General features: G+C 45.6%; 2 protein-coding genes and 1 pseudogene across 3 annotated transcripts; 1 reads left to right on the top strand and 2 right to left on the bottom strand.

Moving 5' to 3' along the window:
- Window positions 1-4531: 4531 nt before the first annotated feature.
- CD247 (CD247 molecule) lies at window positions 4532-74863 on the bottom strand (the record flags this gene model as incomplete). Its single annotated transcript, XM_080908848.1, has 8 exons — window positions 4532-4597; window positions 5606-5641; window positions 6431-6487; window positions 7144-7179; window positions 8214-8294; window positions 9299-9355; window positions 10102-10205; window positions 74806-74863. The coding sequence occupies 8 exons, from the start codon at window positions 74861-74863 to the stop codon at window positions 4532-4534; spliced, it is 495 nt and encodes a 164-aa protein (XP_080764974.1).
- Window positions 27893-28378, top strand: LOC308436414 (M-phase phosphoprotein 6-like; annotated as a pseudogene). The gene has a single exon. The product of its transcript is annotated as an M-phase phosphoprotein 6-like (transcript).
- Window positions 74864-86288: 11425 nt separating the features above from the next.
- CREG1 (cellular repressor of E1A stimulated genes 1) lies at window positions 86289-98137 on the bottom strand. Its single transcript, XM_080921139.1, has 4 exons — window positions 97766-98137; window positions 93178-93297; window positions 91638-91822; window positions 86289-88104 (listed from the first exon to the last, which is right to left on the bottom strand). The coding sequence occupies exons 1-4, from the start codon at window positions 98117-98119 to the stop codon at window positions 88101-88103; spliced, it is 663 nt and encodes a 220-aa protein (XP_080777265.1). The 5' UTR covers window positions 98120-98137; the 3' UTR covers window positions 86289-88100.
- Window positions 98138-133088: the final 34951 nt, after the last annotated feature.

Consider the following 133088-nt stretch of genomic DNA (forward strand, 5'->3'; position numbering starts at 1 on the left):
AGGGCCCTTCTGAGCCTTCTTTCTCTTTTCTGTTACTGGAACTGCTTGGAAGTAGCTGTCCTGTTTGTGAGGAAACATGGAGAACAATTATCAAACTTTTCTTTATCTTGTTTCTAGTTTTGTTTCCTTTTGCAGCACCACTGTGCAACTATGCATTGTATTTCATAACTTTGTGCTAGGTAAGATGCCTGTGACTTTTTAACTTGTGGGGGGTGGGTTGGGGGTTGCAAATGAAGGAAATTTTTACATGGATCTTTTTAATCTCAGTTGACTGGGGGAGGGGGGTTGGTTCTAGGGTCCTACAAGCTCTATCCCAAAGCAAAATCCAAATGTTACTAATACTAGCCTGATGCAGATACCAAAGACAATTCTTTCCTGCAGAACCTTAGACTTGTGTGTTAAGTACGATTACCCGGCACTTGCATTAGTCTAACCTCAGTAATTCCAAAGCTTAGATGTATATTTTGGTATATTTCCAGGATATTAAAAAAATGTTGTTTAACTTCTTGTTTGTTTCAGTGTAATGCTCTTAAAGTCATAGCATGAAATAATTGCGCTGTCCTATTCTTGGTAGTTTGAAATAATAGTATTTTTGTATGTTTTGGGTGTGTCTATGTATTAACATAACAGTTTTCACTGCCTAGGTGTTCATAATAAAAACGAGAGGTTCTGAGTGTACGTACTGTTCAGTAACAATCTCCACAGTGTCCACCTGAGTGTGGGTCATTGTCCACTGTCCAGCTGGGGTCTGGCTTAAAGAGACGGTGATTGTGGTTTTTTAAGATGTTTGTTTCTGTCTTTAAATATCTTAACTTCCCCACTTGTTTGTTTTTTTCCTTTTTTTTTTTTTTTTTCTTTAATTAATATTGATTCAGGGGTGTTTTTCCACTGTTGTCAAGGGAGGAACACAAGGGAACTGGCACCTTGGCCTCCCAAAATATGTTATTTTATGTATTTTAAAATGTGAGTTTTTGAGTTCTTCTTTGTGGAAACTTACAATATGATGTACATGATTCTTTCCAGAATTGCCCTGCAGCTTTAATGAGGTAGTGGCGATTCCTGAGTAGTCTGTCGGGTGTCCTCGTACATTTCTCCTTCGTATGACATTGCAGTCTGGGTGGCCATTGTGTGGCCTCACTGCCCCAGAGTGTCTGTAGCCATTTCCCCTTCAGTGGGGTATTTTATACGATTCAGCTGATAACTCGGAGCACTGGCCCTCGTTATCTGTCTTTCTTGGTTTGGAAAACATGAAACCCAAACAGTTCTACTTACTGGGATTAGCTGATAGCTCCAGAGGCCTGGGAAGTGGTGACTGAGCAGTGCTGTCTCTTTTAAAGTGCCCTTTTGTGATTTCCCCTCCGGGAGCTGCCAGAGGGGCTAGGGCTTGGGAGAGATTGTGTGGGTGCCAGTGAATCAGAATGAAATGGTGGGTTTTATGTAGATGCATTTGTCTGCTGTAATTTTTTATATATATTAAACTTACTGTAACTGTACAGTTTCAATTTCTGTTGTAAAACATTAAACCATTTTCCAAGTGTTTTCACATTGTCTGTGTCTCTGTGAGGTTGCTGCCTTGGTGTTCTGGTGCTTTACCCAAGCATTTGCACAGATCTTTACACAGGCCCTCGAAAGCATTTCTCTCCACAGGTCTTCCTATGAGTCTCCAAGTCTAAGCACCTTAGTGTTACACCTCTTCTGGCTCCCTCAGCGAGCTGTGGCCACTGTTTCTCCCTTCTCCAGACTGTCAGTTGGGTTTAGTGGAACCCTGAGTTGACTACTGTCTCCTTCAGAGCTGACTGCTTTGTATGATCAAACACAAAGGCCCTTGATGATCCTGCAGGGAACTCCACAGAGCTCCCAGCTCACTGTGTGTGTGGCTGCTGACTGGGGTTGAACAACTCTCTGGGCTCAGTTGTTTGTCTGACAGGCTCAGGAACCTCCAGCGTTTCTTACCAGGCCCTGAACCAGGAATGGTGGGAGAGTATCCTTTGAAGGTGGCACATTCCAGATGGGCCCTGGGTCCTGCCTTCTGGACAGTTTTCATCTGGTGATTTCTGTAGCTCTCTGATGTCATAAGAAAAGTACAATCCTAGAATTCCCCAGAGAGAAGTCTTGATCTTTTGGAGAACTTTGGGAAGTGCCTATGACAGGCATGTACTAACAAAAACACATCTCAAAGTGACAAAGTGTCAAAGCCAAAAGACATGCGGACTCTCTCTTCGCTCACAAGTCAAATTAAATTCTTCCTTTTCCCTTCTAAATACTTATGTCTTACATGTAAATCTATGGAGTTATTTTGTAAGTAATGTCAAAAGTTTAACATCCTCTTCCATAAAGATACCCCACCTTCTTGCATAATTAGGACTAAGAGGTGAGGCTGACCCTCCCAACCTCCTTTAGAAAGTAGCTGCATTCTAGCTGCTTCTGGGACCCCATGGGAAGCAGAGCTCCCCCCACGGGATTGGTGATCAGCCTTTGCCCTGGCTCTCTGTAAAAAGCTTTCTCTCATTCCAAAGACCAGAGCAACGTGTGATCAACCACTAAGCCTCTCCCTAGCCCTTTTCTTTTTCTTTCACAAATGTCTTTACATTTATAACCATGAAATAGGACTGTTTATGTTTAACATGCTTGAAACCCTCTAAAACAATTGATAGGACTGCAGATCTTACAGCTAGTCGTATCTAGAATGAGACTAGCCATGCTATGGACAGTTCACTGCCAGGCCTCAGGCTGTCCAGCAACTCCCCAGGAACTCTGGTTCCCCAAATGTGATTCTGTGAGCACATCTGTTCAGTTCTTGCCAAGTTTGCTTTCTCCATAGTTACTATGGCTCACTGCTAGCTCTCCCCTTTGCCTAAGAGACATGTTCATAGCAGAACTGGGTCAGATTTCTATTTTCTAGCCATGTCTACTTAGCCGATATTAAAATGAGGCCTAGAACAGGCCTCGATATTAGGTGCACTCTGTGTAAAGTTCCCAGCCTCAGGCTTTAAAGTGAATGAACAGCCCCTGTAAGATGGTTACACATAGAAGGCCTTTCTAGATGTGCTGGTAGTATTGTTGGAATCGCTAATTTTCATGGCCTTTTAATAAATAGCCTTTGGTTTCTGTTTTTAAAAAGCCAGTGTACAAATGTTAGCCTTTTGTCCATTATTTGTTGGGCCTGATGAACTGGGAACTCTGAAGTAGAGATGTTCTACTTAGAGAAGGTACTACTAAGGGAAAGGTCATTTTTGGTGAGGGAAGCTGACCTAAAAATACTGCCATCCACTCCCCATCCCTACATGAGTGCTGTGGCAAATACTGGGCACTCCTGGATGCTCTGCTCGGTATTACTGCCACATTTTACTGCAGTCACAGTGAGGTTCTACCATACCCTTCTGGTTCATTCATCAGGCCAGGTCGGTATTTCATCAGACATCTCCCTGTCTGGTGGCATGACCACCAGCCACATGCCGAATCCTACACAGGCACTACCTCATGCTTTAAAGGGAGCTTTCAGGATGGCTTCATGTACTGGTACCCACCTGCCCATTCCTAACTGAATCTAATTTATCACTTCCTACTGAGGCAGCCTTCTGCTTTCCTGTCTGCATTATTACCCCAGGCTTCACCACTGAAATAAGGCTTCAAATGTCATTTTTAGCAAAGCATTTATTATGCAAAATAGCAAACCAGTATAAATTAAAACACAGGAAATCAGAGGGTTCCCCATCCACAGTCATAGGTGATTTAATTACACATTGACGGTGCTGTCCACTGACTGTCATTGCGCCATTACTGTGGGAGCACTGCAGACCTGGGAGGTCTGGGTCTTCCTGCCACTTGACAGAATGAACCGAGTTCCTGGAAGAAGGCAGGACTTGCTCCCTTTTCTCTCATCCCCTTGTCATCATTGGTAATGACATTCTGTTTTCTGTGCCAGTTTGTACAGAAATTATTTGTACTCTAAAAGCATGGTCTCCATGAAGGTAAGACATCCTAGCATTCCTGGGGTGCCTGGCACAATGGTTGGGAGATGTGGAAGGTACCTTTGATGGAAAGAGACCCCTTGTTACAGTATCTGCCTCTTTGCCTTTCGTGGTGTTACCTTGATGCTGGGAAGGATGACAGCAGAAGCCAAATTTACAGCAAGAGTGAAGCAAGTCAATACCAATGGAACAATACACACAGTACCCAGGACTTCTCTGGGGACTTTACAAAGCCAACTGAGCTCAGCTAGCTACAAGAGGGAGAGTGCTAATGCCCCACCCCCAACTCCTGGCTAGGGCTGGGCTCTGCAGAGAGGGACCTGCCAGAAGACCCAAAAATAGGCCTGGGGTGTGAGCAAGGGGAGCTCCCCCTTTAGAGAGTCCAGGGGTGACATTCCATGTACAGTGCTTTGGAACTGGATAAGACAAATGTGATAAGTGGGAGGCACATCCTCTTCATGAAACGGTGGCTGTGAAATTAAACTGAGTTGTAAATGCTTTGTCCTCTGTCCTTCACAAGTGACATCAGCAGGTGAAGCCTGTGAGAAATCCCCTGGCTGTTAGCGAGGGGGCAGGGTCTGCATATGCAGGGCATCATAGGTGTCCTTGGTGGCAGTGCTGAGACCCTGGTGAAGGCAAATCACAGAAGAGTGAGCAAGAGCCCACAGGCACAAATTTACACTTGTAGCTCATCCATGGTCCCTTCAGGAGCCCACGAAGATCCCTTCATTCAGATCCCTTCATTCGTGTCACAGGTGAGAATGCCTTGTCCCCTAGCCAGGTTCTCCCTGCTTTATCTCAGATACTAACGCCCTGCAGCACAGAGCGCCTCAGATTCCCATCTAACCAAAGAGGAAAGTGGCGTCCTCGTGTCACACACTGAGCTGGGGTCTGGGAGGTGCCAGACAGTCTGCTACCTGGACCACAGAAAATCTGGACTAGTCGCAGGGAATGTGGTCCCTCTTTGACCTCACTCTATCTGGCTGTGGCCGCTATGATATGTTCAGGCAAAGCAGGCACTAGTCTGGCTGGAAAGCCTCTCCCTCCCTATTCCAGGGACTAGAAAGGCAGCCTCCTGCAGCTGCCAGTAAGCAGCTTTGAATATTACTAAACTCAGGCAAACACAGCAGCAAGAAAGATGAAGCCACTGGGGATCCCTTTTTAGAAAAGTAGGTTCTCTGCACACAGTTTGCATAATTGCTTGCACTAATTTCCATAAACCAGGCACCTGATTACAATGACATTTTCCTTTTGAAGCGGCCTTTTTTTTTCCTTCGATCTTTCTGCCCACTTATTATTAAGACTTAGGTCTTGAGATTGGGGGGCAGAGCTAAGCTAACCCAGTAGACAATCACCTGTGGAGGGCCCTTTACCCATTTCTGCCTACACCTCTTGGGGCTCCCTTCACACTCCCTAGATAGCTACCATTGTCTACTATACCCAAATGGCATGTAGCCTTCCTAACCAAGCTATAGAGCCATAATGGCAAGGAAGTGACCTTCGGTCTGCTTAGGTGCCTTCGGTTTGCTCTCCCTGGCTGTTGACAAAGGCTGATGCCACCAGCAAGCAAACTACGGTAGCTTCAGCTTTACCCCGGGTTAGCACTGCCCAGGAAGGGCACCAGCAGCTCTCACCTGGTAGAGACCATCATGCCCTTTGCCTCTCCGCCTCTGAAAGATTAGAGAGGGAGATAGTAAGTAGTCGCACTCTTGCTCAATTGCCCCTATTCAAGCGATTGTTTCCTAAGCAGCATCTCTCTCCCTGGTGGAGGAGGGTCCTGAGACCACTAGCCGGACCTTTGCCTCTGCAGAAAAAGATGACACGGGCTCAGATAGGGGCCGAGTTCACTCTGCCCAACTCAGATCTTTGGGATCTGGACCATTTTTCTGGAAGCTTGAAATAAATGGACCATCCCACTGCTCCAAATTCTTGTGTCCTCAGAAAGGATGGCTGAGAATGGCAGCAAGATAATGATGGTCTGACGTAGAGCCAGTTCAATCCTGTTCCTCCCGAGGGAAATTTGAATCTTCCCCCATGGAAGGCGCTGAGCACACGTGCTGGCTGGCCAGTTGGTTGTGCAGGGGCCCCCTATTCAGAACACAATGCTCTGCAGAGCCTTGATATTTTTTAATTCTTATGAAATCATTAACGAACGAGGGGCCATACACTTTCACTCCTCCCGGGGCCCCCATGTCAGCACGCAGTAAGCACACAACGGCACTCTGAACAGTGATGCTACTTGAAAAGGTTTGGCCCACTTAGCTCAGGCTCCAGGTTTGCCTTTGAGACCTGACACCTCAGTCCCATGCACTGTCCAGTGGCACCTTTGTGCATCACAGATGTCACATGGGCTTTTCTTAGTTGGAGGAGGAACAGATGGGAAAGGAAGACCTGCTGGCATATCCGAAAGGCCAGGAGGAACCTGCCCACCTGGGGCATCAAGGAGGAGCGGTGCTCACCTCGCCTTTTGTGCTGATCTCACTGTAGGCCTCTGCCATCTTGTCTTTCTGCAGCGCCTACAGGAAGGGAAGGGTGACACATTCGTCTTCTTAGCCAACACAGAGAGGGCCTTCCCTCAGAAGCCTCTGGATGCCCGAGATGCCAGGCTCCAGTTACCAGTGCTCCAAGACATACAAGCATTGCTGCCCACACCCAACTCTATATCATGCTCCTCGGCCCAACTCTGGAGTCTTCCCTGTTCTATGCATTGAACAATTCACATTAGATGCAGAAGAAAAATAAAGGAATTTAGAACTGTAAATCAAGACAGGGAGATTGAAGAATATAAGGGCATGGGGGAGCAAAGAGTCGCTTGTTTGAACAAGCCATCTCTTTATAGCTGATACCACAGATTGTGGATCAACCAATTGCAATGGTATACCACCAGCGGCAAGGGGCAGCACCCTGGTGATCACACGAGACAAGCCAGCTCCACACTCCTGCCCAGTGTAGCCTGAGGCTTCCCCACCCCTAGGCTCAGGGCCCACACAACAGCAAGAAAAAAGCAGAGGAAAAGAAATGTGACCCTGCCCAGCTTGAGGGGATGCGCTAAAGCTACCAGCAGGTGCCACATGACCACCAAGGGAAGGCATGGCCTGGCCTAGAGAGAGTGGCACCTCTGCCAACCCTCTTCCATCTCTCCAGGGTGAGTGGGGAACTCTCCCATACTTACATTGTACACGCCTTCCTGGGGGTTCCTTCTCCTCTGCTGGGGAACAGAATGGGGCAGAGATGAGATGGAGAGAATCCAGGCTTGAAAGTGTAATGACCTCATGCTGCCTGGCCCACTGCCTCTTCCTATGGGTCAGCTATCGATCTCCATATTCCCCAAGCCTTGCTCAGGCCGCACTTAGGCCCCGGCAGCAACTCTGCAGCTCATACTTGATAATGCATACCTACACACACGCTTCCCATGCCTTGGTCTGCTGGTGGTCTCTCCGCCCCCTTGCTCTCTCACGCCCTCACAGGCACTATAAACTAAGACACTGACAGGCCGGGCTACCTCATTCAGGGCAGTGCCAGCCGGTCACTGCTCCTCAGCACATCTCAGTGGCCACTGAACACAGTGGCATTCTCCCTCTTCACCCTTCCCCATACCCTCCCCGGTCCTGTGGAGGAGAGCTGAGGCTGAAGGATGGAATAGGGATGGGGATTTGTATAACTTGTGATGCCCTCTAGCAATGCACACCCAGCACAGGTCTCAGAGGTCAGGGCCAAGTGGACATGTCTGACCAGAGACTTTGAGGACACTGGGTAGTTTTGAATAGCACTCAACTTTCCACCGGGGATTTTGTCCTGAGACCTGCTATTAAGAGGTCTCTTGTACATCAGAGGAGTCTCCCGGCCCTTCCCTCCCTATGAGGCACAGGCACCTGGAGCCTGATGTGGCCATGTTCTAAAAGGGTGTTCAGAATCCAGAGTTCCTTCTCCACAGGCTCGGCCCTGTCTGTGTGTATCTTGATATCGGGACTGCACTATGGAGCGGTTGGTGCCAACACGTGTTAGTGTAGGAGCAGCAGAGGGAAGGTGGACAGAGCCTAGGTGAAGGCTGGGGTCTAAGCACTGAGGCTCCTTAGGATGCAGAATGGAACCAAGAAGAAAGGGAGGGGTGAGAGCAAATGGGTCTTTGTCATCCTCTTGTCCCAGGCCCGATCTGTGTTACTGTGAGTCTAGTGCCCACCACGCTGCTCTGAGCAGCCCTCCCTTGAAGCCCACGCACTCAGAAGCAGAGGCTCTCCCTACCTGTTTGCCTCCCATCTCGGGATCCCGAGCCCGCTTCTTGTCCAAAACGTCATATTCCTCTCTTCGCCCTAGATTGAGCTCCTAGAACAGGAAACAGGACCTTGAGGAGAATGGGGACTAGATAAACTGATACTGGAGTTGGTTTCCTACCTGGTGGCTCAAAATAAAGGCAGCACAGGAGAAAAGGTGAGGAATCCAGGTGGGAAAGGTACCAGCCTCTCAGCCTAAAGATCTGAGTTCAGTCTCTAGGACCCACACAGCAAAAGGAGAGAAATCCTCTGACCTTTATGTGTGCACCCCAGTACATACACACACAGAGAGCACAATAAAAAGTAAATGTCGTTTTTACATCTTATTTGTGTTATATGTATACACACACGTGTGCCCGACGTATGCCTGTGCACTACACGCCAAAGAGGCATCAGATCCCCTAGAGCTTGAGTTACAGATGTTTGTGAGCCACCATGTGGGGGCGGGGCGGGGCGGGAGGGGGGGGAGAAGTCTGGGTCCTCTGCAAGAGCACCAAACACCCTTAACTGTTTCTCCAGTTCCAGTAAACGTAGTTTCTGGAAAAAAAGCATGGACCAAGGAGAGGCAAAAAAAGGTGCTGTGAACTGCTTCAACTTCAAGCTTGTGCCTCAGGAAACACCTGCTACATTGCTGGTGCATGATGGGAATCCTCAAGTCACCAAGTGCTGATCTGTCTAACGAGGCTAATGAGACATTTTTATCAGCATGTGAAACGGAGGCACCTAGAGGGGAATCTCACAGACTGAAGCCCCACTGCATTTCTGTGGGACCCTTTCCTCTGTGCTGTGGCCTTTGCAAATCTCTAATGACTGGAAGTTCTCCAGAGGCAGGGCCACGCCATGCATCTCATCCTTAAAGCTCCTCATCCTTGCAGCAGCACTGAGGGGCAGGCCTGAGTCCGCCCCAGTCAGGATTAGAAACCTGACGCTCAACAGGCTTGTCACCCAGACGCCAGGCCATAGCTGCGGATCAGACCTTCAGCTGAGCCTGCCCTCGGAGTCTCCCTAGGTCTGCAGACAGGCTTTCCAGGCAGGTCTGCAGAAGCGGGGACTTACATTGTAGAGCTGGCTGGGGTCCTGCAGGTAGGCAGCAGCATCCGCACTCCTGCTGAACTGTAATAGAGCAGAGAGAATGGGCTCAGCATCACCTCCGAAGGGGCCATCGGGCTGGCCATAGGGCACAGCTGGGCTACAAACAGCAAACCACACGTGTTACCTAAGCTGAGGGGAACTGCGAGGTTTTATGGGAAAATCTTACAGGTCTCGGTATAGCTTCCAAATTAAAAAATCATGAAGTAAGTAAGACTTTCTCAAATAAAATCTTATGGCAGAAAGGAAATGGGTTCTACTGCCCTGGAGGGATGAGACTTCTATTTCCCCAGACATGTGATGTGTCCTTTCCACAAAACCCATGGTTTCGGGCACCAGGTGACATCCAATGCTGTCTGTCATTCTCATTTACAGATGGGGAAACTGAGGCTCGGAGAGAAGAGCTGATATGGCCTCAGTTAGCAGCTCAACAACAGACCCTAAGAAGAGGCTGTCTGTCTTCCACCTTCTTGTCCTTAACTGCCCAGCATAAACCGTCTGTTTGCCAGCAGAAGCCCTGGGAGTCTCACATACAGGCATCGGTACTGATCTTCCTAATGCACCTAGCGCTTGGCTCATTGACCTGCCGTGTCTGCCACAGACAGATACCCACCTTCTCTGCCCACCTCGGTGCATGCATGCTTGTCTCCTGCCTTGCCCGTGGACCCTAAGTATAGCCCAGGCCTGAGACTCTCCAATGCCAAAGCCCCACCACACATCCTCCTGGTGGAGGAACCCACATCCTCCCTCCAGAGTCCAGGGGAACCCACTTTTGCTCTCAGGTACAGGGCCGTGACGATGACTCCGTAGATGAAGAGGATTCCATCTAGCAGGTAGCAGAGTTTGGGGTCCAGCAGACCAAAGCTCTGTGCCTCTGTGCCAAGAGAGAAAACTGGTCAGCCATGATCAAGTTTCCAAGAGCACATTCCTCCCTCCTTAGGACAACTCTATGACAGATTGTAGCCAAAGCAATCGTGACAGGGGCCCTGGGTCCAACCCCCATACTTCACACAGACCACAACCTACAACCTCTCTCACATACTCAACCTGAAGAAGCCCAGCCTGCAATGGCCAAAGTAACCACATGTGCCAGATGTAGTGTGCACTAATGTATACCATGTAACCAGTGTAACAGATGTAACCAAGGAGGCTGGGAAGAATGGGGGAGGGAGACTAAGAGAAAAATGAAACTGCCAGCTGAGCACAGAAAGTCGGCTTTGGTGACTTGGAAGCCGAGCTGTAAGTCAGCCCTTGCACAAACTATGAGCTCTAAACTTCAGAAAGGTACCTAGGTCTTGCTAACTAAGGTTTTTTTATACAGAAAGAGACCCTGGAGGTTTAAATGTGGGGCTCAGAAATTCGATGATTGGGTAAAATCGTCTCAATATCTATTCGCTCTCAGCGTGGTCTAGGTGTGGTAGCACACATTGACGAGGCAAGAGGATTGTGAGTTCAAGGCCAGCCTGAGCTATGTGCGTTCCAGACAGACAGCCTGCATGCTTCAGCTATTCTGCTTCATTTCCTCCCTCCAGATTCACCCCTCCTGCCTTTCTGATGTTCATCACACCACACTCAAAGCACGTGTGGTCGGTACTCTCTGGATAAGAAGGGTAGGGTGATGAAGGAAAGAAAATGCGTTAGTCACATAGAAGGAAGCCTTCCTATTTGAAAGATCACACAAAGCAAGCAAACAGAGTGCGTTACTGACCCTGACCTCACTCCACTGGGTAAGTGTGCAGCAGCTGGACCCGAGAACTGACCCAATGTCACAAAACCCTCCTTCTGGCCCTGCCCGAGATCTTTATGGCTTTCCAGCCTATCTCCAGTGGCAGTAGCGCCCTCTGGCGGATGCTGGCCAATTCGGATTGGGGCAGAGACTGTAAATTCGGGCAAGGTATCCTTTCTGCTGTCTCTTCTGCAAAACAGGTCGAAAGTGTTCAGTGTTTGTTCTGTGCTGTTTATGGCTTTGAGAGCAATCATGAAGGCCCCGCTAGGAGCAGGCAGGTGGTGACTATGCAGTCTGCCCCTACACACCATGGAAGCGGTGACTTAACTCTCACTGTCCCCATCATCACATCCCTGAAGCCCTCTGTCCTCAGCTTTTAACTCTAGCTCTCATCCAGGATCCCTCCTGGCCCCAGGTCCCTGCTCAGAAACCAACTCAATCCTGCTCAAAAACACTTCAAAGTTGGGGACCCAGTGCAACCCCACAAACACCCTGCCTTTCCAGGCCAGGTTGGAAAGGGCTCACTACCACTCTGTTCCTTCTACAACTGCCTCATGTATTCCAGGCTGGCCTCGAACTTATATAGCCAAGGACAACCTTGACTTTGCAATGCTCCTGCATCCTCATCTGGAGTCCTGGGAATTTACAGACGTACACCACCGTGCTTGGTGGTTCCAGGGATTGAACCCAGGGCTTCATGAGACATCCCAGCCCTTCTTCCTTTATCCCTGCTGCTCCCTTAACCTTAGGATGCTCTCAAATTCCCTTCACACCCACTTCACTTCACCTGGCTCTTCCTCTGGACTACCTCAGCTAGCTCTTCCCAGCACCTGCAGAAATCAGAAACCAGAATCCCCTAGTGACAGTCGATGACAGGTGATGGTTGCAGAGCCTAGATCCCTACAGAGTTCTCTGGATTCAGACTTCCCTTTGCAGGTTGTAAGCACGGGGAGCCAATGGCTGCATCTTTTTCATTTTCCTCCTGCCCCGCCCCCAACACCATGCCCAGGATAGGCATTCCTCAAATTTCTTATGGTTGAGAGGAGGGATAGGAGGACACTAGGCTGCAGCCCTAGGCTACTCTTTGCTCTAATAATGATCTAAGAAGCAAACCAGCCCTCAGTAAAGGCCACCGAAGCTGAGGCATTTGTTGTCTTTTAGGGCTGGAGAGATGTCGGTGACGATTTACAGGGTGGTTGAGATTCATAGAGAAAGCCAGGAGAAAATCACTCAGCTGCCTGTCGTGTGAGATGAGAACAGAAAAAATACTGGACAGTAAATTTAGAACAAATAAGAAGAAATATTTCTTTGTGTTTGCAGAGTCAGCACGGTAGGTGGCAGGCGGGGAGCTGGGCACACCCCGTCCCCCAGAGATGAATAATAGGACAAGTTTTCTCACTTTCTTTGTAAAGAGCAGCACAAGTTTTATGGCCAGCAACAAAAGTGCTACGCGTGGGGTTGGCAAGGAAAGAGCATTAATCCAGCCCCTTGTGGAGATGGCTCCTTTCCTCAGCCCTGTAGTCTGTATGCCTGGGCCCACGGAATGTAGTGATAGCCCAGGAAATACCAGGACTCAAGTGAGTCACGTAATTGATTGGCTATTTGTTGGGCATTGGCTCCATGCCCAAGGGCTGCAGAGCTGAAAAGAGGCTGGGTTGGGGGCAGGTGGCTTCCACTATGTCCCATTCCCTTTTACTAGCTGTGTGGTCCTAAAGGGTAACCTCACTTCAAGGCCCTCTGTCCCTAAAACAGGGTGAGAGTGCTTATATTTGCCTTAAGGGCTCTCAGGGACACTTTGCCAGGTGGTTTGTAAATGTCCGGTTTTCCATCCCCCACAAAGGCAATCCTGTCTGACGGTTAGGCATTCACCCCAGCAGCAGGTTTCACAATGCCACTTGTGGTGACTGTGATCTCACCACCCCTGATCCCAGCAGCTTCCCTGTCCCCACCTACTCTCAGGCAGAGACTTGACCCATTACTAATATCTCTTCCACAGCCCATCCCAGGAGGTATTTAGGAACCTGCCATGGTGACAGCTTTCTTGTCCGGTGGAAAAGCCACTTTATCTTATGCTTCCACCCATAGATCCCCTGCCCCCAGGAAAACTCCAGCATAGGAGAGAAAACCCAGTAGCCAATGAACAGTTTACAGGGCCCCAGGCCTGTAAACCTGACTGTTAGAGTGGGCTCCCTGGGCTAGAGATTAACTTACCCACTCTGGGCTGGGGCCTGGGCCTGGATTGGGGAGTTGCGGGGGGAGGGGACTTCACTACTAGCCGAGGAAACCCAGACTCCCACAGAGATGATGCAGGAGAGAGACATTTGGCCTTCTATGGCTATGTAGCCAGACCATCTACACGGAGAAAATTTCCCAGTTGGGTAGAGAACCACATTCATGCTCTGTGTCTCTGCTCCAAGGCAGTGGCTGTATGCTCCTGGCTCTGACAGTCTGAAGCCTGACTCCTCTCCTTATGGAGGGAGTGAGTGATGTTACTTATCCCTTGGTGATGGAGGATTACGGTTAGTTAGATTTACCAGGTGAGAGGGACCCGATCTGTTCTCATGATGCCCATGGATAAGAAGCTGTTGTCTTTGCCTTGTGGCAGGACATCTGCAATAGACACTTGGTGGAGACTCTCAGGACAGCTAGAGACAGCTCAAGGAGTGTCTGTCCATCCATCAGTTCAAAGACTAATGTCCTTAGTAAGAGGGAACCTAGCCATCCCTGAACACCCCATTGTCATCCTCACAGAGCCTTGGTTCAGGTGTCATGGCCCATGAGCATCAAAGGGTAGCCTGAGGAGACAGGAATACTAGCAGAGACCCATTCCTCCAGTGACAGTGTCTCCCAGCTGGGCTCACGCTTCCCACAACAGGGATTAGGTCTTAATAAGTCAGATCCTCTCAAAGCTGCTGACACACCCTGGTATGTCTTCACACCGAACTCCTCCAGCAGATCCAGTTGAGGATCAGGGCATCTGCTCCACTCCCTCAAACCATCTGACCACAGCTTCTGCAGTTAAAACAACTTCCCATATCTGGTAAAGTTTGACTCTGAGGAGAGTCCAGAGGCAGGTAGAAAGCTTTTATCGGGCCCAGTTTACAGCTTGATAAACTGAGGCAGCAAGGTTGAAGTAACCTCATCAGGAACACTTGCCAACAAATGGCCAAGCTATCTGCCTGATTCTGGACACTTCCTTGGCCCTCAGTCTGGGGGAACCTCATCTTTAGTGCAGGCTCCAGAAACCCCACCTACCTGTGAACACACAGCCCTTACTTTGAACACTTGGTCACAGTAGTGTGTGACCACATATGTCACTTAGTTTATTCCCTTTCAGTGAGTCCTGGAAAATGGCTGGTTCATTCTGGTTTTCCTCACCTGGTATGCCACTAGCCAAAGAGACATAAGGAAAAAGCATAGGCCTCTGAGGCAGACTCTCATTAGTCAAGGGCAGAGTCTATTTCTCATTGGCCTGCTGCTTGAGAACTGTCTGAACTCTGGGCTTCAGGCCCCCGCCTCTAAAACTGACCTAATGAGGACTGACCACAGGGCGGGCAGAACAAATGGGGCCAAATGCATGGAGACTGCCCCTGCACAGTGACATGTGGCAACCTTGCAGGACTCCAGCAGTGTCCTTGTCACACAGGCTCTGAAGGTTCAAGCAGCAGAAAGTAGAAGACAGGCTCTCTCCTCCCTCTCCCACACAGTGGTGCGAGCTGGCTTTCAAGAGCATGTGAGGATAAAGTCAGATCACCAAGAGGTGTAGAGGACTAGACCATAGACATCGCTCAGCGTGGAGGGGGAGGGGGCGGAGGACTAGACCATAGCGTGGAGGAGGAGGGGGCATTCTGAAGGCTCCTGGCTTCACAATCCAAGATGAGATCACGGCTGTGCGTACAGTTTAGGAAAACACAGTTCTCCTTTCGTGGACTGGTTTAACGTTCAGAACAACTGTTTACAATTCCCACAGGTTAACGTTGATAATAATCCTGTTTTTGCAGATAAGAACCCGACTCCCAAAGGTCACGGAGCTGGAAAGTCCCTGAGTGCCCCAGGAGCAAAGTTCCTTCTACTCCACTTTGTCCCAGGGCCTTGGAGATTCTTTTCATCTGAATAGCTCCAGGTCTTCACAAAGACTTCTCTGACCAGCCCTCCAGCCTTTGCTTGCTTATGTGTTAGGGTAAGGCGTACTCCACCCACCAATCTCTGGTGCAGAGCTCTCTTTCTCAGCCTTTGAATGTCTAATTTATATGACTTAAGAGCAAATCCTTGAAGGAGAGCCAGCTTGAGACCAAAGCCTGATTCTGTTACCATGTGACCATGAAACCATCCTAGCCATCCCCACCCCCTTGCCCCATTCTATAATCCTTCAGACCCCATGAGCACTCAGTACAAAGGACTCGATGCGATTCACAGTGACCATATAGCTCACCTAGGTAGGAGCAACCATCTTTGTAGCCCCTGAACTTCCCCTGTTTGGAGCCCTAGATTGGGACCCCGGGTCTTGCTGACATCCATCCCCACCCCCACCTCAGACTCAACTGACAAATGACATTGGAGGTTAAGAATTTAGAAAACAGGAAATCACGTGTTCTCAGGAAGGCGGTGGCAGCAGCAGCAGTGAGCATGACTATATAGGGCAGAGCTGGACCTGGAGCCAACCCACTGACCACAGCATGGGGCACACAGGCTTTCCCATCAGGGGCTGCCTTTAATTTTCATTGCACCAAGAAGGATGCCAGGTAGACATAAAGCCTATCTGTGACACCCCACTGGCTGATGATTCCTTCTGCGCCTAGAACCGGGGTGAGTTTTATGCAGGCTTCATCATAACTCTGACCTTAAAACTAGGGAAACTGAGTCTCTGAGGAGTTCTTAAACACCACTTAGTCTGCTCTTGGGGTTCTTGCTGGTCTTCAGAGGACTGGAGAGAAGAGCCCTTTCTTTAAGGTCAAGTGTATGCAGGTATAAAGTTTGCTTTAGTTGTTTGAGGCTGAGAGGCTTGTGGAGTTGACACCAAAAGGTCAAGACACACACTGGCCAGCGTCCTTAGTGCCTGGCTTCACCTCAAATTGTCTGCTTACCCTGACTGTCAAAGCAACTCCCACAATTTACAAGTGCCACGTAGTACGCACGTCCTTCCCCGAGGTGAGTTGTCCCAGCCCCCTCCCCCTCCAACGTACGGCCGCATCTCTGTTCTGGTATGGAGCTTGGAGCCTCGTCATCACTATCTACAAACCACACATTCCCTCAGACATTTTATTTCTTAGGTTTGGAGTGATTGTGGGCTGCGATTTTTCCCTTTCTGTTTATTTCCATTAAAGTTGTGATCTGCGCAATATCTTTTACATTTTTCTGTGATTGTTTTTTTCCTATTTTCAAGTAAAATCAACTCATTATAAAAGTGCAGAAAGGTAAGAAAAACTATCAGAATCTCTCATAGCGTCATGTTCAAACACAGTTTCTTGTAACTACAATAACTTGCCTTCCAACACGTCTGCTGTTTACCTCTTGCAATCACCCTGAACCAAAACACTTTTTCTGGAAAAACAAACAAACAAAACAAAACACAACCTTGCTTTTCTTCAGTTTGTACTATAACTTCGCATATGTTATGGTAGTTCGTGTTGTTTGATGCAACCATAAACATGCCTCATATTTCAGGCTATTTCACAGTTTTAGTGCTTATCTCAAATCATCTTTCATCTGCTCATGTGTGTTTGAGTGTGTGCACATGTGCATGAGTGTGCACATGTAGGTCAGACAGTGACCTGCCTGAGTTGGTTTTCTTTCCACACATGGGTTGGAGGGATAGAAATGAGACCATCAGGCTGGACAGCGGGTGCTTTTCTCTGCTGAGCCAACAGTCCCCAAACACTGTTTCAATGGCCTCCTGTCACCCCCTCACCATACTGCAGGTGGAAAGTATAAAGATCTTGTAAAACCCTGCATCATAGGGTTGGGTGGAGCGTTCCTCACAAGAGAAGCAGAGGCAGGAAGAGTTCTGTGAGTTTGAGGTCAGCCTGGTCTACATATAGAGCTTTGGGCTACTCAGGGCTACATAGAAAAACCCAATCTCTACAAACATACAAAAAAAAAAAAAAAAAAAAAAAAAAAAAGGCCAACAATGCATATACAAAGAACACACTATGCCTGGGTGTTGTGTATGTTTACATATCTGCATATGTCAACAGAGAGAGAGAAGATCCCTTCCTTCCTCTGATGCCAGCTTGGGCATGTGGCAGACGACTGTCACAGCCATGGTCATGCTAAACACTGGTTCCCTCTAAACTTTCAGTCTAGAAACGCTTTTAGAGTTGTATTTCATTTGATGGTAACAATTGACTGAGGTAAACTGGGAAGCCCTGATTTGTTCCACTTTTGCAAATAAGGAGTCGCAAGGTTGTGGTGTGTGTGTGTGTGTGTGTGTGTGTGTGTGAAGTGACATGTGTCCCACAGCACACATGTGGCAAAGCCTGTGCTCTGTTTCTCATACCTCTCTCATTATACTCAGCACAACTTAAAAGACACCCACTCAAATCATGGCCCTTGAGTCAAAATGCTAAATAGGATTTTGCCATTGCTCTGAGCCCCTAACTTGTTTCATAGAAAAACTTGGTATACAGAGATGTATGTATACAAAGGTGATCATTGTATCATCCACAGAAGACTAAGAAGAGGAGGAGGAGGAGGAGGAGAAGGAAGAAGAAAACATAAAGATAACAGAAATGCCCACTGACTAGGAATAAAAAATATGACATATTTATATAGCAGTTTTAAATGCCTAAAACAGGACTGAGAGTGTAGCTCAGTGTGCAGACTGCTTGCCAAGCATGCACAAAACCCTAAATTCAATCTACAGCCCATGTAAGCCCAGCAAAGAGAAGCTGGGGCCCAAAGAACGAGAAATGAAAGGCCAGCCTAGGATACAAGAGACCCCGTCTGAGGAGGGGAAACAAAACAAACCACCTCGCACTAACAGAAGAAAAGTCCCTCTGACTGCTGTCATGGAAAGAGCTCCAAAATAATTAGGTTAAAAAGAGCAGACAGTAACTTATGTGAAAAGAACATATAGGCTACATAAGTATGTGTACATAAAAGTGTATCTAGATGCACTTTTGCTCAGGATAACAAAAACGGTGGGAATAAACAGTAGCGATGGTTGTGTGGCATTGTGGGTATTTGTACCACTTGGACACACTTACAAATGGTAAAGATGGGGCTGGGACATAATAGTAGAGTGCCCTACTGTGGGTAAGGTTTAGTCACCAGCACTTCCTCTACCCCCCAAATACCTAAGATTTATCATAATAATGGAGTTAAAATACATATATACTGAGAAGGACTATACATATGCTCAAAAAAAAAAAAAAAAAAAATCACCCGGGGTCGCTGGGGAGATGGCTCAGTAGGTAAAGGGTTTGTTTTTCATTCATGAGGACTTGAGTTCAGATCCCCAGCATTGACATAAAAGCCCTGTCGATGACCATTATCGTAATCCTGGTAGTGGGGTGGAGAAGCAGGAAGCAGGTGGATCCCAGGAGCTCCTGGAGCCACATCTAGACTAGGTGAAGATGAGTGCTTTTAATGTGAAGAGTTGTACACACAAGACCAGATACTACATTTTTTTTACTATGTATGTTTCTAGTGCACATAGAGACGGTGAGTGTGGGCCATTGTTGCTGTGGTCCAATGCTGTAAAAATGAGACAAGCCCCCAACACACACTTAAGCACCAGCGGGGCCCGCCAGGTGAGGTCTGAAGCAGTCCTTCAAATCCAAGAGTCCCCTCAGCAGATCCCACCCTTAGCCGGAATGGGGGCATTTCCTGGACTCTCCCCGGGTTTCTGGGCCTCAGGTTGCTTAGGTTGCCCAAAGAAATCCAGTGGAGCCAAGGGAACCAGGAAGGCGACAGCTGGTCAACCTCTTCCTGGAGCTGATCTTGTGGGCCCGGTTGTTCAGGGTAGTGGGGTGGGGAGAGGTTTTACAGCGCGGGAGCAGAGCTGAAACCCAGGTTTCTGTGGTCTAGCTTGCCTTCCTGCCTCTGGCAGCTCCCAGGGGCGGGGCTTCGGTGGGGGACAGCGGCTGTCCTGCGGGGACCCCCTCACTGCAGGCTCTCTCGTTGGCAGCGCAGAGTACTGATGAATCACGCTGTGGTTGCCCGAATTGAAGGCTGGCAGATAGCTTGCCATTCTGATTTTAGAGCGATTTTGGACTGCCAAGAGGGGTCCATTCATCGACGAACTGTCCCCGGACCTCCTGCGGTGAAACCTGGGTGCGCCCAGCCGACGCATTTGAAACCAGTTGCTGTTGGACTTTTCTATCCAACGCCGCTTAGAGCCCTGGCGTGCGGGAATGCATCCTGAAAAGTGAAGGGCAGTGAGCAAGCAGGGAGGGGACACCGGGGATGGGGGTCGCTGCCCTGTTGCTCCTTGGCTGTTCTGCCGGCTGCTGTGCGGCTACCGTGAGGCACCCCTCCTCTTGGCCCGCAGCTGGCTTCCCGCTCGAGGTTTCCTGTCGAGCGACACCATTCCGGGCCGGGTTATCGCCGGTGATCTCCCATTTGAACCGCTCACACTCCGCCGCGGCCGCCCCCACTTGCGGTCCCTTTCCCCGGAACCGCACCGCCCCCGGACCTTTCGCAGAGCCTCCAGCCGGGGAGCGCTGGGGGCTGCTTCCTGACATCAGGGAGCTGCTGTCCGGGTGTCCCACCCACCCTTCTCTGAAAGTCAGGGAAAGGCCTAGTCTTCTGTCTGGGTTAGGGACAGTGACCACGCGCACGCCTGTCCACGGTGGCACGTGTGAGGATCAGGGGCCGGATTTCAGCTCGAGGCTGTGTGGACCGAAACTGGCAGGCGGGGGTTGGTCCCTGCCCCAAAGCACCCTCCACTTCTCTCCCTGAGAGAGCGGGGGAGGGCGGGGGTGATCAGGGGAGAGCAGAAGGGCTCTCTGCTCTTGCACAGGGGGACTCCAAATGTCGTCAAAACTAACACTCTCAGAATGCAGAGCTTTCGTTTTGAAGCCCCGTCAGCTGCGAGCTCTGGGGCTTTCCTGGCTCACATATCCAGCAGGTGGAGAGTCACCGATTTTATCACCCCCATCTTTCATGGGACATTCCGGCGAGGCTTTATTGGGAGTATAAACTAGGATGCGATATGCCCAGGGTTGTGTGACCTCCCATTCGTAGCAGGAGTGAGGAGATGAGCCGCTGCTGAAGAGACAGTGCTTATCCAATTATTGGCCTAGGCTGGCATTCAGTGAGCTGAGCTCATCAGTTCTCATGAGAACGCACTCAAGAAAAACTACAAATATACATAATTTATAATAATAATAATAATAATAATAGGAAGAGCTAGTTCCAGGGGTTTGGAGGCATGTGGAAGGGGTTCTTTGTTTGCTTTTGAGCAGAGCCCACCAAGTCAGCAGAAACCTCCTGCAGACACCAGAATGGCAGCAAAGACGAAAAGAATGAAAAACAAACAAAACCCACTGCAGCCAGAATGAAGCTGGGGTCCTTCCCCTGCCTAGACCCAGCCGATTTAGGGACTGAGAGTAAACTCCAAGGCAAGCCTGGGAAAACCCTGCTGGGAAGTGAAGGCAGGAGAGCTCTGGTGGTGTTGCTCTTAAGTGCTGGTTTCCCACCCAGATCCTGCGGAGCCCACCCACCCTCAAGCATTTTAAATCCTTTCTCAGCTTCCCAGATCCACCGAGGCTTCCTCCCACCAGGAACTCCAGACCACACCAGCCTCAGAAATATTCCTGTTTTGTTTTTCAGTGCAAAGAGCACTTTATTCTACACTGCTCTTTACTATTCAGCAAACTACATGTTGCCCAGGACAAACACGTTTGTTAGTTCTTTCCTCTCTACCTGGTGGGAAACCCTGTCTGAGGCAGCCCCCATCCCCCACCTCATTAATAACATAATTGCCTGGATAATTAGGAGACTGATTGATTGTTTAAAGGTCATTAGTGCCACAAAATAAAGGAATCTGGTGGCTTACATTTCAAAGAGCCATTGTGTGAGAAGAGCCTTGAGAGAACCTGTCCCTTCCACCCCCACCTCCACCCCACCCACCCCACCTCTATACACACACTCCCACCAAGTAGGAGCTTTGGCTAAAGCGAACGAACGCTCAACATGTATGACCTTTGTAAAGTTATTTCCCCTGAGTTTTTTTTTTTTTTTTTTGGTTTGTTTGTTTGTTTGTTTTCTCTTAAATAAGTTGTGCATCTAATAACTTCTTCACTTCCCTGCTGTCCTGCTCTGGGATCCCAGGTTCAAAGCTAGGTATCAAGATCAAAACTGCATGATTGCTTCATGAAGTGGTTACAGAGCGTCAGATTCCCAAACTGCCCTTTGCTTCTCTTTGATCCAGGAGCTGTGTGTGAGCCTCGGCAGGGGCTTGACAGCCTGAGCTTGTACCTTGTAGTCCTGAGAAGGTTGACCACTCCTGCTTTTCCAGGACAGGTCCAGGCTGCGACCATGCCTCAGCCCTGCTTCTGACACGGGCCCAGGTCCTGTTGGGGCAGGAGTGTCCTGGCTCAGCACCCTTCTGACGGTTGATCAGAAAACAAACCCAGAGTTCTTCTGGAAGCCTTTGGGGAAGACCAGCCAATGGTTTCACGTGCCAAACCTCTCTCATCTTACAATATCCAGCACAAACGTTTCCCCCTCTGGGCACAATTCTGTGCTTTGCTCAAGCAGAATGGGTTTTAGTAGGGGAGCCTGTTCCTGTTCTACAGGATAACCTAAAAGTCAGGGGTGAATTTACAGTTAAACAGGATATCGGTTTATCTGGCTGGCCACTGGGCCCCTGTGGGTCCAGCAATTCAGGTACAGGGCAGAAAGATCACTGGTACCCTGCAGTGAAACCAGTCTAACTCAAAACAAAATATACAATATTATTTTCAAATAATACATTCACTTTTAAATTGTAGAAATGGATATAATTGGTAATCTTTTCAAAACATGTAAAAAATATATACTACCTCCACTGTATGTCCAGTTCTTTTGGACAGCCTGTATTTGGGGGGGGGGGGTGGTTGTTTGTTTGGTTGGTTTAGTTTGGGTTTTCCATAGTAACAATTGTTTCCATAGTTTTAAATTTAGAGGGTCTGAGAAGGTGTCTGGAGGTTTGAAGAAAACATATGGAGTCTGTTATTCCAAACTGTAACTAATGTTCTGTTTGTCCCGTGCTAAAAGCTCCATTTTAGTAGTAAGGTTGGTCACGTTTTAAATTTTTCTGACACTCTGCTGTTCGGGACCCATTTTTCACTAATGATTTGATGAGAATTCTCCTCCCTTTTAAAAAAAAAAAAAAAAAAAAAAAAAAACCCTGACAACTCTGCAAGATCGAAGATATTTTATTTACTTTCTATCTCTACTTGCCAGTGTGCTGTGGGAGGCCACAATAGTGTAAGCATTCCTGTGTTTCACACCTGTGTCCTTCCCTTCAGGGCTGAGCCCAGGGTGACACCTCTCCTCCTTCCTATCAACTGTGTCTGGACTTCCCAAAAAACGTTTGACGAAATGCAGCTTCAGAAAAGTCTGCCCTGTGCAACAGTAGAAAAGAGACCCAGTTTTTTTCCCTTAGTCCTGCCGCCTGTGGTGACTTTTTTCTGACTTCTGAAGGCCTGGCTGCTTTGCTGGGGGCACAAAGCGTTCGCATCTCCCAGCCTGGGGACCCTAGAGTGAGTGAGTCCGAGCCGCGCGACTTCACAGTCCTTTCCTGGAGGGTGTGTTTGTCAGTTTGGCAACCCTCGGATGCCCAGCCCACGCCCGGCTAGCACCCGCCTGTGACGTACTTCGCGTGGATCAAAGGCCCGCAAAGCCTGGCGGGCCTGCAGCTGCCACACAGGGAGCAGAGGGTAGGAGCGGTGGTGGGCGGAGAGCCCGCCTTTGTGGCTGCTCTGTCCCTGAGAAGGAGAGCACCCTGCAGGCCGCCACACCCAAAGTGGCTCAGAGTCAGGTGGCCAGCCTAGGGCAAGCGACACTGCTCAACCTGTGGCGCTCATGGGGAGTCCAGGGCGTCTCACCAGGATGGCCAGGACCCCATGAGAGCCATGGGCTGCACCCTAGAGCTATTTCTGTTGACTCTAAACCTATGTTTATACATCGTCTACCAAGAAACACCTCAAACACTTAACAGCGCTTTCAGCTCCGGCTTGTGAGCATGTGGGTTATCTGGTTGCGCCTCTTACTTACCCAGCTTCTACAGTGCACACAAATTTTGAAATGAGAGGGGAAAAGTCCAGGTACCTTTACAGCTCTATTCAATCAGACCTTCCTCCACTCGTCTCCAGCCCTAACAATTCTCAGCTTCACTTTAGGTCTGTGACTACCTAAATTACACTACATTCACACACACACACACACACACACACACACACACACGCGCACGCACGCACGCACGCACGCACGCATGCACGCACGCACCAGGCACACACGCTCGTGCTCGAGTTCACACTCATGGCCGGCTGCAGCAAGAAGGGCCACTGACGGGATACTGAAGTTAAAGGTTGGTTCTGACCCACTCACCCATGAATGCAGGAAGCTGGAAAATTAATTGGGTAAAGTTAAAAGAGTCTTGGAGGTCCAGACAAGCTGGTCAAATACCTTACCTACACAGACCTCAATCCTCTGGTCACAGAGTGTACCTCATGCCCAGGAGGGTGACAGGGCTGCAGAGGCTGATGGTAGAAGTGTGTCTTACTCCCCCAGAGCCTGCCATTCTCTCTTTACTCCCCAGGACAAGGTCTAAGTCCGACTTCTACTATTCTGAAATCCCAGATCAGCATTGTGAGCTTCTCCCCAAACACAGCCTGGGCACAGACAGGCAGCCCCGGCTTGGGGATCCAGCCTCTGCTCTAGGGTGCTGCTTCCCCAGCCTAGCTTCTACCTATGACATCAGAAGAACGGACCAGCAAAGAAGAGGCCAGACTGATTCCCCATCTCCTGTAATGGTCTGCCTTCCCCTCCTTCAGGGCTGGTATGTTCCCATTGTCCACCTCCCTTCTTCTCCTGGGCCATCATGGTTCAGGCCTACCTGACTTTTCTCTGTTGTCTCCTCTTTGCATTCTCCCTCCATCTTTATTCCTCTGTCATCTTCTCTGGCTCTTTTAATGCCATTTTAGGAAATGGCCACTGGTGGTGTGATACGGCTAGTCCCCTCAGATAGCCTTGAACATCTTGCTGCCTGGCAGCCCTGACCATAAGGATTTGGAGACCATTCCTTTGAGTGATTCGACTCCCTGGAGGTCCAGTGGCCATGGACCATCTTGACAAACCTGACATGAGGTCCATCTGGCCGTTTGACACAGGAGGTCATACTACTTGATCTGCTGCAGGACTTGCCCAGAGAATTGTCATCGAGTCTGCAGTGGCTTAGGGTCAACAAAGCTTTCTGATTCCCCAAGTCAGGTGGAGGCAACAAATGCAGAAGCTCACAGTCACATCCACTGCCCTTTAAACTGAACACACTAGGCAGGGAATGGTGATGAATGAGTTCCAGGCCAGCCTGGGCTGCATAGAGAAACCCTGTTGTGAAAAACCAACCAACCAACCAATCAACCAACCAACCAAACAAACAAAAACCCTCACAGTTCCCAAGTAGCCTCCCTCATTTCTGCCTCCAATCTGACTTCATATGGAATAACAGGGACCTTGAAAAGTTGTCTTAAAAAAGAAAAGAAAAGAAGAACACTCCTCCACTGTTGGTGGGGTTATAAGCTGGTACAACCACTCTGGAAATCAGTCTGGTGGTTCCTCAGAAAATTAGACATAGTACTACCTGAAGACCAGCTATACCACTCCTGGGCATATACCCCAAAGATGCTCCAACATCTAACAAGGATACATGCTCCACCATGTTTATAGCAGCCTTATTTATAATAGCCAGAAGCTAGAAAAAAATCCAGATGTCTTTTGACAGAGGAATGGATACAGAAAGTGTGGTACATTTACACAATGGAGTACTACTCAGCTATTAAAAACAATGACTTCATGAAATTCCTAGGCAAATGGACAGAACTAGAGACTATCATCCTGAGTGAGGTAACCCAGTCACAAAAGAACACTCATGGTATGTACTTACTGATAAGTGCATACTAGCCCCAGAAAGCTCTGAATACCCAAGAAAAAATTCACAGACCTTATGAAGCTCAAAAAGAAGAAAGGCCAAAATGGGGATGCCTCCGTCCTTCCTAAAAGGGAGAGCAAAAAACTCATGGGAGAAAATACAAGGTCAAATAGAGGAACAGGTATTGAAGAAAAGGTCATTCAGAGGCTGCCTTACCCGGAGATCCACCCCATATGCAGCCACCAAACCCAAGCACTATTACTAATGCCAAGAAGTGCTTACTGGAAAGGAACCAGATAGAGATGCCTCCTCAGGGGGTCCTGCCAGAGTCATATAGATACAGTTGAGGATGCTTGCAGCTGACCATCAGACTGAACATTGGGACCCCAAAGAAGGTGCCAAAGAAAGAACTGAAGGAGCTAAAAGGGATTGCAACCTTATGGGAAGAACAACATTATCAACCAAACAAACCCTCCACAACTCCCATGAACTGAAACACCAACCATTGAGCAGTCATTGAGAGACCTATGGCATCAGTTGCATATGTAGCTGAAGATAGCAGTGTCTGGCATCAATGTGAGAAGAGGCCTTTGGTCCAGCGAGGGCATGTTTTCCCAGTGTAGGGGAATGCCAAGGCAGTGGGGTGGAGAAGGGGATTAGGAGAAGGTGCACCTTTGTGAAGTCAAGTGGAGGGGGGGAGTGATGGGAGTGGGGTGGGGGAAGGGGATACCATTTCAAATGTAAATACAGAGAGTATCTAATAAAAAATGGAAAAAAATAAAAGAAAAAAAGGAAATGGGGAGATGGAAGATAATTCATTTACACACATTTGTAAAAACTAAAGGAACGTTGGGATGAGTTAGCCCACTGTATCTGAGTTTATGACATGCTTCTCCTTTCTCTTGGTCCCTAGTCACTTGGAACCTGAACTCATTTGTGCTTTTTTATTAGTTGGATGTGAAATTCAAAGAGTCGTTATTTTAGGGATCAAAATGGAACTTTTAGCAATTTTAAAAGAACAGACCTCCTCAAACTGACGGTACAGGGAGGAAGAGAGATGGCTCAGCAGTTAAGAGAACTGACTGTTATTGTATAGGACCCAGGTTCAGTTCCCATCCTTTATCTTGTTACTCCAGTTCCCAGGGGCTCCAACACCCTCTTCTGGCCTCCTTGGGCACCTTATATATGTGGTGCACAGACATGCATATGGGCAAAATACTCATATAATACACATGTAATAAATAAATTTTAAACAAAAGATGGTTTAGAATCAGATCCAAATCTACGTAAGATTATTCCCTGACTCTATTAAATTAATAGAAATAATCACTTACTGCCTAATTAAAACCCGTGCTTCATTAGCTAACAAATTTGCCCTTTTCTGTGAGCACTGCGCCTCTATACATTTATAGGAGGAGGGTCACAAATACTGAAAAAAAAGGAGTTTTTATTTGATTGATTTGGGTATTTTGAAATAGGACTTCACTCAGTAGCTCAGACTAACTTTGAACAACTGTATCCTCCGACCTGGGGTCACAGGTGGGGTGGCCACCACAGCCAATTTATAATGTTTTGTTTGCTAACTTGAGAAGCAACCACACAGGCCTGGAGATGGCTTTCTCATTCTTTGAGAAAACAAAAACACTTCCAGAAATCCCGGCACTGGCTAATAAGACACATGCCTTCAATAATAAGTGCTTCAGACATTGTGTTTCTGCAGATGTGCCCACTGTGGCCAGTAGCAATTGTCTTTTCAGTGGGCGATAATAAAAACTGTTTTCAAGGTCCTTTCCCGGGAGGAGCCTGATTTATAAATGGAAATAACAAGTTTATAATTTCCCCCAAGCAGATGTCACTCCCCTTGAACTACAGCTGCCCTGGGGATTGCCATGGAGCTGGCTGAATGCTAGGCTGTGGTCGGGTTGTCTTTGAGGTAGCTTGTTTATCTCCCCAGCCCGTGTTTCTGGCAGGTTTTTTACAAACACTTAGCTCCAGATGCGCAGGCTGCCTCCCGGCTGCACATGAGCTCTGTAAAGCCCTGCTCCTCTCCCGGGGAGTACAAATGAAGCCGCACTCTTGTCTCGCCTAAGGGCGGTCTTCCCCAGAGAGGGGCAGACAACCCAGGAGGACCCTTCTGCAGAAGGAGCAGCTCTTTGGCCACTGGGCTGCCCCATGCCTAGGGCAAGGGTGCAGATTCTTAAATCCCCAGAAATCTCCAAAGCCATTTTTCTTTTCTTTCTCCACATTTCTGAGAGCAAGAAGCCGAGTGAGCAGATTGACTAAAAGGAAGGAAGAAGAGATTCGCCTGAGGTCATTCTCGCTATGGGACACCGAGGACCAGAGGGTGATGGCAGGGACGCAAAACCACGGGGTGGGAGCGGGACAGGACATTTACTGGAAAGATCCCAATGTTTATGCACAATGTGTTCTGTGACACAGACCCTGCCCATCCCTCTTCACCTGATATCTTTTTAATTTCACTCTCTCTTCTCTCTCTCTCAAGCTCTTCATCCCCACATTTCCTTCCTCCCCACCGTCTTCCTTCCGAAGACCTGTCTGTCTGAGCATAGAATGGTGTTATACAAGACCCACATATACTGCTCACTGTACCAGCCGGCCTGGGGTGGCTGCCCCTCAGAAACCGCAGATGAAGTGGCTAGTGATGGTTCAGAGGTGTCCCCACCTCCCTTCCTGTTCACCCCTAGTATTCCTTAAGCTCGGTGAGCAACAAGAAAAAGAACTGGAAAGTGTATTCAACATGGCGTCGGAGCACAAGACTAAATTATCCAAGAACCTGCCGCGCATGAAGTTCATGCAAAGGTGCCTGGACCCGGAAACCAAGAGAGAGCTTGGAAGAGGAGGAACGGAAGATACTCAGAGGCGAGCACTGGTACCTGGATTCGCCGGAGTTAAAGGAGAAAGAGCTTCATCATAGAAGAGCAGAGCTTCTCCCTGTGTGAAGACCTTCTCTACGGAATGATGTCATTCAGAGGATTTAATCCTGAACTTGAGAAGCGGATGCTTCAGATGAAGTCTAAGAACAGAGCAACGGCAGAAGAAGAAGATGAGGCAGTAGAGGTCCGTATGTCGGATGAAGAAATGGTAAGAAGATAAGAGACTTTGGTGGGAACAATCGGAAAAAAAGATTGCCAAGACAAGGGACCGAGGCAATTACGAAGAAGATGAAAATGGAAATATCAAAGCCATTAAAACTAAGAAGATGTTCTTAAAGTCCCACGACTAAAATGGATGCCTTCGATGCAGCGGATGCCTGTGAGCACAGCGTGGTCTGAACTCCTCCTGACGTCTGTACTGGTTAAAGCACTGTTCCTTCTAAGGAGATACATGATTTTGGAAATGTGCTGTTCTTGAGACACACATATGTATAATGGATGGCATACATCCTTTTTTAGGGCATTCTTCAGATATGTGGGCATGGGTGGCTCAGACAGGGCACAAACACACCGCTCTCCAGTGACTGTTGGGGAGTGGCTATTGTAAACTAATCATTGCCTTGTTTCCTGCCCTCACATTTATATCTGACTTTATGAATCAAATGCCAGTTCACTCATTCACTCTGGATTTAAATAGCTGAGAACCTTTCAGAAGTGATTCGCCAGACACGGCTCAGTGTTTGCAAGCTCTCGGGCCTTTGTGTGTATTAGTGTGGGGTCTGTGCATCTTAAACAGTCATCCGGGTCGTTTTTCTAACATAAACGTGTTTTCATATAAAAAGGAGAGAGAGAGAACTGGGCTTCTCTGAAACATTCGGGGGAACCCATATATTGCAGGCACTGGAGTTATTTATCTAGCCCAGGCTGCCAGGAAATTCTGAGCATCTAGTCATTTGGAGGTCATTGATGACCGTCTGTGCCCTCTCAGAATTTCTCTGGCTATGGTTACAGCAGTTCTCTGAGCAGCCAGCTGGACGATATTAACTCGATATCTCTCTCCTCTGCTAATTCAAGTGCTGAGATGATACATGGCCAGATACACACGCTCTCCTGCCAGCAGTTGCCGGGGAATATTGCTTTTTTGGACTTTGACACCAGCTCCAACTTTGAGAGGAATTTAAGTGATATTTATTGCCTAGAAATTCCTTTCTGGAGCTCTGTGCTCCCCGTTCAGTCTGCTGACGACACACTGGATTTATTCTGCCACCAAGACTCAGACTTAATTAACTTCATTGGGGGTTGGGGTTGCAGCTTTGGAGTTTGTGGCCCAGTATAGATCTCATTATGGTTACCCATCGGGCAGGCACTTAGGAGACCAGAAACCAAGCAGAACCTCCCTCAAGCGCACTTTTCTATCAGCCAGAGTTAACTGTGGCCCACCTTAGGGAAGAATCGATTTTCTTTAAATTAACCAGAGGTACTGGATACGCTTGTGTTTTAATTCCATTTCTATATTATACTGCGTTCTGTTTTGTTTTAAACTGTGTGTGATGTGTTGGGGCATGATTACTATGCATACCCGTGCTGCAAAAGTGTGGAACACAGAGGACAACTTTGTGGAGTGTGTTCTCTGCCCCCAGTGTTTTGTGTGTCTGGGGATTGAAGTCTTTGGCAAGCGTGCACAGTGAGTGCTTATCCTGATGGACTTTCTCTATCTAGTCCTTGAGGTCCTGAACTCATTCTGTAGCCTAGGCTGTCCTTGAACTCAGAGATCTGCCTGCCTCTGCCTCTGGGAGAGCTGGGAGTCAAGGTGTGCACCACCATAACCAGAGGATTATTTGCTGGTTTGTTTTTGTTTTATCTACAAATTTGTTTTGTTTTTCTACAACATTAAAATTTGGAACCAATCTAGTTAGAGAAATTACCATTTTGAGATATGGTTTTTTTTTTCTCTAGCCCATTTTTTAAATTTTAGGAGTCTTCCAAATATTGAATATAAGGCTTAATCTAGTTTCATTATTGTCCTTTAGCAATAACAGGATTGACACACAGATGAACCCACAGAGACTGTGGAGGTACACCCAAGACCTGCACAGGTTCAAGCCAGAGGGGGTCCCAACACTGAGAGAGAAGTAGACAAGGGGTCCCACACTTCACCAAGAAGGTATTTGCAACTGATACCTGCTGGCCACAGTGGCAGTGGTTCCTGAGCAGACCTTGTGCCAGTTGGCCAACATGAAACTAAAGCCATGTTTTGTTTTAGCTGTAAGCCTTTTGTTTCATCTTTGTATTTTTTAAAAAAAGATTTATTTATTTTATATATGTGAGTACACTGTCACTCTTTTTTGATATACCAGAAGAGGACATCAAATTCCATTACAGATGGTTGTGAGCCACCATGTGGTCGCTCGGAATTGAGCTCAGGACCTCTAGAAAAGCAGTCGCTGCTCTTAACCACTGAGACATTTCTCTAGCCCGGGTATTTTATTTCATTTGTCTTATTGGGTTGACTTGTATTTTTGTGGGCTTGCTTTTGTTTTGTATTGTTTTGTTTCTTAAAGAGAGAGAAAAAGGAAGATAAAGTTGGGTAGGTTGGAAGGTGGGGGCATCCAGGAGGAGTTAGGGGAGGAGGAAGGACATGAGTAAAACATTTTGAGAAAAACAAATTAGACCCAGTTTCATCTACAAGGGAAAGCACATGTGGATGTGTGTATGCAAGTGTTTGGGGTTATGTACTCAGATCCACATACACAGACTCAAATACATATGTAAATGTGCACACATGTGTGCATATGTATATGAGATATGCCTTATAGCCACTTCAGTTTTCATAGTGTTCAATCGGTAATAACTGCCTCACAAGCCTTTTGATTAGTTGGTAAATGTGCGGAGACATCTGAGAACCCGGCTCTTGTTCCAGGCGTACTTTTCAGCTCCAGAACCCACAGGCGACTGAGGATTTATTATCAACGCTCACTGTGCACTCTCACTTTAAAAAATTTATTGAGGGCTCTGAGCTTGTTAACAAAGATTTACCATTCGCTCCTGGCTAATTCCAAGGTTAACATCAACTCCCCCTTTTTTGCAGCCCTTCGTACAAACACAAAGCCTAAAATCCCTAGTGCTCCAGGTGGAGGACTTGGCTGAGAAATCATGTCTTGCCCCTCTGCCCTGTTCCTTTGCCACTTGAAATCCTCCCAGCGGATTCGGGTGTTCGGAGGACGTGAATTCTGCAGAGGCGATCTCCGTCCAGATAATTCTGTTGTGATGGTTATTGCCACCTTCCAGCCTGCACGGCTCAGATAAATAGAAAATGCATTCAGTGCTTACACGTCCTCCCAGGGGACTGTGAAGCAGGCGGATGCGGACTCTGTTATCAGAGAGTTGCAAAGCTCAGACCTGGGTGTCCTGGCTGGTTCCTCCCACACCTCTTCCTTGGGCTAGCCTGCTTTTGAGTGGTTGTTTTAGGTTGTCCTGGAGTCGTGCTTTGGGGTCAAATTTTGTTTGTCTGAGTGTGTAGCCCCCACCCATCATCTCCCCAGCCCCCTAACTCACCCAAATGAAACCCGGCTCATATTCCAGTGACCTGGGGCCACTGTCTGACCAGTTTAATATCAGTGTGGCTCACTGTTAGACTCTTTCCCATCGTGAACACTTCCTCACTCTAGACATTTGGTGACAAATCGAAGTACAGGAGCCATAGTGCACGCTTCGGCTCTCCAGTTCCCTTAGCCAATCCATAATTGACTTTTAAATCATTTAGGTGCAAAAGCAAATAATAATAGCTCCTTGGTTCAGTAGCTAATAAATTCTAGCTCATGAAAACTGAGAGAGAAGGCTGAGCCCATAAAGATTAAATATTTATGCAGATACTACACGCACGGTGACATATAAATGCACACACACATACATTTTTGGTACTGCTGTTCATTTTTAATTCCTTATGTGATATCCAATAAGAAAGAAAAATTCCAGCAGAGAAAAAAAAATGAAAGGAAGATTTATGACCTCCAAATTAATACAAGAAAACATTGCTGTAATAGCCCCTCTTACTGGAGGAACAGGGAGAGAGGAGGTTCAAAAGATGTTGAATTGATAAAACTATCTTCTCTCTATTGCGGGAAGGGTGGGTTAATATCCATAAAGAACTTGGAACTCCCTCAGTCATGAGGATGCCCTATAAATACAAACCATCATTATAATTTATTATTGAACAGAGTCCATTTTTTTCATCTAAGCCATTTTTCAAACCCCGTGGAGCTCCGGCTTCTCTGATGGGAGCCTTGACATTGAGCCAAAACACCTCTTGCAGGCACTGAGCAGCCATGTATCAATTTAATGTGTAGACACCTCAAAGCCAGCCTCCTCGAAAGCCCAGAGCCCTAGGCAGGCAAGCTCAAGTTCGGCCTCCGTCAGCGTACTCAGATGCTTCCGGGTGAGCCCACTACCCCGGTCCAGCCCCATAGAGAAGCGGTCTCTCTACCTCCATGTCTTCCTCCAATAATGGAAGCTTAGGCCCAGGGACCCTCACTTTTCCACCCTTTACTAAGCTGTGCCTTCTCTGAAATTACAGTTAAAATCTCTAGCTGTGAGAGTCAGTCAAGTAGCCCCCTCCCCAAAGGATGGAGGACGCGGTCTCTTTCTTCACAGCAGGGAAGGAGGGCCTCATTTCTAAACCTAGCACACGGGAGTATAGTGGAGAAGCTAGGGTGTGATCTTGAAATAAATCTTTACAAATATGCTCAGTAGTGCGGTGCTTGCCTGGCATGTAGAAGGTTCTGGGTTCAATCCCCGGCACCATCAAATGACATCAACTCCAAGACAAAAAGGAAACGGCGAGTTAGCTTTTGTGGGTCTGAGTCCATTTAGGCAAACATGGCCTAGCTGAACTGAGCACCCGTAAAGTTCACGACCACAGCCAGAAGATGGAAACTCATCTGATTCTTCGGATACAAGATCCAGTTAGGTGTTTCGTCAAAGAGAATGTCGGGGGATGGGAAGAGAATCAGACCCCTGCCCGTTGCCTCCTAGTACATTGTGGATGTTTGCGACTTAACACTTTCAAAGCTCTTCTCAAACATCAAATCTGCATTTCCTAATCGTTTATGTTACCTTGGCATGGCTCTCTCCACCCCCCGCAAAACAATGCGGACCCTCGCCCACATGCACACGCACACACATAAAATAAGTCATCCTCAGAGTTCATTTGTTTGATCCGATGAACACTCCAGGATGTTTGCCCAGTGCCTGTGTCTGAGCAATGCAGCACACTGGGCCCCGGTTGCCCGGCTGCAGGCTCTGCCTCTGCCAAATACCTTGGAGAGATACTTGAGAATTCATTTCTCGTCCACTAAAACTCCTTTTGTGATCACAGTCACTCATCCAGAGGGCTTTAAAATACCCACTGTGTGCTGTTTGACCTCAGTCTTCACATCTGCAGCAGTGGCTCGCCCCTGAAATCCAGGCTGGGTCGTAGAGTGTTTACACACAAAGACATCTCTAACACTATCAAATGTCTTTACCTTCCCCTTAGCATTTTCCACCCACCAAACTTGTTGGAATACACTAGGAAGAATTGATTTTCTTAATTCAAAATTGGGGGAAATTCAATGTTTGGGGTTTTGTTTGTTTGTTTGTTTGTTTGTTTCTATGTGACATTTCTGATGATAGAGGACCCAACACTTAAGAGAACTTGTTTCTCAGAAGGTCCAAGCTCAAGTCCCAGCACCCACACATATACTCACAACCATTCCTAATTCTGCTAACAAGTAATCCAGTGCCCTGTTCTCACCCCTAACCCCCTGCCTCTGTTGTGGGCACCAGGAATGCATGTGTTACACAGATGAATGCAGGCAAAACATTCACACACACCTAAAAAATTAAAAACAACTAGAAAAACAAAACAAAACAAAACCAAATTAAGAGTCATAAAGCCGTGTAGCTACATCGGGGAAATGCTTTTCCGAACCATTAAACTTAGGGGTAAATTTCTGTCCAATAAATGTAGCCAATTTACATATAGCCACTTTTGAAAGAATCTAATTTATTATATTTTTACTAAGCCTGAATACTATTGTTAAGCAAACAGCAAAAAAATACAATCTATCTATAGTAAGGAACACAGCATCTACCTTTAAATGTGCAATTGCTTACCAATAGTGCTAGACAACTTTTCACATGTTTTCTCCACTGTACCTGTCTTACTTTATGAATCAGACGGACATGAGCTTTGCTCATTTTTCTTAGATGGGCTTTTGTACACAACTGGCATTAAGCATTATTATATGCATTGTTAAAATGTTCTTTTTTTGCCTCTATTTTTGATTCATGCAAATTGTTATTTAGGAGATTCTTTTATTTTTTTCTCTACCTCTACCTGTAGGCTTAGAAAATCTTTCCTCATTTTGAGATCAAAGATATGTTCACTTACATTTTCTTGGAAACACTATTTTCAAAGATACACTGTCCCAAAATGAAACTTAGAAAGCTGTCTTGGTTGGAGCCCAGGTTATCTCTTGTTAAATGAATCTGTGCATGCACATGCATGCTCACACACATACACAGAGTGTAGGACATGAGAAAAGCAAGCCTAGACAGATGGACCTTTCTTATCTATTTAAATACAGTAAAATTAAAAAGACAAGAACGTCAGGAGCAACACCTGCTGTTCTGTTCCACACCCGACTCAGGAAGGATGCCAGTGAGCTTCTAACAGAATTTGTTTCCTATAACTTGTGTACTTCTCACTCTCTTTAAAGAAATAAAATCACAGGGAGCAGAGGCATCTGATTTAAACGTGTAAACAGTCATGTGACACCACAGGGCTAATTCTGAAAAAATGTCTGGTTTGTTGATTTCAACCTTATGGGAACTCATAGATAAGATAGCTACAGCATCTCTAGGTAGTGTAATGTTATGATACCATTGGCATCCATGTGGTCTGGCATCGTCGAAGATGCCATTAAGGCACTGGTAAGTTAGCTCAATGGGTAAGAATGCTGGCCACCAAGCCAGAAGACCTGAGTTTGAGACCCAGAACCCACATGGTAGGACAGAAACCAGTTTCTGCAAGTTGTCCTCTGACTTCCACGTCCATGCCGATGTGTGTGAGCATTCATGTGTCTGAGCATGCACGTGTAAATGTAAATTTCATAAATAGTATCAGATTATATGTGTGTGATATAATATAGATCACATATAGTATTTATAATATATGTGTAATTTGTATAAATGGTTTGAGAGGACAGTTTGCTTACTAGTGCTGGGGACTAAACCCAAAATGAGGTACACACTCTCCCACTGAAGTACTCTAATTCCTATATACTCTTGAGAAAGACAATTGTTGCATGTCTGTATGACCCCTTACCCACCATAAGTACCTAACTCAACAGCCTCATGGCCCAGATACTTCTATGTCTTTAAGAAGATTCACTGTGTTTGACCCGTGTTGGGTCCATACCCGAGCCACCTGCCCGCACAGAGTCTTGGTTCCCCACAGCCCATGCTGTTTTGCTGGCCGAGTCACCTTTCCCCTTTTGGACCACAAAAGTACTATACAGGCAGGCATATACATTCATACATGTATATATACAGAGGGGTGACAGATATTTACTCCTTAAGCATCTGACGCCACTGGCTTTTCTAACCCTTACACACAGGCATCTCCTCTGCAGTAAAACAGATCAGTTATAAAGCCATTTCCTGAAAACACCATTCACACTTTCTCCTCCTGCGTCCGTGTGGTGACTAGATGCTCCAGCACCTCCATCACCTACCTCCCTTTGCCTTCTGCCCCCTCCTTTCTAGGCCTGTCTGTCCCCTTCTTCCAATGAGAAGCTACAGCCTGGATTTGGACAATGTTCTGAGAACAAACATGGCTTTTCCTACTCATCCACATGATGACAAGTAAAGCCACCCAGTGACAGAGTGTGGGGCTGTTTCCCTTCCTGGGGGGATGCTCTGCAAAGTCTAGAATGTTCGAGAAGTTCCTCATACGCTGACTACACACACACAGTCTTCTTGCAGAGTAGGCGACTCCAGACTTGTAGGGATGTGGATGTACGTAATGTGGTAGAGGGGGGCCCAGGACTCCTGATTCCGTGTGGCCTCAGCAGCTGTACACATTTGATCTGGGCAGTTTCTTTCTATTTCTCTTTCAGGCTGTGCTTATCTCTAAAGATCTCTGCCCGCACTGTGCAGCCCACCCTACCCCTGGCTGATCAGAGCTGTGTGAACCAGAGATAGCCTATTGCTTCCTCCCTAAAAGTTTCTTTCTGATTTACTTTGTGAGATAAACCTGCCTAATTCTAGAGAGATGGAGATATAAAGGCTCTCGCTGCCCTCTCTGTACTGGCCCAGTGGCTAGGGGCAGGGCTTGGGCTGGGGAAGGAGAGCTACTCTCAAACTAGTCACGACCGGAGCCTTTAAAGTCAGATTCTAATCTCCCTCCCCCCCACCCGCCCACCAGCACAGCCAACGCATCCTGACACACCTGCTTGGTTGGGGTGGGGTGCAGTAGTAGTCGGGTAGAGGGTGGCAGAGGAATGCTTGCTTGCTATGTGGAGAGAAAAAGTCTGTTCCTGGCTGCCACGGAGCCTAACTGGAGTCTCAAGTGTATTTCCAGGTAGCAATGGCCAAGAAGGAATAATGAGAGTCTACACAGAGACCCTTGGTGAAGACAACAGCCCAGCCTTGGTCTAGCCCACACTTGAATAGGAAATGCCCATCACACGTGAGATGACCACAGCACGATAGAGCACAATGCTCCTAACACTTCTAGAATTGTGCTAGAATGGAGAGAGGGCCATGGGGAGAAGAGGAAAGGAAGACAGTTCAGTCAGCAAAGGGCTTGCCCTGCAACCATGAGGGACTCAGTCCAATCTCAAGGGCCCACACATAAAAACCGGGCCTGGTGGCACATACTCGTAAATAATCCTATCTCCGGGGTCATGGGGTCAGGTGGATCTCTGGGGCTTGCTGGTAAGTCAGCCAATGAATTTCATTAGTTCCAGGTCAGTAAGAGACTCGAAAAGGACGAGTGGACACTTCTGGAGCAGGACACCCAAGGTTTTTATTTGACCTTCACACATACAATGTGGGGGCTAAGCTGAGGAGTTTTCCAGTAGCCAATGATGGAACAACTCACATGTCAATAAGATCAACAAGGGACTGTAGTATATTAAATGGTGTAGGTATATTTAAGTCTACACATTCATCCTGACCCTAAAACTTCACCTCTGAGGATGATTCGGAACATTTTTGTTTGCTTGCTTAAGATCTTCCTGTCAAAATCACTTGAATTATAAAACCGTTAAACAAATGTACAAGTAAAACAATATATTATAGCCACCACTCAATATCAATCATGAGTGGTTTGTGGCTACTCTTGTTCCACACTCACACAACAGCCCCCTCTCTACTGCATTACTTTTGAATCAAGTTGCTGGTGCCATATTTTATATAAGCAAGTCATTGTAGATAAAGGAAAGGAATCTAGCATTTATCCCGAGCATGCATCAGGGAAGCCAAATAGGCAACAAGGGAACATTTCTACCCCTAAATGATAAAAAGAGATCACTCCTAATGAGATAGCCCCTCTGGATAATGGTTGACATTGGTTTTTATCGTCACCAAAAATACATGTGGGAGATGTCATGAGCCTCAGGAGAAGTGTGCTGCTTTTCAGAGTTCTTGCTCTAGCAGCAAACCTGAGTTACTTCAAGTCTCCGTGTGTGTGTGTGTGTGTGTGTGTGTGCGCGCGCGCGCGCGCGCGCAAGGGGAAAGAAGGAATTTGTTCAGTAACAGCTCAGGTGTGCAACCAGTGAAATCCAGACTGTAAGAAACTCTGTGAGATTAACAACCTGGCTTCCTCAATGAATACAGCTCAACAAAGGGGACCTAAGTGGGTGAGGGGTGCAGGAAGGAGCCTAGACATTCCAGAGTCAAAGAGATATGTCAGCTGGGCCAAACAAACCGTAAGAAAAAGGTGGTTGGAAAAAGCATTTGACCATCAAATAGATGTTTGATGATCTTAAGAAACTATTGTGAGTTCTGTGTGTGGGACAATGGTGTTATGGCATGCATTTTAGAAAGAAACTTTGCTAGGTGTGGCACGTGGCTGTAATCCCAGCACTCAGGAGTCTGAGGCAGGAGGCTAGCCTGGGGTACCTAGCAAGATCCTCTCTCAAAAAGCAAAAACAAAACTTAATGTAACGGGTGCTTTGAATCTTCTTGCTAAAAGCAGCAACTTCTCCCCCCAGGCCCACAAAGTGGCAAAGGGCAGGAGAACGAACTGTGAAATCTCCACCTTCGTTATGAAATCTGTCCTCCTTCATGTGGGAACAGATTCTTGATTAACTCTGCACACAGGCAGGCTAATCATTTAAGGAATGTCTGCCAAAGACAGGTGATACCTGTCTAGCTATCCCTCCTTGGGGCTGAAGACACAAAAGTAACTGAGGTATTCACCCATCAGCTTTTATAACTCGTTCCAGACCCCTACAAGCACCTGAGAGTCTCCTGCCAGTGTCCTAAGACTTCACTTGCCTTGGATTTGAGGAACAGAGAAGCCCCACAGACAGAATGAGGTCAGTGCCAAGCAGGAGTAGTAGCACTCGTCTTGCTCCCTTCTCCAAGGCCACCTTGCAAAAGCAGAGCTGTGACAGCAATCTTCTCCAAGACTGCTTAGTTATGTATGTAATTTGCCCTCAGTTCAAACACGAAGCTCATGTTGGACCCCCTAAAGACAGGCTGAGATGCTTGATTTCTGTCTTGCCTCAAAGGACCACTTTAAGCTCCTTCCTGCCTACAGTGCTTTCATTTGCTCTCTCTGGGGTGAGTGGCCAGACTTGACATGTAGGAAACCCTGGAACCTGCACTCTAGTTCGGAATTCTATTTACAACACATTACATTAGTGTGTATTTTTTAGCAACACACACTATAGTGGGGTTTTTGTTTGTTTAAAAATAAAGAAGCAAAGAAGCTACTAAAGAGTTATTTATTTTATACATACACCAGTACACTGTAGCTGTCTTCAGACACATCAGAAGAGGGCATCGGATCCATTAGGGATGGCTGTGAGCCACTATGTAGTTGCTGGGAATTGAACTCAGGACCTCTGGAAGAGCAGTCAGTGCTTTTAACTGCTGAGCCATCTCTCCAGCCCCACTTTCATACTTTAAACAAAAGAAGTTACCCTAGAAAGTTGTCCTGGGTTCCTTCCTTTTCGGCACTAAGTTTAGAAGCTAAAGCTGGTCGCCAAACCATCTAGACTGAACTTTTTCATGTCCCTGTCACTCCCCCTGAGATATGAGTGAGCATTCTGATGGTGGGCTCTTATGCTCTGGCTTCTGTTGTCCCTCTGAAGCACCCGGAAAAGATCTTGGTCCCCTGTGTGCCCCTCAACCCTTCCTGAGCTCCCAGTCCTGCGTCGGCAGTGTTTAGCCCCAACTCTCAACTGGAAGCACTAACATCCGATTCACAGAGATGTCGTCAGGATAAAATGACATATACTGTCTGTGAACCCATCTGTCTTAGTTACTTTTCTAATGCTGTGAAGAAGCACCATGACCAAGGCAACTTACGAAAAAAGGCTGTTACTTGGGAGCTTACATTTCTAGAGGGCTGGAGTCCATGACCGTAATAGAAGAGAGGGTGGCCTCAGGCAGGCAGAACACTGCCCTGGCTGAAAATACCTTTTATGGAGGGAGTTTGGTCTTCCAGTGTCTCTTTAAAAATGGAAATTATCTTGAGGGAGTAAGACAATAGCTTCTGCCCTCTGCTAATGACTTCATATAAAATCGTGTATGTGATTGCTCCCCCTTCAACTGTCAGGACCTTGAGAAGAACACAGGGGGAAAGCCTGGGACAGCTGAAGAGAAGAAGGTACAGGCAAGGTTTCATCCAAAACCTACCCTGACCTCAACCTCAAGGGGACAGAGCCAGACGAGAGAGACTATCAAAGCTGTCTTCCTTCTCAAACATTCCTGCCTCTGCGCTGCCTTCTGGGAAGCTTCATCCGAGCCAGTCCTCTTCCTCAGTGACCCTTCTTATCCACTCACACTGTTCCAGACTAGCCCTGTGACTCTGACATCTTGGGACAGCTTGGTGCAAAACCTAGAAGCCATCTGGAAAGCCATTAGCACTGCTGGGACAGCTGCTAGACCTGCTAGTGTGGAGCCTCCCTTCCTGCTCCAGTGAGCAGGCGGGGATACGTTATCACAGTGGCACCATGTTATAACCTCTGGACACTCTTAAGTTCTCCTCTCATAGGCTGTGCCTTGCAGGACCAGACATAGGGTCCAATGGCTGGTGGAGCTTAGCCATGGAGTTTTAGGAACAAGAGGATGTAGTAAAAGCATTCTAACTCAGCTCACGGAAACACTGCATGGAAGAGCCAGTGCTGACAGGCACCTAGGGTCTGATACTCACCATACAGGGCCATGCTTTTATATCTGGCTACCCACATGAAAGACAATCATACCTGCCCAAGAGGCCAGTGTGGGGAGGGTTTGTACCATAAAGACTGGATGTAAAGCCTAAGGACTTGAAGATTTCGAAAATGTTTACATATTTGAAAGGCTTCTCATGAAAGAGGATGTTGGTTGGGCTTATGTGTTGGGTGTGTTATGCACATGAGCATGTATGTATATGTGTGATGATGGGGGGGCTCCATGGGGTATGTGAGGACCCCTGGAATGGAAAGAAGTGCCACAGAGAGCAGGTGGGGATGTGAATAGGAAGGCAGACCTCGAGTCAGAAGACCTGGTTCTAAGACCCACCTCTGCACTTCTCCGACTGTCTGGGAAAAGAAGATAAAATGTGGCACTTTTGTGGAAAGCTTGTTGTGGGGAATCAAGTGAATTAATATAATACCAAATGTTTTGAATGGCCTGGCTGGGGCTACCTAATTAATAAATGTCAGATTAATATCAGACACACTGTAGTGAGAAAATGAAAACTTGTACAGCTTAGTACTCAAAAATAGCAAGACCCAAACTGCATATGCTGTGATTCTGATTTTGTTTTTATTTTTTAAAGGCTTTAAAAAAAACTATGTGTATGTGGGGACTGGGGATGGGGCATATTATGTGTATGTGGGGACTGGGGATGGGGCATATGCCCACAGAAGCCCGAGGAAATGAGACCCCCTGGAGCTGGAGTTACAGGAGGTGGTCAGCCACCTTCTCTCAGGCCCTCTGGAAGGACAGGAACAGTGAGCCACCGAGCCATCCCTCCAGCCCCTGGTTTCTACTTTCATTTGCTTATTTTTGAGATGAGTTCTCACTGAATTGCCCTGGCAGACCCCAAACCCATGAGACTCAAAGAGATTCTCCTAGCTCAGTCTACTTGAGTGGCTGCTACTGTTCAGACGTGCCACTGTGCCCAGAGTTTCTATTCTTTTCTCATAATAACATTATTGTGAAAGATGATATCCAAAATATCAGGACTAGTCACTCCCAGACAATGGGATTAAAAAGACGCTCTTTTTTTTTTTTTTTTTTTTAGTTTTTAATATTGAATGTTTTTTAAATTATTTCTTCATAAATGGGAAAGTTGTTGCCGTTGTTTTTGAAAAGGTCTTTAATGTGGTGTCTATTTCACACAGGCAAAGTTTAAATTAAAACGTCCTCAGTACTAACTACTAAAAAAGTTTAAGCCATCCTGGCCCTAAAAATGTTCATCCCATATGGTTAATAGTTGGTTAGACTGCTAGTCCCAACCATGTCTGGTTTGTTTTTAGGCAGTAGATGAAAATAAATTCTGAGATGAACTAGGTGACTTTGGCAGCAGTAGTTACCCTGGAGATTGATGGTTGGTTTCTGTACTCTTTTTGGCATTTTAGAATGTTTCTTGAACTCTGTTTATTGTTTTGAGAATGGGGACGTGGGGTGGGGTGGGACTAAATGGAAATAAAAAAAAGCTAAAAAGCAAAGGTGGTCGATTTAGACTAGCAGAGGAGTCCAGATACCTGCCAACCCTCTTTCCACACTCACGATATTATGACCACACAACCATGCTCGTTGTCTGATGGGACACTTCTACCTGCACTCACTGCACAGCTTGGTCTGGTGGTGGCTGTGTCTCTCCCTGGGCTCAAACCACCTAGGCACACAGGTTTGGTTTTGCATACATTCAATACCTACCCCCAACCCACTGTGTGGCTTCAGGGCCTCTCAATATGGTTAGACTATTTTCCACTAATGTCAGCTGTTAATGTCCCTTCCAGCCAGCCATGTCTACTTCTCTGGAGACTCAGTGATACCTGCCTTCTCCAGTCTTACACCTCTTTGGTCCATGACTGGAACATCACGTCTCCTTCAGCCCGTGTCTCTCAGAGAGTCAAAGCAATCTCTTCTACCTCCTTAGCTGACTTTCCTGCAAATGTCCACTCTCCACCTGTACCAGAGAACTCAGCATGGCTGTCGTTCATTTGTGCTGCCCTGCCTCTTCCATCTGGGGCTGATGTTCTTGACTGTATTTTCAACTTCTGTCTTGTAACTTTCGTCTCAAACCAAAACATCTAGCTTGGTGCTGAAGCCATGTTCAGAGTCCATAAGCAGCTCCATCTAGACAGTTGGCACCCCACGCCCATTCACAAGGTCTGACGTCTTAGCCCCAAGGTTAGCAGAAGCCAAGAACAGAAGAGGAACATTGGGGGATTCCCAAAGGACAGCAGAACCACCAGTGAAGACAGCGTTGTCAGCGCCCCATTGTTAAGACACCACGTGCTCAGAAGCAAAGGAAATGCAGCAACCTCACACTATGCTGAGAATCCAGTTGTAGAGCTATGACCCAGTTAATATAGGCCCACGCTAGGATCCATACAAAGGAAAATTGTCAGAAATGTGAACACCTGAAGCTACTGTAGGGACTATTTCCTCTGCTAGTCCTGTTCCCTGATAGCTAGGAGCTCCCTTCATGCTCAACCAACTACACAGCCAACATGGGATTATATCAAGCTACACACGGTCAACCTGGGAGTCCTTACACCAGCTAGAGCAGGTGAACAGCGGCCACCACGGGCTATCGTCCTCAGTCAGTTTAAAGACAACGAGGATATTTCAAGAGGCAGTTTTAGCAAGACCTTTTAACCTTCCCAGTCTCCAGTCCATTCTGCATTAAATAACTATGAAGATACATGTTGCAACCACATAAGACAGAGTTGTTTAGCCATAAAAATGAGGAGAGTATTTTTATAATCTTATTACTGAAATTATCTGGCTATGAGACATTTATCTCATCTATGGTTGTCTATTGTTTCTTTGCTTTGGTGTGTGAGTGTGTGTGTGTGTGTGTGTGTGTGTGTGTGCCATGTTTGTGCATGAAAGTCAGATGCCGACCTTGGGTATCAGTCCCCAGTTACCACTTTGTTTGAGACAGGATCTCTACTTCATACACCACGCTAGCTGGTTGGCCCATGAGCTTCTTTCTTTATTAGCATGCTGGGATGTCAGATGCTTATGCTACTGGGATCCAAACTCAGGTTGAGTGACAAGTGCTTTATGCACTGAGCCATCTCCCCAGTTTGGTTTCTTGTACATTCTTGGGATGTGGAAAAAATCATGTACAATGTGCAAGATTTACACAAAACTTGAAGTCAACTGTGACATTAATAGAGACATAACTGTAAGACTGTCTTAGGCCTGGTTCCTAGTCTGTTGGTGGCAACCACTGTCTGCTAGGAGACACGCAAAGGTGACTGATATTTGTAGTTAGCACATACAACTTAGGAAATGGGCACGTGAAGCTTTCGAAAGCCTCTGTTGGAACCATTTCCACTCATTTGCTTTCAGAACTTTTGTTTTTGTGTTTTCTGGGTTTTTTTTTTTTTTTTTTTTTTTTTTTTTTTTTGGTTTGTTTGTTTTTAATCTGTTTGTCAGGTAAGAGCAAGACTTCAGTAAGCAGACATCACTCACATTGGGTGAGGTTAAGGTTGAGAGAAAAACTCAAGAATGATTGCTCTGACTAGTGTGTGTGAAGGTTCTTATTTCTTGTTTAGAACTGGAAGCTTCTTGACACGTAAGAAGTTCACAAGACAAATGGCCGTGAGCACAGGAGCTTAAGAAATCGATCGATGTTTGATATTCCAGGTGGGTCAGATGGCACCGTGATCCCAGCTTCCCCAGGGAAGAGCCATGGAGGTCACGTTACAGTCATCAGTCTGTTTGCTCTTATGGAGACTAACAATGCGTTCCCATTAGTTTTCTTTACAGGAGACACTGAGGCACGGGGCGGCACACACAGGGTCTCCAAGCACCCACAGACAACCAGAGAAAGACTTTAGCTATCTTCTGGGCTCAGGTCCCAAGGCTCTGCGCCTCTTCTAGAGGACCTATACTTCACAACCCTGGGAAGGGAGAAGAATGAGGGGTGATATCTTTTACTAAAGGAACCCACTCCCCTAGGTCAGTGTCTAAGTTAGCCTCAAGGGTAGATGCTAAGCTGCATGGTGGGTCTGATTCCCACCATTTCTGAGACGTCCAATCCAATCGGAGCTCCTGTAGGCTGTGTACAAGACGACCATCCTGAGCCTTTAGGTCATGCACTCTAGGGGCAGTGAGGTGAGACAATTAGGGAACCCGAAAAGTAGCTCCCCTTCCCTTTTCTCACCAATCTTAAACATCCTCACACCCTTTAGAAAGCTCAATTCGAGTTTTTTCTACGAGGAAGCTGGCATTCATCCCTGTCTTCTGTCCCCAGCTCTGACCATAAACATCTCATGCCCAGAGCTTGCTTAGGGATATCTTATCTTCCCAACCTTCTGCCGAGAAACTGAGGTTTAGAGCAACTAAGTCCCTTGCTCAAGATCACAGAGCTAGTAGGCAGAGACTCAGCCAGTGTGCGGTGAGGTCCCTGTTCCCTGCAACATGGCAAAAGGCACGACAGGTCTGTCCCTTGATGACACAATATCTTGTGCAATGCTCTCTTAAAATTTTTATTTAAAAATATACTTATGTGTGGAGACAGGAGCACCCACAGCACACCCATGGCAGTCAGAAAACAACTTGTAAGATCTGAACCTTTCCTTCCCCTCTGTGGGTCCTGGGGATTGAACTTGGGCTGTCAGGCTGCCCCACTGAGCCATCTCACCAGCCCTGCAGCAATGGCCTCAGGATCTGAATTCAAGGCCATGCACTGAGACCCAGAGAGGGGCAGTCTTCTCTCTCTTTCCTCCCCGTACAGACTCCCTTCAGTTGCTGTCTGAGAAACACACTGGGCTGGCCACAGTGATAGTGGGTCACATTCTGATAGGAAATACTCAAAAGGCCCACAGCCACTGTTCTGCTTCTGCTGCCTGGGTGAGAAGCCGGAGAGGAGGGCTAGGCTGCCGCAGTGTAGCCCCCAGACACCCTTTTTGGCATGAGCACAGGCAGGGACCACCTACCCCTTCCACCTATTCCTTCTCTCTTTGGAAGCAGTTTAGCCTTTTAGAGATGATTTCATCTCATCGCTGAAGAGCAGACACCTGCTCAGCTCCTGCCTCTGCTCCTGGGGATTGCTTGCAACTGTGCTGGCTGCTCTGAGCTCAGTCTTGAGACAGAGAGGTTTCTCCCGACTCTCTGCGGCTTCCTTCTGTATTCCTTGGCCCTTGAGAAGATCGGAGCCTAGGATCAAGGTTCTGGGGGATATGGACTTGGGAGCCTCTAGCTCAAACATTCCAAAAGCCACATCTCATAGGCAGCAGCCCTCTTTACCGTATGGAAACACAAGTGGTAAATCTTTGGGGGTCAAAGCGGCAATGTCCCTGCCTGTGTTCCCAGACCACATGCAGATGGCCTGCAGTAGTGATCAAGGGTCAAAGGTCCTAGAGAGGCTGTCACCTTCCACCTGCCCCACCCCCACAGAACAAGTGGGAGCTGGCACCTGTTAGAAGGATTTGGAGTTTTAAAATGATTCAAGAAAAAAATTTTTTTAAGGGTTTAGACAGACACAGACTGTCTTTATAGGCAAGGTTAAAAGGAACAGCAGTTTTCTTTCAGCCAGAGGCTAAGGGACTAAGGTGCACCCCAGAGGCCATCTTTCTTCTAGGCTCCCTTGAGTTGGTGGAACCTGGGTGTCGGGTGTTTAGGAACACAGGAAATAATAAACTATGTAACCTAAGCTTACCCTGTAATGACGAGCAGGGAAATCACAGTCCTGATGGAAGAGGAAGCTGCTGAGCTCCTCATACTCCATTGTGCTCAATCTTGCCTTGGGTTTTCCTGCTGTGTGAAGACCCTTCTAAAGGCTCCGGGGGAACTTTGTGGTTATAAAGAGGAAGCTTTGGGGAAGAGCAGCAGCTTAGCCCATCACGGGATAGACACGGCCTGTCTCCACTCTGCCTGGTGCTGCAAGGGATGTGTGCTCAGTAACTATGTGGTGAGCCATGGATGCTTAGGACAAAGCGTACAGGCAGCAGTTGCTTCTGGATGGAGATCCGGGGAAATGACTTCTCCCTGTCTGTGCCTCTCCTGACCTCCTGTGAGCTCGATATTGGCAGCAATACCCTAGGGACAGTCTCTGCCATGGCTTCCAAGGCGGTTAGTGCAATGAGTTGGGACAGAGGATGGCACTTTAGGAGCGTTCTTACCAGTCCTGCTACCCAGTTCCCACTAGGCCATTCTGAAGAGGCATGGCTATTATCTTAAATTCTTCCCACAAGATCAACATGGATGAAACCACACTTACTTCTGATTGAACTCCAGAGGAGGGCAGAGGGGTGAAGAGAGGGCTGGCGATGAGCTTAGCATGGGTCCCACATGCTATAGTCGGGTTATAACCACATGGAAGACTGGAGAGGGCTAGTAGTCACACGAGGCACCTTCTAGAAGCACCCTTCCATGTCACACTGCAGTCTACGCTGTCCCTCTGACCCAGACATGCTCTGAGGGACTAATGGCCTCAGCTCTGCTCCCAAGACACTGTAAGAGCAGAAGCATGGTCAGGGTCCAGTGAGCAGGGAAGGGAGACATGTTCCTATCACAGACCAAGAAATTCTTTGGGTTCTTATGCCCAGTTCCCTCAGTTTTCAAATAAGAAATCAAATTCAAATACAGGATCTTCCCGAATCACTGCAGCTAGTGAGAAGTTACTGAGGACGCACAAAATATCCTGCTAACAGATGCAGAAAAGGGGCCAGGGGACACAGGCAAGTCACTTTAACACCATGACACACCTGGGATAGGGTAGCTAGAAGGGTTGCTCTGGGGTGTCAGCACAGGCTGCTTATAGGAAAATACAGTAAAGTGAAAATTAAAAATTAAATGTAGACCGGAGTCGAGGTATCCTCGGGCCCCGCCCCCTTGACCAGCATCCCAACAAGCCCTGGCCCCTGACCAGCTTCACCACTGAGCACAGGTGTCCTCCGGCCCCGCCCCCTGGTCAGCACCTGACCGAGCACAGCAGCCACCCTGTGATGTGGCGGGCATGCCACCAATGGCACACAGATCACTTTCTCACGCTAGAAGGTTTCTCTGTGCCACCACATCCTTTCTTGTCTTGCAGAGACCCTGTCTATCTCGACACAATGGTGATACTGAGACATTTTGGAAGGAAGACTCCCAAAGACCTGCACTAGGAGAAACCAAACATCTCTGCCTGTGCATGCCTGCTTTTCAGGTCTGTAGTAGCAGCTCAGGGAAGCCAGGGGCTACTGAGCACAGGGTAGGTTTCCGGGGCAGGGGAGGCTGATTGCTGTGTTGAGGATCAGCTTCTGCCACGGTGAGGGTAACTCTTCCCAGCCAATTCATTACCCACATCTCATGGAGGGCAGGCCGTTTGCAAGGCAGGGCTGAGGCGTAGACTGGATTTGTGAGGCTTTAACTGGAGACAAAAGACTAATAAAATCTGGGCCAGGACTTTCCCAAGAGGGAAAAAACATGTCACCACGGACTAAAAATGAAGCAGAAAGAAGAGCCTTTGGAAGAACCTATCCCACATCCTCCGTGCTTCTGTGTGACGGCTGGAAATACACGCGCTGCTAAATTAGTGCTCCAAGACCAGGAAGAAAAGTGCTTTGGCGCCCGTCTCTTTAAAATTATTTATTCGGGTAGGATGAAATATCATGGGGGCTTTGTGATAATTAAGGATTTCCTGCCGGCTTTATGAGGTGAAGGTACGCCATTGAGATGCCCTGTCTGCTTAGTCCGCTCTCTTCCCTTTTTCTATTCATCCCGCTCGTGGTGAGATTCCATGGAAGTCGGACTCTGTGCAGGGATGTAAGAGGAAATGCTGTTGCTCCCCCCATACCATGCTTACCAGGAAAAAGAGGGCATCGGAGACCTGAGGCGCACAAACCCGAGTACTACAGAACCGGGTCTGGGGCCCCCTTCCTTGAGGTCTGTAAAATGTAATTCGGCTGGTGCGCCCGAAAAGACGCTCATGAGCTCCTGGCTGGGGATTTTCAAAGGAAAAGTCTGCTGCCTTGTGCAGCCTCCTGAAACAAAGGCCCGGGGCGGGCAGCCCCTTGGAGCTCAGCATCCCCCACCTCCTTCCTCCTCACAGGCGGTTTCCCTGACATGAAAAGGCTGTGTGATGTAGTTGCTCCTTCAAACGCAGGTTTAAAAATGCATGAAACCCAAAAGTGAATGGCACCCAGTTTGGCCTCTACCCTAGCTCTGCAGAGGTACAGGGGCATCCAGGCCAACCAAGAAACCAAGGAAACCTGCTCTCTGCCCTCTGAGGCATTCCTGGTTTAGGGGCCAGTCATCCCTTGTCCCATTTTGACCTTCTGACCCCAAATAGAATCTGTGGCTTGTCCCTCTTGCAGACACCTCCTGCCCTGGAAGCAGTCAGTGTCCCCAAGCAAATGCAGGCAAGCAGGACCTCCTGCTGAGAGTTGAGCTGCACCCAATCACAGTGGCAAAGCTGTCCCCAGAGCCTGTCATCATTCTCTGCTGGGCCCACTTTAACTTTTCTTATCCAGTTCTCTACACGTCTTCTCCCTTCCCTCCTTTGAGCATTGTTTTTGTATGTGTTAAAATTATTAGTTCTTTAAAATACTGTGTCACATTTAGGTCTTTTGTCCCTTCGGTTTGTCTGTTTGTTTGTTTGTTTTTGACTGACTCTCACTGTGTAGTCCTGGCTGGTTTACGATTCACTGTATAGACCAGATGACCTAGAACTCGGAGACCTCCACCCAAGACTGCCTCCCGAGTGCTGGCACTAACGGTGAAGTCTTCGTTCTTCAGTGTTGCTTTCTGTTCAAAAGTTCAGATCCCTTCACCCCAGTGAGAGTGGCTAGGATGGGAAATTGGAAACAAGTGTTGGCAAGGCTGTGGAGAGACTGCCATGCCAGATGGTACAGGCAGGGATAGAAACGGGTATAGTTGCTGTGGAAGACAGCTTGGTGGTTCTTTCACAAAGCACACATTCAACTACTACACGACCTAACAACCTGCTTCTAAGTACACAGCCGAAGAGATGGGAAAGCAGACCTCTGTCTACCCACGTGCAGAACACGTCACACAACACTTTACTCAGTGCCAAGTAGAAGCAACCTGGGTGTCTATCCCTTGGTGTGTGACCAAGGAAGATAGGACCTGTACATTCAACTAGAATTTAGTCTTTAAAAGAGGATTCTGGCACATACTAAAGCAAGGCTGAGCCCTGAGGATAACATGCTAAAATTAGAAGAGTTGCAAACATTCAATATGGTGTGGTTCTGCTTATACAAGTACATACGGAAGTAAAAAATCATACAGATCATAGAATGGGAGTTGGGGGAGGGGCAGTTGGAGGGCACTGGGGAGCTAAAGGTTGGTGGATATATGGTTTCAGTTTTATAAAATGAAAGAAGCTTAGGGACAGTGGCTCTACAGAAAGACTGTACTTAAGACCACTGAACTGTACACCCAAAATGTGGGGTAGATTTTATGTTGTGTGTATTTTACCACAAACTTTTAAATCTGAGGGGGAAATATTAGAAGTCTATGTCATTGTCTTAGTCACCAAGTAGCCTTCTATGTCAGTATTCTAAGCCACTCAAGGTTCATTTGTGGAGGGGCCAAAAGAAGCAGATGAGGAGGGTAAGGAGTCAGGTGTAGGGCCTAATTCTTGCAGTCCCAAGGAGCCCTCAAATCTCTGTCATTCTCCGACTGACTGTTAACAACTACTGCAGGTCCAACATTTCCCACTGCTTTTGAAGATAAAGGTCAGCAGCAGCTAGTACATTTCAGAAGCTCGTGTGTTCATGAGGGGTGGGAAAGGAGGAAAACAACAGCTGAACTTGCAACTTCTCCTCAGCCAGAGCCAACCCAGCTGAGGGACACCTTCCAGCAACCTTCTTCCTGAACTGGCAGTTGGCCCCTGACAGGAGATGGGAAGCCACTGAGATCCAGCTCACAGGGATCCATTGCTGGGTATTGGGGAGGAGGCAGAATCCGTGTGTGTTTTGTTCAAGAACACCAGGGTGGAGGTGAACCTGGGGAACTGGGTCCCAGAGTGGACAAGGCTTCTCCAGAGCCCACTGGGGAGAGAAAAACAGGCAGGGTGAGAGGGGAACAGAGTGCTTTGTGGAGAGACTACCATTGTTCTTCTTAGATCTCCTTGTGTTGCCCATCCCCCACAGGGCCCCATTTCCTTTGTTCTCCTTTCTCTCCACACCTCCCTGCTTTCCCTGTCTGTTTCTTAAGAAGGTTCCCTCAGCCTAGGAACTTTCCTGCTCCTAGCAGGAGGCCAGAGCTCTTGTTTAGCCTGAGGGACTATGGGATTGTGCCTGTTTTGTAGATGGGTGTGGAGGCTCAGCATTGGGCAGCTTGTTTAGGCTTACACATTTGCAAACCCCAGACCTGGGATGTGAACCTTGGAGTCTAGCTTAGAATCCAGGTTCATTACTAAGTTACTTAGTTGGTTTGGTTGGTTTTGGTTTTGTAAAAATTCCTTCTTCCTCCGCTCATTCCTGTCCCATGACTTCCTCCATTTACCCTTATCCTCTGAAGGCAGAACGGATGCTCCACCATGTTGTCAGGTTTCCCAGCATGGCTGAGAGGTGGGCAAGTGGTGACTGATTTGGTTCTGACATCATTAATGTAGAGCTCCATATTTAGCTCTTGTCTGTTTTTTCCAGAAGGTTCTTACTGATTGTTAGGATTCTTCCAAACTCCACCCCACAGCTACCTGGTAACAGCCAGGTATGCTCCACCCCAGTTACCTGGTGCTATAAAAGGGGCCGCTTGCCCCCTCCTCACTCTCTTGCCCTCTCACCCCTCTTGCTCTTGCCCCTTTCCCCTCCTCTCCCCATTCCCTTCCCCCATCTCTCTCCATGTGCTCATGGCCGACCTCCTCTACTCTACTCCTCTCTTCTCTCTCTGCCCCTACTACCCTAACTCCCCTCCCCATGCCCTGAATAAACTCTATACTGTACCATCATGTGGCTGGTCCCTCAGGGGGAAGGGATGCCCAATATGTGTCTGCCAGAGCCATCTGCCTTGTCCCCACACCTCACCACAACTCCACAGAACAGATCCATCCATTCTCTTTACCATTTTCATCACATTGGTCATATCTTTTCTTTATCTTTTTATAAACACATCACTGACCGTCTGTACCCAAAGCTCCCGAGACACCGAGACTTTAGCATCATCAGGTACATCAAATGATGCACCCAAAGCCCCCAAACAGAAATCATAAGAGAACATAAGATTCTTCCTGTTCTTTAGTCCTCTCCATAGATATGGTTCTGGTAGGCTTCCTTATGGAGAATGGGTGGCCCTGGAGGGCATTTACTGTTCACCCACCCCCATCAGATGCAGCCAACCCCCTCAAGAGTGCATGTAGCTATACATATGCTCACTGCATCTGCAGGAACAACGTGCAACTCGATCCCTCTTCCTGACCTTGGAAATAGGGGTCAGGATTGCAATAGGCCATTAGGCAGCAGCAGTAGCAGGGGTCCCAACTAGGCAGGGGTGACTTAGAAAAGATGGGTATGTGGGGGGGGCATGCATAGATGCAGCTACTGAACAAAACCTGATTTCTAACCCCCTCTGTGATAGCCACAACCAAGTGGAATTCTCAGGTCCAGTTCAGAAAGATGCTGGCAACAGATTTAATGATGTTTTGTATTTTCTGACTGGGCTAAAATGGCTGGGAAGTTAGAATGTTCTAGAGAGCTGTGCTGTGTTGGAAGTGAATTTTGAATCAATAAATGAGCTGAATTTTTTTTTTTTACCTTTGCTAGGGAGGTGGGAGATTCTGTACCCCAGAAACTGCCTGAGGCTGTCGTAAGGGTAAGGTGATAAACTGGGTTGGGGCACTAGCTACCGAATAGTATCATTCAACTGTCCTGTGGTCATGTACGTGTCTAACTTTATTCTGCATTTCGGCCTAACCATACTCACACCTCTGAACTGTTATATGGACCACAAGTAATCACAGATGAGTGTTTCCAGGAGGCCAGAGGCTTATTCTTAAATCTCTCCTGTAAGTCTCAGATTCAGAGGAACATTATTGAAACAACAGATATTCCAACAAAAAATAAGCCCCGAAGATGGCGCAGCAGAAAACTGCAAGGCAGGCATGTACAAGCAGCTGAATTTGTAGCATGTAAAAGGCCATGTGCACTGGCACTGGGGAGGCGGAGGCAGGAGGATCCCTGGGACTGCCATCCAGCTAGTCTAGCATGCTCAGAGAACAGCGTGTCAAGTGAGAAACTGAGTCTTAAAAAGTAATATGGAGAGAAATTGAGGATGGCTCCCAGCACTGACCTTTGACCTGTACGTGCCCCAAAGGGCTCTCAGACACACAGACCCAAACAGTGCTGTCAAGCAGTGATCACATCAGATCACGACTCACTATATCTTAGAGCCAGGAGGTAAATTTAGAGACCACCTCCAGAACCTAATTATAGTAGAGAAACCTGGGCCCAGTGTGACCCATTGTCCTGTTACAGTTTTGGGGTCCTGGGAACAGTGACAGGCCCTCCATTCAGACAATGCAGAAGATAGACCAGTGGGAAGATTTCAGTGGACTTTTTATCCAGTCAGAGAGGAACTTTCCAGTTCAAATGTAGGAGAAAGCTTCCAGATGCTTTGGAGGTCTTTTCAGTAACACGGTTCTGGACTTACATCCTGACTGAACACTTACTAGGTGTGGCTATGTGCCCCGTCTATGAGCCTCAGTTTCTTCCTCTGTACAGTGGGAATATGAGATTTACATGAAGGCTTTTTGAGGAATAAAGGCAGTGACAGATGGTACTGATAGCTGCCCTTCACATGGTGTGGAACAGCCTCCTGCTGTTGTGATGGTGTACAATGTTTGCTTTGTCTCGTCCTCACGGCCACACAATGTTGGCAGACAGGAGTATGTGCCAAGCAAACACCACTAAGTATATGTCCAGTTCTTCATGGGATGTCACTTCAGAAACCCCAGAGGAGACAAGATCTAAGGATATTCAGGTACCTCTCAGAATGGCAAGGTATAGGGAACGGGAGAGACAGCTCAGAGCTCAAGCTACTCTTCCAGAGGTCCTGAGTTCAATTCCCAAATAGAGTACTCATAAATAAACAAATCTTTTTTTTAAACTGCAAAGTATTTGCATATAACTGCTAAACATCATCCCACTCCCTTGGCCATCTCTAGATTACTGGTTGCATCTAATGAGTCTGTGTTATCTAACGTTCTTTAGGAAACAGTGGCATTTCCCTCCAAACAACAAGACACACTTTTAAGACAGACACAACCACAACAGCACTGTCTTAAGCAAAAAGTTTATGGCACCGTGGAAGGGAAGCTGTGGAAAGATGGCCAACACATCACTCCATAGCCATTCCAATGTTATCCATTGTTCCAGGTACAGCAGCTCAGGTTGGCATTCTTGGAACTTTCTATAATTAAAAAGAAAAAGGTAGAACTTGGCTGGCACTGGGGCCGGAAAACTGGCTTACTTTGCTTGTTTGTTTATTACTAGAGCTTTATTTTATTTTCGGCAGTGCTGGGATCAAACCCAGAGCCTCATACATGGCCAACCACTGAGCCACAAGCTCAGCCCACAGCCAAGTCCTTCTGTCTTTTCCTCTCTGTGTACAGTGCTAGAGTGAGCCTGCCTGCTAGGACATTGTGGTTCTTGGCTCCAGCATCCACCTCACCCAGAGTCATGTGTTTTCAAGGCTATGGGCAGTTGTCACTCTCCTGCCTCCACTGCTGAGCTCACCTCTGAGGGCACCTTCTCTAGGCCTCTCCCACTTTCTCCCCATCTCTTGGCAGTTCCCGGAGCATGAAGCACAGGCCCCCTTTGCACTGCTGCCCACTGCTTTCTCCCATGTCTGAACTGGCTTACCCATGTACTTCCAGCCTTTCTTCTGATGCCATCTCACCAACAAAAGAATCCCCGAACACCTCTTGCTGACACTCGACACTTTCCTTGACCCCTCCACGCTGTCTTCTTCTTTTTCTTAGCTTTTATTCCAACATTTACTTACCCTGCTTTATTGCCTGACTCTGTCTTTAAAAACTTTGCTTTGTAGGGTCTTGGATCTGCTGTTTTATTTTATTCTGTTCATGATTGTTTATAAAGCACATAGAGCCCCTCTGGCATGATACATACTCGATAAATACTTGTTGAATAAGTAAATGCATGGATAATATCATCGGTTGTCCTTGTCTGTGAGCATGTCTCCAGTGGCATGCATTGTGAGATAAAGCAGACTACCTGTGTCCTGGCTTACAGTGTTCTCACAAGCCTGGATCTGCACGCTTGGGAGATGCTGCTGAGTGACAGCACAGTTGGAAGGGAGGCGGGACTAGCCATTGTGGAGGTAACTTCAACCTTCTGATTCCTGGAGGCCACACCTGAATCATCAGAGCCCTGTAAACCCTCAGATCCCAGAGTCCTATGTATTAATACGCATGCATGCCTTAGTACAGGGCTGCTCAAAGCTAAGGCTTGCCCCAGTCCAGAATCCAGGAGGGTTTGCCTCTCACTCTGACCATGGAGGTTGCTCCATCCTGTGGAGGGTCTGGCTTTGCCGCAGGGACTAAGAAGAAGGAACCTGGTGGGAACAACTGAGTCTCCAGTGGGTTGAGCTAAGAAAGATATTAGCAGAGCCAACCGACAGGTAGGGTCTTCTAGGGGAGGGCAGGAAAAGGGCGGGGACTGGAAGAAGAAGGCACGAGGAAGCAGGCTCACATGCAGGATGAGAAGTCTAAACGGTGTGTGAGTTTAGATGCAGTTCCTAAGGAGACATCTGCTCAGTCAGGGGATGACAGCAGGCCAGGTATGCTATGTACCAATGTCACATGTTCAATCTCTATCTTACAGAGACAGGCCTGAAGTTTAGAAAATGTCACAAAGAAAGTGCAAGACAAAGTGGGTCCAGAGAGCTGCCAGGGGACGGACAGCCAGCATTTCTACAGCCAGGAGCTCATTCCAGGGATAATCCCACATGTGTATCAGATGCATTCACAGGAATGTGGAGCAAGCCCACAGTGACATTATTCACAACGTAAAATTCGAAGCCATCTAAATGCCCAGTAGGCAGAAGTAAACTAAGTTACAGCCTCCACAGGGAATAAAACGGGTGTCTAGAAATACTTAACAATGAGACGGGATGTCTGTGATTTACTGTTTGGTCAAAAGAACAGTTACACAATGAAGTGGTGCCTGTATCTCCAGCCCAGGGAAACAGAGGCCAGCATACCCATGAGCTGTGGTGTGCATTTTTTTAAAGAATGTTTTTTGCTCTTTCTCTTTTAAACCTTCTTCCTATATTTCCCAAGCTTTCTATACTATGCTTTGACCTCATAAATATGATCAGTAGCATCTCTTAAAGTGTGTGTGCCTGGGTTCTAAATGCAGAAAATGAAGCCTGTTTGATTTTGAGCAGGATGCCTCGGAATTGCTGACGTCCAGATCCTGTGTGCTTTGGTCTTTTCTTTATTGTTTCAAGGCTAGGGCGACTTTCTTCATGGTAAACGACTACTTTTAGAGGCAACAGTAAATAAACAAGCACATAAAGACTGTAAACGTAGCTGGCATGTGCTGTGAAAACAGCAGTTAAGACATAAAGTGGGGAGGCAGCCTGACCCAGCAGAGCGCTGGCTCAGAGCAGACTTAGAGTCACAAAGTCACCCACCCCAGCTGTGACCTCAATCCCACCTCAGCTTTCCTGGCTCAGCCACCAGCCTTGCCCCTCTGACACCTTCTTCCCCAGGATCTCTGAAATGGAGTTAAGGCTCAAAGGTCTTCAAGGTTTCTGACTGAACCCAGATTCCACGATGTACAAATGGGAGACAAGACAGATTACCATGAAAGTCCCCTTCACGCCTTTGCTTCTGGCCATGCTGACCAGACAGCTTACTGAAGTTTGGGCCCTCTCTCCCTGTTTCTTCATATTGACCCTGCTGTTATGAGCGCATGAATGCCAGTCACGTCCTCTTGGATACCCTGGATGCAGCCTTTTGGCATCCCCCCGTCCTCTGGCCTGTCCTCTAGCTCCCACCAAGCCAATAGCTCTTGCACACTGCTTGGACACAGCTGCCTTCCACCCGTTCCCCTCCATGCCTCTCAGGCCGAAGGCTTCTCTTGTTTTTCACACTTGGGTTCAGATTAGTTGCCAAAGCCTTGAACATCTACATAAACCGACATCTTCTCAGTCTTCTGTCCTAGAAAACTCAGGTCTCCCAGGGGTCAGAGACATAGAGACGGGGAGGGGAAAAAGCCAGGAAGAGATGGATTCTTGGGAGCTGAAAATAAGAATGTGTTTCAGAGACAGACAGATAATTTGGAGATTGGTCACAGTGAGGCACAGTCGCTGGTTGTCACCATTGATACTTCCCGTACACCATCATCCTTTCTACCTACTCCATCACCTGTCATCCACCCCTTGTCAATGTCTAATACTAGAACTTGTTTATGACAGAGCTGCTAGGTACCTACTTCCAACTGGGCTCTTTATATGTACTTTTTATCCTGCTAACAATGCCTTAAGGTAGGCAGGTTAATAAAGAAGATTGTTTCAAAGAGGCCTAGGAACTGACCTAAGGTCACATAACTAGTGACAAAGCCAAAATTTTAATCTAGATCAGAAATCTATTATCTTTCCTCTTCTGCTAACACTGACCTCACTCAACCCCATGGGATTGTCGGAAATGCAGATGAAAGACAGAAGCAATTGCCCACTGGGGTGGGGGAACCTGGAGTCAACTGGTATCCTGTGGCTGATGGCTGTCCTTAACCACTTCATAAGTCAATGTCCACTTGGCATGTGCTGTCATCCCAGTGGGTGCTGGGAAATGCTAAGAACGGGATCACTTGAGCCTCTTGGTTCATTTGATGACCAGATGCAGTGAGAACAGTGTATCATGGGCTAATTGTCACTGAGCAAATGAACACAAGTCATTATTCATCTCACTGGTTCTCAGCCCCCAGGGGACATACTGCCACATCTAAAGGCACTTAAGCTTTGAGTCAGAAATGCTCCTGGCATCTAATGGGAGGAGACCAGGCATGCTGGTAAACATTCTGCAGAACATGGGACAGGCCTCAACAAAAGACTATTTAGGTCAAGATACCAACAGAGCTAAGGTTGAGGTCTCCTGTTCCCAGCATTCAACTGAAAGAGACTTGATTCAGCCAGAGATGGACCAAATAGAAATGTGTATCTTGGGCTGGAGAGATGGCTCAGTGTTTAAGAGCACTGACTGCTCTTCCAGCGGTCTTGAGTTCAATTCCCAGCAACCACATGGTGGTTCATATCCATCTGTGATGGGGTCTGATGCCCTTTCTGGTATGTCTAAAGACAGTGACGGTGTCTTATATATCATAAATAATTTTTAAAAAGAAAGAAATGTGTATCTTATCCTCAGAAAAGTTCAACTAGGGCTCAGTGAAATGGCCACATCCTGTTAGGCAAGGCAGCGGGCCTTACAGAGTTTTTCCAGGTTGCTTTATTCAAAAATGGCCTATGGAATTTACATAACTTAGGGGTTAAAACCAGGACTGGAAAATGTAACCTCTAAAAGGAAAACAACAGAAAATGAGAGATGTGTGCAGCAATGGGAGCTGGGGTGTGATGTTTAGATTTCCTATAAAGCTACCCCTGGTTACACCCCATCTCTTTGGGCCAGAGACAGACTCCCTAACAGCCCCGCATCACCAAGCAGAGGGACAGTTTGGAACTCAGATTCCAACTCTACTTGTTACCAACCTTGAGTGTTCACACATACAAGGTCCCCCTCCATGAGGCAGGTGGGAGGGTATTATTTATTAGATTTCCTCTCATTATCACTGTCTGTGTGAAGCTCCTCTGGGATGAGCGTTTATGTCTTAAGCTCCACTGGAGGAATACTCGCTCGATTGTCGAAGAGAACAATTGAACTCGATTTATTTTATCTACAACCCAGAGGAGATGATTGCTTTCCAGAGGCTACTCTGCCCGATTAAGGGGAGAGTGCTTAGGATGCTGAGACAGACCACACTTAACTTTCCAGTTTGTTTTCATCTTTCCTTGACGGGATGCTGGATTTTTCTCTCTCAAAATCAACACAACTTCAAACACTACCTAAAAGGGTTGAAGTAAAATACGTCATCCTTTGACTGACAGGAGGGTTTCTGCTATGAATTAGAGAGGTGGCCCAAATACCACATATGTGCTTTTTATTAAGTTTTATCTGATGGTAGACAGCTATTGTAGCACACATGATTTCTCATAACTGCCCCCTCCCTGTTATGTGGAGCACATTATTTTGAAGACAAGTGAGCCCTGTATTATGATGTGCTATTAGTCCCTGAGAATAGAAACCCCTTATGACTAAACTCTCCATGAACACAGCAAATCTGAGAACAACAAAAGCTTTAATCACCAGGGCCAGCGGAATCACATTTGATTTTCCATTTCACTTCAGCAAGACAGCGGTCTGCCTGGTGGATGCTCTGCCAACAAATGTATCTCCACTTTAAGCTTGGGCCTTGTGCTGTCTGCTGAGTGGCCGCCTGGGGATGACCCCCCACAGGTGTCCCCCTGCTGCTGTGTGACTGGAACTCTCAGAGGTGGGCTGTTGCTTACCAGTGAGAATTCCTCCTGAACAGAGATGGAAAACCAAGAGACGGAGGTAGACAGGGAACCAGGTATCTGTCTTCTGTTCCCACTATTCTCGACCAAGGGTGTGCAGAGGATGGCCCACCAGGCCTGTGTTTGCAATAAAGCTTTATTGGTACATCTCTCTCTCTCTCGTTGGTTTGCGTATGTGTGGTTGCTTTTGTGCTTCTGCAACAGTGTTGAGTAATTAGGAAGAAACCCATTTGGACCATAAATCCTACAGGGTTTGGCTCCTGGTCCTTTAGCCTAAACACTAGGTTATCATTTGGGGACAACCAAAGATTGACTTTAGGCATCAGAGAATAGAGAGAAATAAAAACATCAGGGTCCTTGTTCACAGGTCTTTCTGTTGACAAGGCAAAACCTAACTCCTTGGAAAGTTAGTGAGCGACACTGTAGTTATTCGATGGCTTGCGTCAGGTCCCAGTGGTAGCACAGTATGACTATTCCTTATAAGCCAGTATTCAATGCATGTGCTGGACCCCAAACCCAACGGTGTTCATGCATTGTCATGGCAGCCCTTTGAGTAGACGTTATTCAGCTGTCAGCAGCCAAGGAGCTTTGATTTGCCCCAAGGGCACAGGGCTAGAATGTATTGATGGCAGTAGTGTTTGGTTCCAGAACCTAGGCGCTTAGTCATGGGTTGAGCAGCACAAATGGTGGATACAGGTGACCTGCCCCTGCAGCAGGAAGGGATGTGATGGGGTAGCAGAGTCAAAGCCGTTTTGCTGTCAGTCACCCAATGCTCTCACCAAACCCCGAGTGAGATGCTGCTCAGTTCACACAGTGTTTTCTCAGAAGAGAGAGGGGCACCCCAGCCCAGTGTCTCAAATGCTTACTGCCCGCAGAAAGCTAAAGGGATAAACAGCTCATCCCTAGTTCACCTTCCCACAGAGGACAACTGAGCTAGAGCCACCCACCCCACAGGTGGGGCCTGACAGCTGTGACCTGGAAACCCACTCTCTTCCTCCCCAGCCCGAAAAACCTCGCAGAGACTGAAGAGTCAAGTCCCAGCTGCACGCTGGCTTCTCATATCAGGGTCCCTCTGCCAAGTCACTGTTCTGTGGGCCCAAGATGGCAGAGTTGGAATGGGAACCAGAGGCTGTGAAATGGGTAGAGATGCCTAAAACCCAGATCAATCCTCACTGCCTGAAGTACCGGCGGACTCATTCTGAGACTGCAGAATGTGCTGGTGATGTTTTTCTAAAGGGCAACCCCGGTGTTTCCGAGACAGAAGGCACCATCCCTCTGACACACACTTATTCCATCTTCCGGAGACTCTGCTCTGCAGCTGCACCAGGCATAGCAGCATGGGCCAAAAGGACCCCAGGCTTCGAGTGTCCTTTCCTGATGTCGGCCCAACAGGTCACCCTAGAGGCAGCCTTGCCTGTAGTCCTCAGAGAGCCTGAGAAGAATATGCCTGTGTTTAAATGAGACATTAAAGAGTTGACTCAAATCAGGATTTCTGTGACACCTGTTACATGGTGCTATTGAAGCTCTGTGATACTTCTGAAGCCCCCTGGATAACATCTTTAACTGAACATAAGGCAAAGATTAGAGTCTACTAGATGATCCCAGGAACCACAGGTAGACGCTATGGACTGAAGTATGTTCACCAAAATCCACCAGAGTGCCACCCCATTAGCACCCATGCATGTGACATATGGGGGGGGTCATTCAGATGGACCTTAGTCCAGTCGTGCTGGTATCCTTATAAAATGGAGACACTTGGACACAGGATACACATGGGGAGGACACCACATGAAGATAAACACCAAAATGTATCCACAAGGCAAGATATGCCAGTACCCCAGAAAACTGTCAGAGTTAGGGAAGGAGTGTGGGCAGATTGTCCCTCACAGCCTCAGAAGAGACAGACCCACTGACACCTTGAGTTTGAATTGCTAGCTTTCAGAACTGTGGAATTGTAGAACAATACATTTCTTGTTCTTGGGTCCCTCCCTGCACACTGTGTGTGTATGTGTGTGTGTGTGTGTGTGTGTGTGTGCATGCATGAGTAGACCAGAGGATGACATTGGCAACTGTCCTTAAATACTACTTTTTTGAGACAGCATCTCTCACTGGCTTGGAACTCACAAAATAGACTGGGGTAGCCAGCTAGTGACCCCAGGTTTCTGACTGTCTCCTCTGTCTCAGCATTGGGAAAACACAGGTGTGTGATCACAGAAAAACACCTGGAATTTTTTTAAAGTGTGTTCTGAGCCCAAACTCAGGTGTTCACTTTTACTTTCCCAACCAAGTCATCTCTCAGTTTAAATTTCAGGGTTTTTATCTTGTTTGTTTGGTTGGTTTGGTTTTTTTCAAGTCAGTGCTTCTCTGTGTAGCCCTGGCTGTCCTGGACTCATTTTGTTGGCCAAGCTGGCCTCGAACTCACAGAGATCCACCTGACTCTGCCTCCTGATTGCTGGGATTAAAGGCGCACACCATCATGACTGGCTGTAAACGTCAGTTTTTTAAGTCACTTCTTTATGGTACATTGTTATTCTGTAGTGGGTACAAAAACCAATAAATACCATAGCTGCTGTGCTTTTAACACAGTTTGTGCCCTCAGAGAACTATGTTGGAAGCTTTTTGGTTTATATGCGTATAGTGTGTGCACATGTGCGCATGTGTGTACACGTGTGTGCATGTGTGTACACATGTGGAAGCCAGGGATCAAACTTGCTGTCATTCCTTGGAGGCCATCCACTTTGACTTTTCTTCTTGTTGGATTTCTGAGTGCTTTTCTTTCTTTTTCTTTTTCTCTCACTCATTCCATTCCATCTGTAGTTTCCCCTCCCTCCACTCCTCCCAGTCTTTCCGCCTGCCTCCCCTCCTCCCCAGATCCACTCCACCTGTTTCCCTTCAAAAAAGAGCAGGCCTCCCAGGGATGCCAACTGAACATGCATAAGTTACAATCAGACCAGGTGCAAACCCTCATAGCAAGGCTGGAAGAGGCGACCAGCAGGAGCTAGAGGGTCCCAAGCACAGGCAAACAAGTCAGAGACACCCCCACTCCCTCTGACACAGGTACCATAAGAAGACCCAGGTACACAGCCGTGACATATCTGCTGGGGACAGAGTGCAGACCCATGCAGACTCCGTGGTTGCTGCTTCCGTCTCTGTGAGCCCCTGTGAGCCTGGCTTAGTTGATTCTGTGGGCCTTGTTCTAACCCATCATTTTGGTTTTTGGAGTCAGGGTTTCTCTATGTAGCGTTTGTCGGGAATTCAGAGGACTAACTGCCTGCTTCTGCCTCCCGAGTGCTGGGATTAAAAGCGTGCACCACCACGCACTGGCTTAAAATGTTTGGTGTTTGTTAGCTAGTTTTTGTTCTGTTTTGTTAAGACAGTATCTCTCTCTGGCTGGCAGCTTGCTGACTAGACTGAGGTGGGTACAGGCCACCCTGACATTCTTCCAGAAGGAAGAAATTATTATCACATGAGCTCTCAACCAGAACCAGTCACCCAAGAAAACTTCTTTTCTTTAAAATGCACCCAGTGTGTGGCACCATGTTAGCAACAGAAAGAGGGCTGCGAGAGTAGGGGCGTAACGGAGGCAGGAAATAGCTAAAGGTGCAGCTGTAGCTTCACCACGGCAGCAAATTCTAAGGAATGGTATAGAAGGGGTTGCCCCAGCTTCACAACCCCGGAGCACAGACTCAGAGTTCAGCATGGTTCAGATTAACTACGACGCGTGAAGCTGGCTAACCTAGTGCTTCCCAGATGAATGGAGGCTCTTCTTACCCCTGCCTTGCTATCCTAAAAGTATCATTTAAGGAACTGTGTGCCTTTGTTACTCTCCGGGAGCCTTGGGGCAGCTCTGTGGGACAAGAAAGATGCTGATCTGAGCAGGAGGCAGCACACAGTGCTGGGAGTGGGCCACACAGAGGATGTCCGAGGCCACCTGGAGGAGCACTGGCCTCTCCACTGGAAGCCCATGGCCACGGAAGATCCCCTCAGTCATGCTCTAGGAACCAGCCTGCGGACAGCAGAGGCCGCAGAGTCACTGTTGGTTGTCTGGCTCTCTGAGGGTGGAGTTTTCTGTCCCTTCCACTAGATGTTTGTTCTCAGTTCTTTCTCCAAGCAGCACACAAAAAACATCTCCTCTCTCAAAGTCCATGACTGATTTCAGACTGACGGACGGTCAGCCTCTGCCTCAGGGTCACTACAGCACTGCATGTGTGTCCTTCACCAGGATAAAATGAAGTGCAGACAGGCTGCTCCTGGTGAAACCTGCTGCTAACCACGCACCTCTGGGTTATTCATTGCTCCTCCTGAAAAACGGGGACACCATTAGCAGCATTCTTTGCCTGATGCCCGTAAACAACACAGAAAAACCTCCCCCTCTTCTCCAAACTGGGGTTACCACACAGCCTGTAACATTAAGTACTATTTGCTCAAATACAACATAGAAGTGCTCTGTATTTTGTGTCTTTCTGATGAGGGTATTTCATTGTTGTTTGAGACAGGGTGTCCTTATGTCCAATGACACCTAAAGATCAGCCTGGTCCCAAATGCACAAAGATCCACCTGCCTCTGCCTCTGAAGAGCAGAGATTCAAGGCATGTGCTGCTGGGTCTGGGACCAAGTATTTTTGATTGTTATTGATTTGTGCTTAGTATTTGAGATAGGGTCTTCTGTGGTCCAGGCTGACTTTGGACTTATTTTCCTGCTTCTACTTTATGAGTACTAGGATTGTCATACCCAGTTCATGAAGTGTATTTTTTGCTGTTTTTTGTTTTCTTTCCCCCTGCCCCATTTCTGTTTTTATGAGTCACATTCTCATGTAGCTCAGACTGGCCTCAAACTTGCTATATAGAGAGGATCGGATTGAATTTCTGATTTTTCTGGCTCTATGTGGTATTAAAAGCATTTACTAGCATCAGTGAAATCTGAGGACCCCAGACTTTTATCCATGCTGGGTGATCACCCTAACAACTGAACTCCATCCTGAAGTGTGTTTTTTCCAAGATGTATTTATTTTCTGTGAATGAATGTTTACCTATTCTCATGTATCTATGTGCACTGTGTGTGTGTGCGTGCTCGCATTTGTTGCCCCCATGTCAGAAGGAGGTGTTAGATCCCCTATCCCTGGAGTTACAGATGATTATGAGCTGCCATGTGGGCGCTGGGAACTGAACCTGGGTCCTCTGGAAGAGCAGGCAGTGTCCTTAACTAATGAGATGTCTCTCTGGCCTCAGCGAAGTATATCTTGAAAGCAGGGTCTCCACCAAAAGAAAATTACTTGTTCTTCTTTATTTGACTTTTGTCTTTTTCCCAACTAGCTTGGCCTAGCAGGGCAGCCTATTCCTGCTGGAGGTGAGTTTTGTTGTCAAAATGGACCAGAACCAGTATATTGCTGTCTTTATCATTACCACGGCTCTGGACAGACTCAGAAAAGAATCAACTGCACCACTGATTTGTTAGCATTGAGAAACACCTGTGTGTTCTCCACTAGAAGGTTCGGGGGTAGAGGTGGGGGATCTTAGGGAGAACAGGCTTCATAGAAAGCCCTTCTGGCCAAGCCATAGTGCTTAACCTCTCTTTTAGGGGCCATCCATGCTGATAGCACACTGGGAGTTCTGCATCCTTCATTTCCCGAAATGGCTCAGTGAGTAAAGGTATTGCTCCCAAACCTATGGACTTCAGCTGGACCCCCAGAACCAATTCCCTGTGTCCTCTGACATGCCATGGCAGAAATGCATGCACACACACACATACACACAAAATAATAATAATAATAATAATAATAATAATAAATGTTTTTTTTAAAAAGTGTTGATTCTGAGAAAATTCAACAATTATCACTCATGGAAATAACTAAATTAGAAAGTTAATCCTCACAATATTAAAGAATTTACTATAGCTTTTTCTTAAATGACGTTCTCCTAAGTTCAGTTAGTGTTTAGAGCAGTGGTTCTCAACTTCCTAATGCTGTAACCTTTTAATATAGTTCCTTGTGTTGTGGTGACCTACTCCCAACCATAAGATAATTTTCATTGCTACTTTATAACTATAATTTTGCTACTGTTATTAATTTTAATATAAATATCTGATATTCAGGATATTTGATGTGTGACCCCCCCATGAAAGGGTCATTTGACCCTCAAAGGAGTTGTGACCCACAGGTTGAGAACTTCTGATTTAGGTAGCTATACCGATCTCTTGCATAAAGCTTTCTTAATGCCCCATCTAGTGAGTAAAAATTCCTGTTACTTAGTAGATATCAACCCGCCTTTTCAGCCTAACTCACCTACCATCATGTTAGCATTGTCTAAACTTAAACATGTTTATAACATAAAATCCTTGAGGCACAGTTTCATTCACTGAACTTCTATCGAACATCTGCACAGGCAAGATCCCCGTGCTTGCGTGTATGTGTGGTGTATGTGTGAGCAAGTGTGCTTTGTGGAGCTAAAGGCTGATGTCAGGATGCCTTCCTCCATTCCTCCTCCATCTTACTTTTTGAAACCAGGTCACTCACTGAGCCTACACCTCACTGTTACAGCTAAACCGGCTTGCTAGCCAGTGAGCACCGGGAACCCCGGTCACTGTCCTCCAGAGCTGGGGTTACAAGTGCATGCTGCCATCTGTTTTTATTTGGGTGCTGGGGACTGAACTCTGGTCCTCAGGTTTGCACAGCAAACACTTTACCCACTGAGCAGCTCTGGAACCCAAACCCAGGTTTGAGACTGTTTAGGGAAAGCATCCCAAACCAAGCACACCAGACCTTTCTGAGACAGCAATTTGGAATTATCTTTTGTGGTCATCATGCACTAAACTTAAGGCGCTTGCCCAGTTGAGAGGCTATTATTCTGCTTTTAAAAACTGAAACAATTCTTGACCTGACCACTGCTAGAAAATATTCAATTCTAAGCTTAAAAATCTCTAAGTGACCTAATCGTCTCTGTGTCTCTTAGTGACAAGGAGCCATTTTGTGCTCTTCAAAGTGACAAGAGTTTTCTGAGGAAGTTCAGGACTTAAAGGAGACTAGCAATTAGACCAGCTTCAAGTCTAAAACTTTGTATCTAAAGAAGTGAATGATGTGTTTTCCCAAACCAAAGCAATGAAGAAATCTCCATGAAGATCAAAAACCTGTTTCCTAAGTCTTCCTGCAACCACCTTGGCCCCTTTGCATAGCAAACGTCTCTGTAGACTTAACTCAAGTCCTCTTTTCAAGTCTTCAAGTTGCTCCCTCCCAATGCGGAGACTACAAAGCTCTGAAATTAGAAGCATCCCCAGCCCAAAGAGCTACTCCCTGATGAGGTAGCCATTGAAATGCAGTTTGTTTTATCAGGTCTTTCTCCTGGAATTACAGACTCTCGAACATTTAACAAAGCAGCATTTGCAATGGGCAGGTGAGAGCTGGCCAAGATTTTCAAGGGTATTTCACAGGACAGGTCAGCAGGGAGATGGATGGGTGAACAGTAGTGGATACAATTATTTGACTTTCTGGGCCGTTCTTTTGAAGCCTCTATGCTTAATAGAAAGAAAAAGAATAATCCTCTTTGCCAACCTTTTGTAGTTGGATCTTTATTGTTCCCATCGAAGCCCAAAGAAACCGGGCAAGATTCATTTTGTCTCGGAAGCATTTGTGTATTTTATATAGGTCTGGTCTTTGAAGCACCGGTAGTTAAGTGGGAGAAAAGACAAAGATTTCTCTCTGCTCTGAGAAATCAAAAGAGGAATTTCTGAAGCCCTCCTGTCTAACTCACAACAGTCCTGGGTGGCATCCAATCCATATGTGCTGTCTTTGCTACTGAATTCAGCGTGGGAATTAGCACAGGTCGTCAAAACTGATGGAAATTAGGCCAGACCATAAAACAGGGTGTCGGAAGCCACATTCAGACTCTTTTGAAAACCAGAGAATATCGTTTCCGGCACCATGAATGTCCATCTCTAAGAAACAGGCCAATCATCTATAGACTATTTGGCTGGAGACACAGGGGAGGTGCTTGCAGAGTATTAAATTGCTATTAATCAGTAGGAATCAGACAGCCAGATAGCTTAGATAATCAGATACTAAAAATAAACTAATTTGACCAACTGCTTTGATGGCCAAAGTAGTTCACTAGGAGCTACCTTGTTGGATTGCTTGCAAGAAAACAAACAAACAAAAAACAAGCATCAAATGTGTGTTGACTATTTTGCCCCAAACCACACATGACTGTTGTGGAAGGAACTTGTGAAAACGTGGAGGAGCTGGTGATACACACTGATGATTTCTGTGTGTTCCTGAAACTATGTGTATGCTGAACCTAAACTCTGAGAAGAGCTCACAGTAGGGAAATATTTGTGTAGTGTTTTAAAGCTTGAGTTTGGAGAACAACAGTTTTCACCTTATTTTGCCATTTGAATGCAGATACGTTTTGACAGTTATGGGCTTGGGAGATCATCAGATATCTAGGCTTAGCACTGGGGGTGGGCAGGGCTTCCACGGCCGAGAGTAAGGCAGAGTCAGCGTTCTGAATCTTCGGAACTAGGTGGGAAGGGGTGCAAAGAAGCAAATGCCAGGCTCACTCTGGAGACAGGGTGTTCCTGGGGGGTGGGACCAGACCAACAACTCCTCTTAAAGACACATGCAGTATACACCAATACACAGAAGGCCACATGTTGATATGCACATATACACATGCCTGCAGATACCAGCACATGTATTAGTATACAGTGAGTATGTACAGTGAACGCATACACAGAATCATGCACTAACATAATCATACCTTCATAAACACACACACACACACACACACCACTCCACTCGAAATCACCTTAGAATCTACATCTATCAGATCTATCAGGATGATATTCCTTTAGATTCTACCCAAAAATTACACTGAGTGGAGATATGTTTGTCATGCATGTATGAACATTGGAACACAGACACCTGCACCCGTAGAGCATGAGGGTACATGTCCCGACAGGCATGTTCACCAGCATCACACTGAGATTTTAACCCTCCGTCCTCAGGCTCAGGTCACTCCATAACTGGTCCAATCTGGCTCAGTGGCAGGTTGATCCTGCCGCTCTGTTCCCCATCTTTCCTCTGAAGCAATGGGATGCAACCTCCCCTCCCCTTCCTGAGCATCTCTCCTCTCTCCCCTCTTCTCTCAGATTCTTCCACTATCAGTGTCAGTCTAGGGAGAGAACAGGCGGGTCTGACTGAGGGCTGTCAGTCATGGTGTATCTCGGGGCGAGTGCAATGTCACACGTTAGAGACCTATGTAGGTATGCAGGGCTGGAGTTCCAGTCTCTACAGCAAGAGGGTAGTGGGGATTTATTTAATCCTACATGGTGGTGTCTGTATCGGTGTATGACTTGAACCACACTGTCTTCCTGTCCCCACAGAGTGGCTAAGGAAGCTTTCTGCAGTGTGCCAGCCTGTTTGTTTCATGGGCAAGTGTCCTGCTGGTCACTCTAGGAGACACAGACATTTGTGTATCTGGTTCTGCAGTGCTTCCTGCTTTTTGTTCTGAGCATCGACTTCTTATGATGCCTTACTTTGTCCCCATCAACAGCACAAGGCCTTGCCCTCCCTGAGCAGAGCCGAGGCAGACACAAAGCTGAAAGTAGACATAAGTAGTTGCAAACCAGTATCTGTCACTTGGTGACAATTCTGTCTGTCATTCTTTGAGTACTCAGTTTTGAAAATTTTTATATGAAAGCTTAGCAGTTAAGAGCACCCACTACTCTTCTAGAGGACCTGGGGGGGGGGTTCAATTCCCAGTGCTCACAAGGCAACTCACAACTGTCTGTAACTCCAAGATCTGACACCCTCATACAGACACACATTCAGGCAAAACATCAATGCACATAAAATAAAATTAATTACCTTTTTATAATTCACTTTAAAATCCATGCCTGACTTTGTACTATTCCTTGAGAGTATTGAATACCCATAAGCCTTTTCAGCTGGTTCAAAGTATATTCCTAACATATTAATTTAGTTAATTGTGGGAGTCAATCCCTCTCAGATATGGTTTAGTTTATGTGTTTTATTTATTTTCCATGCCTAAGGTAGTATGAGAGGGAGGTACATATAGGAAAGGACAGAACTGAGATCATCTCCCTCAAGGAAAACTCTCCAAATAGTTACATTTATTGAGACTAAAATGGAAAATATGGGTCTACCAGGTTTGGGGAAAATGTGAGTTCCGATCTATAATAATGTCAGAGATGAACAGAACTCCATTCGTAACAAGCCTGGATTTCCTACTCAGCAGAAAAAACAAATACCAAACAAAGATATTCAGTGTCAAAATGATTTTTTTTAACTTCGAAAATTGAGAAGAAAATAGAATTAAGCACTTCCTAAGGGGAATTCTTTTAAAGTCAGCTTCAGAATTCCGCCTTCGGGCGTGTAGTAACACCAATCAGAGAACAACAATCAGAGACAATGGCCCTGGAGAATGCACGTTGGAGGCCCAATCTTCTTGACCAAGCCGCCAAATCTTTGAAAGTAATCATCTCTGTAATTTTATATTTTTATTTCTGACAAGTTTCAAGTAGCCCACGCTGGCTTCCAGCCCTCTGAATAACCAAGAATAGGCTTGAACCCCCGCTCCTTCTCTCTGTCCAGGTGCTGGGATTACAGGCACACACCACCATCACCATTCTCATTTTCCTAACTTACAAAAAGGGGACTCCACAACTTTCTGAGCTACTGGCCATAGGATAGTTGCAATCAGCCAGACACTCAGCAAACAGCAGTCTAGATGGGTCTGATAGCCCTTACTCTCTCGTGCTTTCTGTTTATCCCCCATCCCAAGTCTGAAACTCTGGGCATACAGCCAACAGACAAGCAAAACAGACCGTAGGAGCCTAGTGTGTCCACTACTGCGGGCCAGTTACTTCAAGCATCAATTTTCTTTCTCACCAACCAAGTCTTGCACGGCCCTCAATAAATCTGCAATCGACAAGCCAGAAACTGTTGGCGATTCCAAAGCAAAGGCCTCGTCCGACATGTTCAAAACAGGGACCAGAAGAAGCATTTGGCGCTCTAGGTAGGAAAACGGTTACTTTTCTGATCCCGAGAGTCAGTACCAGCATGGTGGGGTGAGGCTAGAGTTCGAGGGGATAAAGCTTTCCGAAAACCTTTGCAAGCTCTAAGCACAGGTAACTCATTTAACAGCCGAAGGGAGCCTTCAACTTTCGCGTCCCTTACAGCATACGTGGGGAAATTTAGGCTCAGAGAGCCATTTCTGCCCAAGTTTACACTGCAGTTTAGCGAGAGGAAGAGTACACTCGAGCTGCGTTCCTGCTTTGCTGGGAAACTGAGGCACGCATAGTACGGTCTGGCACTTCCCAAGCATGCTGAGCCTGGACACCCCTGGACATCGGCTCCACTCCCCAGGGCCCTTTGTGAGGGGAGCATCATCACCGCCATCTTAGGAAGAAAAGAGCCGACTGACGGGGCCGTGAAGGAGCCCTGACTTTCACCCTGATCTTTTTTTTTTTAATGCAGTTTCCTCTCTCTCACCGAACAGCACACTCCAGAAAGGCACAACCATTTGTAGATGACCATGGACAGGCACATTCCTTCCCCAACAGGATTATTCTCAACTGAAGTCTGGAGTCCCCTGTGAATCATTCTTTAGTTTTGACCCGTGCTTTAATTGCCAGTCTTAAATTTGCATGACCCTCCCCCCATAACATGTACATTTCCTGAAAATTATCTGTAACAGCAAGTATTAGAAATAACCCAAATGTCCACCAATAAAGAAATACTGGAAAAAGCACGATAGATGTATTTGCAAAGCGGCCGTGAAGATCAAACATGAAAGTCACGCTGACTATGATTCACACTAGAATCCACAGAATCTTCTGTTCCTGACTTTCCTTTTATTACTTTATTGGCTCAGTCTCCAATAATGATGACCTTTTCCCCAGCGCTAGAGAAAAGGCAGAAAATGAAAAGTGTGTGTTTTTGTTTAGTTTTAAGACATAGTGTTAGTTTAGTCATTTGAAATGATCTTTTCTCTGGGTGCAAAATAAATATCTGGGTCTGACGGCACAGACCTGTAGTTCCAGTTACCAGGAGGTTAAGGCAGGAACGCTGCAAGTTCAAGGGCAACCGGACTACAAGTGACTGAAGCTCAGCAGACTGGGAAATTTGGAGAGATTTTGACACATTTTTAAAAAGGTTCAGGGTCTGGGGAAATATCTCAGTGGTACAGTCTTTGTCCAACAGGCACGCACACGGTGCTTGTAGGGTCCCCGATACAGAACAGACAAAAATTAACATGGTTGAACAGGAACATTTTAATAATTGCCCTTTTGAACCTTTAACTAACTTTGTAGCTCACGTTGAAGTATTCTGTTCACTGTTGACCCCTTTGCTGATTTTTAAATTTAGTTTTGTTTTTAACATTCACCATTTACTACTAAGTTGTCTAAAGGATAGGCTGTCTAATAAACCATTGATGTTAAGCATGTGGAGACTTCTAGATTCCCTTTCCTCGGTCACCTTTTAATTCATTCCTCAAACACTGGAATATGCATGGTGCATTGACGCTGGTCTAAATACTGTGGCAAACACCAGGGGTGTGGCTGAGAGCAGCCAGGGGCATCTCTTTCCCCAGGGAACGTGGCCACTATCCACACATTGTGCAAAACTTCAAAATGACATGTTTCAGGTCAAGTGACTGGTCTAATGTTTTCAGCCAGAATAGCTGGTCATTTACTCCAGTTGATCACATCCACTGTCATTCTGTTGCAAATGAGCAGCTTTGTCTCGTGTAGAACTAAAATATTTTTTCTGAACCATTTCTGGCATTTATTTAATCAATTAACTGACCATAGATATAAAAACGGAGGTGGGGGATGTTCTCAAATTGTGAGCTTATTCTGAGAACCTAAGACAATTCTCTGTGGAACCCAGAATCTTCTAAATAAAATACAACATACATGCTAGGCAACTTTCGTTTAAATATTAAATCTTTTAAAAATATATACTGTCTCACTCTGTAGCCCAGGCTAACCCAGAACTCTCTATATAGACCAGGCTGGCCCTGAACTCACAGAGACCCACCTTCCTCTGCCTACCATGTGCTGCTATCAGAGGTGTGCACCACCACACCTACTGAGTCTTTCTTTTCAAAAAACAAAAGCAAAACTAACCAAGTCAAATGCACACAGCAGTGTGAGAGGCCCAGCCTCGTAATAAACCTCAGGGCTGCTGGTGGGGGTGTTTCTCGGGGCAACAAATGCAGTCTCCAGTCTAGCAAGTCTGAGCAGCGCTGAAGTAGGAAAATGAAGGCTTGGAAACAGCCGGGTGTTAGAGGACAAAACAAACCAGAGGGTGAAAACAGCATCCGTGAAATGCAGCCACACTGTCCGTCACTTAGCGGGTTCCCTCAACCCTGCTTCCAGCAGCTTCAACCGAGATCTGGTGTTTCAGATATTTGTAAATAAATCCCTCCGTGCCAGCAGACGTGGGTGGCCACCACAAGCCAGTGTTTTGCTTTGCATTTGCCCAGCCTTCCGTATTTATCTTCAGATGTCTTTTCACGGTGAGGGAACACTTTCCTGCATGGTGTCTTTAAGAGGCTGAAATGGTGGGTGCAATGCTCATCCTATATACATCCCAAGTTTTGGTCCACACGGCCCACCCGCCCCTGGGTTCTGTGCTGGTGTGGGTGTCCCAGAATTCAGAGGGACGAGTTGTATACTATCAGGAGAAGATGCCCATTGCTGCTTTGTAAGTTAAGAATCTAATAATTAGAGCAATTTCTGTTTCTGGATTGTCTTTTTATGTGTGTATGTATACATAGATAGATAGATAGATAGATAGATAGATAGATAGATGCTGTGTATATCTCTAAGTGAAACTTTGCATCCATCCCTTGCCGTCACATCTCTGCAAAAAATCCATTAGTATTTTTGCTTTAGAGGAACTATAACAAAACCCAGGACTCTTGAAATCCAGTGGGCTGTTCAAGGACCTGTTACTAGGATTAGCAATGCCCCTGCCTGCTGCCTTCCTAAGCAGAGGTTCTCATAAACCCGACGCTTCTCACTAGAGGTGCATTTTCTCACTAGAGAGTGGGCACAGACTGTAGTGACCTCTAGTTTCAATCTTTGCCACGGTGGGGCAGTCAGAAGTAGCAAGAAGCTAAGGGTTGGCTGAGAGATGTGTTCCGTGGCCCTCGAAAGTCTTGCTAGACTTGGTGGACATTAGTTCAACACTGGCTTAGTCTTCCATGTCTGGGCTTTCTCAAAGAAATGTAAATGTGAATGGCTTAGGCCTCCTTGGTTTGGGGTGGAAATGACCACAGGCTTTGTGCTCTCTGGGTGGGGCTTTGTTTACTGCAGCCGTAACTGACCTTTTGTTTCTCTCCCTAACTTGCCTCAGCTTTAGTAGAACAGGTGGACCAGTGAGGGGCAGCTAACGGTGGAGAGGTTCCGGGGTCTCCTTCCTCCATCTTTTGAGAGCCTAAGGTCATGAGTCCAGAACTATTGCCTACAGCAGCTGCTTCTTTAGTCAGTGAAGCTCTCTGGCTGTGAAAAAAAATTTTTTTGCACCTGCCTGTGAGTAAGGGCTGCTGTGGGCTCCCTCTGGGGCTATTACCCTACAGCCTGCGTGAGTCACACCTGCCCGGCCCTTTCTGAGAAAAGCACTATGACCGCACAGAAAAGTTGAGCCCTCAGAACCCTGTGATGCTAGCCCAGGACCATGCAGTTTCCTGGTGGTAGCAATCATATGTTGGCCGGTCCTGCCCTCTCAGCCTTGTTCGCCCAACAGACTGCCACCCTCGGGAGAGCTCTAAATCGGAGAAGGGCACTCCTTACAGAGTTTCTCCAGATTCAGATACACATTGTCCCATTTCTTGTGATGCCAATTTTGTGAGTAGTCTCTCTTCTGTTCACTTGCTTTTACCCCGACTGCTGAACTTGGAAGCATGCTAAGTCTACAACGTGCAAAGAGCCAGGCCTCAGAGGGATGCAGGGAGCCCTGGCAAAAAATTGTTTTCTGCGCTGGTTGTGTGTGACGCCTCATGGTCACATATTAACACATATTCCTCAACCTGTTGCCAACATTTCTGTCTGTGTCTCTGGCTGCTTGGCTCAGATAGAGAGCCATGAGTGTTTATCACAGAGGATCACTATGTCATAGGGCAGTTGGTGGCCGTGATGTGGGGACAGCACTGACAGGGTGAGCTTAGACTTAAACACTCTGGGCCAGAAGGTGGAAATGCGCCTTGTCAAAGGTTGCAAACATGGATGCCTCCCTCCAGTTCTCTTGTAGGGGCTCTGCCTCTGCCGGGTGTTTCAGGCACCCAGGGTCACGGGTTCTGACCCTTTCCAACTGCCCATGGTAATTTCCTTGGCTGGCAAAGGAGGAAAGAATGGGGCTGAGTGGCAATGCCAACCAGGGAGGGAAGGAAGGGGACATGTTATCTGGAAACCAGAACAGGGTGAGGCCTAGCTAGTGTTTCTGAACCTTCGCGGCCTCCCGTCCACACCGAGCTGTCTCAGTTGCTCTCTTGCTGAGTTTCTTCCTCACGCCCTTTCCCTCCTTTGTCACTGGACAATCTACAACTGTGGTGTTTTCAAACAGCTGGATCCGAACCGAGATACCCAGCGAGGCCGTCACGGAGCAGACAACTGGGTGGGACCCAAGCCTGTGCTGCCCCTCTGGCCGCTGGCTTTGGGAAGACAAGCTTTAAAAGAAACACCAGGTCCTTGGCACCCCTCCGCCACCACTTGGACACACGAAGAACCTCTAACAGTATTGTCGAGCCACGGGAAACAGAATCCTTACCTGCTCCTGGGAACTGCACTTGAAGGATGCAGGCGAGAACAGACGCTTTCCACTTCATCTTCTGCTCCCCTGGGATGGTGCCCAGAGGCAGAGGCAGAGATAGAGGCAGCTATGCCTGGGAGGATGAGGAGAAAGGGAGGCGCTGAAGGAGTCTGCTGGCTTTGTTCTGTGGCAGACACCCCAGGAAGTGGGGGACCATGGGCCTTTGAGACAGCACCTGCCAGCAGTGCCAAGACACACTCACACTCCCCCTCCCGGCTCATAGGCAGGAAGTTCTGAAGGTTTGGAGGTTTGGGGTGTAAGAATGTGTATCCGTTCAAATTTTGCTTTTTCTTTAATTTGACTGTAGTTCAATGTACTTTATTTTTCTTTCTAATTCTTGACTAATTTGTATGTGACTCCCAGTTGCTGAAGTCGGACCCTAGGTATATATCTAAGTTGCATGACACACTCTGCATCTCCAGATGCCAGGCTTTTTTATCTGAAGTGCAAAGAAAGGATGGTACTTGAGATATAGTTCTGAACTTGGCCTCAAATAAGACCATTAAATAGTGTGAAAATCTATAGCTCACATCGTTTTCAAAATCCTCTTTTTTCAGTCCAGGCCGGTCTTGAACTCACAGTTCTCCTTCCTTAGTTTCCCAACAGTCAGGGTTACAGTTGTGTGGCACCAAACCTCGGCCAGATGCTTTCGCTATTGTCAAGATTTCAGCCTGGGAGTCATTCCCAGTAAGAAGAAGATAAAAGTCAGACACAGATGCCCTACCTGTAAATCTTAGCGCTCCTGTGACTAAGGCAGGGGGATTGTGAGTTTGAGGTCAGACTGCACTGACAGTGACTACTAGGCCAGCTTGAGCGTGTAGCAGGACTGCCCCAAAACAAAATAAGAAACAAGACTTAGAGGTGAGCACAATGGACCTGGGAAGGACCAAGTAACTGGGAAGATGCCTCTTTTTCCTTTGATTGAAAAAAATTTTCTTAAGAAGTCCACAGTTACTTTCAAGTAACCCGTCTTCCAAATGGAAAGACAATATTATCAAATCTGGAGGCAGAGAGCTGGCGCAGGCACTTTCTGCCAAACCTAACAGCTTGATTTCCATCCCCAGAGCCCACATGGTAGACAAGAACCCACTCTTGTAAGATGTCTGAGCTATACCACACACACACACACACACACACACACACACACACCATACATACATATACCACGCACATGCATATATACATGTACACACCACACATAAATATACACACACCATATACACATATGCCAACATATGCCACACATACATACACCATACACACATATACCACACATACATACATACATGTCCACACACCACACACATACACCATACACACAAATATCACACATGCCATACACACATACACAACATACACATACATAAACATACAGCATACATATACATATATATCACATACATACACACATGAACACACCACACATACATACATACATACATACATATGTGCACACCCCACCAACAAATAAATGCTAAAAATATGTTAACAAATTCTTCAAACAAGATAAACTGATTCCAGGGTTTATATGGAAAACTTAATGTGTTAAGCCACAAAAGGCACAAGTAAGCAACACCAACATACATAAATTGAACATCATCAAATTAAAAAAATTTTATGGCTCAAAATAAAGTAGGAAGAAAAATTTAAAACTATTCCACAAAACAAATGAAAATATTTGCAGATTATATGCTGGTTTTGGTCCAAGATTCAGAATGTGTAAGTAACTCTACAGTTTAATAGGATAATAAAATAAAAATTAGCCAAGATTTAAATTGACATTTTTCCAGAGAAGATCAACAAACGGTCGATAAACACAAGAAATCCTTGTAGTGTGTTAGCCACTAGGGAAACACAAGTCAAACCCACAAATCAGCGCAACGGTAACAACACAGCACAGGGCGTAAAGGAGGACCCGGTGCTGATGAGGACCACTGAGGAGGATGTGAGAAACTGATGCTCCTGCAGATGTACAAGGGCGAGGGCCCTGCGCCAAGCAATTTGATAGTTCCTTAAAATGTTAAACAGTTTCCACATGCCCAGAAACTCAACCAAGTAAATACCCAGCAGAATCGAAAACATATGCTCCCACAGAAGCGTGCACAGAAATGCTCCCGACAGCCTAATGGATAATGGCCCCGGACTGGAAGCGATTCACCACAGGCGAGGAATGGACAAGCGCTCTTGGTGGGTTCAAACAACAGAATTTAACAGCCACGAAAAGACTTGAACTGCTAGACGCTACTGCTTCAAGCATGGGTAAAGGAAAGCAGACTTAGAAAGACACTGTATGACTCTATTTATGGAAAATAAGCAGAACAGGCAAGTTCGGAGAGAAAGTGCATCAGGGTTGCTGGGGATGATGATAAAATGCTTTCGAATTAGATGATTTCGTACCAGGAAATTGGTTATGCTAAAGACCGTTGAAATACTCACATGCAAATAGTGAATTTGTTGAACAAAAATTCTGCTTTAACATATAATAATGCTAAAGTCAAAATAAAACAAACAAATGGCAAGGGATGTGAAAGAACTGCCGGATAGCCCACATCGTGAAAGAGCATACTGACCATACAGTGTCTACTGCCCCGAATGTGCCCAGTCTTGTTTGATCTCACAAGCTAAGCAGGGTCAGGCTTGGCTAGTACTTGGGTAGGAGACTTCTGTGTTCGGTCAAGTTGCTTTAGATACGCTAAAAGAAAAATCCAGTAGGACAAATGGTACTAGGTCAACTGGATTGTTTGCGAGGGAACTTATCCTGTTCCTTTTTCACACTGAACACAAAAGTTACCTGAAATGTTTCATAGATGTAAACATAAAAGCACAAAGCAATAACATTTCTAAGAATGAAATATGGGAGAGTGATCTCACTACTCTGTAATCTTTTTTTTTTTTTTTGGACAGTAGCCCAGGCTAGTCTGTAACTTTGTAACTTACTGGGTAGCTGAAGATAACCTTAGATCTCCCACCCTCCTGTCCCAATTTCCCGAATTCCTGGGCATGCCACTAAGCTTATTTATGGCTGTGGAGAACAGGAATCAAGCCCAGGGCTTTCATCCTACATGCCACTGACTCACAGCCCAACCCCCATCTTTTTATAATTTTGGTGAGGTTGTCAGGTAAGACAGCTCAAATGCTGTTTCCCTAGAACTTTAGAAAAGAGTTCTTTAATTTTGTGTGTACGTGTGTAGAGAGAAGGGGTTGTGTATGTGTTTCAGGGTGCCTGACTGAAGAAGCCAGAGGCATTGAACTCCCCCTGACACCCCGTCAAGGCCAACTCCCTAAAGCTGGAGGTAGAAGTGGCTGTGAGCACCTTGATTCGGGTGCTGGGAATGGAACCTGAATCCTGTGGGAGTGCAGTAAGCCTGACCACTAAGCCATCCTTCCAGGGGCTGCATACAGTAGCGGAGGCCTGAAACCCCAGCCCTTGGGTTACAATTTCATGATCATCCTTGACTACAGAGTAAGTTTGAGATTAGCCCAGGGTACAAGACTATCTTTAAAAAAAAATAAAGCCAAACAAAATTAAACAGGGTCTTAAAAGTGGAATCAGGCCTGAAAACATCTCTAAGTCGTTTGTCCTACTTAGATTCATCCAAGGAGCTGCCTGTGTTCTGTGACTATTGTGGGTGCTGTTCCAGAAAACTTGCTCCCCACCCGCAAACTCAATTTCTGTGGCTGGCAGCCAAATAATTCTAATTTATGTATTGAGATTTCTGAAAATTGAACTACCTTTCTATTGCCACATAATGAATTATCACAAACTTAAGTTCCCTGAAACAGTGCAGACTTATAGCCTTACAGGGTGAAAGGTAAACATCTGAAGCTCCAGCTGCTATTCCTAATTCACTGGTGGCTGGACATTTTTCGTACACTTACAAGAATGGGGTCCCTGTTTTCTTGATAATCAGTAACCAGATATTGCTCTCGGTCCCCAGAGGACATCTCCAGCTCTTTGCAATATAACCTCCTAGCCGGTTTCCCCAGGCCAACCACAGCCCTCTCCTTTGCCCTTCCAAATCTACCTGGAGGAGAGTCTGCATGGACAGACGGGAGTAGGAGAGTAAGTCAGACTCGCTTGAGGTAATCTCTCCTTTTACCGTAGACCCCAAGAGAAGCACAGCAGTGCTGGCCCTTCCAGGCACAGGTCTTCTGTCACCAAGAAAGCTACACTGGTGTACACACCACAGTGTGGACATCTGGGAAGCTACCCTAACATGTCTCCCAGAGAAGTGCCTCTTTAGAAAAGAGCTTCTCCCCTTGTGAGCATCAGACACAGCAAGGGAGGGGCTTTCGCCCCTCCTGCCCTAGGATGAAGCAGACACAGAGGTCGGCAGAGTAAAAGACTAGTGGGAATACTCACTGGTCTGCTTCACGAATTTTTCCATGTTATGGCCCAATAACTTTCCTGAACAAAGTTGGCTTTGAGTCTGCACTTTGCACTTGAAACGTCACAGACCCTGAAAGCATGTGACCACTGCTGATGTGATTGACCTGCGTCCATTTTACTGGGTGGCCTATTGTAGTTGACCCTTCTCTCAAAAGACCAATTGTTCTTTAAGAATTAAAACACTTTTTTTTTTTTTTAATTCTGTGAGATCCAGTAGAGGAAAAGCACGCCCAAGGTCCAAACACACCAATAAATGTAATAAATAAATAACTATAACACATTGCACAAAGGAATAAAGCCAAAGTGTCTTTAATAATCTTTGAAAAACAGCACAAATAAGCTGGGGTGTGGATAATATCTCACAGGAACTATCAGGACATAAGTTGAGCGATTGATTGATTGCGTATTAAATATTGTCCTTGACGGCCCAACAGTTTCCACTGGAAATAAGCCTGCCCTGCTGGAGGGGTGCCTTCCATGTGAATGTCATTTTTGCTTGTAGTCATCGTGATCTTTTTAGATGGCCCAGGAAGACAGCCATTACTGATGTGCACTTTCCACTTTATAGTTAAGGAAATTGGAATTTTACCTACTGCCCCAGAGCTGGCAAATGGCCAACTCAAGACGGGAAGTCACATGTTCTGGATGGTGGCGCATCGTGGTGGTGGAAGGACATGTGCTGTGGAGGGGCAGGCTTTAAAGTGAAAGCACTTACTAACTGGCTTTGTCTGGACAAGTTCAGAAGCTTCGGAACCTCTTTGTCCGGAATTCACTAGCCACGTCCAGCTTACCGCATAGCTTTTATCTATTTTATCCGAGCAGTTAGGTACTGAAGAATGGGTTAGAGCAGGCTTCCTAGTAGTTTTTCTGCATCCTAAGTCTATATGCTGAGGATGCTGGGAAAAGTTGGCTCCCATCACAAACTTCAGGTGAGGTCGTAACTGTCATCACTATCTGGGACAGGGATGCCAGGGGGTTGTTAAATGTTTAGCCGAAGAAGCTCTGGCAAGAATCTTCCAGAAATTATGGGAGCTGAGGAAGTACCATGCAGGGTCTCTGTGATGAGGAAGAGACTGAAAAGAAAAGCAGGTTGCAGACAACTCCTAAGGGAGCATAGACCACACCAGAGCAGGGACCTGTGAGATTCTTTATAATTTTGAGCTTTGACTCAACGTGCCTGCCTTGTATTCCTTATGAACAGATAGCGCAGGCTTCAGTGATGAGTTCGCCTCAGAAGCTCCGAGGCACCTAAGCGAAGTCACTGAGATGAGGAAAATCCAACCCTGAGATCCCAGGGCTCCTGAGGAACCAGTTAGGATGTCTTGTGGGGAGTGGATATCTTCAGCTCCTCACCTCTGGCCGGGGTTTGTTTTCATGCTCAGTTCTGATTCTTCCAGAAAGTCTTCCCCTCAGCTGGTGCCACAGACCTATAAGGGATACACCGCCCTGGGATCTGGTCCCAAGTTCATTCTTCACATACTGTGTGACTTTGAACAAAACAAAACGAGAAAATCATTCTTAAAGGGGCTGAATTCTCTGGTCTCCACAAACTGGTTTCGGTCAGACCCTTTATCTGAGTATCATCGGTTCAGCGCCATCAGCTGGCTAGCACCTTGCTTGAGCTGAGGCAAAGGGTGGCGCTGTACCTGCACTGTCCCAGACGCTAAGCAGGTGTTTGGTGGTTCAAGAGTGGAGAATCAACCTCAGGGCCTGAAGGTTCTGCCCAGTCCCATGATGCTGGAGATTTTTTGACTTCGTGTGGGTAACTTTTTTTTTTTTTTTATCACCAAAAGGGAGACTAGATCGCCTTACCCCGTCCGGTGTGAGGAGGCTGCTAGAAGTCCTTGCTGAGCCAGCCTTGCTTCTGCGGAGCATAGGGTCTGCCAGCAAAGGGACTAACTTGTCTCATCCTGGGGAGAGGGTCTAAGGGCCGCCCCAGTTAGCACCTGCGCGCGGCTTCATCGCGCCCTCTAGTGGCAATCGTGTCAACTGCAGATCCCAAGTTTTGTTTTGTGCCCCCCCCCCCCGCCCCTATTTCCCCTCCCGACGCTCTGAGGCTGGTGGTCTAGTTTCTTGATCAGACCTCAGAATCCCAGACCTGGTCTCCTGTCAGTTCCTTTTCCACAGCTCTCAGAGTGAGGGAGCGTGTCACCAATGCATACACGACAGTTGGGACCTTCCCACAGCCACCATCATTTCCTAGATGTGGGGTTCCATGATTCTGCACTGGTCTTACATTCTTTGTAAGGACTTCTGCTCATTTACATCCTGATTGATCACTAAACAAAAGTCACTATCGAGCCCAGTCCTGGACTTAGTCCTGGTGATCACAGGCTAAGCTGCTGTGCTGAGATTTGAACACACGGTCTGGCTTCAGAGCTCAGAGGGCCTACCCCCCAACCCGCACCTCCAAAGATGTCAAAGGACTACTTGGGAAATGAAAACCTAGCTTTTACAAACACATGGCCTTTGCCGTTTTTATCCCCCCTTCCATACTACACACCTTTAAAAACAAGTCATGAGGCAAAGTATTTCTTTAAAGGACCCACAGGGACCTCTAGTGTTGTGTTCTTGAATGAAAACTATAGGTTCTGATGAAATGCGTGTACAACCTCAAACCAACTCTGGGTATCTGACCTCTTCCATGAAGTTAAAAAAAGAAAAAGGAAAAAAAAAGTAAAAGAAAAATCAGGCATGTCTCATCCACTTCTTGGGCTTGTAGCTAGACTCAGAAAAAGAGTGCGGCACATGGTTACACTTCGTAAAACTAATTGCACTGACATCTGCTGCTATTGCTTTCGAGAGAACTTAACATTACCCACTGATATGTGAAGAAACAGGACAGGCCTATCTAGTATCTACTGAGTGTTTGCTCCAGAAGGCAGCCTCCTATGGGCTCTTCATGTATTAGCTTTAAAAAGATTGTTTTAAGAAAGGTTCTCACAGACCAGGCTGACCCTGAACCCAGGATTCTTCTGCCTCAGCCTTCAGTGTGAGGGATTGATTATATTTTCTTCCATTTTGTGGCTGAAAACTCTGTGGCTCCCTCAGAGAGGGCGCTTGTTCGATATGAGCTACCTAGCTGAGGCTGAAGCCAGCATTTGAAACCGTGGCAGAGCCAGAGCAGACTGTAAGATTAATTCTCCTTCTGCAAGGCTGCATTCTGAAGGCTCACAGAGAGGATGCTGTCTGGGCTCCCAGTGATTGACGCTTTCCTCTCCATTATCCCTAAGAACAGTGGCGGCCAGCAGCAGGCAGGGTGTGAAATGATTTGAGAATATTTTTGCTAATTTTTTTTTTTTGTCCTGTGAAGTATTTGCCTTTACAGATGTACCAAACAGCTCAAAGAGATAAAGAGACATATTCAAGGCAACACGTAGTCTTCACAGACTGGGTCAATACTGGGGGTTCCTGCATGCTAGGTTATGTTCCCAACCTTAGGTGAGCTATGGCCTGCTAATAATAACCAGGAGCCCAGGCAGGGCCCTTCCTCCCCACGGCTCAAGGTTCCCCTGTCTTATTTGCCTTCTCTGGGATTCTTTGCACAGGTTCAAAAGCACGCAGCATTGGAAAGGACCATCCAGTGCTGACCCTGTCAGACCAGAGTGCCTGTGTGGCTTTGGACAGGACTTCCAGTTTTTATCATGGTGAGAAATATCTTTCTGGGAATTAACCGCCAGTCTACAGCATTTGTTATGGCAGCTTGAGTAAAATCAGGCAAAGATGAATCCAGGGGATGTAGACTATTAACTGGTGACCCTTGGTGAGCAAGTAAGGAGTGTGTGCTGACTGGTCCTCAGCACACATATGTAACACGTCAGATGCCGCTCTCTCAGAAGAAACTGATTCGGTCAACTGCTCTGCAATCATCCATCAAATATTTATTTTTTAAAAATTACATTGTGTGTGTGTGTGTGTGTGTGTGTGTGTGAGAGAGAGAGAGAGAGAGAGAGAGAGAGAGAGAGAGAGAGAGAGAGAGAGAGAGACTGGGGGAGGGAGAGGGAGGAGATCTGTGTGATATGTATCTCTGTGGCTGTGTATACCAGCACACACACATAGGATAGATACTGAGAAAGCCAACTAAGGTTTTTGTTGTTGTTGTTGATTTTTGTGGACGGACTGGAGACTCTAGCTAAGGAATGTGAATGCATATTTATTAAGCACCCTTCAGATACTGAGTCTATGCGAATCTTAGCAGATTTTGGTCAGTATTAGCACTGAGGGCCCAAGCTGCAAACCATAGTATCTCTAGACCAGACTGTCCATAGATTGCCAGCAAGTTCAGTGGGGAGCTAACTTAAATGTCTGTCCCTGCTGTTGAGAGACCGGTGTGTAGATTTGGGCTCACCCGTCAATTAAAAGAGCTAAGAATGAGTTGGGATTGTCATCCAGAAAGGGATGAACATTCTACACAAACACATTCTAGGCAGAATGAAGAATTTTGGGTAGAAAAAAACCAGAAAAATGGAAGAAAGCACAAACTGGCATTTACCAAAGTTCTCAAAGGCACAGAACTAAATTTAAAGAAAAATAAATATGTTGAGAGGAAAAAATTCAATTATGCAAATTTCCTATGTGGAAAAATAATCTAGTGATTTTAAAACAATTTAAAGGGAAAAGGACTTACCAAGTGTTGTGTGGACAACAAAAATTATTTACTGAAATCAATACATAACATTCACTAACATAAATTTTTAAGTTATCTCCAAGGGCTGGGTGGTAGACAGAATGTATAGATGAACGAGGCCCCAGGACCCGCCAGGAGGGAAATTAAGTGATTCCCAGGACCATTGGACATTGAGCATAAGCCGACAATTCACAAAGAAGAAAAACAGCTAGCAAAGCACCTTAAAAACTTCCAATGCATTTATTTAATGTGTGTATTGTATGTGGGGGCGGTATATGGATACCATGGTGCATGGTAGGCACCGGACAATTCCATACCATTGTATGGAACCCCAGGACTAAATTCAAGTCTTCAAGCTTGGCAACAAGAACATTTAATCATTCAGGTCATCTCATCGGCCCAAACAACCATTTTCTATGTTAGAACGCAAGCTCCCCAACCAAAATAACACAGTAGTGCTTTTCCCTACGACGGCACAGAATAAGCATTGTGATATTTTGGAGCTGTTAGCTGATATCAGTCCCTCAGAACAATATGCGACATTCTTGGAAGTTCTGTCACCTAAACGTTTAGAAAGTAGGGAGAAAACAAGGAAACTAGAGTGTGACCCCATCAGCCTGCTCAGTCTGACTCGTCAGTTACTGTGACCCCTCTCAGGAGTACCCTTCAAAACTCTCCAAGTCCCGGAGGTTCCCAGGGCAGTGCGCTGCACTCCATCCTCTGGAAAGGACATGGGCTCAGTCATTGAAAGCACCCCACTTCCAGACCCACCTCTTATTCAGGAGTGAGTAGCACCTGACTACTAACAACATCTTTGTTAGAATTGATGGCTGCTGTTAAAACTAAAGAGGAAAGCAGGGCTTGTGGAGAGCGGGTGTGGCGGCAGTCCCAAGATGGCGCCTGGGACTCTGGCCAAGTCTTGCGATTAGCACCTGACTTCCTCCTGCCCCAGAGATTAGCCACGCCCACCGTGCGAGCTGCGCAGGTGCACCCATGATGCAAGATCAGGCCAGGTGACGTGGACCTATGAACTGCAGCCATGCACATAGACTGAGGAGGTAGAGTTGAGAGAGGATAAAAGGGACTGCTCTTGGGGGCGGAGGAAGAGAGAGAGAAAAAAGGAGAGAGAAGGGGAGACAAAAGATCTTAACTTGCATGCTGTAAGGTTCCTGAGTAAACTGCTTTGAGAAGAACGCTGTGTCGTCACTCCTTTTCTCCTGGTTGGAGACAGTAGCGACAAGGGCTGAGAGGCACTCTGAAGGACTATTTTATCTTGGGAACAGCAAACTCCTCTGCTTTGTTTAAATGGATTTGATTTGATAGCAAGAGTCCCAGCACAATGGCACCCTCTCCAGCCCTACTCCCAAGCAGATGGTTATTTTGTAACCTGGCTTTGGGGAAGATTTGGCAGCTATTCTGTACCCTTGACTACTGTGGCTTCTTTTCAGGTCATATAGATCCTTTGCCTTTTACTAAATTATCCTTGGAAACAACCTCTAGGAACATAAGGAATTCAAGATCAAGTGGAAGACACAGGTACCTGCTCAGTCATTTAAGCAAGCCATCAAAGATTGGGAAGAGCCACGCATGTACCCTATAACACAAAGGGAAAGAAGCTAAGAAAACGACTGCTCTGATCCTCTCCTAAACTCATCATTTGTCTTCCCAGATGAAAACACAGGCCATCTGTTTTTGAGCAGTTTGGAAAACTCCACAAAAATACAGGCCAATAAATTCCCACGGAGTATTATTTTCTCAGCGCTAAAACAGCTCCAGAATGTGCCATTATAGGGAAGTAGTCCTCAATTACTTCTTGCTTCTCTGAATACTACTAAGAAAGAAAGACACATGATCCTGGCAAGCTCTAGTCAGAACATTCCTGTTTCATTTAACCATGCCTCAGTTCATAACAGATCCCCATCCGGATGTAATCTCAAGGGCTTTGACTGGACTAGAAGACAAATTAACCTGAATGTTGGTCATGGTTTGGACAGGGAAACATCTGCCAAATGCAACCAACTCATCCCAGCTAAGACCCGGGCTCAGTCTCTGCAGCAGGTGAGGTGTGAGACCCAGGGTCTGAAATAAAGGCCATGGTGTGAAGGAAGCAACGGCCTTGAACCCACCAGCGGCTGTGAGACTAGACCTTCATCTCACATTAATGTCACCATCATAGTCACATTGGACACAGGCCTATGTGAGAAAGTGACACTGTGCTGGGCATGATGGCGTGTTGGTCATTCCACTACATAGGAAGCAGAGTCAGGAGAATCACAGGTTTGAAGACACCTTAGGCTACCATCTATAAACACTAAGAAATAGAGGAAACAAAATAAAACCAAACCACTGGTTCTGCTTTAACCGTAGTCTATGTGCGAAGCCGACTGTGAAGTTATGGTTGCTTCGCCCTGTAGGATAATTGGATTTGATCTGAATGTAGATAGTTTATCATGGTGCCAAGTGCTTAAGACAGAACTCACAGTTAAACGGGAAAAGAGAGAAAACTAGAGGTACCATCAAGCCAGTTCTACAACACATGCTGGAACCCAAGGGCCTGCGACAAAGCCTGCACCCAGACATTGCCCGCATTGTAGGACACGAGGAACTCTCCGCCACTCGGGACAGTAGGATTCTTCTCGAGTTCTGGTACAATCAGTGGCTGATTTAAAGTGTGACTAAATACGAACACTGATTGGGCAGTGAACAATGAAGCTCTCTCATTGGCATCTGTCTCTGAAATCAGTCCAATACACCTCGTTAGAATAATGCTTTTAATTGCTGGTCTGAATAACAAGATTCTTACTGTTTAGTGGGTTTTTACCGAAAGGTTGCTCGCTGGATTTGTTAGGTTTACCATCTCTTTTCCCAACATGGTAGCTCATATTTAACGTTTTTGCTGTTTAAGAAGTCAATGGTTTGATCTCCACACTCCATTAAAAGGAATCTTACGTCATCCAAGAGCACAACACAGGTAATAAAACTAAGCACCTCTTCCAGGAAAAAAGATGTATTGTTTTTAATTATGTGTCGGTGTGTGTCTATGTGTGGGCACATGCACAAGGGCAGGTGACCTCGGAGGCCTGGGGCATTTGAATTCCTGGAGCTGTTGTCATGGGCACTTGTGCCTGTCTGACTCCAGCTCGGGTACTGAACCTGTGTCCTCTGCTACAGCAGTGACTCTTAAGTGCTGAGCCATTCCTCTAGGCCAGAAACATGTTTTGTTGTTGTTGTAATCTGTCTTTATGGTACTGTGGTGCATCCCACAGAGGACTCAGGCTGCAGCACCAGGAGCTTCGAGATACAGGATGCCTGAGGTGGGCTTGGATTATGGTTGGTGCTGGGTTAAGTCTTACAAAAAAAAAAAAAAAAAAAAAAAAAAAAGAAGAAAGAAAGAAAAGAAAAAACCAACATATGCATTTTTCTGAGATTCCTTCTTCACGCAGATGAAAGCATTCCTTTTGGCTGGCTGGGTGTTTCAGTGCTGGGGAAGAGACCTATGGTCTCCTCCGTGCTAGACAAGCTCATTAACAAGAAAGCTGCACCCCAGCTCACGTGTGCATGTTTTGAAGGATGGGCAACGAATATACAGTCTACTTAGATGGAAAATGGGTGCAGGAAAATCTTTTTGACTTATTTTGTTCTAAGTAACTATGACTTTAGAATATAATACATTTTTGGAGTTTTACAGAGACCCAGTTTTGCCTTGTGCTGGGTCAGCCATAGAGGTGAACCTGAATGGGAAGCTCCACCTGTGGTCGATCTGTCCTCTCGACTGGAGAATTCGTATGGGCACCCGGTATCCGGGACCCACAGGCTCCGAGGCAGCTGGGTGAGGACAGCACCTTTGAGGCACAGCAGCCAGACATAAAGCACCCGTCCATACGTCTGTACCTCCAGTGCCAATGGGTAACCTATAGCTGGTATATGTTGCCTATCTGTGGCCACCACTGAGGAAAAACCATCGGGAATGGCTGAAAGAAAACGTCCTTGATTATAATGAAGGACACTTTTTTTTTTTTTTTTTTTGAAAACGGCTTCAAAATACTTTTTTTTTTTTTTAAATCCCACAAGCACATCTTCTAACGGACAACACTCTGTAAACACAAGCAAACAAAATCAAAACAAGTGGCAGAGCGAGTCGGCAGCCAGGGCCAGTCCCAGGCAAGGTCAAGCCCTGCAAGTGTGTGTGAGCCTTTGAAGACGCTCCACGGTGTGATTCAGTTCGTCATATTTGCATCACCTGGGGGAAGAGAGGGAAAGAAATACCATTATCTCATTAGCTGGATTGGCCAGTCTTAAAGGTTCCTTCCTTCTCAAGAAAGACTACAGAAAGCCAACACCTAAAAGTTTAATATTTTAAGTTAATTTCAGTGACTTCTGAGTTTTGGTGACAGACAGGGGCCAAGAAGCTCCTCTCCTCTCCACTTATGGCCTCTTAGTAAATGTCACAGAGATGCTAACACATCCGTTGCTATGGTTGCTCTCATTTAAAAAGAATTTCTGAAGGGTTTAAAAAAAAAAAAAAAAAAAAACCAAAGCTGGGAGAATGCTCGCCTGGTACTCACAAAACTCCGAGTTTGATCCACTTAGCAAGGTGGCTCACACCTGTAATCCCAGTACTCCAAAGGTGGACAAAAGGAGTTTCAGGAGTTCAAGGTTATCTCAAGATTATCCTTGGTTGCACAGAGAATTCTAGGATACATAAGACTGACCCCCCACCCCCAGTGTGGAGCAAAAACTTAACAAAAGAGGATCCTGAATGTTAGCACAGGAGGAGTGACTAGCCAACCCCACCTAGCTTTGGAGGTGATCTTGTCTGTCTTCCTGTCCCAGCTGGAATTACCATCCAACCGGGACATCTACACCCAGGTAAGGGTTGAAGTGTTCGACTCAAGACCTGCTGCTGTCCAGGCTCCATGGTGATAGGAAGTAACACCTGTTCTGATATGGCTGCCTCCAGGAAATTGGCAAACTCACCATGAGGATGCTTACACCTTCCCTCCACATGCAAAAGAGCACACAGGCTTGGTCCAGCAACCCAGTGAGACTAACCACATAGTTAGGTCTCACAGCAGCCCTCCTTGTGTGGATGCTTTCTCAGGATCGTTTCTGTGGCCTAGCCATCAGCTGCAGAAGGCACTATTTAGAGAAACAATATCTTCTGAGGTGGATGTAGGCAAGCCTTCCAACATGGAGGAAGCCCAGGATGCCACAAGGCGATTCCTGAGAATGTGCAGACCTCAGACCTCATATACTCTGAAGTGGCAATCAGTGGCCAGAGGCACCTGGGGACAGCATCTTCCTTCCCTACTACTGCCCTGGACGCCTTACCTTGGCCTCCCATCCTCTCCCCCAACCCCCAGAGCGAAGGCACTGGCTTATCTTTGAGCTGCAGAAAAGTGCTCACCCTGTCTGCATAACAGAATGGGAACCTCTGTTTTACACGCTCAGAGCAAAGACTTATGGGAAAACATAATTTTATTTTGTTATTAAAGTAAGCACTGCCCAGGGCGTGTTATTTACACAGAGACAACTGCACTTCGGAGATTGTGATGTCCGGGGAAGGTAAACTCTAACCTCACAGAGCAGCCCATCATTCTTCCTGTCACTCTCCTCGGTAATGCGCTGCCTGGTAATAATCTCACAATTGCTACCTCTTAAATCCCATAAAGGAGGATGCTCTGCCAGCCCCAGGGAGGGTCAGCAGCCTGTGCCTCTTCACACACACACACACACACACACACACACACAGTAACAAAATCAATGCCTAGACAACTGGATTCTTTACTCAGACAATTTCAAAGTCTTTGTTTCAATCAGGTGACCCCAAAACACCTGCTATGGGCTATGCACCACCCTCAACCCTGCTCAGGATACAGATGTACCAACAACAACCCTGAGCGTACTGTTAAAATTTACAGCCATGGCAGGGAATGGGGTAGTGCTGGTTAGGTCTTACATAGTTTAATATGGGCTGTTTTCTAATAGAATAGAAAAAAAGAATACATAAACACTAATAAAGGTTCCAGGACTGAAGATTCCTTGGTTCCCCAAAGATATACCTTTTCCCAAGGTAGGGCATTTAGACAAAAAACCCACCATTCCCTTGAGACTTGAAGTTCCTGCTTGCTAAAAAGGGAGTCTCCTCCTTATCTCGGGCGAAAGGAACAAGTGTCTCTTCCATTAGCATACGCTGTGGTGCAAATGAAATTGACCAGTCAATTCTAGCCTTGGGCTCTCTCAGTCTGGGCTCATAAACCCCTCCTGGCTCACGAGCCTCACCCAGCTCACAAGCCCCCTTTCTCTTGTTCCCATTTAATCCTGGAAATCTTTCCCTGTCTCCTTGCCTTCCCCGAAGACAGCCTTGGCTGGTTATTGGAATAAAGTTTTCCCTTTTCACCCACAGATCGGCTGTTTTTGGTTTCTTTACTGCGTCCATATCCATTCGGTCATGACTTATAACTCTATCTTGGTATCCTCTTCCATCCACAGAGCGGTCAGCGGTCCGGCAAACAAAAAGGCAGCTCCAGGCCAGCACACCTCTAGGAGTAGGTCGAGGGCTGGGGGCTAGCATGCCCAGAGTTTGAATCCCAACACTGCCACCTTCTGGCTGAAAGGTATTATGCAAGCTTTTCCTTTCCCAGCCAGGCCTTGGGAATCAGTGCTTGAGTCATAGGGATGTGGAGATAATTTAAGCGAACTGCAGAAAGCAATTAGCATAGCACCGACCAGCAAAACACACTCAACAGACTCCAGCCGCCATTGCACCTCTCAGGCTTGTAGATGCCCTATATTGCAAATCCCAGAGTCACTTAGGGAACACTCTAGTCCCTCCCCTTCTGTCCTCTGACCCTTAACCTCACCCTGTCTCAGTCCACCTTTAGATACTGCTTCTTCTCTACTTCCAGACAAGATGCACTGAGGACCAAACCCAGGGCCTTGGACTGAGCTCTGTCTCCAGCCCTTAGTAATTTTATTATTCTTGGTTTTTGCAACTCTGAGATTCGAACCCAAGCCCCAGGGCCCAATTGCTGAACTTAAGCCTCAGGTACTCTTCTTTCTCTCCATGGCCCCTTTGGAATCAACTCCATTACCTCTGTAGGCATTAGCCACAGATTCCTTCCAACTGTGGTTGTAGAAAATGTTATTAAATACAGACTCTGGGCTCCACTGCTCTGGGAGTTATAGGCTCGTTACCAGAGCTCCCTTGTTTGGGCTTGGTTTTGTTTCAAACTGTTTCGTGTAACTTGAGCCTACTTTCAGCCTCACCTCGAAGCTGAGGCTGGTCGTAATCCTTTTGCTTCTGTCTCCCAAGATCTAGGGTTACAGGTGAGCTTTCCCATTCTGTATTACACATTGAAAACTATTTTATAAATATATTTTAAGAGTTGTTTCTGATTGGTTGGTTGCGTTTCTTTGTTTGTTAGCTTTATTCGATGCAGGGTTTCTCTGTGGAGCCCTGGTTGCTCTGGAAATCCCTCTGTAGAATGGCCTCCAACTCAGAGACCCTGCTTCTGCCTCCTGAGGGCTGGGGTTAGGGCTGGTTTGTTTGAAAGAAGACTTCACTATGCAACTCATTATGTAGAATTCATGCTGGCCTTGAACTCACAAAGATTCTCCCCGCCTGACCCTGAAGCGCTGGGATCAAAGGTGTGTGCTAAGTAAGCCCAAGTGTTTTGTTATTTTGAGAGCAGATCCTAGCAGGACCAGCCTTGGGGGCGCTGCTGGGAAGAGCTACAGTGTGGCAGTGGTGTGCAATGTATAATTACTTACGGCAGTGTGACGTTAAAATATTCTTCAGGTGTCACTACTTTTGCTCCACCAAAGTAGTCCAAGACCCAGATATTGCTTATTTTTAATTTAGCAAAGAACCACTTATGGCCGGAGGGCCAGTGTTTCATCTCAGGGTGTCGAAGGAATAGTGAGTCCCGGGCATAGTCCACTTCGGACTCATTCACCTGAAGGACAAACAGATAAACAGGCCGTTCTAAGGACACTTTCATCTCCTCTGCTACAAACCCTGCCTGACACCTTTACTTACTTTATATCTTTAAAAAAATTTTTTATTGGTGCCTGACATCTTATTCAGTTGCAAATTCTGATCTTAAGAGTCAAGAGCAAATGAGAAAGACACTCGAAGAAATCGGAGAAATTTGTAACTTCAAACTTGTAATAACACATACAAATGAAGTAGAAACCATGATGGGGACAGAGCTTTGCTGTTCAACAGTAATTCCAAGCTATCATTTCCCATGGCCCAGAAGCAATATGGTGTCACGAGGGCCTGAAAGGCCCCTCACACCCATCCTACTGAACACATGTGCAAGAAGGGTAACACAGTGGAATGCATTTGTCACTCGTCTGCCTTCTCCTGCCTGTCAAGGACACTGCCCACCCCTGAGATGCACCCACAGATGAGAAGTTACAGGGGTCAGAAGGCAGACTGCTGGCTCAGCAATAAGGTTGGCAGAGTTGCTCTCTGCACACAGGCACCAAGTAGTTCTTCCTTCTACAGTTGGTTCAGTAGGGCTTTTTGTTTGTTTTTTAGTCATTTATTTTACATATGTGAGCACACTATCACTGTCTTCAGACACACCAGAAAAGGGCATCAGATCCCATTACAGTTGGCTGTGAGCCACCATGTGGTTGCTGGGATTTGAACTCAGGACCTCTGGAGGAGCCGTCAGAGCTCTCAACCTCTGAGCCATCTCTCCAGCACCCTTGTTTTGCTATTTGAAATGGGGGAGGTCTCACTACGTAGGCTGTCCCGGAACTCACTATATAGATGAGGCTATATAGACCAGGCTGGCCTCATACTCAGAGATCCACCTGCCTCTGCTTCCTTAGTTCTGGGACTAAAGACGTGTGCCACCGCCGATGCCGTATGGCTGCACCAATGATTTTATTTAACCTCTTCTCTCCAGCACTCATCCCAAACTGTCCAAGTGCCCTTCCGGTGCGTAACAGATACTCCTCTCTTTGGTATCGAACATGGGGACAAGGAGCCCACATGAAACTACAAAGCAATGGTTCTGGATGAGTAGCTGTTTTTAGCAAGTTGTTTTATACTAGAGCCCTCCAGAAGTTTATTTGGCTCCAGGACATGGGTCCTTTGCCCCATAAGTAGCCTACCGGACACACTTAGATGACAGACGCTGGTCAGGGCCTTTACTTCTTGGAATGACTGTGTTAGAACATCATCTTACCATCTGCCCATTCACAAATCAATTGCATTTGATTCTCCAAAGATCCCTCCCTTCACTTTTAATGCCACCATGGCCATTTAAGCCCATCTCTCTCTTCATGGACTTACCTTGGTCACAGTTCCTGACATCATTATATGAACACACAGGGGACTCTGTGGATCGAACCCATGGTTCCTACAGTAGACGGTCTGTGCTAAAGACATAGTTAGCGTGGCCTCTGGATTTTCCTGAAGAGAGAAAAATAAAAATCCTCCCAGGTGAGATGCAGTTTCTGGAGAAGCACAAACGTTATGGCCTGGAGCTGAAGTACACTTCCATGAAGTGAGGCGTGGGCCGCTGGAGTGGGGGAGGGGGATCCATGGGTGGAAACCGGTCTTGTCCCCACAAAGTGTGTGTGGAGAGGTGTCATGTTTTAAATGAACAAACTATAGAGGAAGTTTTAGCATAGCTATTCGTATCAGTTCCATACTTACCAGAATTATAAATAAAATATCCCCTAAACCAGGGCTAGTGATATCTACACTTACTGAAATATCTACAAGATTAAGCTCTAATAAAAAAAACTGCATAAAATCACACAGGTGCTGGGGCAGCCTAATTGCGTAATCTAAACAAGAAAGTGGCTGAATCATGCTGCATGGTTATCTCTTGACTGCAGAAACTGTCATGTGATCTCAAGTTGTTTGTTCCTTCTGTAACAAGAGAATTTTTGCCTCAGATTCGAGAAACGCAAGGCAACAAGTTTCCTAATCTGTTTCTCTCCAGGACCCAGCATTGTTCCAGAACACTGCAAACTCACAACTGCATTCACCTATCTCACAATGCCCATCAAAACCACTGAGTCTCAGACTCTCAGGAAAGAGGGGGAAAGAAAAAAGGTCTCAGCAGGGATGAGCGTATACTGCTCTTCCGAAGCCCGAGTTTCGTTTCCAGAATCCACGTCCAGTGGCTCAGTCATTTATTTATAAGTAAGTTCAGCTCCAAAGGATCCAGTATCTGGCCTTTGAGGGCACCCACCCTCACATGACTGTATACACAGAGGTAGCCACACATACACATAATTAAGAATAAAGTCGATCTTGCTGGACATTCTGTGCAAGCCTCTAATCCTAGCTATTTGCTGTCTTCAAGCTGTTAGGTAAGAAGAGAATGGCCCCCACCCCCAAGAAGGGAAACAAGGGAGAGCTCTTTGGGAAACTTTCTCCACTGTGAGTTTTGCAGGTCATACTTAAGCAGTGCTTCCTAGAATCCCCTACAGTGTGTGTGTGTGTGTGTGTGTGTGTGGTGTATGTGGTATGTGCATGGTGTGTGTGTGATGTGTGTGGTTTGTGGTATGTATGTGGTATGTATGTGGTGTGTGTATGGTGTGTATGTGGTGTGTGTGTGGTGTGTGTGGTGTGTGTAGTGTGTGTGTGTGTGTGGTATGTGCATGGTGTGTGTGTGATGTGTGTGGTTTGTGGTATGTGTGTTGTATGTATGTGGTGTGTGTATGGTGTGTATGTGGGGTATGTGTGGTGTGTGTGGTGTGTGTAGTGTGTGTGTTTGCTTGTTCCCATGTGTGTGGGCAGATACACAGATGTGGAAGTCAGGTCAACACTGGATGTCTTCCTTGACCAATCTCTATTTACTAAGGCAGGTTTGTTGTTGTTGTTCAACAGGGAACTCATTACCCTGTACCAGGACATTCCCTGTCTCCATCTGCCAAGCAGTGGGAGTACAGGAAGTCCAGTTGACTTCATGTGGGTGCTAGGAATCTGAAATCTTGATACCTGCGTGTCAAGCTCTTTTCCTGATGACCCAATTCCCCAGCACTGGTCCCCCGGGTCTGAAGCTCATCAGGTGTGTAGAGGGCCCTGAATTTCTGTTATTGTAAGCCTCGTGGGCAGGGTGGTTCAGACAGACAATTTAAAGGTTGTTTGAACACTTTCTAGCATGAGATGGCGAGGATTTAGCCTAAGCATGTGGTGAATGAAGAGGAAGGAGCAGGCATGGTAACAAAGAAAACAGAAGGAAAAACTGAGCTGTGTGGAGAGGTGATGAGAATTCCAAAGTGCTTACCGGGGAAACAATTCCACAATCCAGGACGCTGCTGGTCAGGGGGAGCTGGTTTCCAGGAAGAGGGAAATGGGACTTTCATCGGACAGATATTTAATGAAGGCAATCAGAAATACAAGACTCAGGGCTGGACAGATGGCTCAGTGGTTAAGAACAGTGACTGCTCTTCTAGAGGTCCTGAGTTCAATTCCCAGCAACCACATGGTGGCTCACAGCCATGAGTCATGGGATTCGATGCCCTCTTCTGGAGTGTATCATTCTCCAACAGAAACACCAATGAGGAAGTAAATCCTAAATGGCAGAACCATGAGTGTGCTCATAACATTCAAAGTATCGGAAGAATAAAGGGGTAAGAGATTGACTTGTTTTAAATAGGCCAAAGGGGAAAAGAAATCAGGATTAACCTGGTTATATCACGAGAAGCACCAAGAAGGACAGAGGGGTTTTGTTTGGTTTGAGACAGGACATCATACAGTCTAGTCAGGCCGTGAACTCACCAGCTACCAGAGAAAACTAACCTTGAGCTGCTGATGCCCCTGGTTCCACCTCCCAAACTGAGACTATATAGGTTTTGCATCAACAAGCCTGGTTTACACTGCACTGGAATACACCTCAGGGCTTCCTGCATCCTAGGCAAGCAGGCTACCACTTGTACTCTTGACTTGCTGGCTCTACAGCACAACTTGGTGCTACAGTATCAACCAACAGAAACAAAGACTTCCTCTAAACATCTACTATACAAAATAACCACACACTGAAAATCTAGACAAGAGGAGCATCCACTTGTCTGTGAGGAAGATGGCGGAGGCACGGGGAAGTGGTCTCCAGCCTCAGCCTTGTTCCTTCTAACCTGATAGGACGGCCCAGAATGACTCTTGGTAGTTGGAAGAGGAAAAGCACAACAGGAACCAATTTCAGCTGAGTAACCGACTGAGTCAGCATCCAAACCAATCTTGACATTCTTGATATGCCCACGCCTTCCCAATAACATCATCCCAGAAACCCGAGAGCCTGGGTGGGCGTCTCACATCTGCCTCTTTTCTACACCGAGGCCTACCTCAGCTAGTTGGTCACAGGTGAGTCCCCACCTCTAAACCTCAGTGTTCCTCATTTCGGCAGTGTGGATGATACCACCTCAGACACCTCACAGACAGAAACAAGAGCACAGGCAGTACCGGTGCTCAGTCTGTCCCCTTCCCATTAGAATGACCAGTGAGGGGTTGAGGGTGGAGGGGCATTGTTTTAGAACGAAGCAGCTTGGTAGTACATTTAAAAACTTCTCTGCAAATGCTATGCCGGTCAGCTGACTGCCTCTGCTGGGGCAGAGAGAACAGCAGACGCCTAGAGGAGTGAAATGGGCCGAGAGAAAATGGTGAATTGGGGTCCATATATCTGGGCTGGAAGGGGCAGCCGCTTCTATTCCTTTTGTCTCTCAGGAAAAATATAGCCCCACCCCCACTCCAGTGCTGCTAGGTCATCTGCCATTTTCAAGAGTTAGAAACTTAAATAGTAAATGAATAGACTTTGTACTCCTGTGTGTATGCGCGTGCACGTGAATGCGTGCACGTGCACCACAGGTGCATGTGTATTTATGAGTATATGATGTGGCCAGAGGTCAATTTTGGATGTCACTCTCAGAAGCTGGAGCCATCCGACTTGCTTTTTGAGACAGGCTCTCTCCCTGCGGTCTGAAGCTTACTGACTCCGCCTGGCTGGCAGGACCCGGAGATGCCTGACCAGTGCAGGACCTCCGTGCGCGCACGCCGTCGAGCCTCTCTTTTTACATGGGTGCTGAGGACAAAATGCAGGTCCTCCTGCCTACATGGCCAGTATTTTACCAACTGGGCTATTTCCCTTAACCCCTACCGTTCTAAAAGTTCTAAAAGTTGGTAGCTAATTTAAATTTGTTTAGAACAAAACAGAACCCTGGGTAGGCTGAAGAAAACATGGGTCCTCGTGTCTTCATCTGTAAAATGGGAATAGGCAAGCCTATTTCTAGGAGTTACTACAAGAGTTACATCAGCGTCTGTTGGCTCACTTTTACCGCTACACTAGGCTTTCCCACCAAGACCCTCCACCGAGTCAGGCTCCACTTCTGGGCTCCTGTGTGGCCTTTCCCGCCCGGCCTGTTTCCATCCGAATTATAAGCTTAGCCCGATCCCAGACAGTAGGCAAAGAGAGAAGCCAGCCCTTCAAAGAGCTCTCTACTGGGGCCACTATGCCTATGGAGCCCAAAGAACGCAGTCAACCGTAATGATATGTTAGGGTCTCCACTGCTGATAGGAAAGTTCTGCAGAGGTAGGGAAGAGAATCTCTGAAGTCACATAAGCCAGATGCTAAACTATCCAACAATCTGTATGCCTTCAAATAACAAGTTCAGTTCATCCCGGGATAGCGCCTTAAGATGACGCCTGACTTCTTGAAAAGTGTCAAGTGCCCCAAGTGCTGAGACCAGTAACAACAGGGTAAGAGAAGAAACTTCCTGGTAGTTGCCCAACATCTGGGATGCTACATCCTCCGCCTAGCCAGTGTCGATTCAAAATCCCTATCTCTAAAACTACTCTCTCCCCGGAGAGCTAACTGGAGAGGTTGGTTTCTTGCTCTGCTCGGACTGGGGAAACGCGCCGCGATCCCGCTCACCTGCAGATCGTGCACTGCTTGCTGCAGCGGGCTCATGTACATGTAGGGCTCGCCCGTGCCTTCTCCCGGAGGACCGTCACTAATTGAGATGATGTCCGCGAAGGGCCTGCCGCGCACCTCCTCTCTCGTGGAGATAGTGGCCAGCGAGCCCCAGTCCGAGACGTGAGTCACGAAGCGGGCCACACGCGGCCCGTCTTCGCGGGGTGGCAGCGGAGGCAGTCTCCTGTCCACGTCCCAGTCCCCGTGGTCCAAGCCTCCGCGACCCCAGGCCGGCGACACCAGTAGTGCCACCAGCGCAGGAGCCAGAAGGGCAGTAAGCAGGGAGCGCGCCAGCGCAGGAGCGCGGGCAGCCATGGCGCTGACTACCGAGTCCCTCCCTGCCCTGCGACTAAACTCTGCACTCCGGGGTTCCGCCCCTCCGGGAAGGCCAATCAGAGATGAGAAGACCGGAGGGGGCGTGGCTCCAGTGCAGCCTAGTTTCCAGACAAGTCCAGTAATCTGCTCTGTAAAGATTGCAAATTTGCCCTTGTTTTGTTTGTTTGACTTACAGACAGATACGCGAGGTCTAGAAGAAATTAAGCAACTTCCTAAGTCACAGTGCTAGAAAAAGAGCTGCCTTCACGCAAGCACACACCACCTTTTTAATGTCTTTTGAGTAAGTGAGTTTTCTATATGCTCTTTTCTGTTTACTCACTGTTAGCAAGGAAAGGATAGAAGTACCAACATGCAAGAACTTAAAAATTACTGGCCTATAAACGTCTTCAGATAAAGCCACGAAGACTTTATTAGTTTTCAGTATCCCACTGAAGACTTTGACCTTGCCCGTTTGAGACCTGTTAAGTCATCTATCTTGGTTAAATTCGTGGTTTCATGCATTTATTATTCCGGCAGATCCTCCAAGCCGCTCTGATCTTCATTCTGCTACCCTGGGGAGTTAGAGAACGTGTACAAACGAACTGGCCCACATTTTTCATCATTTTAAACTTTGGCCACTGTTAGAACATAGAACCTTTTAAGTCCCATCCTACAGTCTGAACCAGGCCATGCCTCTCTGCAGCTCTCTCTCTCTCTCTCTCTCTCTCTCTCTCTCTCTCTCTCTGTCTCTCTCTCTGTCTCTTTCTCTTTCTCTCTCTCTCTCCCTTCCCTCTCCCTCTCTTCCCCTTCCCTCTCCCTTTCTTCTTCCCTCTCCCTCTTCCTCTTCCTCTCTCCATAACAGAGTTATGAAGCAGCCTGTTACCCAGCTCCCTGTCATGTAGGCCATGCTGAACTAAGCAGGGATATGAGACTTCCCATCACCTCTATAATGATATAAAAATCAGACTTACCCTTTATTCTAGGGAATGGTGTGAGACTCCTTTAGAAGATTGCTGGAAAGATATTCTGAGGTCTGCCTCTAGTTGGGTCCCCCACCCCTCCCACTATCTGTCTCTCCCCCATCTCTCGCTTGTTCACATCTGCGGAAGCTTGGTCTATTGCTATGTATTGTAATGCTAAATTCTATGTGTGTGGGGGGGGGGTTTAGCCCTATGAGTAACTTCTCATGTTTACAAGCTTTTGTTGTGCAAGCCTTGTTCCTTGATTTAATACTATTGGTTAATAAAATTGGCTTCAGCCAATTACTGGAAGGATTAGAGGTAGGTGGGTTTGGAGTGACCTGGTTGGAAGAGACCGGGAAAGAGGAGGGATGAGAGAGTAGGAGGAAGCCGCCATGAGGGGAGAGGAACCATGAGCACATAGCCAGGAGAAACAGCAGGTACCTGGGATATACACACAGCTGGGGAGCTTCCAGAGTAGGTTAGGGGTGACCCAGTTTTAAGGTTTATTTATTTATTGTATGTATGAGTGCTCTGTCTGTATTTACACCTGTGTGCCAGAAGAGGGCACCAGATCCCATTACAGATGGTTGTGAGCCTCCATGTGGTTGCTGAGAATTAAACTCAGGACCTCTGGAAGAGCAGCCAGTGCTCTGACCTGCTGAGCCATCAGCCCTTATCCACGTTTTAAGTGAAGCTCCTCTCCAGACTTGAAGGGGAAGCCTTTCTTTCTTCCATTCAGGGTCCATCTTGTTAGAGCTCCATACATTCTGTTGACTAATGCTGTCTGTCCCACCTCCAAGCCCTGGATTCCTGCTTGACTGCACAAAACGACAGTGTTTGCTTCTTTGCTGACAGTCCTTGTGACCTGGCCTCTGGCATATGAAGGGCTCAGTAGGCTGGAGCATGGCAAACATGGCTCTGGCAAACCTTTTCCTTTCCCTATTCCTTCCTCCTTAATAAACCGCAGATTACTTTCTTAGAGCTAGTCACCAAGGTCTATCCTCTTATTTGGCTACTTCCTCCCCCTGTGGCTGATCACCAAGGTTGAGATATCAAATTATTGAAGTCCAGCAAGCAAAAGTTCCCTTTTGGCTGCCCTAATTAACATGTGCAATCAAACCAAACCAACTCGTTCTAACATGAGGTCTCCCCTTTTCCCTTTATAAACTGCCATTTTTCCATGGGCCACTTGTCTCTACCCAGAGGCAGTCTGTTTCCCTCCAGGATAAATATCTCCTCCCACCCCTGTTTATTTTCCCTTTCCCCTTGTCTTCTGTTTTTGTCTCTCATTCCCTGACATTTGTCCCTCTGGGGCAGGTAAAGCTCCTTCGTGCTCAGAACTTGGTCATGGTATGTCCTATGGTAACTCGGATCTTCTGAATGGACACTTCTATTGTTACAAAAGTGTATGCCTTGTAAGGATTTGCCAGTGTTAATCTGGTGGTACCTGGCCTTTTCAGGCTTTGTTAGGTAACAGAAGCAGCTTTTTTCAGGACCAAATGCCAATCATGTGAGCAAGTGTGGGTAACAAGTATGTAAGCCAAAGCCCCCTCCACTTCTTCTCTGAAGGCCAGTCTCCCTACATTCAGCCAACTGAATAAGGCCACACAGCAGAACATGACCCTGCACTCTGGACAAGTTTGCGTTTCCCTCTGGTGGCCCCACCTGTGTCATGCTGATTTCCACATCTGGCTTAGAGCAGTGTCAACAAGGTTCTGTCCAAGTCGCTTTGCTTTCCAGCCAGAGTTTAGAGGAATTTCCAGCTAGTTGGAAAACTACGTAGGACACATTTAAATGGAGGAAGGTCAGGTCTTCGCCTTTTAAAAACCACTATAAACAGTTTTGAATGTTTGCTATTGGCAACTGTTCCTCGTTAGAAACCGTGTTAAGGAAAAGGTTCACACAGCCAAACTTGGAGTTCCAATTGCAAGTCTAACACTAGCCAGTCAAATGTGCATGGGTCTTTCACCTCCACTTTTAGGTCTCAGCTGCTCTCATTCAAAATTAGGAGTTGAAAGCTGGTTGTGGTGGTGCATGCCTTTCATCCCAGCTGTAGTAAAAATATTAAATAAAAATCCTGTCACGGGGTTCCTTTCTGCCTTTGACCGTTTGTATTCCCGGATAAAACACACACACGTGTGTGTGCTGGTCTTTATATTTTATTATGCTTTAAACAGCACAATAGCTGGGCAACTGCCTTACCTCCAAGTTTTTAAAATCTGCTTTCCTGTCGATAACCCCAAATTATCACTTACTATTTATTATGTTTGTTTCAGCTAGGTTGCTCTTCACCCAGTTTTGCAGCCCTTGGGGCCACATCCTCCTGGCCCTTAGCCCATGAAAGCTCTCCTTCTCCCTCCTGCATTCTTCTCTATCCTGTGGCAACTCTTCCTCCCTCCTCCTCGCCCCTCATGGTCGCAAGCCTGGAAAATCCAAACCCCGCCCATGTCTCCCCAATTATTGGCTGCTGGCATCTTTATTTATCGAGTGCATTTGCACAGCTTGGCTATGGCTCCCCTTCCCCAAGGAAACAAAAGCCCATTTACAGACGATCTCTACAGTTTTTATCACACATGAAATACCTTGGTCTAGGATGCAGCCTATAGCACACTTGAATTGCTTATAGAAAGAGGGTGATTTGATCATAGGAAACAGATTTCTTACCATGTTCTTTATCATATCAAATAATGTAACTCTAGGGTTTTTTTTTTTTTTGTGTGTGTCATGATGTTTGACTTTAAAAATTGCTATTTGAGATGCATGAGCTTTACTTAAAAATTGTTCAATGAACTTGGGATTGGAATGGAATTCTGCAAAGTCTCTGAAATGATCTCTATGTACTTCTGCCCTTGTGCGTAACAAAGTAATAAAGAGATGTTTCAGTATTGTCTACTGTGAAGTCAAAACGCTGATCATCTCTGAAAATGTGTGTGATATGCTCTACCTGCCGTATCAACTATTCACCCCAGACTCACTCTCCCCTCTGTTTACCTGCTGTTAGACACATGCGCACATACTGCATACATTCAGGCCTGCTCCCCTAGCCTAACTGTAGCCATTTTGTCTTATTCCTGCAGCCAGCCATCTTATGCCATTACTAGGAAGCTTTGTCATGCCTGAGTTAATCGCATATTCTGTTGTATCCTATTCTTTGGTGTTCTTGGAACCTCCCCAAACCCAGCCCTGCTTTGAAACCAGTCACAATAAAGTCTGTTAGAACTGCCTTGTATAGTTAGCTACAATAAGCTTGGATCTGAACCAACCACCTGGCAGCACTTCCTGCATCTATGTATGAGCTTTTTTGGTTTTTGCCTCTATAAGATGCCCCTGGGATGGACCCCAACATAAGAGAGACACCTGCCCCAATATAAGAAGCCATTTGGAGTAAAACTTCCATTTTGAGTAGGAGTCAAATAAAGTTTTAAGCTCCGGAGAACTCTCTGGGAACTGACATCCTACTTGGCAGGAAGAGACATGTACATGGGTAACTGCCATCCTGGTTGGCAGGTTGGGACATGAGTGCTAGGCAAGTGAAATCACCCTGCCACAGCTGAATAAGCCAACCAATGGGAACAGGATGTGTAACACAAGGACTTGTACCTAAGGAAGTTCCTTATCCCTAAATTCTGACTGGCGAAATAACTTGACACAGACGTTTGTGGATTTCAGGTTTAAAAGCGCTATAGGATACTGGCTTGGGGTTGAAGTTTAGCTCCTAAGTCTTGATAGACTGTCTCCCTAATTGATTAGTCCTGGGGTGTGCATTCAATAAACCAGCCCTGTTTGACTGAGATTGGTGTCTGAGTGGTTTGTGTGGTGCTTCCCAGATCTTTCTCTCTCTCTCTCTCTCTCTCTCTCTCTCTCTCTCTCTCTCTCTCTCTCTCTCTCTCCCTCCCTCCCTCCCTCCCCCCTCTCCTCTCTCTCTGTCTCTCTCTCCCTCCCTTTCTCCCTCCCCCCTCTCCTTTCTCTCTCTCTCTCTCTCTCTCTCTCTCTCTCTCTCTCTCTCTCTCCCTCCCTCACACACACACACACACAAATTAATAATTTATGATTTATCAACAGTAAAAAAAATCTTATTTTTATACTTTAAGTTTATGCCTTAGGTCATGTAGAAATTTCTCAAGTGAAAAGGGACTGTGAATAGAAAGAGGTTGAAGAGGCCCTACCTTGGGTCAAGCACAGGGCAAATGTCTTTAATTATTCCACTTGGGAGGCAGAGGCTCTTTTTTTTAAAACCCTACCTTACACCACTCCTGAGAGGATTTCTCTAATTACCCTTCATCAGACAATATTGTTTCTTTCATAAGTATCACCACACCCTGTGATAACAGCATTTGTTTATTTAGTAACTCCCCCATGGTCCACTGCTGGATTGGGAGCTCCTGGGAGGCAGGAATGCTGTCTGTCTTGTCCACCTCCACATCCACCAAGCAGAGTGGGTGCTCGATATGTTAGTGTCAAATGACTACTTAATGAATAATAGCTGGTGGAATTTGTTGCACACAGAGATGTGTGTAAAACCAGCAATGAGATGTGAGCATGACAGCTTCATAGCAGGCGAGTGCTTTAGCTATTAATTAGCCAATTACCCCCCACCCCCATTGAGATGTTGGGGAGACTCCCAGCCAACAGTGACTGAAAATTATGTGGGTTCCTCTGCTTCTTCTCCCCTAGTGTTACTATTCGAGCAGCGTGGACCAATCTCCATCCCCAGTGGCCCAGCACGAAACAGTTCTCTTCCCTTCATCTCTGTTCTCCTTCATCCTGCTGAAAAACCCACCCAGCAAGCTCCTTCTCCTGGCATTTCCACGGAGTATTTGTGTCTCGACCAAGTGTGGTTCCTTCTATCTCAGGATCATCTCTGTCATCTCTGTGTCCCAGCACACGGTGCTGACATCCAGCAGACGTTCATCTGGTTAAGAAGACCAGGCACATCTAAGTAGCAGTGTCAAGGTATGAGGGTTCTCAGCCTCCAAATGCTCGGGATTAAGTTCTGAAAGAGCAGACATATTCCGCTTTGTGATTCACATGCTTCAACCTACAGTGGTGGAAAGAGCTAGCTTAGAGATCTGCTGTTTAAGACACTTGAAAGGAAAAAAGAAATAAAAAGGTAAAGATTAGGACATGGCTGCTCCTAGGTGGAGGAAGAAGCTCACTGTAGATAAAAGGGAGAGTGTACTCAGAGAGAATGACATCTAAGAGAGTCCTGAGTGGACATGACCACACTGGGCTGGGCTTCGTGAGAGAGGAGAATGAGGGGTGCCAGGTGCAGCAGGTAGGAAGCCAAAGATACAAAAGGGTGGGTAACCAAAATGTTTGGATTACATAGGGAAAAGCCTCTAGGGGAAGAGTAACCCAGACCTTGGGCTGGAGAGTTTAGGGTAGGGGTGGTGTATGTTAGCCATACCCGGTAACAGGTAGGAACTTAAGGATGCAGGGAGAAACCTGGAGACCAGTTTGCTTTGATATGTTAAATAGGCACCTCAGCTGGAGTGTTTCCTCTTAAGTTTGAAAGTTAACATCATTGTCCCTCTGTTTTCTGGTTATTAAAAAGAAACCAAGTAAAAGAGATGATCCAGAATGTGACCTGCACCTTGGAACAGATCCTGGAGACCCTGTATGATGCGGAGCATTGTAGAGAGTCTCCTGTACACTGTGTGGAAACTTTACCTGTCAATTAAAAAAAAAAAAAAAAAAAAAAAAACCTATGGCCAATCAGCAGTTGAGGCAGGGTTAGAAGGTGGGGCATCTGGTGGAGAGAGGGGGATTCTGGAATAGTCAGGTGTGTGGTTTGGGCATGTGGAGAAAATTTGCCCCAGAACATTGATGGAGACAAATGCATGGAACTGAAGGAGGGGCAACTAACTTGCCATGTGGCACTCACAGAATAGAATAAACGTGATTATTAAAATGGGAGCCAAATGAGAAACAAAGCCAAAGCCATTGGCTTAGGCATTCATTCATATTTAATTCATCCTCAGAGTCCTTTTTTCAGGGAGCTGAGCATGGGAAGAAAAGATGGAGTTTATGGATGGTGCCCAACATGAGGCATAGAATCCAAGCTTAGAATAAAAGATTCAGGCATCAGCCCAAAAATCCCAGACACAGGAGCCGGACCTGAGGTCAGGCGGCAGTGCACTAGCCAAACAGGAGGCCTGGCTCTTTAAGAAAAGGAGTTGGGGAACTGCAGAAGTACAGGCCCCTTACCCACCATGGTGGTGGAATAAGGCTAGCTGCTGGATAATGAGGCTCAGCTTTTACAGAAGAGCTAGCAATGGTTCCAGCCCTCAAACCAGTCAGGGCAGCCTGTTGGACAGAGCCCAAGGGGTACGGTCAGCTTCCATAGACATGTGCTGGTCTGAGTAGCCTGCAGACACACAGAAGGGCAAAAGGAAACTTTCTAGAACAGCGGTAGAACTAAAAAGCCCTCAACTTCTGAACTGGCAAGGTATTCAGTTTTAAATCAGTAAAAGAGAAAGGAAATTGGGTATAATCATAGATGTAAAATGAGAAACATAAGGACACAATGCATCTGGACCATATAGTTTTGCTTTGACTGTCAGCATAACAATAATTATAGGTTCAGCAACAGTTATAATTTTATATATCATTTTAAAGAAAGATCAGAATAAACCAGACTTGGGAAAGGACAGGACTGAAAGAGAATGTCAGGTCACAGCCATGGGGCACAGGTTAGAGGACTCTTTAATCAGAATAAGGAACCTTTGGAAAACACTAATCCAGAACCTACAGTAACAGCAAAAAGGGAAGTTTCAGATGACAAAAATCCAAAAGGCTTAAATAATTAGAATGATAACCTGTAGAGATGCAATATTCTGAATTAAGAATCCAGATTCTGCTAAACAAAGTCATCTTAGAACAAAGTCATATAACAGCTTGTGTATTTCATTTTGTAGAGTTTGAAAATATAAAATATGTACATGTGTTAATATATCATACTCTTGATACATGTTCAGAACTCCAATGGGCTTTTGAATTTTGAAAAAATGATACTGAGATTGCACATTTATTAGAAATGGTGACTGTCTTAGAAATGTCTTTTCAGATTGAAGCTGATGATACTTCAACATATATAGCCATTCAAATACAACAATATTTTAGACATAATTGCATAAAACCTGTTATAGATATAGCTCAAGCAATTATGGAGAGTTCTAACAAGACTTTAACAGAAATGCTCACACAACAAATGGGGGATGTGAGATTCCCAGAGATAAATTGAACAATGCTTTATTTGAATTTTTAAAATATTAATGAGACAGGTCACAGCTGTTAAAATATGCTGGGATTTTAAAGGGGCTAATAAATTAGATCAGTACATATATATATGCCTCAGAATGGAAGGTAGGAAATTACACTGAGGAGGAGATTTTGCCTTTGTATCAACATAAGAGAAAAGGCTGTTGATTTTGTTCAAATTGATGACAGTCAGATTTGACAGGGGAGACCCCCCCCCATGATCTAGACTGCACCCATAACAAAGAAATGAAGAAGACCAAATTAGGCAACTTTAAACAGCTCTGAGACTGAGAACTTCAGCTACACATGGCCAATAAATCTTGTTAGCTACAAATCCCTCAGGTCTTATCATTCCTTTCTTTCAAATGGCATAGATAGAAATTAATTATAGTATGATTACACAATCCCAACTAATTTATAAAGAAAGACAGATGACTTACCTGCTTGGACAGAGAGCAAGAAAACATCTTTATCTAAATTTTACATACTGCATATTCCATACTTATGTTAATGCAGAGATGTATATACTTTTGAAGTTTATATATTCATAGGAGACCAAAACAACAACAACAACCAAAAAAGCAGCTCTGACAAGATTCACCTTGAGGATGCTGAAACGGATGCCCAAACATATTTATTCCAGCATCCTGTCTGACCCTACTCAGACTGCCTCAATACTAGTTCCTCAAAATTCTGCATTCAGGCAGCTTCAAAGAAAGCAGCTGACTCCAGTTGGTCCAACACAAAGACTGTTCTAGTCTGGACTTAACAGTTCAGTTCTGAACTTTCTCAGCAGCTCCAGCTAGATTTCTTAAGACTGAACAATACCCTGATATTTTTTTGGGGGTGGGGGCAAAAGAAAAATGATGTCCCAAATCAACAGGTAGCAATTTTAAGAGAATGATGCCGCATTCCCCAAAAGCTAGGTGAATGGATTTTGGCTGTTCAGTGGATGATGGATTTAGTCATCTTTTAAGGGGATGGTAACAAGTAACAATCCTCTTGGATCAGGAAGGAAAGAAACAAAGGAGGTTAGATGCAGAGATTTTTTTTCTGTCCTTTTCTTTCCTTTTATTCTTTCTCTCCTATCTAATATTAGGAGGAAAAGGCAGGGAAAGGGTTAACAAGAAAAAGGGGGGATAATAAAATAATGCAGGAATCATAGGAATAATGGGTGGATTGTTGAATCTACTCTTAAATTACAGAACTACTACTAGCCAAAAATCTTACATTGGTATAGATCTGTGTATAGTGATACAAAATTAAGGTTATATTTGGTTACAACATTATATATGTGTGTATGTTTCACTCTTTTTAAGGTATTGTACCTATTAATTCTTAAAAGTGCAGTGTTAAGTTTTAGTCATTTTGAAAGCTGCTATTACAAACTATTTAAGAAATACAAGTTAGCAGTCAGACTAAACTCCTCGCCATGTTAGCTACTAGACTAGTATATTAATAAAATATGTTTCCAAAGCTAATTGGATAGTAAGTAGCTAAAAACAAGCAAGATTTGCCTATTTGGATATACTGTAGCTAGCTAGCTAGACAGTGTTCAAAAACCTCAGAGATCCATATGGCACTTAAATTTTTTTTTTTGTTTTTGTTTTTGTCTTTGACAATGAGATAGGTCTGCTCCTGTCAGCACCCCGATTCTACTTCAAAGAAGATGTTGAACATTGAAGAACCTCCTTATAGGGTTTGCCTCATGTATGGTAGTTAGTCACAGGGCAAAAACTGCCCTTGCTTCAGGATGCTGTTCAAAGTAGACAAATGGGGTGCAGGGAGGCCAACGGCTTTGCCAAGAGGAGGGAAGTCCCTCATAAGGCCTACTTCACAAGAAATTCTGTAGATATTCCGGGCTAGAAGGCTGAAGATGGATGATCCAACATTATAAAGACATTTTGGTGAACTGTCCAGACAGCCAGCTTTCCCTGTCATTTCTTTAGCTTTGGAAGCTGCTTGCCTGCATTTCCTGTCTACGCAGGTAACATGTATTCATTCTCAGGCCTCTGATGGGGTTGAAGACTAGATAGTTATAGTTTCACATGCAAGTTTAAGTTTAGAATTTAAGACAATGTCTTTAAGTCTGAGAAGATGTTTTAGGTTAGTAATGCAGTTATAACAGAAGCACAAAACTCTGAATTCACCAAGATAGGACAGAGAGCAGAACTTCTCCAAGTCTTCCAAATACAAAGGGATCAGACAATGTAAATATTACTTGATAGTTCTTATAGTTGCTATCATTATATATAGCTCATTATTATAAGAGAAAGAATCTCCTGTGCACTGTGTGGAAGCTTCACCTGTCAATAAAAAAGCCTATGGACAATGAGCTGAGGCAGGATTAGAAGGTGGGACATTTGGGAGATAGAGAGAGTGAGAAAGATAGGGGGGATTAGGATAGAGTCAGGCATGGGAGGGATTCACCCCAGAACACTCATGGGGACAGATGCATGAAACTGAAGGAGAGATAACTTGCCATAAGGCACTCATAAAATAGGATAAACGGAATTATTGAGATACGAGCTAATCAAGGAACAGAGCCAAAGATACTGGCTTGGGCATTTATGTATCTATAATTCAATTACAAGAGTTATTTTGAGGAACTGAGCATGGAAGAAGCACACAGTTACAGAGCACAGCACAGTGCATGTGTGTCCTGTGGTCCTGCTGGTCAGAGTAGAGCAGGACACAGGGCAGAGAGGAGCAAAGCGTAATGGAAACTTTGAGCCTACCCACAGATCTGTCCTGGATGCCCAGCAGAGTCCTGCTTTCTCCTAGATAATCTCAGAGGCAGAGAGACTCAGCTGCCCAACCCACTTCCTCCTGCAATCCTCACCCTACAATTCCAGAGGACTTGGCCCAATTTTTCACATAATCCAGGCATAGTGGCTCATACTTCTAATCCCAGTACTAAGATAAGCGGATTTCCTAGAGACAGTCTATCACAGGATACAGAGTGAGTTCTAACCTGGAGCACACAATGAACCCCCACCTCCTCAAAAAGAAGATGCCTTCCTCACTGGAAGAGACAAAACTAAAGCTTTGTTTCTTTGTTTCTTTCTTTTCTTTTAAAAATGTATATAGTTATTTTGCCTTCTTGTATGTCTGTGGACCATGTGTGCCTTGTGCCTTGGGAGCCAGAAGAGGGCATTGGATCCCATGCAGCTGAAGTTACAGAAGGTTCTGAGCTTGCCTGTGGGTGTTGGGAATAGAACCCAGTCTTCTGGAACTCATTTCACAGTGACTAGGATGCAGTGACTAGGACAGCTGGGAGCATCAAAGGAAAGAGTGTAGGTTTCTGAGGCGTGAAGGAAAGATTGGGTCTTGACACTGGGAGAATGCAGAAGAACATTTTTGTACTTTAACATTTGTGTATTTATTTCAGGAGAAAAATCTAACCTCTGCATTGGATGGTTGCCATTGCTTAAAGAAAGTTGTTAAACAATTTGCTTGAAAACTGGCTTATGCATACTTAAGAATTAATCGTTTTGTTGTGTGATTTTTTTATCTCAAAAGAAAAAAGGAACAATAAAATATTAAACCAAAAAAAATGTTTCAAACAGGCAGATGTTGGTGGCGCACACCTAAGATCCAGCACTCAGGAGGCAGAGGCAGGGGGATCTCTTATGAATTTGAAGCCAGCCTGGTCTACAGAGTTTATAGCCAAGGCTATACAAAAAATATGGTCTCAAAAACCAACCCACCAAACAAAATAAATAAATAAAATAAAATGATTTCATTAGACTTCAGAGCATTGGCCTCTTCATCATTTTAATAATGCAATAATAATGTTTAACATAAAAAGAAAGCTATCGGTTTCTCAAGATAAAATGATAAAATCAGCTCACCCTAACCAAAGCCAGTCTTTCTCAGCACCAACCCAGTGATTTTTTTTAACATGCCATCGAAGAGTATTCAAAATATATGTCCATTTGCCTGTCAAATGCTAAATTCTACTACTTATGTGATTGTAAATTAGGTAAGGCCTGGGGCTATAGGTCACTGGTAGAAGAGAAGGAGAGAGAGAGAGAGAGAGAGAGAGAGAGAGAGAGAGAGAGAGAGAGAGAGAGAGAGAGCCAACCACATCTGAAGCACTGTGATAGGAACTAAGAAATCAAAGATTACATTATTTCTATTCTTAGAGAAATTTTAAATTAATTCATAAATAAGCAAACAGACAATTTGTAATGTAGTAGCTTATTGTAATGTGGAAAAGTATAGAAAATAAAAGTATGGAAGAAGAAATTTAGATCTATCTTGAGGGACAGCTTAACATAGGAGGTAAAAATTTTAAGTGGAAACCTGGAAGGCAAACTCGTTAGCAGACAGTAAAGTAGGGAGAGTGAAGGAGGGGGGGAGGAAGCAGAAAGTTAGCCGGCAGGACACCTGGTGGATCTTCAGGAGTTGCTATAAGCTGAAGAGAATATTAAGAACCAGTATGTGAGACAGGCATGTTCATTTGAGGAGGAAAATGGATCTTGTCAAGGAGAAGGGATTTTTGAGTCCTAGAACCCATCTAATATTTTTTTTTCTTAAGAAAAACCAAGGGTTGTGGATGTAGCTGGGGATAAAGGAGCTAACTAGTGTTGGCAGGCTCTGTGTCTGAGTTGCTCAAGGAGGAAGAGAGGGAAAGGAGGGAAGGAGGAAGGAAGGAAAGCTGATATTATAGGATAGACTCAGCAAACTAATAAATATTGGAAAGGCTGACAGTAAAACTCCCGTACACACTCATGCTATGCCTAGAAAAGTTAGGCTGACGAACTGAAATCCTATTAAATCTAAGAAAATTCCATAAAGTGACTGAATTCAAGACAAGCATAGTTCTGAGACAACGCCCTGGGAATGGTAGAATTCATTAAAGACATGACAAGTGATCCTTATTCTTAAGCAAGAAAATGCAGCTTAGGCAGAACAGGGCTTGGTCCATCTGCCACCCGGACCAGCAGTTCCTAAAGTTTTAAAGGCTGGTGAGTAGGAGATCTGGGCAGCCAGGGAGCAGAGAGAGCTCTGCGGAGTGCGCACAGAAAGCGCACCCCCCCCCCATCCAGGGACCAGGGACACAGCATTGGAAACTCTGTTTCCACCCAGCGACTTTGGGGCACAGAACAGAGCTCGGCCCATCTGCCACCCGGACCAGCAGTTCCTAAAGTTTTAAAGACTGGTGAGTAGGAGATCTGGGCAGCCAGGGTGCAGAGAGATCTCTGCGGAGTGCGTACGGAAAAGCGCGCCCCCGCCCTGCTTCCACCGGGCGGCTTTGGGGCGCAGAACAGGGCTCAGACCATCCGCCACTTGGACCAGTGGAGATCCAGGGTCATAGACCAGATGCAAGGGAAAGGTAAGAACATATCACTGACAACAAGATGGCAAGAGGAAAGTGAAAGAGTATATATATCCCAAGGAAACCAAGACAACCTGGCAACACCAGAACCCAGCTCTCCCATAACAGCAAACATTGGAATGCAAAACACTCCAGAAAAAGAAGACGCAGACCTGAAATCATACCTCAAGATGCTGATAGAGATACTTAAACAAGAACGGGAGGAAAAGCAAAAAGAATCAGAAGCTTTTAAAGAGGAAACAAAAAAAAAAAAAAAAAAAAAAAAAACACTCAAAGAATTCAAAGAACTAGAGGAAAACAGAACCAAAGAGATGAAGGAATGGAAGAGGGAATTTAAAACAGAAATTGACACAATAAAGAAAACACTAAAAGAGATAACTCTAGAGGTAGAACACCCCAAAAAAAAAAAAAAAAAAAAAAAAAATCAGGAGTCACTGAAGCAAGCATTTCCAATAGACTACAAGAGAGGGAAGAGAGAATCTCGGGGGCAGAAGATAACATTGTAAACATAGACAAAACAGCCAGAGAAGATGCAAAAAACAAAAAGCTCCTAACCCAAAATGTCCAGGAAATCCAGGACACAATGAGAAGACCGAACCTAAGGATAATAGGAATAGAAGAGGGAGAAGAGTATCAACTAAGAGGCACAGTAAATATCTTCAACAAAATCGTAGAAGAAAACTTCCCTACCCTTAAGAATGAGATGACCACGAGCATAAAAGAAGCCTACAGAACTCCAAATAGGTTGGACCAGAAAAGAAATACCTCCCGACACATAATAGTCAAAACACCAAGTACCCAAAGCAAAGAAAGAATACTAAAAGCAGTAAGGGAAAAAGGTCAGGTAACATATAAAGGCAGACCAGAAATCAGAATCACACCTGATTTCTCAACAGAGACTATGAAAGCTAGAAGAGCCTGGACAGACATGATGCAGACCCTAAGAGAGCACAAGTGCCAGCCCAAGCTGCTATTCCCAGCAAAACTATCAATCACCATAGATGGAGAGATGAAGATATTTCAAGACAAATCTAAATTTACACAATATCTGACCACAAACCCAGCACTACAACGAATTATAGGTGGAAAACTCAATACAATGAAAGGAAATACATCCTAGTAAAAACAAGAAAACTCCTAAGCAAGAAAACCAAAAGAAGAAAAAGACACAGACACAACTCAACCCACTAAATCAATAATAGCAGGAAATAGAAACAACTATTCTTTGATATCTATTAACATAAATGGACTCAACTCCCCAATAAAGAGACATAGGCTATCAGACTGGATACATAAACAAAATCCAGCATTTTGCTGCATACAGGAAACTCATCTCAGAGACAAAGACAGACACTATCTCAGAGTAAAAAGGGTGGGAAAAAAACTTCCAAGCAAACAGCCCCAAGCAAGCTGGAGTGGCTATTCTAATATCGAATAAAGTAAATTTTCCAACCAAAAGTTATCAAAAAAGATAAGGAAGGACACTTTTTACTCATTACCAGAGAAATATGTCAGGAGGAACTCTCAATCCTTAACATATATGCTCCAAATAAAAAAGCACCCACATTCATAAAAGAAACTCTACTAAAGCTCAAAAAATACATTTGACCCCACACAATAATAGTGGGAGACTTTAATACCCCACTCTCACCAATGGACAGATCATGGAAACAGAAACTGAACAAGGACACTGTAAAACTAGCAGAGACTTTGAACCAACTGGAATTAATAGATATCTACAGAACATATCATCTAAAGTAAAAGAATACACCTTCTTCTCATCACCCCATGGCACCTTCTCGAAAATTGACCACATAATTGGACACAGAACGAGCCTCAATCGATATAAGAAGATTGAAATACTCCCATGCATCCTCTCAGATCACCATGGTCTACGGCTGGTCTTTAACAACAACAAAGACAACAAAAAGCCCACATACACATGGAAACTAAACAATGCTCTGTTAAACGATAGCAGGGTCAAAGAGGAAATAAAGAAATTAAGGATTTTCTAGAATTCAACGAAAACAAAAACACAACATACCCAAACCTATGGGATGCAATGAAAGCAGTACTGAGAGGAAAACTCATAGCCCTAAGTGCTTCCAAAAAGAAACTGGAGAGAGCTTACATCAGCAACTTGACAGCACAGCTAAAAGCCCTAGAACAAAAGGAAGCAGATACACCCAAGAAGAGTAGATGGCAAGAAATAATCAAAATTAGGGCAGAAATAGACCAAATAGAAACAAAAAGAACCATTGAAAAAATCAACAAAACCAAGAGCTGGTTCTTTGAGAAAATCAACAAGATTAATAAACCCCCAGTCAGACTAACTAGAGGGCAAAGAGAGAGTATACAAATTAACAAAATCAGAAAGGAAAGTGGAGACATAACAACAGAAACTGAGGAAATTCAAGAAATCATCAGATCCTACTACAAAAACCTATACTCCACAAAGTTGGAAAATCTGGAGGAAATGGACGAATTGCTAGACAGATACAAGATCCTAAAGTCAAACCAGGACCAAGTAAACCATCTAAATAATCCCATAACACCTAAAGAAATAGAAGAAGTCATCAAAAGCCTCCCAACCAAAAAAAGCCCAGGTCCAGACAGGTTCAGTGCAGAATTTTATCAGACATTTATTGCGGACATAACACCAATACTCGCCAAACTATTCCACAAGATAGAATCAAATGGAATACTACCTAGCTCATTTTTTGAGGCTACAATAACCCTCATACCTAAACCACACAAAGACCCTACAAGGAAAGAGAACTTCAGACCAATCTCACTTATGAACATTGATGCAAAAATACTCAACAAAATCCTTGCAAACCGAATCCAAGAACACATCAAAACGATCATTCACCATGACCAAGTAGGCTTCATCCCTGGGATGCAGGGATGGTTTAATATAAATATAATTAATTATAAATTTAATAATCCATCAATGTAATCCACCATATAAACAAACTCAAAGAACAAAATTACATGGTCATCTCACTAGATGCTGAGAAAGCATTTGACAAAATTCAACACCCCTTCATGTTAAAAGTCCTGGAAAGAACAGGAATCCAAGGTCCATACCTAAACATAATAAAAGCAATATACAGCAAACCAACAGCCAACATCAAACTTAACGGTGGGAAACTTGAAGCAATCCCACTAAAATCAGGGACTCGACAAGGCTGCCCACTCTCCCCCTACCTATTCAACATAGTACTGGAAGTCCTGGCTAGAGCAATTAGACAGCAAAAGGAGATCAAGGGGATACAAATCGGAAAGGAAGAGGTAAAAACATCACTCTTTACAGATGACATGATAGTGTACTTAAGTGACCCCAAAAATTCCACCAGAGAACTCCTACAGCTGATAAACAAGTTCAGCAAAGTGGCTGGATACAAAAATTAGCTCAAACAAATCAGTAGCCTTCCTATACTCAAAGGATAAGCATGAGGAGAAAGAAATTAGGGAAAAGGTACCCTTCACAATCGCCACAAAAACTATGAAATACCTTGGTGTGACTCTAACTAAGCAAGTGAAGGACCTGTATGACAAGAACTTCAAACCTCTAAAGAAGGAAATCGAGGAAGATCTCAGAAAATGGAAAGATCTCCCTTGCTCATGGATTGGAAGGATCAACATTTTAAAAATGGCCATCCTACCACAAGCAATCTACAGATTCAATGCAATCCCCATCAAAATTCCAACCCAGTTCTTCATTGAATTGGAAAGATCAATGTGCAATTTCATATGGAACAACAAAAGACCTAGAATAGCGAAATCCATCCTCAACAACAAGAAAACATCTGCAGGAATCACTATCCCTGACCTCAAGCTATATTACAAGGCAATTGTGCTGAAAACTGCATGGTACTGGTACAGAAATAGGCATGTGGATCAATGGAATAGAATAGAAGATCCAGAAATGAGCCCTCAAGTATATGGTCACCTGATTTTTGACAAAGGAACCGTAAACATTCAATGGAAAAAGGACAGCCTATTCAACAAATGGTGCTGGTCCAACTGGCACTCAGCATGCAGAAGAATGAAAATAGACCCTTTCTTATCTCCTTGTACAAAGCTCAAGTGTAAGTGGATCAAAGATCTCCACATTAAACCAGATACACTGAAACTATTAGAGGAGAACGTAGGGAAAACCTTAGAACACATAGGCACAGGAGAAAATTTTCTGAAGAAAACACCAATGGCTCAAGCTCTAAGGTCAAAGATTAACAAATGGGACTTAATGAGATTGCAAAGTTTCTGTAAGGCTAAGGACATTGTCAAGAAAACAAAACGGCAGCCAACAGAATGGGAAAAGATCTTTACCAACTCCACATCAGAAAGAGGCCTAATATCCAAGGTATACAAAGAACTCAAAAAGCTAGACACCAGAGAATCAAACAACCCTATTAAAAATGGGGTACAGAGCTAAACAAAACGTTCTCAATTGAGGAATATCGAATGGCTGAGAAACATCTGAGGAAGTGCTCGACATCCTTAGCCATCAGGGAAATGCAAATCAAAACAACCCTGAGATTCCACCTCACACCAGTCAGATTGGCCAAGATCCAAAACACAGATGACAACAGATGCTGGCGAGGTTGCAGAGAAAGAGGAACACTTCTCCACTGTTGGTGGGGTTGTAAACTGATACAACCACTCTGGAAATCAGTCTGGCGATACCTCAGAAAATTGGATATAGTACTACCTGAAGACCCAGCTATTCCACTTCTGGGCATATACCCCAGGGACACTTTAATACACAACAAAGATACATGTACCACAATGTTCATAGAAGCTCTATTTATAATAGCCAGAAGCTGGAAAGTACCCAGATGTCCTTCAGTAGATGAATGGATACAAAAATTGTGGTACATTTACACAATGGAATACTACTCAGCCACCAGAAACAATGACTTAACCAAATTCTTAAGAAAATGGCTGCATCTAGAGAATATCATCCTGAGTGAGATAACCCAGTCACAAAAGAACAGACATAATATGCAGTCACTGATAGTGGGATGCTAACCCCAGAGGCTCGCACTGCCCCAGAAACAACTCACAGACTGTGTGAAGTCCAAGAAAAAAACAAAACAAAACAAACAAACAAAAAAAAGTCATGCTCAATCCTTACCCACCAAGAACACATTGACAAATTCCAGGTTACACCCTGTATTACATGTACTGTTTGCTCATTGTAAAAAAAAAAAAAAAAAAAAAAAAAAAAAAAAAAAAAACTTTTCAAATCAAGAAAACTTTGACTATTTCCAGGTTACATCTTGTTTTACATGGACTTTATGCTCATTGTAACTAGTAAGATCGTAATCACACTATCAAACCTTTAAAAAAAAAAACAAGTACTGACAAAAATGTATTGTATACTTTTATGCAAAAAATGCTTAAAATCTGTACATTTATCTTTGTTTTTTAAAATAAAGTTTAAAAAAAAAGAAAATGCAGCTTAAACGGGCTATTCTCTAGTTCTTAGTTTGGTAAATCAGTTTTTAGCCAAAATTTCCACAGAACTGTAACAGAAGTCTCCGTCTAAAATTCATCTAGAATTCTAGTTTAATCATCAAGAAAGCTTTTGTAAAGAAGAACAATGAGGGATGATGTATCTCAGAACTATCGGACACACTGTGTGCAAATAATAAAGTATTAAAGACGTAAATCATAATTTCAGTGGGTAGGCCAAATGATGGCTTTTTTCAGACTTAAATCCACCTTGCTAACTCAGCATTATATGAAACAAACGTGTGTGGTCATGGAGTTCAGAAGTTAAAAGGACATTATAAGTTTCAGCAGTTAAGACATAGGAACAAGTTTCTGCTCTTTCTTGTTCCAGAGACAGCTGTATCTTCTCATGCGGAATCTCCTTGTAACTCTTTATGATCTCAGAACAACATCCAGTGCTCCAGGAGAGGTGATCAGAGGGCATAATCCCAGGAGAAAGCACCACCCTGGACTTGAGAGGAGGGTCTATAGGACACAAGAGGCCTACATCTTCTTTGTACTCTTTAGTTGCCGGTCTGACATCCTTGGTCGTGTGTTTGGAAGCAGAACATAATAGAAAGAGGAAGAGGAGATTGAAAATCCCTCAGCCACAGAAACAAAGAGTGAGCTTTGGTAAGCATGCTCAGCGATAACTGGGTCTGGATTCCTCTGTAAACCTGTTATGGTATTTGGAGTCGTGACCCGTGCCTTGTTAAGTTTCCTTCCATACTAAAAACAAACAAACAAAATCCCTTTTCATCATATACATCTTCAATGAGGCAATTAACCCAATCAAAAGGGAAAAGCAGAAAAAGGAGATTTATTCAAAGAGATCCAGGAACTCCTCCACCTCCATCTTCAGTTTTCTGAAGTAAGATGAAGTTTAGCTAGAAGAAAGAGTAAGGAGGTGCGTATCTAAGCAGTCCTGGTCAAGGTATGGTCCTGCCCACCACTGACCTGTCCCCGCCTGGGCTTCACCTCGTGATAAGCTGTTAGAAGTATGTGAGGTCTCTTTCAGGGTCTTGAGTTAGCCTTCTGGCTGGGGCTTTTCTTTCTCTGAGCATGAGATTCGTGGGGAAATTCCCACTTCTCTGAGGTACATTGTTTTGATAGCGCCGTAGTCAGACTGAAAATATATCTTCATTTCTTCCAGGCTTGCTACAAAAACTGGTACTAAACTGGAAGCCACGGGCCTCAGTTGAGAATACTCTTTATAATACTGATCTGCTTATCCACAGCCTTCAGGAAGGACTCTTCCATTGGTGAAGGACCTGACTAGAGACCAGGAATTGTGTCAACCGATGCCTCTTCGCAAGAGCAAGAAATTAAAAAAAACAAAAACCAAAAAAAAACTGTAGGACTGTTGAGGTGTTATGTGGTATGCTTTTATCATGTGTCATGCCTTCATTATAAAGCCAATGTTTGCTGCATATCTGTGTGCCTGCACTCAGAAAGAGCCACACGTGTAAGCCAGGTGTGCTGGTTTTGGTCTTCACAAGTTGAACTTTGGAGACTGTGGTTCAAGGCCTCATGGCCGCCTGTGAGGGACTCTAGGACAGAAGCCATAACCAACCTTTTCCTTACAAATTCAACCAGGAAGTCGTCAAAGGCAGCAGCGGGCTTAGGTTTCTCGAACCAGGGTTGCCTTGAGTTTTTCAAGCTTGCTCCCTTATCTTGCTTATTATAATTGCATCCCTTGTCAGCTCCCCACCCCCACCTCTGTCTCTCTCCCATCCCCAGCCATTAATTCCTGATTACTCTGCACTTTCTGAGTAATCAGGTAAGCAAATGTCTCTCAGATACACTCATCCCGGCTTTACAGTATTCCTGAGGATGCACCCGGGCAGGGGTCAGTCCAACCCCTGCAAGGTTTGGCAGCTTTCCCATCAACTTCTGGGTCTTTTGGCTCAAGCTTCAGACTCCCTAGCCTCCCATGGGCCTGGAAAGAGGAAAAGAAAGGTCTGGAGTGGGCTGGAGGGAGCTGCGTGAAAGCTCTGGCCAGCCCTGGCTTCACTGGCTGTCTGGCACAGGAGCAATTGTGAGGAGCGAAAACACTAGTCGTTAGTGGGGACAACACACTACTCTGGGGCTACTCATTGCTGGGACTACCTGTGCCTGCTGCTCCTGCTACATGCACTAGAACTGATTAGCTAAGCTGAGTAGCTAAACAGTCCTGGCAGGAAATAGGAAAGACACCAACTAGGATCATCACTTTATTAACACTCCTATTTAATCCTCTCATCAAAACTGCAACCGTGTTGTGATAGATAAGGAAAAACACATCATTAAGGCTGTGGCAGATCTTCCTAATGACTGTATGATAGCCCTCCAGGATGTCGCTGAGATGGATAGATTACCTACCTAGGCATTGTTCCTTACAAGGTGGCAAAACAATTGACAGCCAGCTTTTGGGAAGAATGAAAAGTCTGCTGGAGACTTACACCCACAGTGGGCAGCCATGACATTATGGACACTCATTTATTTTGTAATTGACTTTGCTGGGGGGGGTACCTTAAACCGGAAGAAGAGTGTCTTGTCTTACAAGGGCAGCTGAAAATATGTAGACTGTGGCCAGGCAGTAATGCATACCTTTAATCCCAGTACTCAGGAGGCAAAGACAGATGGATCTCTGTGAGTTTGAGACCAGCCAGGTCTACAGAGCAAGTTCCAGGACAGCCAGTGCTACACAGAGAAACCCATCTCAAACAGACAAGAAAAAGAAACAGACCACATAGGGGTTCCGATGGGTGGCCTCGACTGAAGAACAGTCTGACTGCCTTAACTGGTGAGGGGAAGCCTAAGTGTGAACTCCACTTCTGTAACTTTTTGCTGCCTTTGGGGCTGAGTTGGCTTACCCTGTTACCTGCCTCTGATTGATTCACTAATGCCAGAACCAATGTTCCCAGGCCTCTAACCTTGACTAAGGACAAGCAGCTCTCCAGAGACCTTCCAGGTTTTCAGTGTCAGATTGGAACTGCTGAGAAATCCAGCTTTCCAGGCTGAGAAACTATGGGGCCTCTGCCTCTCCTGGTTCACACAGCCACTGTGAGACTACTCTGACCACTGAGATGTCCACTTCAAGGACCAAGCAACCAGGTGTTCTCTGCTGCTTAGGTATTTAGGTGTGAAATAACTGTTGTTATTATTTTAGCATAAGCATATATATTCTGTTCTTCTAGAGAGCTATGACTATACACAAATTAAGGAATAAACAGATTAGTATGTTACAACCAAAGAGGTATTCAAGACCTGTAGCTGCCCTTTATGGACAATGTTACTCCTGAATGTTACTCCTGTAGGCTGAGAGCTACTCATAATGTTTCTTTATAGATGAAGAACTTGAAACAAACAACCTTCTATTCTGTCTCAACAGACAGATATGCCTCTGTCTGTTCTTGTGTTTTTAACTGTGAAACTGGCACTTCATTAATCAGTAAAGAGGAGCTTGCATGGAGCAGGTCTTGCAGATGATGATGGGGGAAGGAACAGCCCAGGTATACCATTTGCATGGTTCTGGAAATGTCTTTTACATTTTTAAAGAATGTATTTCCTGTGCTTGGGCGTTTTGCCTTGTACATATGTTTGTATACCATGTGTGAGCCTGATGCAAGAGGAGACCAGAAGAAGGAATTGGATTCGCTGGAACTGAGGATACTGATAGTTGTGAGCCACAGATGGGTGCTGGGAATTGAACCAGGCGTTTCTGGAAGGGTAGCCAATGCTTTAACCCCTGAGCCTGGACATGTCTAAGTGCTAAAAATCCACATAGCTTTGTTAGTCAGTTACAACCTGCAGTCTGTAGTTACTCTGGTCTCTACAAGTAGATTTCTGCCTGCATATTGGGGGTTACTTAGGGGTTGGTCTTTCAAAGATAAAGACTGAGAAGCACCAGCCACTATGTGGAGTCGGAAGCCATGAGACTTGGGCATCACCTCAGGTAGTTGTTGATTAGACAGGGGTACGAACATTAGCGACTCCTAACACAGACCATGTGACCTTAGTGCAAAGGAAGTTGGACAGGGTTGGCTGGCTTATCCATGCAGGGGAGCCAGTGCTGAACTGGAGAGTGATGGAGCGGAACAACAAAGACTGTCCGAAGATTCATCACAGGAGGAAGCTAAGGAGATCGTTTGGCTCCCTAGTGAATCTGACCCTTGACCTCTCTAGAGTGTATAAGTCATGTCTGTAACAGGTTTATAGTCTGCAACTATGACAGAGCTATGGAAACAGACGGGAGAAGATGCTAAAAGTAGGAAGGACCCTGTTTGTTTTTTTCATTTCCACCATGGGAAAGAGTAAACCTAAATGTGGACATTGAAGTCTTGCATTATACAACAAGGCAAGGAGTCAGGAAATGTTACAATATAACCACCCTTATTTCTCAAAGGAACCATTTATTTAAGACCAGGCACTCCATGGTTTATTTTTGTGAAATAGAAATGAAAAAAAAAGTTTTATGTGGTTAGATATTGTGTTTGTTCTTTAATATATGTGACAGCATCCCCCTTATTAGGCTGAAATTTGCAGGCATTCCTAAAACGGACATTATGGGGTTTGGGGTTTGTTTATTTGGTTGGTTGGTTTGGGTTTTGTTGTGTTTTGTTTTTGTTTTGGGGTTGGGGTTGGTGACCTGTTTAGCCTTGGCTGTCCTGCACTCACTCTATAGACCAGTCTTGAACTCATATATCCGCCTGCCTCTGCCTCTTGAGTGCTAGGATCAAAGGCACGAGCCACCAGCACCCAGCTGGACACTGCTTTTCAACTGAAATGTATAAAATGGTGTGTGAATTTCCCTGTCTGGACATCTCGGTTTTTCATTTGTTTTTGTTTTTGATTGTTTATTTGGTTTTGTTTAATAGTGAAAAGAACTACCAGCTAAAGTCAGAGAGCGAGTTGTCCTCTGGCTCAATTTTGAAGAAGGCTCTTTGAGCCACGGAGAAGGAAGCCAGAGCTTTGCATTCTTTTGAGAAGCTGTGAAGCAGACTCTACTTTTTACACTAAGTCTGGCCACTGGGGTGTGGGCTCAGCAGCTATTCCTGCTGCTCCTGCAGAGGACCCAGGTTCAGTGGCCGTGTTGTGCAGCTCACAGTCACCTGTGACTCCAGCTCCTGAGAACCCAAAGGCATCCTCCGGCCTCTAAGAGCATCCACCCACATAGGAAGATCAGTAAGACATTCAAGGCCAGTTAAGGCTGTGAAGCAAGACTTGCCCGAAACAAACCAACTACTGCTACTTAAATACTTAAAAACAACAATGTATCATTTCCGTTTAGACAGTGACTCTACCATAAATACTTACTACACTATCCACACCTCTTTGTACATGGCCTTTAAGATCTCCCCTAACTGAACTGGTCCCCAACCATCCCTCTTGTTTATGCTGCTTTGGTCACACACTGTTCCTCAAGTATCTTAAGGTTTTGGTTATGTTATCATATCACATGGCTGAATTTCCCTAATGCTGAGGTGGAGCGCCTGACCCAAAGCTCACTTCCTAAATCCATGGTTGCTATTAACCAAGTCACATCTCACTAGCTGCACATCAGCCATGTGTTTACATGTGACGGGCAGTTTTCATAATGACTCAGGAATCCACCCCTTACCAAGTTCCTTGAAGACCAGGCTGATGCAAGCCAACCAAGTCCTGAAGTACCTAAGTGACTTGATTCAGCAAACTTTCAGAAGAGTAAGCAAAGAAGGCGCTTAGGACAGGCTGGAATCTTTCCTGCACACTGGCAGCCAAAGTACAAGAGATTTAGATTTTATTAGGAAGGGTAGGAAGGACAGCTATGGGGGACCTTCGGGAGTCCTGTGACATCTTCTCAGTCCCTGAAAGTCTGTCACAGTGCGTTTAATTGTAGGGACTGTTCCAAACCTTCCTGTCAGGATATTGCAATAATGTTTTTTTCTGGAAAATTCTAAATTCTGCCATACATCAGGGCCCAAGAGTTTTAGATAACAGATTGTGTTTTTCTTTGTTCCATCTGACAGCTGAGAGTTCTGAGGCCTGTGGGAGTTAAGCATGAAGTGAACAGCTATCCAGTCTGTTTTCTGAAAGTCACTCTACATCTGCTAGAGCTGCTAGAGCAGCTGGGTCACAAGAATTGGGACATGCCTGTTGGGAGCCAAACCCGGAGCTACTCAGCCTCTGGACAAACATGGTGCGGCCTGCATGCCTTCCCTCCAACCAGAGGCTGAGAACTGAAGGCCGAGAACTAGCAGGCCTCCTTCGCTGACACATACTGACACATACTGACATGTACTTAGCCAACACGTACTTTGTCTCTGCTACGGTTGGTGAAGAAGACTATGGCCTTCACTTCTCTCCTCTGTTTCTTCCTTTCTTGGTCATTGTCACAATTTTTTTTTCTTTCCCCCAAGAATCAGATAGGATATATATTTTTAAAAAGCCTGATGATTTGTTGAAAATGAAAAGCAATGTACTTATTGAGACTACAGAGCTGCAGCCAGATCTCCTAGGTTCCAGCAAGGCTGGGGCCTCAGTCCCCATAGCTCCTCAAGCTGAGTGTCCACATGGGGTGAACTTCCCATTGGCCTTTAACAAGACTTCTCAGACTTACACACACACACACACACACACACACACACACACACACACATACACACACACACACACAGGAGACAGAGACAAATACAAATACACACACACACACACACACACACGAGACAGAGACAAATACAAATACACACAGAGAGACAAGAGAGGGAGACAGACAGACAGAGCAACAACAACAAAAAAAAAAAAAAAAAACATGGCAAACATTTTCTAAATCTGATGCGTTACAAAAACAATGACAACCAGGGCCCTTTAGAAAATCATTAATGCAAAAGAAAAAATCACCTTAGCCGTGGTCCTTATTCACCATCGTCTCTTCAAGCACCTAGTTCTATTTTACAAACACCCACAAGCTCCCTGTTTCTTCACACATACATCTAAGCCACTCTAAGTTCTGCTTACACGTGAGAGGTATATTAAACCCTGCTTACCTTGTTGCTCAGACTCCCGCAGGCCTGTGGGTGATTGAAGTTCACCAGGAGATAGAGGGATGTTCGGGGGAGGGGGAGACTCAGACTGAGTGGGTTTCAGCCTCAGCTGCCCAATGGTGAAGTTGGTCTATAATAATGTAAGAGCAAGCTCCTCAGGGCTTGGGGGTCTCATTTCAATGCTGCTCATGTTGAGTGTCAGCTAGCAACACACACACACACACACACACACACACACACACACACACACACATACTTTCTAGCAACAGAAGGGGGAAAAAGCACCAGTTTCAATGGTTCCCTTTTTGTTTTTAAATTTAAATAAAGAGAATTCACATGCTGGGCTGTGAAACTCAGTGAGTTCCTCACATAATGCTGCCAATTCCTCAGCAAGCAGCTTCCCACAACTGTTATCTGCAAGGACCACACCAAACACTTTGTTGCCATTCCTGGCCAGAAAGACAGCTTACCCAAAGTTCTACTGGTTTTTGTCCAGTATTTAGGTTGTAGTTACACTGTGGCGGATCACAGCAGCTCATTCAAAATTGAAACTTTGGATCCCTGGTCTAGAAAGCTTCTCAGAGTCACCAAAGAATGAAATTCTTTTTACTTTGATATGTGTAGTAACTTAGCCCTATGTCTTTCATTATCCTGACCACTCAGACCCTTGGATTATTTTTTTATATCAAAGTGACTTTCTGAGCTTTCAGTAAAGGATATATGTATATGCTTATATATATATACATATATATACATACACACACACACACACACATATATATATATATTTCTTTTTTTTTTACACTGTATACTTTAGGCATACTTTGATGAGGGGGTCAGAAGAGGATTACAGGGAGGAGTCAAGATAGGGATTCTCTGTGGAACAACTCTGGCTGTCCTGGAACTCACTTTGTAGACTGGGCTATCCTCAAACTCACAAAGATCATCCTGTCTCTGCCTTCTGAGTGCTGGGATTAAAGGCATGAGCCAGCAAGCATACCAGGCTTTCTGGACATACTTTTAAAGTTCTTCTTTCAGATTTATAAAACTGGAAAAAAAGACACTATCAGTAGCATTAGATAGCAATTGACATACATTCAGTTCATGATAATAGAACTATCTCCCAGCAGCGGTTGAGGATGTCTTATCATTTCATGTGTACAAAGAGCAGAGGACATTGCAGATCTCAAGCTACACATGGAGAGAATGTGAATTCCCTCCACCAAGCTGGGGCAGGACCATCTGGGGCAAAGGTTGTGGATGCTCCCTGTGGTGGGCATTGTGTTGCCCATCCTCTGGCTGGTTCTATTTTGGGACATGAGGAAGGACAGCAATTCCTACCTTGTAGTTAGTAGAGCCATGTGACTAGCTTTAACCAGTGAGATACAATTGCAAATAATGTGAGTTCCTTCCACCCAGCTGCTGCCAGGCTCCCAAAGGCCTGTCTCCCATCACCTGGCAGCTGGTAACTTCCAGGCTTCTCTGTCCGTGCATTTGAAGTTTGTGGAGGAAAGCACTCACCCTCTGGGACTGGCTTCTTGAGTTCCTGTTTGCTCTCATTCTCAATAGCAAGTGCCACTCCTTCATTGGCATTAGAACTGACTTTTTTTTTTTTTTTTTTTTTTTTTTTACTGGATATTCTCTGCATTTACATTTTAGATGTTATCTCCTTCCCCCAATTCCCTCCCCCTCTCATTGCCTCTATGAAGGTGCTCCCTCTCCCAACCACCCTATCCCACCTCAACTCCTTGGCATTCCCCTACACTGGGAAAATGAGCCGTCGCTGGACAAATGTCTCTCCTCCAATTGATGTCAGAAAATGCCATCCTCAGCTGCATATGTACCTGTGGCCATGGTTCTCTCCATGCGATCTTATTGGCTGGTGTTTTAGTCCCTGGGAGTTGTGGTGGGTTTGGTTGGTTGATAATTTTGTTCTTCCCATGGGGTTTCAGACCCTTTCAGCTCCTTCAGTCCTTTCTCTAGCTCCTTCATTGGTGTCCTCATGTTCAGTCTGATGGTTAGCTACAATCATCTTCCTCTGTATCAGTATGGCTCTGGCAGAGCCTCTGAGGAGGCATCTATATCTGGTTCCTGCCAGTAAGCACTACTTGGCATCAGCAATAGTGTGTGGGTTTAGTGGCTACATATGGCTTGGATCCCCAGATGAGGCAGTCTCTGGATGATCTTTTCTCCAATCCCTGCTCCTTTATTTATTCCTTTATTTTCTCCCATGAGCATTTTGTAGAACTGACTTCTTTATATAGTGGATTACACTGATGAATTTTTTTTAAAAAGGACTTTATTTTACAAAACAAAGATAAATGTACAGATTTTAAACATTTTTTGCTTAAAATTATACATTTTTGTCAGTACTGTTTTTTCAGATATTAAAATAATTTTTACATAAAACTATGTGAATATATTTTTTAGTCAGTACTTGATTTTTTCAAGGGCTTGACAGTATGCATTGAAAACCTAATAGCTACAATGAGAGTAAAGTACATGCAAAACAAAACGCAACATGGAAATAGTCAAAGTCTTCTTGTTTTGTAAATATTTTTTTTTTGTTGTTTTCTTTATTTCTTGGACTTCATACAGTCTGTGAGTTGTTTCTGGGGGAGTGCAAGCCTCTGGGGTTAGCATCCCAATATCAGTGACTGCATATTATGTCTGTTCTTTTGTGACTGGGTTATCTCACTCAGGATGATATTCTCTAGATGCAGCCATTTTCTTAAGAATTTGGTTAAGTCATTGTTTCTGGTGGCTGGATGAATTTTTGTATATTGAACCATTCCTGTATTCCTGGAATGAAGTCTACTTGATCATGATGGATGATCGTTTTGATGTGTTCTTGGGTTTGGTTTGCAAGAATTTTATTGAGTATTTTTGCATTAATGTTTATAAGGGATATTGGTCTAAAGTTCTCTGTTTTTGTTGGGTCTTTGTGAGGTTTAGGTATAAATGTAATTGTGGCTTCATAGAACAAATTGGATAATGTTCCTTCTGTTTCTATTTTGTGAAATAGTTTGAAGAGAATTGGTATTAGGTCTTCTTTGAAAGTCTGGTAGAATTCTGCACTAAATTCATCTTGTCCTGGGATATTTTGGTGGGGGGAGGTTGGGAAACTTTTAATGACTGCATCTATTTATTTAGGGGTTATGGGACTGTTCAGATAGTTTATCTGATTCTGATTTAACTTTGGCCAGCTATACCACTCCTGGGAATATACCCAAAAGATGCTCCAATGGGTTCATAGCAGCCATATTTATAATAGCCAGAAGTTGGAAAGAACCCTGATGTCCTTCAACAGAGGAATGGATACAGAAAATGTGGTACATTTACACAATGAAGTGCTACTCAGCTATCAAAACAAGAACTTCATGAAATTCTTAGGCAAATAGATGGAAATAGAGAATATCATCCTGAGTGAGGTAATCCAGTCACAATAGAACACGCATGGTATTCGGTCACTGATAAGTGGATATTAGCCCAAAAGCTTGTAAAACCCAAGATACAATCCACAGACCACATGAAGCTCAAGAAGATGGAAGAACAAAAGTGAATGCTTCAGTCCTTCTTAGAAGGGGGAACAAAATATTCACAGGAGGAAATACAGAGACAAAGAGTGGAGCAGAGTTTGAAGGAAAGGCCATCCAGAGACTTCCCCACCTGGGGATCCATCCCACATTCAGTCACCAAACACAGACAGTACTGTGGATGCCAAGAAGTACATACTAACAGGAGCCTGATGTAGCTGTCTGCTGAGAGGCTCTTCCAGAGCCTGACAAATACAGAGTCAGATGCTCTCAACCAACCATTGGACTGAGAATGGGGTTTTCAATGGAGGAGTTAGGAAAAGGACTGAAGGTGCTGGATGGGTTTCAACCCCAAAGGAAGAACAATGTCAACCAACCAGACCCCCCAGAGTTCCCAGAGACTAAACCACCAACCAAAGAGTGCACATGGAAGAACCAATGGCTCCAGCTGCATATGTAGCAGAGGATGGACTTATTGGGCATCAACAAGAGGAGAGGCCCTTGGCCCTGTGAAGTCTCACAGTGTAGGGGAATGCTAGGGGAGGGAGGTGGAAAAGAGTGGGTGAGGAGGTGGTGGAACACCCTCATAGAGGCAGGGGGTGGGGGATGAAATAGGGGGATTCCAGAGGGGAAACTGGGAAAGGGGATAACATTTGAAATGTAAGTAAAGAAAATATCTAATTAAAAAAAAGAACTGACATCTTTAGGATTCTGGTGTATTCTGAAGACCAGTTGAGACACCAAGCTGGACTGAAGATATCTATTCCATATATTCATTCTATAAATTCTGTTCCTCTATCAAACCCTAACTAATACAGTTACCATTTCACAAACTAGCCCATCTTCAATTTATTGATTGAATCAATAAACATAAGTTTATTCAATTGTTGACTGAATCAATAAGCAATCAAACTATTGGTTACAATCCTTGTGAGCAACTTTGAGGTAGATCTCATTGTCACCAGTGAGCTACTGGAATTCTCTTAACCCTGCATAGAAATCCTTAGTGGGCACGAAGAGGGTCTTCGAGAGTTACCCTTGGGCAGATTTTGTTTCTTTTGGCATTTGGCAGATAGGATCAGCAGTAAAGTGCCCCCTCTGATGTTAAGTCCCAAGGAATGATCCATGTTTAGTGTTGAGTTGTGTTTCTTGGATACAAGCATTCTGGTTTTTTGTTTGTTTGTTTCTATCTAATAGTGAGTCTCTGTCTTTTATTAGGAGAGTTGAGTTCACTGATTGTCTTAGTCAGGGTTTCTATTCCTGCACAAACATCATGACCAAGAAGCAAGCTGGGGAGGAAACGGTTCATTCAGCTTACACTTCCATATCGCTGTTCATCACCAAAGGAAGTCAGGACTGGAACTCAACCAGGTCAGGAAGCAGGAACTGATGCAGAGTTCATGGAGGGATGTTACTAATTTGCTTGTTCCCCTGGCTTGCTCAGCCTGCTTTCTAATAGAACCCAGGTCTACCAGCCAATGAATTACACCACCCACAATGGGCTGGGCCCTCCTCCCTGCCTTGACCATTAGTTGAGAAAATGCCTTACAGTTGGATCTCATAGAGGCATTTCTTCAACTGAGGCTTCTTTCTCTGTGATAACTCCAGCTTGTGTCAAGTTGACACAAAACCAACCAGTACACTGATATTTACAATTTCTGAAGAGTGTTTATTAATCCCTGTCATTTGCTGAATTTGTGTGTTTGGTGGTGAGCTGATTAGTTTTTTGCCAACTTGATACATACTAAAGACATCTAGGAAGAGGGGACCTCAACTGAGGAATTGCCTCTATCAGAATGAAGTGTGGGCATAGCTCTAGGGACATTTTCTTGATTGCTAGTTGATGGAGAAAGGCCTGGCCCACTCTGGGTGATGCTACTCTTAGGTAGGTGGTCCAGGGCTACATAAGAATGGTAGCCGCCCTGGAACCTGGGAATAAGCTACAAAGCATCATTCCTTGGTGGTTTCTGGGTCAAGCTCCTGCCTTGAGTTCCTGGAGTTCCTGCCATAGTTTCTCTTAGTGGGCTGTAAGCTATAAGACAAATAAAAAATAGCCTTTTTCTTTCACTAGTTACTTTTGTTCACAGCGTTTTAGCATACACTGGAAAGATCAAGATCTCTAGGAGATCAAGTCATAAATTCTCCAGAACTGTTCATGAAACAGACTAGCAAGAGGACGCTCTTGGTCATAGCAAGGGGACATTCTTAGTCTGAGCCACTGGTACCCCCTTTGGAACTGAGCCTGCTGTAGGCCTGGGAGGTATCTCTTTACTCAAAATCTCAGGTTTCTCAGACCAATGGTCCGTAGCTAAAGCACATGGATTTCTAGTCCACACCCCATGGCTTGTAAATTTAACATCCTTTGAGGAAATTTGTCTGCACCAGGGTTTATTCTCTCTTCTTCAGTCTTTGATCCTTTGACCAGGACAGTTTACATATCAAAGCTGTGCCCCCTGAACATTGGTTCTTAGTCACTTGAGATGGTTGTTTTGTTTCACCTTAAAGTTTAGAGTGAGGCTACTGTGGAAAGACACCAAGTTCATGCGGTGAATTACACGCATAAGAGCAGGGGTTTGGGCCCAGGAGTAGGGAAGGGTGACAGTCCGACCAGACCAGAATGTCATGATTGTATTCTGCCTCATTGTGAGAATGTAAGTGGGGTCGGTCATTGAGAAAAATGATTTGCAGTTATCTTCTATACTGAGACCTAGTGGTCCTCATAATTTGAATGACATTCTAGAGAGGGCTTTGCTCAGCCTCCATAATAAAAAATGCAGAATAAGACAGTAGAATCTGCTCAAATTTCCTCAGCAGGAGAATTACATGGGAACCGTTCACTGGGAGGGATATTATACAACAACAAAAATCGCCTCCTGCTACAGGCATCCATATGGAAGCACTGTGTAAATAGAAAGTTCTGTGGGGAGGCCTTCAGAGATGCCTCAGTGGTTACGAACACTCGCTGCTCCTGCAGAGGGCCTGAGTTCAGTTCCCAGCATTTGCATGATGACCACACCAACTGTAACTCCAGTTCTAGGGGCTCTGAAGCTCTCTTCTGACTGGGGGCTCCAGGTTACATGTAGTATGTATGTAGTATACATACATAATGCAGGGAAGCACACACCTAAAGTAAAAACAGCTGCTACATACATGAAGAAAAAACTAACTCCTGGTATCATTTCTCAAGAGTGGCTGTTTTACTCCCAAGAGTTTTGACCTCTCCTGTTCTAATCAGATGGTAGCCTAATCTGAAACAAGCCTAGTCTACAAGAGGATGGTATAATTAAAGAGAGTCTAGTCTTAAGAATAGTGACCCTAACAAAGGCTACTCTCTTTGTAATTGAACAGCTCAGCACATACAGTAACAAAAAGGGAAGGAGGAACCTTTGTCTTAGGCAGCTGATACTGTCCAAAACCACACAAGGCCACATAAGCTCCTAGCTGAACAAGTGGCTTCAATTTGCTCTAAAATCACATCCGTTCTTACAGACAATAGGTTTAAAAAATTAAGACTTGGAGTAAGAATGGGGACTGCTGGGGTGCCTGATGCCCAGGGGGAACTGGAGGGAAGGCCTGGGAAAGTATACCATCGAGATACATTGTTTACACGTGATATTGTCAAAGAATAAATAAACGATGTCTATTTTCAAAAGAAAGAAAACACAGCTTGAAATAAACATTAAGTCAAGGCATGTTGCTGAGAGATGTTTGTCCCCGTGAGCAATGGCATCTGCTCTGACTTCTCTTCCCTGCTCAAATCATCACAGTCTTGCTGCGGCAACACCCCCTTTCCAAAGTGTTCTTTGAGCAGTTATTAAAATTCAGCTCCCTTCTGGAACAGGCAGATTCATCAGGCCCAGAGAGGTAAGTGAGGCTGCATCTTTAACCAATAAAGGTTCACCCAGCACACTACCGTTTGAGAATCCCTTTGATGTCTCCCTTTCTTTCATGAGCTACAGGACACACTGACTTTTTTCTAAAAGGGACTTGGAAGCCAGGTGTGCTGGTAACATCTGTAGCTACAGCTCTCTGATAGGCTAAGGCAGGAGACTATCAAATCTAAGGTGAGCCTGGGCTACATTGTGAGATGAGGTATCAAGACAATTTTAGTACCACTAAGAGGAAGTTTGGGTCTAGTTTTCTCTTTCTGTTGAGTTCTGTATGTATGCAGCAAGACACTACCTCAGAATAAATTCAGGAGGAGAAGAAGGAAGAAAATGAAAGTGGGTTGTGAGTGGTGGTGGGGAGAGCATCTCTCCCTGGAGACTGTGTGGCATGCTCTGGTCACGAGAGGGCACTGTTTCTATAGGTTGCAACAGTCTTGCAAATGAAGTCAGTGGAGCTCATGGATAGACACTGAAGACGCAGGTTTCCGAAGTAAAGCACCGCAGCTGGAGCCTCCCTGAGACCAGGCGGTCTGTGCAGAGACAGAACTAGTGTGTCAAAACATCAGTTTCAGGGTCTAAACTAGAATAAAAGAAAAATTACCTGGAGTACTTCTTGGTTTAAGCCGGAAGTATTGGAGCTGCAGGGATGGCTCAGCAGTTGAGAGAACTTCCTGCTCTGGCAAAGGATTCAAGTTTGACTCCCAGCACCTACATGGAGTGTTCCAGAAAATCTGATAACCTCTCTGGCTTCTGCAGGCACTACATGCACAAGGTGTCCTCACATAGGTAGTCAAGCCACTCATAAACATAAATAAAAATATATATATAAACTTTTAATAATTGTAGTATCATCCCACGATGCTGTGGGGAGGACTACACAGCATCCGTCTGAAGCAACCATCACAGCATCTCATACCTTCCAGGGACTCAGAACATACAGGGCCAGTGGACTCAACCATGATTAAGCAACTGAGTGAGTTGTCCTCGACTGCATGAATTTTACTGGACCAAGAAATAGAAAAAGTCAAATTGGAAGAGGCAAGTCTGGACTCAGAATGGAGGGCGGTGATCCAAAGGAGTCAGAACAGTTGAGAGAGCTGCTTAGTGGTGGTCTGAGCTTCGAAACCACAAACAATGACTTAAGAGAACATTTGGAGAAATGGGGCACTGTTACAGACTGTGTGGTAATGAGGGATCACCCAAACAGCATGTTCCGGAGGCTTCAGGCTTGCGACCTTTTCTTGTATTGAAGAGGTAGATTCTGTGATGAGTGTTCCACCACACAAAGCTGATGGTTGTGGTGGGACCGAGAAGCTATTTCTAGAGAGTCCAAAACCCTGGTGCTCGCTGAACAGTGACGAAAATCTTGGTAACGTAAGAGAAAACACAGAAGAGACTACTTCGAGAAGTATGGCAGAAAACATCCATGTTATAGAAGTCAAACAGAGTGGGGGGAAAAGAGAGGATTTGCTTT

This window comes from Micromys minutus (genome assembly GCF_963924665.1).
Source record: "Micromys minutus genome assembly, chromosome: 1".
Taxonomy (NCBI): Eukaryota; Metazoa; Chordata; class Mammalia; order Rodentia; family Muridae; genus Micromys; species Micromys minutus.

Coding starts and splice junctions, on each gene's coding strand:
- CREG1 (XM_080921139.1), bottom strand. CDS start 98,119: ATGGCTGCCCGCGCTCCTGCGCTGGCGCGCTCCCTGCTTACTGCCCTT. Junction 93,298..97,765: donor AAGCAGTGCACGATCTGCAG/GTGAGCGGGATC, acceptor TTCTCTCTTCAG/GAAAATCCAGAGGCCACGCT. Junction 91,823..93,177: donor TGTCAGGAACTGTGACCAAG/GTAAGTCCATGA, acceptor TTTGTCCTTCAG/GTGAATGAGTCCGAAGTGGA.